The sequence below is a fragment of the Perca flavescens genome, chromosome 9 (genome assembly GCF_004354835.1).
Source record: "Perca flavescens isolate YP-PL-M2 chromosome 9, PFLA_1.0, whole genome shotgun sequence".
NCBI classification, from domain to species: Eukaryota; Metazoa; Chordata; class Actinopteri; order Perciformes; family Percidae; genus Perca; species Perca flavescens.
In genome coordinates this window covers 3,244,277-3,366,172 of record NC_041339.1, presented here as the reverse complement: position 1 = coordinate 3,366,172, position 121,896 = coordinate 3,244,277, and the positions used below count along the sequence as shown (strand labels likewise).

Here is a 121,896-nt window from a genome sequence, read left to right as displayed (position 1 = left end):
TTGCTTGAAAGAAAAACCAAATTTCTCATGTAGTAACTTTGAGGTCAACGGGAGGGTTAATCACTTAGTTGATTGACAGAACAGTTGTGATCGTTTCCAGCTTATCAAAAGTTAGGATTTCCATGAATTGAGTACTTTTACTTTTAATACTTTAAGTGCATTTTCCTTGCGAGACTTACATAATTTTACTCGAGTAACATTTTCAATGCAGGATTTCTACTTAACGGAGTATTTTGTACAGTGTGGTATTAGTACTTTTACTATTTTATTATGCTCATTTTCAGGTTCATAACTGTATTTTAAGGTTGTACCAGAATAGGTTTACATTAATTTTCAAAAAACACCATATTTTTGTTGTACTGCACAGCTCTCTCTCACTGCTGCAGATCCTCTTTTCACCTGGTTTCTGTTTTAGCTACAGAGTGAGAGCTCTTTTCATCTTCTTCTTCTGTACTATCTTTGATTGCACTTTGTGCTCAGTAGCTCAGATGTAGAGCATGTCAGCTAGCTAACTCTAGAGACAGTAAAAGAGAGCCTGTTTCTCCAACTTTGGTCAGTTACAAGGCACGATTAGCTGGGAGACTTCTAAATGAGGGTGCACATGTAAGTAGTTCTTTTGTAGATTATGGTGAACTTGTGTGTGTTGTAGCAGTGCTTTGCTATTGAGAACGACGTAGCATGCTAGCGTTAGCATGCTAACGCTAACACTACGAGCTAACGGTTGTGGTTAGCCAGCTCATTTCGGACTGTCACGTCACAGTCCGAGCCTTTGAACAGCTCACTAGGAGACTGAAGGCAGGACACATTCAGAAACCAGATCTCACTCAAAACAGCATAGATGGATTTTTTTCAAAGTTTGCATGTGTGTGGAAGCACCAGAGACACAAAAGAACACCCCAAATCCCAGAAAAAGTGATTTTTTCATAATATGGGCACTTTAAAGAATCTGACTACTTCTTCCACCACTGTATGTGTGTCAAGATGCAAGTAGGTTGTATGTAATTTATATTAATACTAGAGCAAATTCCACTTTTTTTGTATTATACTGTAATTTAATTCAGGCTCTGTCCTTGAACGTGTCTTAGAGTTAGAGCACAATAAAGACTATAATCTGTGTTTTGGCTTCAAGATGCAACAGTGTGTGAATCACAGACAATAACCTTCCCCTCAATACCTTTGGGCTTTCGATCAAACAAATCACTCAGACCAGCACATGCAAATGCTACTCAACTTCATATTAAATGAAAACTCTTTAAAGGGCACGACATTTCAGGGCTTTTCCAGAGCAGTGGACCAAGGGGAGCTTTCTCCAGAAGAAACACATCAGGTCTAATTACTGAAAGCAACAATGATGTGAGTCCAATCAAAGGGCCATAAAAAATAATGCTCCTATGAGCTGCAAAAACAATACATCTCATCGTCCTGTTGGCCCACTGTCCTCCATTGTTGAGTCTTAATTCGTAATAATAAGGAGGGATTGGGAGATTAAAGAGGATAGAGAGATTAGTGTAGGAGGGGGACAAGGGTGGGGATGAGTGTAATGACTCCCTGCAATTGCTCAATTATCAATGCAGTCCATTTGTTGCTACTCATGCTCTCAAACAAAGTCCCATCAAATTTCAAAACACAAAGCTGTGATGAGGGCAGGACTGTTGTTTTAGTCAAGCCTGTCTCTCTGCAGTCTGCTTTCTTGACATACCCTTGAACAGTGGCTGTAACCCTATTACTTCAAACCTCTAATATTGACTGTTGATTTGTGTCTATCCTACTGTCCACTTTATTCCCTTATAATGCCCATATTTAATGCTGTCTTTTAATTTTTTATTTTATCCTTGCACTGCTATAGTTTTTATATTAATATGTCTACATTATTCTCTTATATTGTCCATATTTAATGCTGGTCTCTAGACTTTATCCTTGCACTATTGGACTTATTTGCACTATACCACCATGACACCCCCTCTCATAGAGCACCTTACCATGCAGACTGAATCACAGGGTCAGTCCCTGCCCTGTCACTGGAAGCCTCTCATGCTTATACATCCCTTATGTTATATTCATGTGAAGTTTTTATTTAGCATCTTTTCTTGTCCATATTATTCAGGTGGATTTATTATTTTATCATCCTGTTATGATGTATGTTGTGTGTAATGTCTGTAAGCTACTGGGACCTTGAATTTGCTCTTGGGGATCAATAAAGTATCTATCTATCTATCTATCTATCTATCTATCTATCTATCTATCTATCTATCTATCTATCTATCAATAAAGGAAAATAATTAAGATATATTATTTCGTGAGTAACAAAAGATGTCAATCCAGGACCACAATGTAAATGTGTCACATAGTCTATCGTTCTGTCTACAAAATCCTTATGGAATATCTACATGCATCCAGTAAATCTCATGTTGAATCAAACAGGACAGTGGTTGTTATCCTATTATGTCTTCTGGTTTATTGTAACAGATTTAAATGAATTAGTGCCGGAGAGTATTTATACCCTCACACAAGCAGCTTTGCACAAAGACCAACAAATTACCTGACTTTTGTGAGAAAAGGTAATTTTGTGATAATCCATAATGTGACTCTCAAATAATGAAGGTGTTTCAAATTAATGTAGTGAGTGAATGCATGAAATATTGGACAAAAAGGTAAAAAAGGAAGTCATACTGTAGTTCATACAATTATACTTATATATATAATTTGAAGGTGTGGGCTGATCTGTACTGTCCTGAGCTTTGAGTTGAACACATTCACACAAAAATAATGTATTTTTTTCTGAAGTAAAAGCACGACTCCTGCTTATAGATAGATTTTAAGACTTCACTGTTGTAAATGTAATCTGCTGGTTTGGTCAGGATACATTGTCAGTAACACCATTCAGACCATTATTAGGTCTTCATTTTTCTAAGGCATGAAACAAATAATCCACTGTGGTGCATGACAGTGTAAGCGTTTATGTGTATCATTTAAAAAATGTAATACATTTGATAATACAAAAATCAGCTCCAAATGGCAGGCTAAAATATTTGCATTACAGCTTACCACTCATCATTACAATGTGGCTCAAGCGTGAAATAACATTTCCATCACACAGGTGGGGTGAGAACAGGATATTATGCAGAAATGTTTTCCTAATGACCCACATGAAAAGAAAAATTCATGCTTTGACTTTCTTAGTCACAAAGATCAAGAAAATGGATCACGTCAGTCCAGTTGTTAGATCTTTGCAATGAGTTTGTGTATATTAAACCACTGATTTTATTGGTTTATAAAACACTGAATGGTTTCTGATCTGCTGCAATGTTGTGAACCGTCCACTCTGCTCACTGTCTTACCCATCACAACTAAACCTGGAGAAGCACCACTCAGTCTTTATGCACAACACGTAAACAACTTTCAGCTTTTTCACTGTGAACCGAGGCTCCAAACTTTTCTGTTTGCCACTTCTAAACGTAAGCACAAAAAGTAAGGAAATTTGTGTTTGGTAGATTATTTCTCTGTGGTAACAATGCTTTTTGGCAATACATCTTATACCGTTGGAAAGCCTGTTTAGTTCCCTTTAAAATGGTGCCCCATTTGTAAGGAACATTCCTTTGTGGGATGAGCCACGTGACTATGTGGGTTGCGCCCATGAAAAATTTGCCAAACCTTCTCTGCCAATGCCAAACAGCGGTGGTTTGGTGGATTGGATGATTGAAGTTTGAAGAAACAAGACAGATTGGCAATTTATCAATTTATTCATTTCACAAACAGGAACCTCAGTAGCGTGTGGAAGAACCATACACAGCCACAACAGCCTGGCACATCCTCCTCATGCTGGTCACCAGCCTGGTCACACATTGCTGTGGGATGGCATCCCATTCTTCAACCAGCATTTGTCGCAAGTCAGCCAACGTGGTTGTGTTGGTCACTCTGGCACAAACAGCAAGAGTCCTGCCATGACTGCCCTTCACCTTCAGGCCCGTTTGCGCTGGTGTCTGCAACACGTGCACTGGAACATGAACACGTGGAGGAACGTTATGTTTAGTGATGAGTCCAGAGTCTGCCTACAGCAGTTGGATCTTTGGTTCAAAGTGTGGAGAAGACGCGGAGAACGCTATGCTGATTGCTGCACCGATAGAGTAACACCTTTTGGTGGAGGCAGTGTGATGGTGTGGGGCGGCATCTCCCTCACTGGAAAAACGAGGCTCGTCATAATTGGAGGCAATCTCAATGCAGAGAGATATAGAGATGAGATTCTGCAACCAGTGGCAATCCCATATCTCCACACTCTGGGACTGAACTCTATCCTCCAATACGACAACGCTCGCCACCACAGGGCGGGGTTTATCAGAGACTACCTCCAGAATGTGGGAGTGGAGAGGATGGAATGGCCTGCCAGCAGTCCTGACCTCAACCCCATTGAACACTTGTGGGATCAGCTTGGGCGTGCTGTTTGTGCCAGAGTGACCAACACAACCACATTGGCTGACTTGCGACAAATGCTGGTTGAAGAACGGGATGCCATCCCTCAGCAGTGTGTGACCAGGCTGGTGACCAGCATGAGGAGGATGTGCCAGGCTGTTGTGGCTGTGTATGGTTCTTCCACACGCTACTGAGGCTCCTGTTTGTGAAATGAATAAATTGTTAAATTGCCAATATGTCTTGTTTATTCAAACTTCAATCATCCAATCCACCGAACACAAAACGAGTCAAAGGCAGAATAAGCTGTTTGGCATTGGCAGAGAAGATTTGGCACATTTTTCATGGGCGCAACATACTCAGCGCTGCTGCTCATCCCACAAATGCATGTTCCATACAAACGGGGCACCATTTGAAAGGGAACTAAACAGGCTTTCCAACGGTATAAGATTTAAAAAAGCATTGTTAACACAGAGAAATAATCTACTAAACACAAATTTCCTTACTTTTTGTGCAAAGTTTATTTTAATTAACTATTTTTAACCCCCAATTTATATGTATGTTGTTTTATTTTATTACATCTCTTTATACTTTTTTCTGTCTTATATAAAGCACTTTGAATTACTATGTTTTTGAAAGGTGCTATACAAATAAACTGGCCTGGCCTTAGAGTAGACCATAAAAGACAAAGTTAAATCGGCCAATCTAAAATTCTGGTTTTGATTGGTGAGATATGTGTTATATTGTGTAATAAGTGCGATATGAGTAACGGATGTTAGAAGAAAACAACTTTTTTTTTGACGTAGGCTATATTATTTAGGCTACTTTATTCACCTTAACTGAGAAGTGTCTGTGACTCAATCGCCGCTCATACCTCCCTGTATTTTTACGTTCAGCCTACCTGTTAATCAAAAGTAAATAACTTTTCTGTAATCATGACGCAGCCAAGTGTCAGCGCGCGAGGGGTGTGTGTGTGACCCGAGCCTTCATATTTCTCTGACGTGAGATAAAAACTCTCACAAGAGTAAGTAAGTCAAGCGGACACAACCAAAAACACAGACAAGTAAAGCCAGAGAGAGAGAGAGAGAGACAGAGGGAGATGCGGACCTTCCAGAGCCGAGATCAGCCTGCGCAGCGCGGAGCCTCCAGCTGCCTGCCCAGCCTCAGCAGCAGCAGCAGCGGCGCCGTGAGTCCCCTCAGCACGGCCAGCGTCACCCTCACAGCCCTGCTCATCCTCACCATCCCAGTCTGCAAAAGTAAGTCAGACACTATTCCATGTTGTTTAATCTAACTCTCTTCTAATAGCATCTAACTCTTTTTTAATCAGAGGGACTGGAAGTAGCCCAAAACTTTTTGTCTTTTATTGTTCCTCTCTAAACGTGCGATATAGAAAGATCTATCTATCTATCTATCTATCTATCTATTACAACCAAAGGAAGCACAATCACAAAAAAAGAATTAGTAGGCTAATAACATTGTAGTAATAGAAAATTAACAAGTAATAAACAATTCAAATAATATGGTTAATATGAATAAACAATAGGGTTAATACACACTGGTGATGATGTATTTCTATAGCAAATACTAAAATATTTTTTTTGTTTATCTTATACTGTAGAAAACAAGTTTTTTTTAAATATAAAAACTTACTTTACTAGAAAATAATGTATTTTCATATGATATATTTACTGTACATCGGTTTGCTGCTGACTCAAATCCATGTTTTCTATATCTCTAATGATTCATGTTAAAAGGTTTTTTTAATCAATCTATCTATCCATCTGTCCATCCATCTATCCATCCATCCATCCATCTACCATCCATCCATCCATCCATCCAACCATCTTCCATCCATCCATCCATCCATCCATCCATCCATCTACCATCCATGCGTCCATGCATCCATCCATCTACCATCCATCCATCCATCCATCCATCCATCCATCCATCCATCCATCCATCCATCCATCCATCCATCCATCCATCCATCCATCCATCTGACATGAAAACACAAATGACGTAGATGTAGATTGACAGTTACTTCTTCCCATGATGTCAAAGCGGTTCATAAGCTTTTGAGATGTTCTTTGAGGCCGTGTTGTCTTATTTTCTGACATCAATGTTTTGGACAGCCTCCTCCATGTTCTACAGTAAAGCATTTACCACGGCTAATAGACATCCACTATAATCGTGTCAAAGCAGAGCACCATACAGGAGATGCTATGATAAAAGTATTGTTGTCAGATATAAATGTCCTATATTTTGTGAAGAGGATGATATGTGTTAGCTGTATTATGTTAACTGTGTACTTCTGTTGTTGTCGTATGAAACAAAAGGTGCTCCAGCAGAACTTCAGCAAACAGATCAACTACTCAGCCAGGTACGCAGCACCATTTTATTCTCTCCTTTTCTTTCTTTCTTTCTTTCTTTCTTCATCCTTCCTGTTTGTGTGCCTGTCCGTCACCCTCTGTGCTGCTCCGCAGATAGACGCCGTGTGCTCATCCTACTTCTCTACAGACCTGAAATTTTGGGTGAGCGGGATGTGATTTTGTTCGGCTTTTTAAAAAAAAGATTTTTTACATGCATATTCCAAGTTTATAGTACATTTATTATTGTTTTGACAGCCGCTCTTCTTTCTCTTATCAGGCATCTGATATCTTAGGAGAACTCTGTGTCTTGATGCTGGTTCAGAAGTCAAAGGTACTTCATACTTGATCATCTCTTAGTGAGGAGTATATGTCACTATGCTATCAAAAACAGAATATGAAATGGCACAGTGGAACATTAATTATACATCCTGTTTGAGTAGAGCAATACAGTACAAAGATTCCCAGAATTACATCAACTAAAAGAATCATTGTGTCGTCTTCGCAGGAGTTAAAAGTGCGAGGAAATAGTAAAAGGGTAAGTACAACTTATTTGTCTTTTATTATTTTCCCTCAAATGATTAGACTAAGACCCACAGAGACATGCCATGAGATTAAACATAACGACAAATATGTGTTGGCTTGTTTGTGTGTGTGTGTTTCTGATGTCATGCACCGCAGTTCTTATTTCATTACTCTAGACAACAAGGTTCTGCCTTGTCTGAGGGAGCGGTAAGTTAAAAGATAAATCTGCACTGTTACAGTATGTTGCCTGACCTGAGAATCCACCTCAGATTGTCTTAAAGCTATGTGACCTGCACTTTTTGTTTAGTAAGTAAGATACTTTTCATCTGCCTGAATCTTCATCTCCCAAACTAAAATGCATGCAGGTGCAGCAGGTAATGCATTACCGCCACAGATAAACACTAATGTAGCCTATACTGTATGTATGCATGCATGCAGACAAAACTGCGACATGGACACACATGCACAGTCCTCATATACACAAAGATATAAAATGACATTTTCTCCTGCGCTCGTCTCCCTTGCTCTGTGCTCTATATATCAGATTGAATGAGAACTTTATAATTATGTTTGCCCCAAATGTCAATCAACAAACAATGAAAAAAAAAACAGAAACATAAAATTAACACTCCAGATGTGTCTGCAGTTCCCAATATAGCTATTATTGATAACGGGAATTAGATATTTAATCATTAAATATGATCCGTCTTGATATTTCTATATGTCAGTTGACTCTAAAAAAGATTTATGGTCATATAGTCTATATATATTCAACAAAGATGATGCAAAAAAGATGGTTATTTGCAGCTGAGACAAAAGTAAAGTGTTTACATTGTCTAGCATCAGTTATTAGTTATTAAGTTATGAATATTGATTGTGTTTATTTTCCTCTATGCATCTTCGCTTATTGAAACCTACGACCCCATAAAACATCCCAGGATGCACATTCTCTTGCCACAGCGAGCCATATTTCATATACGAAATATGAAGCCATTTTGTCTTCTGTTCCTCCATCGCTTGGTTATAATGCAGAATGTAAAGCATTTATCAAAGCATTGATGCTGAGGCTGCGATGAAGAAATTGTGAAGCATTTCTATGATTTCTGAGTTTACATGTCATTGTGTGTTTATTGGAGATGAAACAGAGATCATCTTTTTGCCTCTTTCGACTCCATACGCAGCCGTCTGGCTCTAGCTGTGTGTTTGTCTGTGTTTGTCAGACCTCTCAGTTGCACCCTCTCCTGCGTCTAGTTTCTCAACTCAGAAGAGAGAAAGGACTCTCAATGCGCGTACATACCACCTAAGTCAGTTCTCTTTTCACTTTTCAATTCAATTTCAATTCAATTCAATTTTATTTATAGTATCAAATCATAACAGAGTTATCTCGAGACACTTTACAGATAGAGTAGGTCTAGACCACACTCTATAATTTACAAAGCCCCAACAATTACAGTAATTCCCTCAAAAGCAAGCATTAGCAGTGGCTATTGCGACAGTGGCGAGGAGAAACTCCCTTTTAGGAAGAAACCTCGGCAGACCCAGACTCTTGGTAGGCGGTGTCTGACGGGCCGGTTGGGGGTGTGATGGCGATAATAGTCGCATTAAAGATATTGGAACAGTGACTTTGAAGGTAGTCGTTGTAGTTCATGTCACAGCAAGACGTTGCGGGATGAATCGTGGCGCTGTAGAGCATGGGCGGGTGTAGCAGACGCAGCAGGACGAGGCCGGGCGTTGAAGGAAGAAGAAACATAAGGACTCCGGGGAGTAAACTCCCCAGAGCTAGGTTAGTAACAAGCAGTTCTGGGACAGGATGCATATAAAAGGAAACAAATGAAAACATTGATGAGAGGCTGTACTGGCCTGCCTCCCTCTACTCACACTATATTATTGATTATATGATCAATAAATCTGATGACTACGAAGAGAAGCAGGTGGGCCGGGTTAGGCGGACGCTGCAACTCCTCAGTCCACTATAGACCCATATCTAACCTAACTATAAGCTTTATCAAAGAGGAGAGTTTTCAGTTTATTCTTAAATGAGGTGATGGTGTCTGCCCCCCTAACCCAGACTGGGAGCTGGTTCCATAGGAAAGGAGCCTGGTAGCTGAAGGCTCTGGCTCCCATTCTACTTTTGGAGACTCTAGGAACCACAAGTAACTCTGCATTCTGGGAGCGCAGTGCTCTAGTGGGACAATAAGGTACTAGGAGCTGTTCTAGATAGGATGGTGCTTGACCATTTAGGGCTTTGTAGGTCAGGAGAAGGACTTTAAAGTCAATCCTGAATTTCACAGGAAGCCAATGCAGAGTAGCCAAAACAGGAGAAATATGATCTCTTTTCTTAGTTCTCGTCAGAACAGCATTCTGGATCAGCTGGAAAGTCTTAAGGGACTTATTTGAGCAACCTGACAGTAGGGAATTACAATAGTCCAGCCTGGAAGTAACGAATGCATGGACTAGTTTTTCAGCATCGTTTTCAGAAAAATAAGACTTAAACCAGCTTAGTGCAATTCCTTTAATTCCAACTAAGTGTTCTAATCTCTGTAACAGGATTGTATGGTCAATAGTGTCAAAAGCAGCACTAAGATCTAATAAAACAAGTATGGAGACAAGTCCTTTGTCTGCAGCAGTTAGAACGTTGTTAGTAATTTTCACCAGTGCCGTCTCTGTGCTATGATTTTTTCTAAATCCTGATTGAAAGTCTTCAAATAAGCTGTTGCTATGGAGAAAATCACATAACTGATTAGCAACTACTTTCTCAAGGATCTTGGAGAGAAAGGGAAGGTTAGATATAGGTTTATAGTTTGCTAAGACCTCAGGATCAAGGGTGGGTTTTTTCAGAAGAGGTTTTATCACAGCTACTTTAAATGACTGCGGTACATGACCTGTTAATAGAGACATATTGATCATATCTAGTAGAGAGGTGTTAACCACGGGTAATGCTTCTTTGAGTAGCTTCGTTGGGATGGGGTCTAAGAGACAGGTAGATGGCTTTGCTGAAGATACCTTTGCCATTAGTTGTTGAAGGTCTATAGGAAAAAAACAGTCTAAGTATATGTCAGGTCTAGTCGTTCTTTCTAGCAGTCCTGCGTTGAAAGGTGAACCATTTGAGGGCAAAAGGTGATGAATTTTTTGTTAAAATAAATTGTTATAATTTTATCATTAAAGAAGCTCATGAAGTCATCACTACTCAGAGCTAGAGGAATAGATGGCTCAGTAGAGCTGTGACTATCTGTCAGCCTGGCTACAGTGCTGAAAAGAAACCTTGGGTTGTTCTTGTTTTCTTCTATTAATGCTGAGTAATAGTCTGATCTGGCATGTCTGAGGGCCATCCTATAGGTTTTCAGACTGTCTTGCCAGTCCAAACGACACTCTTCCATTTTGGTGGAGCGCCATTTACTTTCAAGTTTTCGCGAGTTTTGCTTTAATTTACAAGTTTGGGAGTTATACCAAGGTGCTAGTTTCCTTTGCTTCATCTTCTTCTTTTTGAATGGAGCAACAGAGTCTAAAGTAGTCCGTAGGCAGGCCGTAACACCATCTACACAATTGTCGATTTGAGAGGGACTAAAGTTTACATAAAGGTCCTCTGTTGTATTAAAACAAGGTAATGAGTTTAGTGCTGTTGGAATGGCTTCCTTAAATTTATCTATAGCACTGTCAGATAGGCCTCTAGTATTGTAGCTTTTATTTAATTTCGTATAATCGGGTATTAAGAATTTGAAAGTAATTAAGAAGTGGTCTGATAATAAAGGATTTTGTGGGAATACTAATACATCTTCAATTTTGATACCATATGCCAGCACGAGGTCGAGGGTGTGGTTAAAACAGTGCGTGGCCTCATGCGCACTCTGACTGAAGCCAATAGAATCTAGTAGTGAGTTGAAAGCAGTAGTAAGGCTATTGCTGTCAACGTCCACATGGATATTAAAATCACCTACAATAAGTACTTTGTCTGATTTAAGGACTACACATGATAAAAACTCTGAGAATTCAGATAAAAATTCAGAATATGGACCTGGAGGTCGGTAGACAACAACAAATATAATTGGCTGTACTGATTTCTGTGTTGGATGTTGAAGATTAAGAACAAGGCTTTCAAAAGAGTTATAATTTAGTTTAGGTTTAAGATTAATTAACAGGCTTGAATCAAATATGGCTGCAACTCCCCCTCCTCGGCCTGAGCCTCTAGGAATTTGAGTATTAATATGACTGGGAGGAGTCGCTTCATTTAGACTAATATATTCTTCATGGCCCAGCCAGGTTTCAGTAAGACAGAATAGATCAATTTGATTATCAAATATCAATTCATTTATTAGTACTGTTTTAGAAGACAGAGATCTGATATTTAGTAATCCACATCTAATTTTACTATCCTTTTCTATCATTGCAGTGGTAGTTTTAATTCCAATTAGGTTGTTAAGTATTGCCCCTCTCTTGGTTACCTTTGATTTAACTGATCTTAGTCGAGGAACAGACACCGTCTCGTTTTCTTTTGGGACAGGCTGTGGCTGGCGTGAACTGGATGCTAAATTGACTATGTTTGCAGTCAACTTCTTATTACTTAGGGGCTTCACCACTTTGTATGGTCTGTTGTTGATTATAATTGGAATAGTACTAGTACTACATGTTACTGGAATAATACTAGTACTACATGTTATCCTGCAGAAAACATTTTCAGATTCTTCCACTTGTATAGTGCTATCAGGATCAATACCTGGGGGACATGAATCTGTGATATTTTCAACAGAATATCAATACTTGCCTTTCAGTGTGGTCGTTATGTTGTCAGATAGCAGCCTGGCTCCGTGTCGGTTTGGGTGGAGACCATCACGCTTCAGGAGGTTGGGCATTTCCCAGAACAAGTTGAAGTTGTCGACATAGGGAATGCTCAGGGAAGTGCAGAGTGGTTCCAGCCAGGTGTGGAGCCAGAACAGTCTGGACTTTTCACTTTGCATTATCTCTTTGTACAAAATAAGCCACTGATGGATAAAACAAAGATATTGTTTTTTTAGCATACAAAAAAAACTAGGCCATTTCATTTTATGAGTGGTGACATGAAACCTTTTTTGGTGTGACATCGTTTCACAATTTCTGGCTTATAAAATATATTCACAGCTCTCAATAGGATCCCTGGTTGAAAATAAATAAAGAGCGGATGAATAGAAAATGATAAAGTTGCAGCATTCACAATGGAAGTAGCACATTGTACTTTTGTATCTTCATAGCAAATGTTGATATTGAAATGTGTTTGTTACATATGTTGTTCCCTTCCCGATCTTACATGTCAATAATACAGTTTTGTGTCAGGCAGCTCTCCTCTGTACGAGCTAACTCTGCATTAGTTGTTCTTTCCCAAGCTGCGAGCAATTATGGTCTAAAATTAGTTCAGCTGACAGATGAACGTATCCCTCATTGCTATCAAGCTCTGACATTCACAAAGTGGACACAGAGGAATTGTGGGCGAGACACGTGGAGAGTGTTTGCTTTGGATGTGAATGTTTGAGTGTGTGCTGCTGGCGTTGGTGATGGAGAGTTGTAGCAACACGGAGAAAATGGCAAATAAGACTGAAATGTTCTTCTATTCAAGTTAAATTCTGTGGTTTTTTTATTGTGTCTATACAGGCTGAACTCCAGGGACCTGGGGGAATCCAGAGCAGAGGTTACTTCCTCTATCGGGTACGAACGTGTTCATGTCAGGAAATAAAAGGAAAAAAATAAATTTCACTGAATAATATTGATGAATATTCAATAAAATGTTGTTTGCACTTACAGCCACGAAATGGAAGACGATCCTTAGAATATGAGTAAATTAAAGGTAATACTAATGTTACCCCACCCTCCACCTTGCCCCCCCTCTCCTCCTCAATAGCTACAGACACAGAAATGGCACATCCTAAGGAAAGCTCATTGTGGGACTGGCTCTAGTGGCTGGAATTCTGCACCAAGGCTGAATTTCGGGAAAGAGACTTCAGATACAGTATTAGGGGACCACTAAGGTCTATATAAAAGAGACTTCAGATACAGTATTAGGGGACCACTAAGGTCTATATAAAAGAGACTTCAGATACAGTATTAGGGGACCACTAAGGCCTATATAAAAGAGACTTCAGATACAGTATTAGGGGACCACTAAGGTCTATATAAAAGAGACTTCAGATACAGTATTAGGGGACCACTAAGGCCTATATAAAAGAGACTTCAGATACAGTATTAGGGGACCACTAAGGCCTATATAAAAGAGACTTCAGATACAGTATTAGGGGACCACTAAGGCCTATATAAAAGAGACTTCAGATACAGTATTAGGGGACCACTAAGGTCTATATAAAAGAGACTTCAGATACAGTATTAGGGGACCACTAAGGCCTATATAAAAGCATCCAAAGAGCACCATGTCATGGGACCTTAACATAGACATGTCACAATGACATTTCAAAGTTTAAGGGTCTGTATGAAAATAATTAGGGGTCGATGGGGATTGGAAAAATTGAAAGGATATTCTAATTATTTCTTTTATTTTGGCTAAAGTAAGCCTAGCTTAATTTATTTGGGAGAATAGTATCAAAAAGATAACTTTCATGTCAAATTGTTCATAAGGGTGATTTACTATATGCAAAGGACAGCAGTGCTGTGCCTATCCAACCTGTTCTCACTCCGAACTCGTAAAATACGGACGCTTGGGCAGTGGCTGTCAGCGTCAGATACGACGCAAAAAAAAACGCCGCTACACGGCGCTAGAAAATTTGCATAGGGAGGTTGGTTGGGGGGTGGATGGGTCAAACAACACAGGACTTTCACCCAGAAGACTGGGGATCGTGTCCCGTGTGTCACGTTTCCTAAACCCAACTATCCCGTTCTCCTTTACCTAAACCCAACTGTCCCGTTCTTCTTTACCTAAACCCAACTGTCCCGTTCTTCTTTACCTAAACCCAACTGTCCCGCTTGTCATGGAAACGTAAGCCCACCCACAACCTTTTCCTTAACCTAACTGCGTCAAAAGTGACGCCAGTAGTCCCGACCAAGAGCGTTAAGATAAAGCGCGTTTAGATATGGCGCTAAAGGAGGAGAATTTTAGCGTAATAACAACGCCAAAGGCACATGACCAAGGGTCCGTATTTTACGCGATGGGAGTGAGAATGTGTTGGTCTATCAGGGTTTTACTTTTTACCATCATAATCCACTAGGAGCCAATGTAACGTAGCTAACTTCCTGATCTAGTTTTCATGAAACAAGGCATACACTTGGATCTTTTTAGTTACTGTTGATTGAATGAATCCTTCCAAATAGTGGGTCATTTTTAAAGATCGGTTGTAAAAAGAATAAGGTTTAAACTGTTTATTTACAAATAGTTGTACAAATTTAACAGTTATATTAGAGCTGGTGTGATGGTCCAAAGATCCTCCCCCTTTCATAAAAAAAAAAACACAAGGGTCACAACCCTTCCCACCCCCGTAATATTCCTACAGTCCCTAATTGCCATTTAAATCCTGTCATTATCCCTATATCATCATCTAACCATGTGCATTAATGTGTGAAGCTTATGTACAGAGACAACACAGACCCTGAGACCCGAGCTGCTGCACCACGACTGATCCAGACTTCAACCACAGCCCTCTGCGACAGCTCTATTGTTATGTCTGAATGTATACGAATAATACGATTAAAATAGGCTACTATTCAGTTGTCAAGATTTTATTTTGTGTTACACGTGTGTCATTTGCATTAAAACTGCTACAATGTGGTGTGGTTTGTAGTTGTGTGGGGTTTGATTTGCTACACGTTGCATTTGGAAAAAGTGTGAAATATGGTACTGTATCCATGAATGAAAGAATGCAGATACAAACAATATTACCACATATTGTACAGATCAGGAACATTTCAAACCAAATATAAGCATTAATTGCACATAAATTGTTATACTTAGATATTTAGTTAATTCACATTAAGATAGAATAAAAAACTGCACCCTTTGCTTTTTTGTCTTCTGCATGTGTCCTTTATAATAATGCCCATAAAGTAAGACATCTGTTACACACTGAACAAACAAAGCTGCTAAAAGATAAAGACATACATTCATGCAAGAATATTAGGTGTATTTGCATTGATCATCTTTTTCTTTTACACTATTTTACATGAGAGATAATTGTGATCTAAAAAATGACAAGCCTAACTGACCTATCATACCTTTTTATTTTACAAAGAAGAAGAATAAAGGTAGTTCAACATCCCTTATTATAAAATGCAAATGAAACATAGAACATAGGTACAGTCCCCACAACCCTGGGAAATCTCCTAGCAGGAGAAATTAATTCAAACAGACTGGTGATAACAACATTACTCTGGATTCATAATGTGCCAGATTTACTTTATCTACATTTTTAAATTTACAAATTAATTTTCTTTTAGCATTCTTCTTCTTGCAATATGATTATATGCAAGATTACACTCAGTACGTTTACATGCACACCAATATTCCACTATTATTCCGATTATGACATTCTGAATTTGATACATGACATTCCAGTTGGCTTATTCTGAATAAGGCCTTTTTCCAAATATAGCAAATTTGAGACACATATTCCGAATACACTGTATACATGTCCAAAGAATGCCTGTAAAACCTGAATAATATATCCCACGTCTTAAACGGAAAATGCTATATTCAGAAAAAAGGCCTTTTTTTTTATCAAATTTGGAATATTGTCATATTCGGAAAAATAGTGGAATATTGGTGTGCAAACGTAGGCCTACTCTGTTATTTTCTACCGTGAATATGTAATAACTGTAATCAACAGCAGATGTCACCATCGTACCATTCAAAATCCAAGGCTGTTTCAGTTACATTGACACTGAATATAAGACAAAGATACACAGATGCAGAAGTATGAACAGTAATGTTTTTATCCATTTAGTTTTCAGTTGGATTTAATATTACACTAATTTCTTTACCCTTAAAAATGATGGATCACCTTTACAAGTATGATAAAAGGATGAATCCTAAAAGTTGCAGATTTGATCAGTTCATGCTGTGGTAAAGAGATTTCTCAATAGACAAATACATTTTGCTTACAAAGATGACAAGTTCCAAACAGGTACAGAAATGTTTAAGCTAGTTGAATTGTTAATACACTGTATCTGTGCAATGTGGAGTTATTTAATGGTTTAACTGCACCACAGTACACCACAAATACCACAATGAATGTTAACATTTAACAGAACAGAACGTGTTTGGCTGTCTCTCAATGTTTTAATTAAGACAGAGTGCTTGCATTTCCAGCCAATAATGGTGATTTCACCACAAACAACAACACATTTTTGTTTTTTGTTTTTACAGTAAAGTTTTAATTAGTGTAAGAGCCTTTTGATTTTTAGAACATAATGATCTACTGTGTAAAATATCACTGGGGTCCTCTGGCCGTCTCTTATAAATTAAACACCCCTACAACAATAAATACACCACTACAACACAACACTGTGGTGGTGATGGCGCAGTGGATATGACACATAACTTTGGTGTGGGAGACCTGGGCCCAATTCTCACTGTGATACAACAACCAACGTGTCCCCAGGCACTTAACCCCTAGTTGCTCCAGAGGCGTGCGACCTCTGATGTATTTAGCAATTGTAAGTTACTTTGGATAAAAACATCACCTAAATGACATGTAATGTATGTGTTGGGCTACCTTTGAAATTGTTTCCTGTGAGCACTCAATGTGACTCGTATTGCCTGAGAACAAGAGTAAGAATATTGTGTCACAACTGGAATAATAATAATTTAAGAAACAACTGCCAAATTTGCAGATTTGGCATCCTTCCGGGGAGATTAGAACAGAATGTGATGAGTATGAAATCATGTATTTGCAGGCCTCATATTGTAGGACAGTTTTTATTACTGCCAGAAATAAATGATGATAAATTTTCCTTTCTACATTGTAAGATGGACATGACCAGTTTGAATGCAAACCATTTAACATCATCAGTGAATACAGAGGTGGAATGAAAAACCTGGGTTATAATGTGACAGAACATCCTCTGTCCCTGCCTCTTCTCTGTGGAAAGAAGAAATGAACATAAGGGTAATGTAGGCCTACTTTCTAACGGATAATAAGGGCGTTATATATTTGCATTCTATGTGACACTTTTCCCATACACTGGACAATCATATTCGTCCTTTTAATCTCTCCCCACCTAAATATGGAAACAGCGCCACTGGCCTTGTGACTGCATACATGTGGTCAGAAATTGCATTGCAACTTTTGCTATTTTGGCTGTTGCCATGGTGATGAGTACCACGCTGGGGATGGGGGAAAATGGTAAAACAATCTAATGGCCAATTAATCTAAAGACACTCGACCCAAAAAGTAGACAGGAATAGGGAGTTTTATTCTGTTTAAACAATGCAGTATTTTGCCATTCTGAATTCATTTGTGTTCAAGTTGAGAAAACAACAATAAATTAAATAAAAACACAAAAGATTCATGCAAAATCTACAGGCTGACAATACACGTCTGTCTAGTATCCTACTAAATGATAGGATAACCTCAAAAAATAGCCTTATAAAATAAAAAGGATATATCTATCAGAATGGATTACTTCCTCTATAAATGTAGTTAAACCTGGAGTAGCTCATTCTGTCAGGTGGGAAATATGTATTAGAATGGCCTACTACATCCACACATGTAGTTTAAAGTAGGGTAGCTCATTCTTTCAGGTAGAAAATATCTCAGAATTGACTACTTCCTCTATAAATGTATAGTTACATGTAGAGTAGCTCATTCTGTTAGGTGGAAAATATAAATCAGAATGGACAACTTACTCCATAGATGTAGTTAAAAAAGATTAGCTCATTCTGTCAGGTTGGAAATACTCTATCTATCCCCATGGACTACTTACTCTAACTGTAATTAATGTAGGGTAGTTCATTATGATAGGTAGGAAATATCCATCAGAATGGACTACTTACTCAATAAATGTAGTTACAAATATTATTATAGGTAGGAATTATCTATCAGAATGGACTAAAAAGTAGAGTAGCTCTCACTGTGAGGTAGAAAATATTCATAAGAATGGCCTACTACATCCACAGATGTAGTTAAAAGTAGGGTAGCTCATTCTTTCAGGTAGGATATATCTATCAGAATTGACGATACATGTAGTTAAAAGAGAGTAGCGCATTCTGACAGGTGGGAAATATCTATCAGAATGGACTACTTACTCTAATAATGTAGTTAAAAGTAGAGTCGAGCTATCATACTGTGAGGTAGGAAATATGCTTTAGAATGGTCTACTACATCGATAAATGTAAGTAGGGTCGCTCTTTCTCTCAGACAGAAAATATCCATCAGAATAGACTACTACCTCTATAAATGTAGTTTAAAGTAGCATAGTTCATTATGACAGGACATGGTCTATCAGAATGGACTACATTTTTTATAAATTTTGTTAAAAGTAGGGTAGCTCATTCTGTCAGGTAGGAAAAGAATGGACTACTTTCTCTGTACAGTTATGGGGCCAATTTGGCATTCAGACCATGTAGCCTTATTTTGTTTCAATGTACTGCTCTTTAATTTTGCCTTTCCACAAGTGGTTCAGGTTAATCTGACAGATTTTAGCCTCCCTGTATCAACAAAAAAAAAATATAGGCTAATAACAACAAGAACAAGTACCTGCGTGTGATAAAGAAATCCTGGTAATGTAACTAAACCAGGATGTCGATCACCTTTCTCTGACCAGGCGTGTGTGTTATCTGGAGTTATAGCGTTGGTAGGCCCCTTTGGCTTCAATTCCGACTCCAGTCAGCCTGCCTCTGTCCCATATATGCCTGAGCCCTGCGCAGTCAACCGTCAGCAGCGCCACTGGGTGTAGGGATATCCCGATGAAAGGGGAGACTGTTCGGGGTAAGTGTGACATCTCTACCGGTGAACTCTGCTCTGTATTTATATCGCTATATCGGCAGCCTCTCTGTATAACGTTACTATTGACACACGTAAAGCTGCAAACGGAACAGTTTAGCTTGTGCTCATTTGGTGACAGAGTCTGGCCAAAGGCCCAGTGACCCACATTCTTATCTAACGTTTTAATGCTGCACGTAAGCTAGCTAGCTCCAGCTAAAAGTGGGTTGACATACATACATGTAATGTTATATTGTTGCGGACGAGTTGAATGCTCGGAATTATTTTATTGTAAAGTCACTAGCCAGCGAAAAAACCCGCTTTCTTAATTTGTCACGAACAAAAGGTGCCATGGCAGTGTGTGTCATATGTCGCAGTAAGTGTGGCAAACTATAAAGCTGTTGTTTTGTTGCTGTAATTGATGTTAGCAAGCAAGCTAGGTGGCGTTAGCCTTCTAAGCAATCACTGCCCAGCAACCGGCCGGTATCACCGGCAGCGGCGAGACAGATAGACGTGCTGCCAATGGTTTGTCACTTCAAAGCTGACTTCAGTTCAGGTGACTTGAGATATTTGACAACCGTACACATCTTACCGGCACAGTCTGTCCACAGGCTCTTTTTAACGGTATGCCTGTTTTTCAACTCTCCTGGTGTTAGCTAATTAATAGATCTGTCTGTGGCAGCTGCGTTTCTCTCCAGTTCCAGTCTAGTTTTTGCATTCATCTATTCTGCTGCTCCCCATTCAACAGATATGACATTGATCACAGTCACTTCATCTATTCATTTTTGTTGTTCTACCTGTCTGGCTTTACCAGGACCTGGATCATACCTGTTAAGATGACAGGAACTAGATAAATAGTTATGCAGTCTGATGAGGGTCAAATGTGTTTGTATGAACCTGCAACATGCATAAAAAAGAAATGGGCAAGAGTAATGTATGATTTTGTTTTCTAAAAAATGTCAACAGAAGACAAGATCTTTTGTATTCTTAATTATGTTTGTCACAGTAATTTAGTCAGGCTAGTTCATGTTGTATCCATTAGACATAAGCCATTGTTAAATAATACTGTAAGACATTACAGGCGTTTTACACATAATAGAGAGATTTAAAATAAATTTTTACTATACAGAGTTTGTTGGAGCTGATCGTGGAGAAATACTTTGACACCTTTTTGTTGTTGCTGGCACTGGCTGGCTGCAGGTGAAGGGAGGAAACTGCTTTGAACAAAACTATTTCCACTAACTACTATCCATTGTGTTTAATTGTTGCTTGGCATCTTTTACACATTGGAACATCTTAATCAAGTTTAACAAGTTTTTCCAAGTTTCTTAAAAATCTAAATGGCACATACAATGTGTTTTGTATACAGTAGTTCTGAAAGAATAGTGGGCAAACTTGACAGCAGAACGCTGGCAAATTGTCTTTAAACATGAAGGGGTGTGACAACATTAGACAAGGAGGGGGTGAATAACATACAGATTACATTGTTATGCGCTACGCCTAATAATGTAATTACTTTACGCCTGTCATGTCAGACTCTTCTGATACAGATGAGTCTGCGTTGATTCAGATGTGATGTTCTCAGGCTTTATTGCAGACAGCGTTGTTTTGCTTCTGCAGCTTAGGTGGAATTAAAAGTTCACTCAAAGGCTGCGTTATCGTCGAGGCCTTGGGCTTAGTGTAGCGGCTCTAAATGTGAACTGGACATTCAGTGTCACAAGCATGACTTCTATAGTGTCACCACCTCGGGGAAATCTTCCTATTGTGAATATCAGTGGGACATTTGTTACAACAACCAAAGTGGTTGACAATTCAAGTATCAGATTTACACAGTCCAAAGCTTTCATTCCTTGTTCAGAATATGTTTGCTACAGTCTGTCAGACCTACCATCATGTGGTCAAAGATTTGCTTTACTAATATGCTCCACATCAACAATGTTGTAAAGAAAACTGCCGTTTGCAACAAAACGTAATGCGGCACAAAGAATGTGCTGGGATGTGACCGCATGTCCACGATGGGTGACGTTAGTGATATGAGGACGGATAAGGTTAGGCCATCTACATATCAGGGTTAATAAACCAACACGTTTTTTTTAGTCATGCGGATAACAAACTGTGCTAAAATGCGCCTGATACGGACTGAATGAATGAATGAGGAAATGTGTCACAGGGAGGAGACTTAGAGAAACTCAAGGTTTATTGACCTTTTTCACAGCAGACATGTTGACTTGTCATATTAGGAAAAGCACAGCTTAACTTGATCACCTTAACGATGGCTCAATTCCATCAAGTGTCCCAGTAAGATATTTCAGTGAGTCAGCATGCACAATACCAGGGCCTCTCCTAAGTGGAATGCAGCCATCAGTAATGGGTTTGAATACACCTGTGCTTTTCCTACTAAGACATGTCAACATGTCTGCCGTGAAAAAGGTCTAGTGAAGAAAACCCAAGGGGGCAAGCCTCTCCCTGGAACGCGTAGCTCCTATGGCACCATTTTGATGCTAATAAGCCATCTCCTCCCGTTAACATTCCATTGACTGCCATTCATTTTGGCGCCACTTTGACAGCGAATAACTTTACATCTGAAGCATTTAAAGACTATTTGTCCATTGTTTATTTCTAAAGAAACACAATAATGTATAAAAGGCTCCATTACCTTGTACCTCACGTTATGGCTCCGTAGCAGACATATTTGTAAAAATAGGCTAACGATTGTGTCATAACCACGCGATTTACTGTCGCACAGTAAAGAAATTACCATACAGTACAGGAGAAGTTTGCAGGCAGTTTCGACTTACATTAGCCGTTTAACCCTTAACCCTAAATATGGGACGTAGAAATAAGCGCTGAAAATGTGTAGAAGAAAAATTTTACAATTTTATAACGTTGGAAAAAGCAAAAACAAACTGAAAAAAAAGGTTTTTCAAGGTTGATGGGAAGACAACACAAGGGTTAAGTTTAATTAATAAACTTTAACTAGCATTTTAGTTAGCAATAATTAGCCTGTGCCAATGTTATCTCCTTACATATACCTACACTCTCCGTCTCTGTAAGATTGGGAATGATTGAGATTTCTCTCGGCATAGCTACCAGAAGACTTCCAACTTTCAGACACGTTGCTCAAGTCACATCTACGTCTTCAAGCTCAGTTGGAGGCTGCTCAGTAACGCTCAGCCAGCACCGGAAAAGTGACTTCTACTATACTTCATTGGTCTCCGTCCAGAGCAACGGGATCTGTTGGTCCAGTTTATATATACTGTCTATGGAGAAAACATACTCCCGACCAGGTTAGGTTCACAGGCTCAGTTACCATAGTAACTGACTGAGGTTAAGTTACCTCTCTTTCTGAAACAGAAAACAAGCTGAAACGGACCCCTGGACTTTCTTTTGTAGTTGAATCTCTGTTAGTTATGCTAAAAGGTACCAGTATAGAAGACGGTGGAGCCATTATGCAACTTTGTTTTGTTTATATACCATGTTGGTGATGTTAATTAATCTGCAGTTTTTGTATGTGGTCACTGGATGGAGCATTGGCACGAAAAGGCATAAAGGTAATCAGCCGGAGGTGCACAGGTGTCGGGCAACCAGGGGAAGCACGCAACTTTTCACCGTGTGAATCATGTCAGGGTATGTGTTAGGGCTGCTCGATTATGGAAAAAAATATAATCATGATTATTTCGGTCAATATTGAAATCACGATAATTTAACACGATTACTCTTTGAGCTCTGGAAAGATGTCGCAATTATTGAACTTAAAAAACAGTGGAAAAAATTAAATAAATCAACAGTAAAAAAACACATAACTTTGAACTTTGCCTTAATACCTTTCCTATTTAAACTTTATTTTTTTCTTTCAGAACACAAGAGAAAATAAGAGTTTACTTGCAAAACATAATGAGCTAAATAATTGTTTCTCGATTATTCTGTTGTCGTGATCATTGGGAGCCGAAATCATAAACATGATTACATGTTGATTAATTGCACAGCCCTAGTACGTGTTAACGTAGGAGTTATCGTGTTGGCGTGTATTGTTATGGGAGTTCAATGGAAACAACTGGACAACAGAAGGATTCAAATCAGTTCCCAATAAATGGGTCACAGCACCGAAATGTAAATGTTGTATGGACATTACTTATTGATTATTGGCACCCAGAAAACTCGTTAAAACAGGTTCTCCCCGTTTTCCCACCGCATTGGCCGAATGCAAGTCTGCTCAAAAGACTCTATCGAAGACCCGACTGATAATGGGTCACACGCCTGACATGTGAGGTTGTTATTTAAAATTAGACCGCTTGGCACTTGCTCAATAGTGACAGTCTTTACTTTTGCCTTCACCTTGTAATGTGACCTACTGTAATAGTACTATAAGCTTAAATACATCAGGTAAAAGAGTAACTTCTGTTTTTACTAGGGGTCAACCGATACCGTTTTTTTCAGGGCCGATACAGAATATTAGTTTAATAAAACAGATATGCATTTACTGTAAAAATTATCTTATCTTTTAGTCAAAATTAAGATTTAAATAAAATACTGATGCAAGTGTATGCCTTGTATAAAAATCTTGAGTAAATGTTATTGTAACAAAAATAAATACTAAATTTAACAATAGTAAATGTCAAAATAATATATGCTGCATTAATGTATTCAAATCTTAAATGCTGCAGCTGGTAAAGGTGGAGCTCAGACAGACCGAGTAGGAACGGAGCCAAAGTGGCGCCCAGGCAGATAATCCGTCGATCCCTAAACTTGTTGAGATATAATAATAATACAAGCATTATCCTTGAAGTTCGTCCACAAGTGATATATTTGCCAGACATAAATTATAGTAAAAATGTACATTTCTAAACCAATTAATTACCATAACATGTACGCTACTACTATGAAAATCTGATGGCAAAATTAGCTGCAGAGAACACACACACACACACACACACACACACACACACACACACACACACACACATACACACACACACACACACACTTTGTCAGCAGTAATTTTTGTGTGGCTCAATGCGCCAAAATCACCAACAATATCATCAAAATAATGTTCAATTACTCGACACAACTTTTTTTTTCCTCCGTTTGTGCAACGATGACACGGTAATGCTAGCTGCCAGGGTAAAGTGGCAGACTCGTGGTTATTGAACTTTTAAACCGTGTGTAGTGAAAATTAGTTACTGATCCAACGGTTAAATATCTCTACAATTAAGACTTGACAACATCTTTAAATAAACGGCACATAAAATTGTGAATTTCCGAACACTAGCCATTCTGTGCAAACACAAATTAAGGTAGTAAGGTAGAAATGCACAGAATGTTTCACCTTTTGAATTTAAGCTACACGAGAAAACAAACCACTTGCTTAGTGTTATTTAGGCCCATTTTACACGTACATGGTTATTTTGAAAAACAAAGACATTTCCCTTCGTTTGTGCCCTTCGTTTACACGCAAATGGAAAATTCGCCTCTAAAAACGAGTCTAATGCGTAAGCTGACTGACACTGACGGCATATATATACACGGGTACATGTAAACGAACGCTTTTCTGAAAACTGACAGCTGTGCACCATGTTATTTTTGAAAACGGAGAGGTTGAAATGTCAGTTTATGAAAATAGCTGGCCACGAGTAAACGTAGCATTAGATGGCGGTTGTCACGTCTAGGGAATAGCAGGCTTGGACCCAAAAGTGCATAGTGTGGAGACGAGGACAAATAGTAAAACAAGACACGACACAGGATAAAAAAACTACAAAGTTAAAACAGGAAACTGAAGCATGAAACATACACACGGATAGAACTGAACAATATGAAGAAAACATGCGATCGCGTTTGTTGAATAACGCAAAAACACTATTACTTGCGATAAATAAATAGATATTGAATTGTACTCCGTTCTGCTGCTTACATTGTTCTCCTAAAATACAACAAACTGCTTGTTGAGTTTAAAACAAATCAAAAGAAAATCAGTTCCAACTTTCTTCTATTGAACAAATTGAACACTGAATTGAACGTAACAGGCACCACTAAAAAAAGGAATGGCATTTTAAAGTGCTCATATTATGCTGTTTGAGAAATGCAGCACATATGCTGCATTTCTGTTTCATATAGCATAATTAGAAATTAAATATATATATCTGTTTAAAAACTCAGCTCTTTAAGTTCTGCAAAAAATTTGTCTTACTACTACTACTACTACTACTAGAATGTCTTACTTCTTTTAAATATCATGGTCGGATTAATTGACAATGAACATAATGGGTAGTAGGAAGCTGCTGCCCCACAATAGTTGAAATGCTGCATTTCATGCATGATTGACTAATAAACACTTTGATTGGTATTCAGTCATTCCACTTAATCACAACTTAAGTTCTTGGTTTTGAGAAATCAGTGTGAGAATTTCTCTATATTATATTGGAGGTACTGGTAAATTAAGAAGGCTACATACTACATCCTTCAAAAAATGCTATTGTAATACGAGGCCAATATATAGTTGCCCACAGAGTCATCCGTATTGAGGTGAAGCGCTTACTTAATTAGCCATCACTCAAAGTCAAAAGGTAAGCCATGGTTGACTTCACCTACTTTATTTGGGTCTCGGTTGCAGCAGTGGACTGTTTTAGTGTCCGTCAGACAAGGGCTGCTCGATTATGGACAAAATCAAAAAAAAATTACGATTATTTAACACGATCACTTGACTTTTGGAAAGATGTTGCAATCATTGAACTTAAAAAACAGTGGAAAAAGTTCAACAAATCAACAGTGAAAACACCTTGAAGTGTGAAATTCCCCATAATACATTTCCCATTTGAACATTTTTGTTTTCATTCAGAACACAAGACAAAATAAGAGTTTACTTGCAAAACGTGATGTGCAAAATAATCGTTTTTCTCGATTATTCTGATTTTGTGAGCACAGCCCTAGGATGGACGCTCTTGGCTAATGTCTTTTGAAGCCTAATTCACCAGTAGCTGTTACAGAGACATTATACATCCATTCAGTAATGTTCTATTTTTGATCTGCAGTCTGTCGATGTTTCTCCTGAATATAATGCATATGGCATTGAAATGGTTTTGACACAGTCACTGGAGCCTTTCAAGTAATTTTCTTTTGAGAAGATCCTACTAGAAATGGTTTAGTGTTCTTTGATTGCATCTGCTGATACTCTTGATTAGCTTGTATTGCTAATATTGGTGTCTTTCCTAGCTGCGTGCGTGTGTGCTTGTTTGCGTTTACCTAAGTCCTAATAGGTTTAGTACAAAAAAGGTATCTATATCACTAATATAATAACTGAATCTTTTTTTTTCCCAATATCTAAACTTAAACCAAACTTCTCTTTTTATAATCTTGACCTGGGTGTTAATTATGCTTAGTATTAACTTGTTAACCATTTAATATCACCCAAACTATAGTCTTAAACTATGGGTTGAACTGTAATCGATTAGCTACCTTGTGTCCTAATATTCACCCACATTTAAACAAATGGCTTTATGGCCTACATGTGTCCCTGTTATGAAAAAGTGCAACCATGACAGGACCATCAGCCTATAGTAAGAGCCTCAATCCTCACAAGATATTCAGTAGGGGTGCACGATTCAGAAAATGTCACGATTCGATTCAATAGCGATGTTTAGGCTCAAGATTCGATTCAAAAACGATTTTCGATTCAAAAACAATATATAGAGGTTTACTCCTCGATGCAGCGGGCCTGGGTTCGACTCCGACCTGTGGCCCTTTGCTACATGTCCCCCCTCTCTCTTCCCTTCCATGTCTTCTGCTGTCCTATCAAAATAAAGTCTGAAAATTCCCAAAAACATCATCTTTAAAAAAAATAAATAAACGATTCACAGTATGTAAATGTAGTTACTTTTCCCATGTGATTGCAGTAGACCTACAATAAATAAATAATAAAATGTGTGTGTGTATATAAATCGATTTTTGGAATTCTATGAATCGATTTTGAATCGGTAGAGCTTGAATCGCGATACGAATGTGAGTCGATTTTTTTTGCACACCCCTAATATTCAGCATGTGGCACACAAGACTAGGCTATGAATGTGATGCACATAATGCACGTGTTGAGAGATAGTAAACTGCAACATACGGCTAAGCTCTTTTGTTACCTTGCCTTTGGTGTAAAAGGATTGCAGTCTGTCATTCATTTCTACAAATGTAGCGTGTCTCCAAAGGTGTCTTTTACGAGTCATATTTGCACCTTAAAATTAATGTAATGCATAGCGTTTAAAGCTTCACTTTCTTATCTCTTGTCGTAGGTTGAAATGCTTCACACAGAAATGTTGTACGTAATAAAGTAGAAATCTTTTGCGTGCCTTGATCTGACATTTCAGTTTGAGGTTACTTTTTAAACATGATGCCAACAATGACTCTAACTTATCATTATTTTCATTAAAATTGTTGATTTGTGTTCTGTCTATTTTCTAATTGATAAATTCACAAATTCTTTCAAGAATAAAACCAGCAAGTAAAAGTATTTACCACAGTGCATGTCTAAATGGGACGTGTGAGGTTGTCAGATCCTGTATCAGTTGTTTCTGCATAATTAATGATGTTTAATTAAAAATCGTGCAGTCACAGAATATGGAAGTTTTTATCTGACATTAACTGCACTCAATTTATGCCTTGACACAATCTCTAGAGTGGTGCAAAGTCTTCTGAGAAACTACAAGTCCATATGCTCACTTAGAGCAAAGTCAAGTAAAGGCATCAATTATTTACAGTAGGTTTCTAATGGTTCAACCTGTTTATAACACTATACTGTAAAATGTTGGTTCTTAATCGAGTGGTTGGCTGGTTAGCATAATAAGCGTTTATATACCAGATTAAGTGTTGGTGATCACATGGTCATATAGTTTGATCATAGTAGACTGGTCTTACAGGGCTGGAGTCAGTTTTTTAAAGATTATATTTGGGCATTTTGACCTTTAATGGATAGGAAAGCTGAGATATGAAAGGGGATAGAGAGGAGGGATGACACGCAGGAAACCGTCACAGGTCGGACTCGAACCCTTGGCCTTCTGCGTCGAGGAATAAACCTCTATATTGGTGCGCCTGCTCTACCAACTGAGCTAACCGGCCACAAGGGCTGGAGTCAGTTTTGACTGCTTCTCGTGTGCATCCTTCTGAACTCCACTTGGCATCGTTACGAGGCCCCTGGCTCAGCTCCTGCTCCGCTGGGACTGGAGGCCAGCAGCAGTCAAGGGGCCCCTGCCAACCACTGCTGCTTGCCTCTCAAACATCCCTGTCTGTGGGCTGTGGAGGAAAAATGCAAAACAAAGAGCCATTTTGTGCTGCTGGGCCTGTGGATGTGTGCGCTTTGAGTGGAAGCACAGCTGGCTGACCAGAGTTGAGGGGTTAGTTGCTACAATGTTTTAGCTGTATGGTGGGCAGTGTTGACAAGCTTGTGTTGTGGATTTTATTTGCTTACTGGCAAAATGACCATGGCATTTATTAAACCCATTTTGACAAGGGAACCTCTATGCCTGTGAAGCGAGGGAATCACATCTTTGATTGATTGCTATGTGGATGCCACCAGGATGTTCAGTCCTTGATTTAGCTGCCTCAGGCAGGACTGAGTAATTTATTTGTATGTGTTTTTGTTGATTTGTGTGACCTCCTTGGCAGTGAGTCTCTTGCTTGCCGGATGTTAAAATCTGCATAACATTATCCTACATACTTCCCAACACTTGGAGCAGAATGAGAACGAGCGCCCCCTCCTCTTTATTTGCTCCTAACCCGAGTACCACATCGGTTTTGTTGTAGATTGTCTTTATGTCTTCCAGTACCAGCGAGTTTCACGTTCTAAATGGCTGACTGAATGTATCGGTCTTTCTAGAAATGTTGTAAAAGCCGAGGTGTTGTGACAACTGGGATCTTTGAGGGTTCACCAACCCCCTGCTCTAGGGTGTCAGGGTGTGACGTAGATGATGAAGAAAACATATGACATTCCCGTTTATCAAGTGTAAGACTGAAAGTCTACTGTCAATTGAAAGATACCCAGACATTTCCCCTATGCCCATTGCAGTCCTAATCACACACAACATAATAGTACAAGTTGATATAAAAACATACTTGTTAGTTGTATAAATGTTTCGAACGCAGGAGCTATATGGCACAGATCTCATTCAGACAATCTTATGCATTTGTTTGTCTTCAGCCTAATATAAAGGTTTAATTTGGTAGCGTTTTAGTTCAAATGGATGCATCTTGCTATTTAATTTTAAAGAACTATGGCAAAACAAGCTCTTTTTGGCTTTAGTCTGCTTCTGATTAGAGGACTGCTGCTCCTTTGCATATCAACAAGTAGTTTCTATCCTCATCTTGGCATTCTAATATGCAGTGATATTATCCTCTGTGGTGGAGTATAAAAGTAAAAAAGCTGTATCCCTGGGGTTATTAATTATTGGTCTTTGGTTTACATTTGGATTTTCATCACTGGGCACATTTTAAACATCACCGGTTTGAATTTCTGAGCCTACTGAGTTATAAGAAGAGAAAGTTGTTCAGCTGTGCTGTATTCTCTGTTTGTCAGTTGCTGTGTAGCCTAATGTAATAGTAAAAACACTCTTCCTGATGGAGAGAATCTGCTTCATAATACAATAAGGATGGGAGGGATTGCTTATGATTGGTTTCCTCTGAATGATGCAGAATGACGGCCAATGCATTAGAGAACATCACACACATGACACGTGTGTTAATGCAGCGCTGCACAGGTCGACCTGTCAGTGTTTTACAGCCACAGTCTTAACCAATAGTCGAATAATTTTCCATGCATGTAGGAGGGAGTGTCAGCTGTAGAAGAATTTCAGCTAGGCTATTTTCAATCAACACAGTGAGGCCGGTTGCTATGGTGTTGCCCGTTGGCACCGTTGCTGTGCTGGCATCTCAATGCGGGGTGTGGTGGAGTGCGTGTCGAGCGGCGCCATACGTCTACTTCAGAGTGACTCATATCCTCAGAGCTCTGCTGCCCTACATCTGAGCATGGGTGGACACATCCACACCCATTCAACAATGCTGTGTGAGCAACAGAAAAACTGTGATAAAAGAGCGTTTTCAGTCTGTGATTTGATGTGTTTCAGGATCAAACATGCTTCTACTTGTGTGAGTTGTGCTCATTTGAATACTTCTGCCTAGTCTACATGATCGACATGACTAAAAACTGATAATTGACGGTTAAAAATGTAGCACCTTTCCTTGACATCTGTGCCCGCTGAGGCTCAGGGAACACCAGGTCGCCTTTGCATATCCTATGATTCAAGGAGGAAATGCAATATATGCATACAGTGTGATTCCCTGATCACACCTTTTAGTGAAGGTACTTGCTTTGTAAAATGGTCAGCTTTTGAAGGATTTCTGTTGACAGGGAGTGTAGTAATATTGGTATAACAGGAAAGCGTTGCCTGTGCAGCTGTGATTAAGTTAGATCAGAGGAGGAGGAAAGTAGGTCACTGGGCCAGCAGGTCAGTGAAGCACAGATGACATCACAGTTATACAACCTCTGCTCTCCCAGTTACACAACGCTCACTATGACTGCTGCAACTGCTGCTGATACACTCATGTCAACACACATTACTTACTATTATTTTCCTCTCATATCACTCATGTCTTTTTTCAGTCTGGGTCTGTGTTCCAGTTAGCTTGTCTATTTTCAAGATGTTGTAGAGCAGAATTACAAATGATCTCTGCTTCTGTTTTTTAGTAGGTACTAAGTGTGTAGATAAAGCTCTTTACTACAACTATCCACTCCCTTTATAATGTTGCCGAAGAGTGTAGTTGGCCCCTTGTCTTAACAAAAGCAGTAATCTTAGATAAGGCACCCATTCTCTGTATTTGTGTCGAAAGAGTTGCATGCAGTGGGCAGTAAAATAACACTGCGTAGCTGAAAGTCAATGGGCCACGATAAAACCTACCCCTCTTACTGTCATGTTTTCCCTTGCATGTCTTAACATGAACGTGTAAATACTCCCAGTTCTGACTTCCTTTCCTCGTTTTGATGAACCCAGCAGCAGTAAGTTTAACACAGCACAACAGTGGAAGTGCTGACTGGGGCTCCCCTAACACACTGATCCTGGGTCAATTATTAATGAATTTAAACATGTGCTGTATTCACATCAAAACCTCAAAGTCTGTACTTAGGTATTTTATCTATTATCTTATCTATTAGTTTACTATCTTTACTTAAATGTGTAAGAATGCTAGTTATGTCAATAAGTGCAGCTGTTTTTTATGCTGTTTGGTTTAACCAAATGCTGCTCACAATAACCAACCTCAATTCAACTATTTTTGTGTGTATATCTATATTAGCTTACAATACATGCCTTAAGTATAAATCCCTAAAATAGCAAAAACTACAATGAAGTCTCAGCCAAATTTGTAATAATGGAAATGTTATGTGTACCATGATACAAGGAGAGAAGGGCTTTTCTCACCAACACAAATAGGACGTTATGATGAGAAAACCTCCCACACAGGTTCTGATGGTAACTGGTTCATGGGATAAGTGGGTCAAATATTTAGGCTAGAGATCCAGTGGGCCTTCTCATTTTAATTGGACAATCTATTGTAGGCCTACCTGCGTAAGGAGAAGAGTAGCGTCAGGTGATAGGAAGAAACATCAGCTGTCAGTGATGTGTGGAATATTACTGTAGATGTTTTTTTATGCGGCAAATTGAAATCAAGATAGGTGCTTTTATGTATTGGTTACATCAGCATTCAGGGTGTCAAACATGTGGCAATAATTTACCTTTTTAAAAGCATTATATTATGTATTACATTTAATATAATCCCAGAGTATTTCCTGGATGTTAATGCAAAGGATGATCACCTCTGTAAATTAGATTGACATTGACAATTGAGATTAACCCCGACCCCTGCAGCTCATTCAGAACGCAGCAGATCGACTTGTCTTCAACCTCCCCAAGTTCTCTCACACTACACCGCTCCTCCGCTCTCTTCACTGGTTACCAGTTGCTGCCCGCATCCGCTTCAAGACACTAGTACTTGCATACAGGGCCACAAACGGATCAGCCCCAACATACATCCAGGACATGGTCAAACCATATACCCCAACCTGCTCACTCCGCTCTGCATCAGCCAACCGGCTTGCTGCCCCCTCACAGCGAGGGAGAACTAATCGCTCAACGAAATCCCGACTGTTTGCTGTCCTGGCTCCTAAATATTGGAATGAGCTCCCTATTGACATCAGGATGGCCAAAAGCCTATGCATCTTCTGCTGAAGGCTAAACACATCTCTTCCAACTACACCTCGGATAAACATGAAAAAAAAAAAAATAAAAATAAAAAAAAAAAATATATATATATATATATATATATATATATATATATATATATATATATATAGTACAGGCCAAAAGTTTGGACACACCTTCTCATTCAAATGCGTTTCCTTTTTATTTTCATGACTATTTACATTGTAGATTCTCACTGAAGGCATCAAAACTATGAATGAACACATATGGAATTATGTACTTAACAAAAAACTGTGAAATAACTGAAAACATGTCTTATATTTTAGATTCTTCAAAGTAGCCACCCTTTATTAATAAGGAAAAACTTCCACTAATTAACCCTGACAAAGCACACCTGTGAAATGAAAACCATTTCAGGTGACTACCTCATGAAGCTCATTAAGAGAACACCAAGGGTTTGCAGAGTTATCAAAAAAAGCAAAGGGTGGCTACTTTGAAGAATTTAAATTATAAGACATGTTTTCACTTATTTCACACTTTTTTGTTAAGTACATAATTCCATATGTGTTCATTCATAGTTTTGATGCCTTCAGTGAGAATCTACAATGTAAATAGTCATGAAAATAAAGAAACACATTGAATGAGAAGGTGTGTTCAAACTTTTGGCCTGTTGTGTGTGTGTGTGTGTGTGTGTGTGTGTGTGTGTGTGTGTGTGTGTGTGTGTGTGTGTGTGTGTGTGTGTGTGTGTGTGTGTGTGTGTGTGTGTGTGTGTGTGTGTGTGTGTGTGTGTGTGTGTGTGTGTGTGTGTGTGTGTGTGTGTGTGTGTGTGTGTGTGTGTGTATATGGCTCTTTGTAGTTTTGCTTATTTAAAGCTAATGTACTTGCACTTACTACTTGTTGTCTGGAGTTTGCACCTTCAGGTTTGAAAGCACTTAATTGGAAGTTGCTTTGGATAAAAGCGTCAGCTAATGGCTGGTGGGTCCCTCTCCCTTTTCGATTACTACCAACTGTTGTTGAGCCCTTAGTCCCACATCATATCAAACTATTTCCATGACAAATTGTAATTTCACTTAAAGTTTTTATTTTGTGCCAGCCATTAGCTACATTTATTTATTGGATGGCGTGATGTGACGTGTGCCATTTTGGGATGCAGCTACAAAAACCCAGCCTGACTGCTGCATCACTTTAAGTTTAGCTCGGCTGTTAAAGCAAAGGTCCGTCACGGTGCATCAGGGGTTAGCTGGCCATCTGGAGACGGAGAGTAGGAGTAGGAGAGCACACATTGGCATAAAAAAGATGTCCCATGCTGTCTCCTATATTAGACCGGCCAGACTGCTTTTTATACACTGCAGTCTACCTTTCACATGCCGAGCTTACGGACATATTGATTGTGTTTGTATTTCAATAATGACAATGTGTGTTTTTTACCCTCTTATAGACTCAGATGTTGCTGCCATGTGCCAGTCTCCCACCCGAAGCAGACGAAGAACTCGGCTCATTGAAGACCCCTTTTCAACTTTCTACCCACTGATTGGGGAAACTTTCAGTGACTGTCCTCCAAGACACAGAGCTCCACTGCCCCAATCACCACAGTGTGTCCAGCCACACCCTGCCTTCATCCAGCAGTAACTTCTTCATCCTCTCACAGGACTGGCTGTACTGTCAGTAAGGTGAGATTTAGTTTTACCATTGGTCTTGAATTTGGTGATGAAGCTGTTTGAAAGTTATTTCACGTGGGGTTCTTTTTTCCTCAAAGGTTCGTCCCCAAATGTCTACCTCACGATTAAAAGACCCCTCTCCAACACTGCGACCCTAAACAGGATACAAAATGACCTCGAGCATTGACCGGTGAGACAAAGGTTTTGAGTTACCTGCATTTAGCTTGTTTTTCTTAGTAATTTCTATTAATTGTGTAGTCTATAAAACATCAAAACCACTTTTTTTTTCTCTGACCAACAATTAAAAAACATGGATTTAATTTACGGTAATGTTTTGTACTAGATAATGATTTAAAACAATTGTTTATCACCGTGCCATAGATTGATTTTCGATCTCGATATCAATCTTATAATTGTCTCAGCACTAGATATAAGTGACTGAGGAATACAATGTCCAAGTTCTGTGTTCAGTTTAATTCTTTCCTGTTTTTACCTCAAAATAAATAAAAAAATGGTAAGATGAGCAGAGCCTCTTTTCAAAGTGTTCATAAAAGATTATTAGAGAACGAATAATAAATTTAAAGGATCTTCTTCAACTGTCGGCATGTTTGCTCTGCAGGGATGACAGCAGTATCTTTGATGGGTTAATGGAAGAAGATGAAAAGGATAAAGCTAAACGGTATGATCCATGTGATTTGTGTTCAGATCAAAAGACATTCAATGTTATTTAAAACATCCTCCATGATATTACAATTTTTAGTTTTCATGAGACTTGATTGTACATCTGTGTGATTATTAAAGTTCCACATGCAGAGACACAGCTATCTTACCTGCCTCACAATAATGCAGCATTGTAACCAATCCCCAAACTACTGTATATAATGAAGACAAAACGGGTTCTTATTCTTATCGTGTCTAATCCGACAGTGTGTCCCGTAACAAGTCTGAGAAGAAACGCAGAGACCAGTTCAATGTCCTCATCAAGGAGCTGGGCACCATGTTGCCGGGCAACACCCGGAAGATGGACAAGTCCACTATCTTGCAGAAGAGCATCGACTTTCTGCACAAACACAAGGGTGAGGACGGACAGAAATCTGTCTGATCCAGAGAGTTGTGGGTCACACACTGAACCTGTTTTGTTGACACGTTTCATGTCTCCTTCATCAGAAATTGCTGCTCAGTCAGAGTCAACTGAGATCAGGCAAGACTGGAAGCCTCCTTTTCTTAGTAATGAAGAGTTCACTCAGCTGATGTTGGAGGTGAGTTGTCTTTGCATGTCTTTTTTTGTTTTTATTTACATGCAAGAGTATTAATGAATTAAAAAAGTACATTTTATTTCCGTAAGGCGTTAGATGGATTTTTTCTTGCAATCATGACTGATGGGAACATAATCTACGCTTCTGAGAGTGTGACGTCCCTACTAGAACACTTACCTGTGAGTATAATGTGAATGAATAATAATATAGAGTCAGTATTGGAGTTTTAGAATATTTCAAGTCTATATAACAAAGCAAATGTCAACAGTGCCACCTGTTTGATACAGTTTTACAAGCTAAGTGTTTAGAGCTACACATGCTCAAAGATGCATTAGTTTGAAACATATTGCATATGTTTCAGTCTGATCTTGTGGATCAGAACTTGTTGAACTTCCTGCCTATGGGTGAGCATTCAGATGTGTACAAGGCTCTGTCCTCTCATATCATGGAAGGAGAGACACCGACGCCTGAATATCTGAAAAGTAAGTGGAATTTTTTATTTGCACCATTTCAATTTGTCTTACTATGCTATTATATTATCTTACAGGTATAGTAATGACTTCAATTCTTACTTTTTCATTTTTTTCCCAGCTAAAAATCAGCTTGAGTTCTGTTGCCACATGCTCCGAGGGACAATTGACCCCAACGAGCCCCCCGTGTACGAATATGTCAAGTTCATTGGAAACTTCAAGTCCCTGAATAATGGTGAGCTACACGCCACTAATTGTCTGAGCCTCAAGTTGAGTTTTCCTGGCCGTAAAGCCTAAGCTTTTCTTTGTTTTATTCATCACCAGTGCCTAACTGTACCCGAAATGGTTTTGAGGGAGTGATCCAGCGATCGCTTCACTCTGCCTTTGAAGACAGAGTGTGTCTTATAGCAACTGTGAGGCTTGCCAAACCACAGTTTATCAAGGTAAAAATCATTAGCCGTTCTTCCACTTCTTACTTCTCCTTTTATCCTGTTGACACACATTCGATCTGTGCCTCAAGGTTTGAAAAAAGGTAGTTAAAATTAGGACAGAGCTCAGCAGTAACGCTTGCCCAGTCACCCCAGGCAAACATATTTGGGCTCCTGTCAACCATTTTGTGTGGTGCCCTGTTGTCTCTTTTCTTTGGTTTAAAAACACTATCTATGTATCTTTATTCCAGCTGAGTTAAAAAGCTACTGTTGATTTTACTTTTACTATTACTGTTGGAACTAAAGTGACATTGAGTTTGGAATCAAACGATCATAATTATGGAATAATACACAAGACGGTGGAACTGAAACTGAGACAGCAGAACTTGAATGAAAGAGAAGCAGAAACTTCATTAAGACTCGTGAGGCTAAGTAGTGCTGGTGTACAATGAACAGAGCCCGACCGATATATCGGCGGGCCGATATTAGGCATTTTCATCATTCGGTATCGCCATTTATAATGGCCGATAAATGAATATTAAAAAAATTTAATAAAAAAGGACGAAACACCCTTCAATGGTTATGTTCTGAGTGTTGGCGTTGTATAGTTTGTCCACCAGAGGGCGCTCTACAACGTCCTGTTGGCAACACTTGGATTTTTTTGTTATTGTGTTTTTGTTCAAAGGACTTTAATTTTCATATCTTAAGTTTGTATTTTTATACATTTTATTTATCAGAACTTTAATATATTTTGATGTTCCTCTGTTCTGTTAAAACAAAAAAGTTAATTTTTAAACTTTTATTATCATATTATTTTAGTGAGGACTCATAAATAACGATAATGTAATGTAATAATGTTAGGAAAATCTGTTTGTTTTGTTACACGTTTCTTGATATCTATTTAAAATGTATATCGGCCGATATATTGGAATATCAGATTTTTAAATCACCAAACATTTGTATTGATATTGGCCTTAAAAATCCTTTATTGGTCGGGCTCTAACAATGAACACTGCCTTTTGAAGAGAGCCTGAACACTAAAATTTGACTCTTCAAACTTACCTTATTTCCTGCATGTTCAGCTCAACATTGGCTCAGATAAGTTAGTATTTACTGTAGTACGTGCATTTATTTTTAGATAAATGTAGATACTGTCTAAATACATTCTACACTTCCACCCTATCCCTCTCAGGAGATGTGCACTGTAGAGGAGCCTAATGAGGAATTCACCTCCAGACATAGTTTAGAGTGGAAATTTCTCTTCTTGGACCACAGGTACAGTTTATTTTTCTTCCTTTTTTACGGTGTCTTCTAGCCAATGTGCTCTGCTGTTTGTGTTATATGTTTTTGTATAGTAACTCTTTACCAATGGATCATTTATTCAGGATGCTTTCACACCTGTCCTGTTTGTTCAGTTCAAATTCAGTCAAACTCTGAGACCACCTGAGAAGTCGGGTTTCTGTCCGCTACCGCAGGACTGTGTAAAAGTAGATGTATGACATTAGCAGGAATTTCAAAGCTAATAATAAATGCACTGCTGATTGTGAAATGTAAAAGAAGCCCTCTCCCGTTCCTATAGGCGATGTTATGCGTCTGTGTTGAGCTTGTGTCCTATGTATTGTAGCAGTTCCCCAATACAAAGTGAGTGAAATGTATTGACACAGTAACTATCCCCATAGTAGTATCATAAAAATGCCTGGTATTTTGACCTTTTTTTAATCTGTTTGTATCTATTAATGCTACTCGAGATCCAGTCGCAATCTTGACTTATAATGATGATAATCAGTTATTTCTTTGTGAGCACTTTTTGATTCCAGCGGAGATTAATAAACACATAAAGACACAGTTAAGTGCAGCATAATGGCTGTCAGACACCAGAATTAGATTTTCCCACATGGGTCCTGATGATGCATGATGACATCACACAAAACTGTCATATCAAAGACTTACCTGTCAGTGTATGTGCCTTCATGTTCACCCGTCTTGGTTTGGTTGTAATAAACCAGTGTGAACATGAAGCGGCATGGCAAAGGCAGCATGTAACTTCTTGTTTTTTTTGGACCAAATGAACTGAACTACAGGTGAGAAAGCAACCTTGCTGTGAGCCCTTTGGGGAAAAACACACTTTTCTTTCCTACTACTGTAAAGGTTTATGATAATTAGCATTAGTGTACTTTAACAGCAGAATAAGGTGTGCTGAGGTCTTCCAATGACTCATCTCAATAACATTTTCTTTGTTTGTCCAGAGCTCCACCCATTATAGGTTACCTCCCGTTTGAGGTGCTGGGTACATCAGGATATGACTACTACCATGTAGATGACCTGGAGACATTGGCCAAATGCCACGAACACTGTGAGTACATCTTTCTCGGACATCATTAAAGTGAGTTCATCTAGAGTGTCGGCTTCTTTTTGAACTTTCAAATAGTGAATATCTGTGAGCGCCCTCTCTTGTGTGTTTGTAGTAATGCAATATGGCAAAGGAAAATCCTGCTACTACAGATTCCTCACAAAAGGGCAGCAGTGGATTTGGCTTCAGACCCACTACTACATCACCTACCACCAGTGGAACTCCAGACCAGAGTTTATTGTCTGCACGCACACTGTTGTCAGGTACATGGAGATAATTTAGTGGAAAAACGCATCATCTTTGTCCCACTTCTTTCACTTGAATCGCAATGCAACACATATATATATATGTGTAGTTTATTCACTGTCTTTGCTCCACAGTTATGCTGAAGTAAGAGCAGAACAGCGCAGAGAGCTTGGAATTGAAGAATTACAACCTGAGCTCACAGCAGACAAGGTGAGACTTCTGTTCAACATCAGTCATCTATGACGATGCCTTTTGCATGGAGACTCAGAGCTGACTTTCTCTCTTGCCTCACAGCAGTCCCAGGATTCAGGCTCTGAGTCCCAGCTCAACACGTCCAGCCTGAAAGAGGCTCTAGAGCGCTTCAACCACAGCCGGACACCCTCGGCCTCGTCTCGCAGCTCACGCAAATCCTCGCACACAGCTGTGTCTGACCCAGCTTGTAAGCACCCTCAACAATCTCTGTCACTGACACTATTTTATATTAGGTGGTCATCTTATTGTTTTATTTTTTATCATGTTTATATTTCCCTCTCAGCGTCTCAGATGAAGCTTCAGGGAGACAGGAGTACACCAGGTCGGCAGTCTGTCTCTGCTGTGGAGATGACATCACAACGAAGATCATCTATCAGCAGCCAGGTCAGTGAAGGGACAAGAACAGAGTCAGGTGGAAAAGGGCTTTAATAAGGGATAAAGAGATTAGACTGGCTGTATTCTGACCTGTTCTTCATCCTTTTCTGTTTGTTAAAGGACAAATCCGGCGCAAAATGAACCTAGGGGTTAGTAACACATGTGCACCGAGGTCGACCGTTCTCTGGGATATGTTTTCATGCTAATCAAATGTGACCAGTTTCATCGGAAACCGCTAATTAGCTTATAACGCTAGTTGTTGGGGCACTGGTAAAGTAAAAAAGAAATTGCTATTTCTATACCACTAACAAGGCTCAAAATAGCACCACATGGTCCCTACATGTAAACCGAAGCATTGAGAACTTTATAAGTGTACAGACAGTTTATTAAAAAGATATTTTATAATGACAGTACTGTTCATGTATACAGGCGGGCGCCATCTTCGGAAAACAGTCACAACCAGTCGAACGACAAACGCCGTGCATATGTTTTAATAAACAGATATAATTCATGCATTTCCATGTAATTACATTTCACAAACACAATTCCTATTGAACCATTGGGAAACCACGGACCATGGGAGATTTCAAGTGACAGTTCAGCTCACGTTGCACGGCATTCGTTGTTCGACTGGTCATGACTGTTTCCCAAGATGTCGCCCGCCTGTATACATGAACGGTACAGTCTTTATAAACTATCTTTTTAATAAACTGTCTGTACACTTACAAGTTCTCAATGCTTCGGTTTACATGTAGGGACCCTCAAATAGCAATTTCTTTTTACTTTACCCGTGCCCCGACCACTAGCTTTATAAGCTAATTAGCGGTTTGCGCTAAAACGGGTCACATTCGATTAGCATGAAAGCATATCCCAGAGAACGGTCGACTCAGTACCCATGTGTTATCAACCCCTAGGTTCATTTTGCGCCGGATTTGTTCTTTAATGTTGTTGCTAATGTTGTTCTGTATTCATTCTCAGCAGTCAATGAGCTCCCAAAATACAATACAGAACATGGCACCATCCATGGTTTCACAACAACAACAACAGCAGCAGCAGCAGCAGCAGCAGCAACAACCGCAACAACAACAACCGCAACAACAACAACAACAACAACAACAACAACAACAACAACAACAACAGCAACAGCCTCAAAAGCAGCAACAAGTTCAGACCAGCGACCAAGTAAGATATTTATCTCATTTGTTTTAAAGCCTACTTTATGTTTACCAGACAGCCAACTTTTTGTGCACCTTAGATCTCGCTGATTCTGTCAGTGGATCCTCATTATTGGATGTATTCTTAATACAATTTGAATGTAACATCACATGGTTTGATTCATAAAACCAAACGGCAAAAAAAGTGCAAACTTGTTTTACAAGTGGAATCGTCTCTTGAGCTCCACTGATAAATAGGAGCATGCATTAAAAGAATGTGAACAATTCATTCATAAATTCTTCTTATCAATGCAGCTTCTAATAGATTATTTTATGTATCTCCAAATAGAAAAAACTAGCATACGGAATTTGTACAGTTTATTTTATGGTTTAATCTTTAGTTGAGCACAAACCAAACAGTATTATCATCACAGCACTATTAGGAAACAGTTCAAAACTGAACGTACATTTATAGTGCCCTGTAACTAGCTCATAGATGCAACCTAAAGGTAAATATATATTTATGTAATGTATATATAAAAGTCAGATGTTTGCAGGTGGCAGGATGATGAAGCTTTTCTCCTCTGCCTAATAAGATCATGTGTGCCAATCAATGGTTTAGTTTCCTACACTGAGGCATTTATTGAATACAGGCAGGCTACCCCCAGTTATACCTAGACCACGGTTTCAGTTGGATTTTAGTCAGCATTAGACCTCGCACGTGCCACTGAATCACTCTTGAGAATGAATCGCTCCTCTGATGCTACGCCACATGTTAATGTTCAGATATGAACTACCTCGACAGCTGCCATTTCACTTCCTGCTGTGTCCCCATGTCATTGTTCTTTGACAGTCAATGGTGCAGTTCTCCAGCCAGCTAGAAGTCATGCATAACCTGAAAGAGCAGCTGGAGCATAGGACCAGGATGATCGAGGCCAACATTCAGCGGCAGCAGGATGAGCTGCGGCAGATCCAGGACGAGCTGCACAGAGTGCAGGGACAGAGCCTTCAAGGACAGAGCCTGCAGGGACAGAGCCTTCACGGACAGAGCCTTCAAGGACAGAGCCTGCAGGGACAGAGCCTTCAGGGACAGAGCCTTCAAGGACAGAGCCTGCAGGGACAGATCCTTCAGGGACAGAGCCTTCAGGTGAGATGCAAGAGCTGCTCAGGAGTGTATGGCAATCATGCAGCCCATGTTTTTTTATTGTTGTATTTATTTACTGTCTGGGTTGATGTTTTGCTGTCATAGCTTTAATCTGTGCTCTATGTTTCAGATGTTCTTGCCGAAAGGAGCCGGAGGACTGAATCTCAGCTCTGTTCAGACGGCCCAGGGGAACGCCTTGCAGCAGGGGGGAACCCTCAGCATGCAGGGCCAGGTGGTGTCTGCAGGGACTCTACAGAACGGCATACAGCAACAACATGCTGTCCAGCCCCAGCCCCATCCCCAGCAACAAACTCTCTTGCGGGAACAGAGCACAGCACTCTCACAGGTCTGACAAACCAAATAGTTCTCCTTTTCCCCATGCTGTTCATTAAACACATCCAACACAGCCACATCTTGTCACTTACTTTGGTTCTGTGTATTTCAGTCTCAGCGGCCGTCCCTCACTCTACAGCCTCAACAGAATCCACTGCCCGCGTCTCTCTACAACACAATGATGATCCCTCAGCAAAACCCTGCTAACATGGTCCAGATTGCCACTACCCTGGCTCAGAATACTGGACCAAACGCTGCTGCTGTGGCTACATTTGCACAGGATCGTTCAGCTCAGATAAGGTATGTAATATAGTATAGTCATTTGAATGTTGCATTCGAAAGGGGAGCCAAAGACAATACATACTGCTGGGTGTTAGATTTTTTTTAAAGTCGTTTTTTTGTTCTAAAAAGCCTTTTTAAAATGTCAATGACGTGATACACATTGTAGGGCCAGAGATACTGCTTTATCTCTGGCCGTAGTAACTTGGTTCCGCTTTGGATGCCATCAAGCGGGATCTCCGGTCGTAATCAGTCCTTCACTGACCAATCGGCATTCATTAGCAGAATGCTAGCGTGTTATGGGCAACAGCGACTCAAACTTTCGACCTGTAATCATGTTGAACTTGCAAAAACTACAATCAATCGCTTCAGAACTCGAACCTCCTATGGCGCCATTTTGATGCTACAAAGCGATCACCTCCCGTTAGCATTCCATTGACTGCCATTCATTTTGACGTCACTTTGACAGCGAATAACTTTACATCTGAAGCGTTTAAAGACACACAGAGAAACACAACAATGTATAAAAGACTCCATTACCTTGTACCTCACGTTACGGCTCCATAGCAGACGTTTTTGTAAAAATATGATTGTGTCATAACCAAGCGACTTACTGTCGCATAGTAGAGGAATTACCGTATAGTACAGGAGAAGCTCGCAGGCAGTTTCGACTTACATTAGCTGTTTAGGTTTAATTACTAATGTTAACTAGCATTTTAGTTAGCAATAATTAGCCTGTGCCCATATTATCTCCTAACATATACCGTACCTACGCTCTCCATCTCTGTAAGATTGGGAATGATTTGAATGATGAGAAGACTTACAACTTTCAGACAGGTTGCTCACGTCACATCTACGTCATCTCTCTCAGTTGGAGGCTGCGCAGTAACGCTCAGCCAGCACCGGAAAAGTGCTTCTAATATCCTTCACTGGTCTCCGTCCAGAGCAACGGGCTCTGTTGGTCCAGTTTATATATGTCAATGGAGTGAACAGTCTCTCCGTAGACGGGCTCTGCCTCTACCTGACGTTTGCCCACTTCCTGTCTGACAGGTTTCCTGCCAGTCCTCAGCTGCTCACCAAGCTAGTGACAGGACAGATGGCATGTGGTGCAGTCATGGTCCCCACAACCATGTTTATGGGCCAAGTTGTGACGGCCTTCGCTCCTCAGCAGGGTCAGACCCAGACCATCAGCATTTCCCAGCAGCCACCGCAGCAGCAGCAGCAGCAGCAGCAGCAGCCACAGGAGCAGCAGGTACAGCAGCAATTACAGGTCATAGCCATGCAGCCAGGGCAGGCTCCACTGGCCCAGCAGCAAACACAGTTCCTACAGGTAACACTCAGGTGAAAATGGTCATTTAGGTAACTAGGTAACTTTACACTTAAGTGGTTCCAAATGACATTTATTGAGCAACTGTGTATTCTGTATGTGTGAGCTCAGTATATGTAGCCTGCTGTTTAAGTGACCTTTTAAAATTAGTTTGTAAGTTTCAAGTTATTTAGCAATGTGCTCATAGAACTACACACTATCATATTCATATTTAATTTGATCAAATGGAGGGATATGCATGTGATTTCACTGTATATGGAAGACACCACTGCCACTCCCCACTGAATGGCAATCAAATCAAACAACTCAACACCAATCAGCATCTGCATTGTGCATTCACTTTTGGTATGAATAAGGTAAGATACTATATACAGTTGAACAGAGTAAGCAGGGCAGGTAAGTACAAATAAAAATAGTGCAGAAAGTGTACTGTAATGGTACGTGTATACTGGCAAGCATCATTTCCACACTTCGCATTCATTGTCTATATAAGCAGCCAGGCAATGCATTCTGGTAGTGTCGTGGCGACTTTTGAGAAGCGGGGCGTTGAGTTGCTGGCTCCTTATTTGCATAAAGTTATAAAGTCCGAGCTTCTATATGCAAATCAGGGGCATCCAGCTCGACCCGCCGTCTCTTGAAAACTCACAAAAATCTTTTAAACTGACCGTTTTTCTATCAGAAATGAAGACTGATTCAGCAACTGCAGGGCTTATTTCTTGCATGAAAATGTTTTCAGAAACACATTTCGGTGAACTATATTCAATGTTGCAATGTTGATCTGTTTTGAAATCCGGGAGCAGACAGCCCCACATGAAGCGTTCGTCCAATCAGGTGCAGCCATCAGGGTCGTAGGAAGGCGTCAGTGGTCGTTGAAGAGAAACTGATAACTGCTGGTGGCAAGCCCGCCAAGCATCCAATGCTGGGAAGCAGGGCGATCCCTGCCAACAAAAAACGCTTATACAGTCGTGAAAAAATTAGGACACCCATGCTAAAGTTGACTAAAAAGAGAAATAAAAAAAATCATCTTTTGGAAATCGAGCTTAATGCCTTAATTAAAATAATTAGGAAAAATCCAGTCTTTAAGGACACCAATTTTCTTTGTGAATGAATAATGTATCGTAAATAAATAAATGTTCTTCCTTAAATACAGGGGGCATAAGTAAGTACACCCCTATGTTAAATTCCCATAGAGGCAGGCAGATTTTTATTTTTAAAGGCCAGTTATTTCATGGATCCAGGATACTATGCATCCTGATAAAGTTCCCTTGGCCTTTGGAATTAAAATAGTCCCCCCACATCATCACATACCCTTCACCATATCTAGAGATTGGCATGGGGTACTTTCCATAAAATCATCTCTCAATGCAAATCAAACCAGCTATTAGGCTAACTGAAATAAAACCATGCCAATCTCTAGGTATGGTGAAGGGTGTGATGTGATGATGTGGGGGGGGGCTATTTTAATTCCAAAGCCCAAGGGAACTTTATCAGGATACATAGTATCCTGGATCCATGAAATAACTGGCCTTTAAAAATAAAAATCTGCCTGCCTCTATTGGAATTTAACATAGGGGTGTACTGACTTATGCCCCCTGTATTTTAAGGAAAAACATTTATTTATTTACGATACATTATTCATTCACAAAGAAAATTGGTGTCCTTAAAGATTGGATTTTTCCTCATTTTTTTAATTAAGGCATTAAGATCAATTTCCAAAAGATGATTTTTGTATTCCTCTTTTTAGTCAACTTTAGCATGGGTGTCTTAATTTTTTCACATGACTGTATGGACACGTACCATTAGTACAAGGTGTGCTAAGAGTAAACATATACAGAATAAAAGCTATGGCAAGATATAAGTAGGGGTATAAACTATAGATCCAGTATGTGCAACATAGACGGGAATAAATATAACTACCCTATAGGTCAGTATGAACAGTAAGAGCTGTAGTATAAGTGGATGGGTGTGTGAGATTGTATATGGTGCAGTATTTAAGTGAATGTGTAGTTGGCAGTGTTGGATAAGCCAGAGAGGCAGTCATGGTTTGAGCGTAAATGTTCGGTGGCTGGGCGTAGGTCTGTGTGTTATACTGATATATCTGCAATAAGCTCATACCAGCTGATGAATCAGCCTGGATGATTTATTGGTCTAGCTCTAATGGATGGATTGGTATCAATTCAAATGGCTTCACTTTATCAAGATATGTGTTTGTTTGCCTCTCAGCATCACAGTTCTCTTCATCGTTAGCAGCCACAGCGAGTGAGTTCTGCCACTTAGTGGCTGTGAAAAGGTGGTTGTCGTCGCAAAACCCTCCAGAAAGTGAATCAAAAAGGCCGTCATTTCAAATCTCAAAACCCCAAAGTTGCCTTGTGCAGTTTTAAGTTGAATCTTGATGTGTTCTTCATACCTCAACAGGTTCATTTCCACTCTAAGATCTAGCTAATCCTTTTTTTTTCACTCAAGGCTTCTCGGCTACTTCACGGAAACCAGTCCACCCAGTTGATCCTGCAGGCAGCGTTCCCTTTGCAGCAGCAGGGTACCTTTACTGCCACAACCCAACAGCAGCAGCAGTTACAACAGCAACAACAGTTACAACAACAACAGCATCATCATCATCATCATCATCATCATCCTCATCAACATCAACAACAGCAGAAACAGCAATTGGCCCCTCACAGGGCGGATAGTTTGTCTGATCGCTCTGCTACGCAGCCACAGTAGCCGGCCAAAGCCAAATCCGTAGTGGAGTGAGCCGAACCCAAGTGTGGGCGGCTTTGTGACGGCGGTGTAAAGACGAGTCCTGCTGAAAGTGCAGCACTGAGGCCATGCCTCAGAGACTGAAAAGTGATTGGATTGGCAGGCTGTGGCTTCCCTCCCCTCACAAGGATCTTTTGCTGTTTGCACTTAACTCCTGAGCCCCGAGCGCTGCAGAGAACAGGACTGAGCTCGCTGTGGCTCTGGCTCTGGGACGAAGGCCTTTTCTCCGAGACAACAGGGAACCACAATCCCTGTAATGGACTCCCCCTCACACCTCTGGCCCTCTCTTGTGTGTTTAGTGTGTGTGTGTGTGTCCCCTCACAGGTTATTTTATGCAGATCTCTCTGTTTAATTGAGTCAATGCAGCAAAGCTTCTGTCAAGCTTCGAGGACATCCTGCAGAACAGCCAGAGGCTCGTTTCCTCCTATTTGTTGTTTTTCATGTAAAATTAATTATGGGTCAGAAAATATTTTTAAGAATGGTGTCTGGATTGAACTTTTATTGTACAGAACATCATGTGTAATATATTATGTAAATATAATGAAAAAGAAAGAACTAATATTTTATATGATGCATGAAATGAAATGCCTAGTCTGTTATATGCGGCGTTGAATATACTTTTTTTTTCTAGTACACTATGAAGAAAAGCTCTTAAAATGCTCAGAGGCGGATATTTTCCCAGACTTCCTTTCTCCTAGGGGATGGGTTTGTGTGTCTGCATAGCAGACATTGCCGATGCTGCTTGTTGTGTCACAGTTTGTTTCATCCTCGACCCATATTTTCACAGAATTTCATAAAACTGTCAAAAATGATGAAGACATGTTTTCAAGTACTTTTAAGCTTTTTAAAATGTGCGTAAAGAGCTGCACACTAAAGACTAAAATCAACTTGAGTCAAATATTGTGAATGAACTGAAGACTGCCAAGGTGAAGCTAAAATGTATGCAATATTATAATTTGCCAGGATAATCTTTCATATTCTTATTTCTTAATTTTAGCACTTTTGCTGAGATGTCTCCATTTCAGAGCTATCCATAATGTCTGTATGGTTCCTGAAGAGGATTTATTCATATAGACATTTAAAAAATGTAAAATCAGACATGTTAACGGGGGGCTAATGTTCTCACACTAAACTTGAGCTTGATTTGTGTCTCCCCCAAACATCCTCCTCTAGTTATTTTTGGGAGACTTCCAGTCACTCCCGTGTGAGCTGCAAGAGTCCCAAAAAGTTGCGAGGGTGGTTTTTCCGCTCACAGGCGCTAGGGGAGGGGGGGAGCGAGACGACCACCATTCAACCCGAAAAAAGTAAAATAACCATTCCAATGACTCCGAAGCTGTTCAGTTAAGGTAAATTAAGCTAAAAAACTTGCATAGTTCCCCTTTAACCCAACACTGACATATTATTCACATTCATTTGGAGTCATGTATGTGTCTGCCTGACAAATCTATGTCTAATATTGTCCTTTTATTTTTTTTTATTATCCGCAAAAGGGTAAAAAGGTGCTTCACTGTTTAGCAATCTGAGCAGAATCTCTTCTAAACACCCCTACCTAATCTTTGTGCCATTTGAAAATGGGGACCAGCATCATGTCTGCTGAATGTGAGGCACTGTTGTCAAAGTCATGATGACATAAGAGAGATTACAGATGCAGACCCCTCCCACCCCCAGGCTTGCCTGGCATGGTGTCAGAATGACAGCAGGGACTGTCTGGTGGAATACATACGTACTGTAGTCGGTCTTTGACCTTTAGCCTAAGTTGTCAGGTGATACCAGGTGCGCTTACAGCATGCATCTCCTAATGTTCGAAGCTTAGTTTGTGTGCTTGAACATGTAAAAAATATATATATATTTTAACCCGCATTACTACCATGGCATTATGATGCTTCAGATTAACTCCAAAGTTTCAACTGTTTAGTAAGTGGGATTGTCATTTTATTAGATTCGTGCTCCCATTGTGTATCTAAAGTACTAATCACTCATTTCAGAGTACATTTGGCTTGCCTCTATTTATCTAAGGTCTTATGTATGTTTTTTTTTTTAAAGTGGCATGTCGCCTTTGTTGGTTAAAGTTGTTATTTCATACCTAACTGGTCATTTCATGATACAGGGTGTAGTTCCCTCTGGAGATGTTGTCCGACCACATTATAGTCGGTCACATTTTATATCCAGCGTCAGTGTTGCATCGCGTTGGGAGTATGGCCACTTAATTCATCCATCTTTTATTCATTTTTTAATCTAAGGGGACTGTACACAAATGACTGGCATGGGGGAGGGGGCTGAATCTTAAGTTTTGACTTTTTGAAAAAGTAAGACCTTCAAGTTTATTATATTTGGTTTGGACTCCTCTGAAAACAGAAACCCTTCTCCGTAACTCAACTCAAACCTGGTTTCAAGCTTCAAATGTTAATGTTAACGGTTTTTTAAACCACAAGCTACTAAATGACCAATTATTACCACTGTCAGCTCTCTATTGTAGCTTCACCCATTAGTGGTGCAACACCCCCTCTTGTGCTAGCACAGGTTGGGTTGTGCTAAATGCATTATATCATATGTATATGACACATTTCAATTTATCGTAAGTAAAATCTTGTAATGCGGAACAAAGTGAAGGCAATTGTATGTGTAGTAACAAAAAGGTTGCGCTCTTCAGATATAATGTTCAATCCCAACTAAGGATAATAATTCACATCCACTGTTACTCAAAACTGGCATATTAATCCTACTAGCAACTAGAAAATCAAGTCCTGTTACTGAGACATGATTGTTGTCCTCTGTATGGCAGAAAACAACTTTACGATCCATGGCACTGTCACAAGGCATATTTTCACTTTACTAGGTTGATGTAATTATTCATTTTTTAATACAGTAAATCTTGCAAGAAAATGATAAAATGAAAAAGAAATGCGGGCCATGTAAAAATGGCCTTTCCTTCAGCAACAGAGAAATGAGACATAACCCTCCTCCTTTTCTGAGCCTACTAATAATTTCCATACAGTCCCTAATACCTGCTTTCTCCACTTTGTCCTTTATGTGCTTCTATTATGCCTGCATCTAGTTAGAGTATATGTAGACTGGAGACCTCCTAGTCTGGTACGTTGCACAGCGCTCCTCTCTTCTTTCAAATCAGTTGTGCTGCAACACATCAATTTAAATTGAAATAAGACACAACTGTTCTTTGTCCCGTGCTACTGCAAACAGCACTCTGGAGTGTTACACAAAGTGGTGCAATATACCTACAGGAATGTAATTAAATGTCACTGACACAAGTACTTTTGCACGAGACGTGTGGCTGTGTGAGAGACTTTGCACAATGTATGATAGGACATGCAGTAAATAAGAGAACTAAATTATTTTTCTATTACCGGAATAGACCTCATTGAGCTCGCTTATAGATACACAATATCAAACTGTAACGGCATTGCTTTTCGATGTGCAAACATTGAGGGACGTGAAGGATCTAAACCAACTGTGACAAACACACAAAAACTGTGAGTCGATGGTTATGCAAAGACTTTGTATCAAATTTGAAAGGTTGTTTGGAGTCTTTACCAGCCAGTCAAGTCGTGTTCCTTCATGCTGGGAATAGCTGAAATGGACACAAGCTTTTTAAAAGTTATTAGTCAATGCCAAGTCACTAAAAACACGAGGGACAATGTTTGGTTATCCAAAGAGAGGGGAGCCCTGAATGAAAGGACATTGTGTTAAATGTTGTGTAGTTCTGATGTACACACTGGAATCTGTCGATGTCTATCAGTGTTCTCTCTCTCTCTCCGTTTTCAGTTCCTATTTGTGCGGTGGTGTTAGGCTCATGAAATTCACTGCTGCAGTACACTCAATGGCCACACCTGAATCTGTGATGTCAGAGCAGGATAATGAAGCACCTGCTCTGACATCATCCGTTCAGGTAAGTAAGTAAGTACATTTTATTTATACAACGCTTTTCACAGACAAGGTCACAAAGTGCTTTACAATGTGCATAGACAATAAAACATGGTAAAAATAGTCAATAGAATAAGATACAAGCACAACAGAATCAATTTTCAAATAAATAAAAGACAGGCTGTGTGTGACCTCACCAGCTAAATGAAAACTTTCGGCCCAGATAGTACGACTGGGTATTGTTACATGTGTTGTTTGTACCACTTTCCAATAGGGCTGGGCAATATATTGATACTATATCGCTATATGAGGCTAGATATCCTCTTAAATATTGGATATTGTAATATCCTGATATGACACAAGTGTTGTCTTTTCCTGGTTTAAAGGCTGCGTTACAGTAGAGCGATGTCATTTTCTGAACACACCAGACTGTTCTATTATTTGCCTTTACCCCCATAGTTATATCAGCAAAACTGATTATTTATCAAAAATCTCATGGTGAAAGCACCAATTGTCAACCCTAAAATATCGCCACAATATCGATATTGCGATATTTGATTTTCTCCATATCGCCCAGCTCTACTTTCCAATAAAGCACCCCTTATAAGTTTCAACGTACACAACACCTTTTTAAAGGATGGCCTTATTAGAAAGTGGTACCAAATTGTTGATATTTTTCCTAATACAATAAGTGTCTTGCAGTACCCATACCACATTATACTACGCTGCTCAGGTTATATTCTGATGCTGAGACACAAGGATGTAGGGCTCATTTTGCAATTCTTTACATCCACTACGGTCACCTGCTGGTCAGTTTTAGGTGAAACACCACTTTTAGATTCCGGTTTGAAGGTCTTCGATGTCGATAAATTTACATCAGACATTACATTCTCAAATTATGTGAAATGGGCCCTTCTCAATATACAATCCCTCATTGCATTTGAATTCATGAATTAATGCTATAAGCCTGCTGCCTGCCTTGCATTTATTTCTTGAGCCAAACCAATCATAAATTAAAACATGACCTTTTGAAGGCAAATGTATCAATTGTTTGCTCCCCTTCAATTTGAAAATAAAATTGTAATGAAAACTCTGCTGTTACCTCGATTTACTTTTTCTCCTAGCCCTTGTGTTGTCTTCCCGTCAACCTTTTTTCTACGTTTTTTTTTTCTTCTTTACATTTTCAGCGCTTATTTCTACGTCTCATATTTTCTGATATAAAAAATTAAAAACGGGTCAATTTGACCCTAAGTCAACACCAGGGTTAAATGGGTCCACGCCACTCAATAAACCACAAGCACAAATCATTTGTTCCGGAAATCAGACTACACATGAAAACATGTTTTATTGAGTGTTTTAGATTCATAGGCATTTCAACCGACCTGTATCACAAACAAGTATTTCACAGCTGGGCACAGCCTGTCAAATATTGACAATGCAGCTTCAGTCTGTTCACATTAAAAAATATATTTCCATTCCTTTCCTCTGTTCCATTCCTCTGCTTCTGGCGCCCTTTATGTTTCTACAGTACTATAGCTTAAAAAGGAAAGAAAATGAAGCTAAATAAATAGATACCACTAACTAAAAAAGGTGAAACGTAGGCTTGAATTCCATTGCCGTGTCCAGGTGTCGCTGTAGCTACAACACAGCTGCTTATGGCAAAGGTAGTGACTTGTACTGGACAGTTGTAGTAGGATAAAGGACAGTAGTATTGGATTTATTTTGTACCCGATGATGAAGCATTGATTTTGTGAAACGACAGCGGTCGGCAGCGAGGTCCACGCCGGTCCGTACGTAATGGCTTTAATCGCCGAGGAGGAGTTTCTTCAACTCGATCCATGTGTTGTTCACTATCGGCACCTGGAACTAGAACCAGTACATGTGAAGCACTGGGATCAGTAAACATCTCCAACGTGTGATTTAAAAAAAGGAGGTGCACGTAAACTGCGTTAGGCCGTTTTGTAGTTCTCTGGGCACTGGACCTATACAGGTACCCCGACATACTGTAGGCGTGGCTCCACCTGGACGCAGAGGTATTCTAGTGGTTTACGTCTCCGTCTCCTCAAAAGACTGCTCCCATGTGAAACGCAGGGTTAACTGAAGGAACTGTATCGATGACGTTTAAATCAGATCTCAGTGTTATTCCTCACACTGGGAAATTTTCAATCTTACGTAAAGTAGGCCCGCTTATTATGGGATTTAAATATAGTGTGGAAGAAAAGGTCACCCAGAGAGGAAGATGGCATAAACAACCAAGGGTGACCCTTTACTTGAAGGTATCTACATAAGGGCCGTTTTACAGTCGCCGCATCAGGGCTTGTCATAAACATTATAAACAAGTCATAAACGTTTATGACATACCGCTTCTTGTGTCATGACTGTGTCATGTCACTCTTATGTAGACACCTTCAAGTAAAGTGTTACCCAACCAAGTAACACCAGCCACAAAACACTAACATTTAAAAACAAGAAAGAAAGGAAAAGTTTTTTTAAACGGACTGAGTGTCTAACAGATGGCTGAGTGTGAGGGAAGTACTGCACGTCAGGTCTGTTTACGAGCCCCAGAACCTTTGACAGATGGCTTGGAGGGCGGCGGTCGGTAACGGCCCCGCCTTCTTTCTCTCACACAACTTGTGAGGAGCACGCAGCCCTGATGGCCTCCCCCTCCCCCCCTCCTCTCTAACTCAACGGTGTCTTCTCATCGCGGCTTTATGGGAAGTACTCGGGGCTTTCTGCTTCGAGTTCAATGCCAATCCAACTTCTGTACTTGAGAGAAAACACGGACTAGTTGACATTCAACAACTGCACCTCCCTGAGGCTTTGATGTGCACGGCCCTGAACACCCCCACACAGGTGTTTAGAGTCGGTGTGGCTGATTGGACCTTTTCCAGGACTGCGTGGGCGGGGTTAGACTGAGTGATTGACATCTTCCAGAGTCCACTTTCAGGCTGCGTTCAGACCGCAGGCCAAAGTGACCCAAATCCATTTTTTTTTTTGTTCAGATATGATTGTTTTTCATTACAGTGAACCGTCACAAGGCATCTGATCTTTTCCAAATCCGTTACAGGTCAGATTCTTTTTTAAATGCGAGCTCAGTCTGGACAGTCAGATCATGCCCAGTTGAGTCTGATGCGGGCCACATTTAAAAAATAAATAAATGTCAGTCAAAAACAACAAAAAAAAAAAAAAAAGGATCTGGCATTGAGCATTACGGCCTGCAGTCTGAACGTAGCCTTAGTGTTGTTGCACCTGTTAGGGCGGGACAAATGACACCTTAATCATCCTTATTGGCTGAAAGAATTTGGGACCTATCGAAGCTATAGGAATCCCACCTACAACCTGAGAAAAGTAATCAAGCCAGAAGAACTGAAAAACCCGTGTGTGGCTGTTCAGAGGCGTTCAAAAATAATGTTGAAGTGATCGACCTCCACAAGAAAACCCGTTGAGTTACGGACTGCAGGGGAACAGAGGCTCGCTAGGAGAAGAGGGCGGGACTTTGGCTTTCTGTTAAGCCCGTCACGTCGTCTGTCAGGACACACACACACACACAGAGTCAAAACTACAGTCTGTCTACAGCAACTCCACATTTTACATGTATGTACAGAGAAAACCTGAAAGTCTCGTCCGATTACAATCCAGCGTCTGGCTTGATGAACAGGGCCGAGAGGGCGAACGCCAGAAAAACAATCCCTCCGACGATTGTAACTATGGAAACAAAACAAGAAAAGAAAATGTAGTTACAGGACAAACAACCAATGTACTTTGTTCTACAGTTCAAGAGGAAATTAAACAAGCGTTGGGTCATTCACTAATGTAGGATGGGTCCATCCCTACACTGGAACATAACTCGTAATCTAGCAGTAGATTCAGAACTCACACAGATGTTCTAAAGTGTCATTAGAAAGACACCTGCTAGCACCGGAGAAGGATCCAGTTCAGATTCCAGCCATCAGAATCAGACATACACTCAGCAAAAAAAAAGAAACGCCCCTTTTTCAGGACACTGTATTTTAAAGATACTTTTGTAATAATCTAAATAGCTTTAGAGATCTTCATTGTAAAGGGTTTAAAAACAATGTTTCCCATGCTTGCTCAATGAACCATGAACAATTAATGAACATGCACCTGTTAAACGGTCGAAAAAGCGATAACAGCTTGCAGGCGGTAGGCAATTAAAGTGCTCATATTCTGCTCATTTTCAGGTTCATAATTGTATTTAGAGGTTGTACCAGAATAGGTTCACATGTTTTAATTTTCAAAAAACACCATATTTTTGTTGTACTACACATTGCTGCAGCTCCTCTTTTCACCCTGTGTGTTGAGCTCTCTGTTTTAGCTACAGAGTGAGACATCACACTTCTGTACCATCTTTGTTGGGAGTCGCACATGCTCAGTACCTAGGTAAGGACTACTAGCCAGTCAGAAGGCTTTTCCCTTTCCTTTTATTGTGTTCTTTATTTTTTGTGCACGTTATAGGTTTACAAAGTGAAAAAGCCCAAAGTCCCCCCCAAAGGGACTTACCATCTCCAACAGAAAACACTGTTCACAAACTGCTCCAAACAGCTCTATTGTAGTCCAGCCTTTACTTCAGAGACAAACGTGGTCACTTTGTAACACACGTTATAATGCTCGCCTAGCTGCTAGCATGGCACGCTATCATACTCTGCTTCTGACTGGCTAGTAGTCCTTACCTAGGTACTGTCAGGGCACGCCCTCATACTCTGCTTCTGACTGGCTAGTAGTCCTTACCTAGGTACTGTCAGGGCACGCCCTCATACTCTGCTTCTGACTGGCTAGTAGTCCTTACCTAGCTACTGAGCATGTGCGACTCCCAACAAAGATGGTACAGAAATGAGATGTCTCACTCTGTAGCTAAAACAGAGAGCTCAACACACAGGGTGAAAAGAGGAGCTGCAGCAATGTGCAGTACAACAAAAATATGGTGTTTTTTGAAAATTAAACCATGTAAACCTATTCTGATATAACCTCCAAATACAATTATGAACCTGAAAATGAACATGATATGAGCACTTTAATATGTTAAGTTTGCTTAAAATATAAAAGTAGTTTTAAGTGACGAGTATATATCAATTTAAATGTCAATGCTGGAAAGACGGTTCCTTAAGTGTGCCAAAAGCCCTGACTAATATCAGTCTTTTTTTGGTTAAACAAAACTTTAAAAAGTGTTAAATTAGCACTAGAACAAACTATTTAAAAACATAAAACCAACTCTGTTCGTAATCCATGTAAAAACTATAAAGATGTATAACATTTTGTATATAATTTAATATGAAACTATTCTCTAAAAGTTCTTAATCAGTGTGTACGCCCAAGTCAAGATCTCATCTGTGTCTACACATTTTTCAAGAATGAGAGTCACTGTGTTTTAAAGTAACTTCTTTAGCAAATGTAAATATATCATGGTACATTTTAAGGATGGGCTGTAAACATGAAAAACTGTTTGAAAAAACAATCTGATTTCGAAAAAAGAAAAACATAAACTCTCACCTGTCCTGACAGATATTTTCTGGGCGATCATTCTCCCCCCTATCACAGCCAGTCCTGTACACAAACAGTGTCCAATTGTACCACCCACTGCAACTCCAAATGGATTCTGGGAATAAAAAAATTAAAAAAAGTGGCCTTTTATGTCGATGCTTAAGAAAATAATGCATTGCCTTTCATAAATGTTTAAATAACAGTGTATTATCACAGCAGGCAGGACTTTTGCCAGTTGTGGTATGGCGGAATAACATAAACAGAGAATTTGTTTTGCACTGCCCCCCAAGGTGAAAAGTCAGCGCTACGATACTGTAAAATACTATATAAAAAAAAAATAAAAAAAAAGGTACTAAAAACACAGGCTTGTGCCTTAGAGGTGATGTAACAAACCTCCCGTGCAGCTAGAATAATGGTGGTCAGCTGCGAGCGGTCCCCCCACTCTGCCAGGAAGGTGAGGGTGAGGGCCTGGAGGAAGATGGGGGAGATGAAGCTGTGCCACTTTCCCTGAGGCATGGCGGCCCCTGATCCAGCCTCCACATCTGGAGCCCCATTAACCAGCTTGGACCGCTGGAGCTGCACAGACAACAGAGGACAATAAATGTACGTATTGAAATATGAGAGTATTTTCTTAGTACTTTTACCAAGCTTAACGATTAATCGTTTTCACATCGAAATCGTGATTTGAAAGAATGCGATTGGTGAATCGTGAAGACCGCGATTAATCGAATGTGCAATATTTATATTTATGGGAATGTTTGGTGTAACATTTGGTCTAAAAAAAGTTTCGTTTTTTATTATTATTATTATTATTATTATTATTATTATTATTATTATATCTACTGTTATTTCAAAAGATAAATGCTGGAATAATGCTACATATCACAGATTCAATGTTCCATGCTTATTAAAAGAAGAACACTTGTTGCTGGAAATTCATATCTATGTTCTCATCCTTGCATATGAATATTGAGTTTAATCTGTTACACAGTTAATATTGAACTTTAGCTAAACTTAAAAATAATAAATCACAAATCAAAATATCTGGCAAGAAAATCGCAATTTGATTCCCCCCCATCCCAAATCGTTCAGCCCTACTTTTCACCTATAAGAGCTGTGGTTTTAACAGTAAACAGCCCCATGCTCTCGTACAGTGAGGTAATAAACATGGCTTCAACACTCATTGCATTAACTTTGGATTCAAATCAATTTCACATTTTAATCTTCACACCGACATGTGAACCGCATCTTTTCAGTTCTTCCTGCTTGCATGTGCGAGTACGACACCGTCTTCAACACCATGACACAGCATTCCTGGTAGTGGAGTCATGTGAAACCATGTGGGAGGCCGTGAGTAAGTGAGTATACATTATGTATGCTTACTTATAGTCACCCTGGAGTTGTACTACTTCATCTGCCGGGGGTAAGAGTATCTTTCAAGGTCTTCCAAGTCAAAACTTGGCTCACCTCTTCATCCTTCTTCTTGATCTCTGCCTGCACCTCCTCCAGCTCCTCCTGGCCTTCATCGGCACTCATCCTCAGCCCCTCTCGCAGCATGCGTATACCAAAGATGGCAAACAGAGCGGTGGACACATAGTAAGTGTAGATTCTAGGGATGACGGTGGTGGCATAGCCAAACAGCACTGGGGGGGTGGATACAACAATTACTTCATTATTTACATACATATTTATAGCATGGAGCTCTAATTTCAGCTTTGTGACACCTCTATCCGTTACAGACTCCCGCCTTGCTATTGATCCAAAAAGACGACCTGGATCTTTATCTTCTGAAGCCTGAAGTGGATTTTTATTGCTGAGCCTATTGCTCATATTTTTAACCTGGGCCTCCAGACTAATTCCATCCCCCAAATCTGGAAAGCAGCCTTTGTTCTCCCTGTAACAACCGCCCATATATCCAAATGTGTTACCCTTGCCAAAGGTTTTAGAATCTCATGTAAACTCAATTGAAATAATGCGAATATTTTAAGTGAGAAAAAAAAAAAAAATCAGTTAGGCTTTAGATCATAATACCATTACAGCAGCTATGTTGGTAACAAATATATATTAGCAATGACTTGGACAGAAATCAGCACTGTGCTGCCCTGTTTGTTTGATTCCTTCGCCCATGAGCTGCGGTTCGGCAGTCTCAGCGGTGACAAGGCTTTAGAGTAGTTCAGGAAGTACCTTGGAGATAGAAACCAGTGTGGATATACAGATGGTCACAAGTCAACCTTCATGGAGAGCTTGGGTCCCCCCCAAGGTTCAATTTGAAGTCTTATTTTCTTTATGCTTACAGCTAAAGTGCATCTTTATGCTGACAATATTCTACTCAGCTGCCTTCTTCTCTGAGGCTGTTGATGAGCCTCACTGTTTGGTCTAAAGCTGGTTCTTAATGCTAAGAAAATCCAATGCATGATCTTTTCCAGAGCTGGCTCCCAGATCTTATGCCGGCATTCATTCCTTAGGAGAGGACCCAACTGAAAGACAATCATCCTACAAGAACTTGGGTATTTGAGTGGATGGCAGGCTCTCTAGCAGAGTGCATACTGAGAACCTAGTGAAGAAACTCAAGGCTAGGCTGGGTTTTTAAATCACAAAACTAATTATCAACATGCACGCAGCCTCCTCTACACTTCGATACCTTAACTGTGTATCACAGTTCTCTGCGTTTTACCTAAAACATCACTGTGTACTTTATGATCTGGTTTCCTGGCCTTTATTAAGCCCAAGGAGACAGCAGCATTGGTATATATTTTTTTATTTACAAAGCCATAGAAGGTAACATCCCTTCATTTCTGTGTAATCTCCTATCACTCACCAACAGCTGTTGTGATTCCGTCTCCCTGGGAGAGTTCAAAACCGATAGAAAAAAAATGACTGAAGAGCTCAATTCCTAAACTGGATTTTATATCACGCATCTGTGGTCCCTCGTCGGTTTTTAACGTGCTCCATTTTTAATTGTCCGGTGTCTGTTTTTGACAGTCTATTTTATCATTTTTGTAACCTTGTCATAGTGTGCTATTTCAGCGAGGTCTCACTCGAAACAGGGACTTTAATCTCAAGGGACTTCGGTGCAAAAACAAAAAAATATTTCACTTCTACTAACCAGAAAGACAAGTCATCACTCCCAAGGACAGCATGGCACCTGTCAGCACAGTGAGGCGGTTGTAACGCATGGCCATGATGGCTGCAATGAAAAATGTCTTGTCTCCCAGCTCAGAGACAATGATGACAGAGAAAGAGGCCACAAAGGCATGGATGAAACCCGTGTTTCCTTCTTTGGGGACATCTTCAGAAACTGCTGGGCCTATTGGATGGGGACTTGCTGCTTTCTGCAAAGAAAGGCAACAGAGTGATACACGATGACAGTCAGTTACGTTACACTGGGAGCGTATGTACCCACATTTCTATGATTTCTTTTCAAAATTAGGCCCTATGTTCCCACATTTCTATGATTTCTTTTCAAAATTAGGCCCTATGTTCCCACATTTCTAAGATTTTTGTTTAAAATTAGGCCCTATGTTCCCACATTTCATTTTCATAAATTTGTATCATATAGTATCCCCTTAACCCTAACCCTGGGAGGATAGGGCTTAAATTGAAGGGAAATGTAGGAACACAAGACCTAATATTGAAAAGGTCCTAGAAATGTGGGATAACAGGGCTGTGGGAACAAAGGGCCTAATTTTAAGAAAATCTTAGAAATGTGGGAACATAGGGCTCAGTTTATAATAAAAGTCAAATCGACATGTCTGTCCCGGATAACTTAGGGTCGCATGCTTTAAGAACATTATTGAAAATGTAAACAAAACCAGCGGCGACATTATGTCAGCGTAGCCCCGCTCATGCCAACACCCCTATTACGTCTATCATGTTATCTTAACTTTCCTTCAAACATTTGCTTTGCTGGCCGTATCTCAAATGAAAGACTAACTTTACCCAGTTGAGCTAACGTTACTCCCGGAACACAATGTGGTAGCTAGGTAGCTATCTCAGTTAGCATGTGGTGGCTAGCTCGGAGGCGCTAGCAAGCAGCGGCTGCAGCAGCAGCACCGGCGACGATAAAAGGTCTAATCGGTAATTGTGAATTCAACGAGTTTACCTCTTGTGGGGGTTGCTCTTGGACCGGCGGGTTCTCCTCGGGAACGGCACCAACTCCGAGCGACAGCAATAACACGGCGGAGAGCAGAAAGCAGAAGGACATCACCTGATTTCTATCAGCCCGTCGGTCTCCTCCGCCGACCATGAGAGCCATTATGGCTTCCAAAGATACTGACCACAGTTTTCGCTTTGATTTGCCTTTTGTAAATCACTTCATATTATCGGTGACAAAACGGGGCTAACTTCCTATTAGCGACCTAGCTGTAAAATTTGAGGAAATCCTCGGTTCTACACGTCACGATCACACCGACCAAGCTATGGCGGAAGTCAGAATCGTGCTTCTTCTTCTTCTTCTTCTTCTTCTTCTGGCTTTCCGGCAGACTAGAAGCCTTTGCGGCAAATTGCTGCCTCTCACAGGACAGTTCACAATCCGTTTTTATTGGCCAAGTATACTTACATACACAAGGAATTTGACTTCGGTAGGTGTCTCTATACATTCAACAAATATATGTAGTAGTAAACAGTCAGTAGACAAATAGTAATATAGACACATAGCCTACTGTAAAATAGAGACACCAATATGCACATATCAACATAATATACAAAAATACAAATATGACAATATCAAGAAAGGTACACATGGAGTGGGATGTAGTGCAAAAAGTAATAGTGCAAAGTAGTGTGCAAGATGCATACTGGAATGATAGTAAGCATGTAATGTGTAGAGAAGTGGGTGAGTGGCCAAAGTGACCATGTCCGCAGTTCAGTACAGTGATGGCGGTGGGAAAGAAGCTGTTCTTATGTCTGGTTGTTTTTGTTCGCAGGGATCTGTAGCGCCTGCCAGAGGGGAGGAGGTTAAAGAGAGTGTGTGCAGGATGTGTGGGGTCTTTGGTGATGTTCTCTGCCCGCTTGCCCGTATTAGTAACATTCAAAAGTATCGTCAACTCAGTGGAGTAGTCCTGTTGCAGAGATATAATTCATGACGGCTTCCACTATCTCAAATTGATAGTCAGTGGGATTTAGTATGGATCTCAATGTCATGTTCTGTATTCCCATGTGACATAGCGCAGTGAACAACTGTTCTCTTTCATTTTTGTAGTGGAGACTGTGCAAAAGTACATGTTGAACAGTTTGTTTCTGTTTGCAGGTTCCACAAAGTCCATCCTCATGCTTGCCCATCTTTGCCTGATCCCATGCAAGTCCACAATGCCCGAGTCTCAGCCTTATCATTATTACGGAGTGTCTTCTTTCTTTGCCCAAGTAGCACTGCTCTGCCTGTACCCTATTTTGAATTGAAAAATAATGACAACCCCTCTTTTCCTTTTCCCACTTTCGTTGCCACACCGCTCTAACATTTTTCTTAATGACAGACCGGCATTCAGATATCCCAACACATACCTTAAATCAATGTCTCTTTTCAGTGCCATTTTAGCTGCCTTATCTGCTATCCCAACATGGGCAGGCACCCAAACAATCCCACCAATACTCCAGCCTTCCCCATCTTATACAACAGAGCCATCACTTCCATAACAAGGTCTGGCCTGGCTCCCCAATTGCTTCCTATTAGAGTTTTAAAAACTGAGGCCGAATCTGAACATACAGTATGACCGCTCTCCTTGGCAGCACTTCCTCCACCCACTGCAGTGCCCAAATTATAGCTATTAGCTCTGTTGTATAACCTGATACCCCCTCAGAAAGTCGTTTGAGCTGTACAATTTCGTAATGGTCAGTGTGCAGGACTTTTTCTAAGCTTCTGATCTGCTACTTTTGATCATATCCTACGCACCTGCCCGACAAAAGAGGTGTGCTAATAAAGCTTTCCTACGTAAGTTGAGGAATATAAAAAGCAAAGCCAGACTTCCCAGTTTGTGGATCTTGAGATCCATCTGTGTAAATCTGAAGATATGTCTCCCAATGCTTACCCAGCCTTTGTTTAACCATCCCCGGATATACACTACTTTCAGGATGTTTTATATTTTCCAATATACTGAAGTCTATTTCTGGGGTGGGCAGCATCCATGGAGGTATAACTGCCCAGTACACTTGCGGGGCCACACCGGCCTCTCCTAGTCCCAGTTTCTCAACTTTTTTGCTGATGTTAAACAAAAAACACTCTTTCTTCCTTTTCCCTTATGCCCACTCCCAAGCATTATTCAGAACTGCTTTTGCCGGGTGCTCTTCTTTATATCCCCACAGTTTAACAACATACTGCATCGCCAGTTTCTCTCGTCGAATTGACAATGGCATCTCCCCCGTCTCAACCAATAAAGCTGGGAGTGGGGTGGTACGAAGGGCCCACAACATAATCTCAGAGCCTTGGCCTGTATTACATCCGGTTTTTTTAATCTAATATTTTTGACCTTGTCATTGCTCTGTAAATCATCACACACACACACACACACACACACACACACACACACACACACACACACACACACACACACACACACACACACACACACACACACACACACACACACACACACACACACACACACACACACACACACACACAAGCTGGTTTATACTCTCCTTTAAATACATGCACAAATCTTTTAAACTCCTGACCATTTGCAATTAAGCTCCTTGCGTTCCATTGCAAGATGTAAAACGTCAACAGATTAATTATCATCACGTTCATTCACATCCATTTCCGCCTCTTTACCACTTTCCTAACTCCTAGCTGTGGACCTCCTTTCTCTCTCCCTCCCTCTCTCCTGCACCTCCAACTTCTGTCTCATGAACACGTGTGACTCCTCTGGGCCTAGTTCTACCTCCTCAAGAAACCTTTCAGCAGCATCTACCACAATCTTAATAGCATCTGACCTTTTGGCTATATTTATATTTCTAGCTGCCCATATCACATCTACCATGAATGCAAGAAGTGACTGCTTTTCCTTTATCTGCATTGTTCCCCTTTTTTCTGGCAGTGCAGGGACAATGGTGCCCACTGGCCTGTTAGCTTCCCCTGAGCCCTTCACTTTTCTTAATGCATCTGCATAAGACATGTTCTCTCCAGCTCTAATCTTTTCCACTTCCACAGCTGTTATATGATACCCACACCCCCTGAAAGAAGTTATATGGTTACCACCACAATTGCAACACTGTTTCCACAACCTGGTATTGTGCAAAGTCATGGTCCCCCCCACACTTTCCACATCTCTTATTCCCTTTACGTGCAGCTGCCACATGCCCAAACCGTTGACACTTGTAGCATCGCAATGGAAGACGTCTGTATTCTCTCACTGGGAAACTCATTTACCCCATGTTTACTCTTGGTGGTATGGTTTCTTGCTTAAAAGGTAAGCAACACAGCTGTGCCATCTTTTTTTTAAACCTACTGGCAGACTCAATCTCAGCTCTCTGTAAATGTTTAACTATGGCACTCTTGGTAATATCAGAGTTAATGTATATTACTCCCTTAACATCTCTACCCGCAGGAACAAAGCATTCAACTGGCCTGTTAATGAGATGGCGGACTCTCATAGCTTTTGTTTTTTGGCCTTCTGTTTTACAGAAAATCTGAATATTTCCATTTCTCAACATTCTCACATTAAGTACACTTCCCATTTTATCCTTTATTTCATAAAAGAACAAGTGATTTTTGGTGACATTGATGACACAACAGCTCACCTCTCACCTGGAGAGACTTTTGCTGTGGAAGAATGTTACTGCAGTACTGCCAGGCCTCACATTCACACTCGGGAGCTGTTGACTACAGTCCATTTTGTCCCGTTGGCTATTGAGCAGCTTCATTAGTCGAAAACACTTTGTCAATCAGTGCTCAGAGGGAGGTGAGTTTTACTCCCACACCTTCATATCACCAGGCGTCTTTGACATTTTTCTGGGACTTTACAGTTCCCGAAAAGGAACGCAAAACAGAAGACACCAATAACAACTCACAGCACAAAAGGTATAAATGCTTTTCTATGCCTCGGATATGACTCATATTTGCTAATATAAAGTTCATGACAAAGCTGCGCTGCTAATGCCTGGTTGAACAGCACATAAAGAACAACAAGCCACCAGGTAAGAGACAAGCCTCCGAAAACCAAGCTCAGCGAGACGTAGATCAGTAGCTCTGCGAGGTAATGTGGGCATGACACCAGCTCGAACCAGCCTCCCTCTGGCACTCTGTGAGCCAGCGTTTCCACTCTCCCTGAAAGACACAAACGACAACAAACAGAAAACAGATCAGTCTGCATAAAACTGATAGACAAGTGGTTTACCTTACTAATCCATTGGTTATGTATGTGCTATGTTAAAAGGTCCCATGACATGCTGCTTTTTGGATGCTTTTATATAGGCCTTAGTGGTCCCCTAATACTGTATCTGAAGTCTCTTTTATATAGACCTTAGTGGTCCCCTAATACTGTATCTGAAGTCTCTTTTATATAGACCTTAGTGGTCCCCTAATACTGTATCTGAAGTCTCTTTTATATAGACCTTAGTGGTCCCCTAATACTGTATCTGAAGTCTCTTTCCCAAAATTCAGCCTTGGTGCAGAATTACAGCCACTAGAGCCAGTCCCACAATGAGCTTTCCTTAGTATGTGCCATTTCTGTGTCTGTAGCTTTAAATGCTATTGAGGAGGAGAGAGAGAGGGGGGGTGCAAGGTGGAGGGTGTGGCCTTGACCAACTGCCACTTTGCTTGTTTGAAAGCCATGATGTCTCTCTCTCTCTCATGGGTGGGCCTCTCATGGGTGGGCCAAATTCTCTGGGCGGGCAAAGCAAAGAAAGGGGAGGTAACCTTTCTCCTTATGACCTCATAAGGAGAAGATTCCAGATCGGCCCATCTGAGCTTTTATTTTCTCAAAGGCAGAGCAGGATACCCAGGGCTCAGTTTACACCTATCACCGTTTCTAGCCACTGGGGGACCATAGGCAGGCTGGGGGGAACACATATTAATGTTAAAAAACCTCATAAAAGTGAAATTTTCATGCCATGGGATCTTTAAAGCTGCACTAGTGAATATATTTATATGGATTATATGACTAGGTGTAATGTGAAAGGTGTTGCTCACTGGGACTACAGAAATAAATTAGCTCATAGCTAACTCTTGTACAGCTAAGAAACAGTACACTGTCAAATAAATAAATAACTTGTGATAATCCCACAGACCACCAACTCTGCAATTCTCCTCAGCTCTACAGAGCAGGAGGTAGCAAAAAACACCTATCGATTCTAATAATTATGGTCAATTGGTAAATAATTAGCAGTATTTCAGTATACATCATTTGTAGTAAAAGACCCACAACACCCAGAAACAGCATACCTGACTTTCCTGTGCGAAGCCTGGCCAGCAGGACAGTGGATTGATGCTGCATCAGTGACGCTCCAATGAAAAGTGCGCTTCCAGCCACGTGAAACCAGTCCAGCTGAGAGAGGAGGGTTCCAGTCCCTAAAAAGAACATCACAAATATCAATACCACATAGGGAGAACCAGTGAACGGCAGATGTAAAGAGAAGTGATTTCAGTTCAACCTTTTCCCAGACGATCCGAACAGAGCACCGTCAGCCCCATTACGATGTAATAGCACACGGCGAACACATACTGCACCAAATGCATGGCTCCATCAGAGAAGACACTGACAAACAGGCACTCCATCAGCCTCCGGAGGGAGTGGACGCAGAGCAGCAGCTGCACCAGCAGAGTAGACAGCTGTGGGACTAAAGACAGTAGGATTACCAGAAGTGGGGCAGTTAACCCTCCTGTTGTCCTCAGGTCAAAAGTGACCAGTTTTCAAAATGTCTATATCAGAAATATGAGTTTCTCTTCAACCAAATTACCCAAAAATAACATGGATGGTTCCCTACAACGCTCTTCGCAAGTACAATTAATGATCACTACTTTCATTGAATTTTGAGGGTTTTATTTTTTTGTTTTAGTCATTTAAACAGTTTAAAAAGTATACTGACTAAACTTTGAGACAAGTCTCTCATTATCCATCAACATACGTTCCTCTAAAATTAGTCAAAATAATTCATAATTTCTGCTTTTTTATTATTATTAAAGAATTAGGTATAATTTCATATACACAAGGTTTATTGACCATTCATTCCAAAAATAAGTGTAAAACTAAAGTTGGTGTTAGTGGTAGTGAAAAGATTTGTCAAGCGTCGAAAAAAACGACAAAAGGGAAATAAATGTCAGAAAAAGTGTCAAAGTCATAGAAAAAAAAGTGTTAATTTTCTATTTTTGACCCAGGAGGACATGGTCGCCGGGAAGACAACACAAGGGTTAAGCATAAAAAGTGTGCATTTTGCGATAAAAGCAACATATTTGGCACAGATTATATTTTATATGTTGTAAAAAGATATAGATATCGATGCACTGGAAATTTTGCCCATGAGGGCCATGGCGACCGTATTCCAGAATGGCCGCCAAACAGGTACTATACGTGTTCAAGCTCATTACATCCGATGTGATAAGACTACCGACTAGGGGTGTAAATCTTCACTGGTCTCACAATTCAATTACGATGCATCATGATGCGCCACCTCCTCAATATTTTTATGTATTGCTACACATGGTTTTCATCAACACATTCAAGCAGTCAGATATTTCCTTCCTTCCCTCTTTTTTTTTTAAAAGGATGCTTTCTTTTTTCTATGTAATGTAACATGTAAAATAACGAGTTATGTTGCATACGCTTGTTCACTGATTTACAATTATTAGTAAAGGTACTATTCTTACAAGAAATAGTAATGCAGTTATACTGTATGTCTCCAGGCAGCCATGAGGAGGCTGATAGTAGGATGTTACTCCATGTTTTACATGCTGCACCTCACGGCCATCAGATATTGATTTGTACTGTTGATTCAGATTCAGCGGTTTCTGTGGTGCAAAGTCTTAAAGAAGGTACTGAGCCTGGGCTTGCATTCGGAACACGCAAACATTTCAGATACCTTGCAGCACATGGTATTCCAAAGGGCCTTGGATTTGAAAGGCCCTTCAGGGGCTACATTTGCAGCAACCCCACATATCCAAAATACACAATTGTTTAAAACAATGTGCTTTTTTTGTGCACTTGACCACTGTAAGTTTCAGTACAATGTCAACTACTATGTCAGGGAAGCATTTGGCAGACCTGTTCAAGTAGGAGATGATGTACATTTTTTATTTGAAAATGTATTTTTATTTATTTTACTCCTAAGGACTGAAGTTTGAAGTCTGAACTTAAAAATAAAATGTGGCACTAACATATCACTTATTCTCCTCCAAGTGAAATAATTTACCTATTTTTCAGGTGTGAATGTGTGTCTACATTTGTAAAATGAAACACTTATGGTAGAATCAAATGCTGTTTGTCTTGTGTATCGCCTCATCTACAACACATGAGTATAATAAGGTAAATGTAGTACACAAGAGATACTTGGATTTCTCTTCAGTAAAATTAAAGTGTATGTATATCAGGGGAAACGTTTATATACATCAGTATGGGCCAAAATGAGTTTGAAAATATTGGCATATTGAATATCGGCCAAAATCAAGTTTTAAAAAGAGCCTACCTTGACTGTCAGTGCTGGGAACACCTGTCAAAAAGTCTAATACCCCAGTCAGCAATAACGGGTATGACTGATGCTGGAATATGGAGATCAGGTAGAAGGCCAGGAGAAGACCATTCCAAACAACAGAGATGGCATAGAAATGCCAGAACCAGCTGAACAGAGAGAAAAGTAGCTCAAGTTATGATTGGTGAGTACGTAACTAAATAGGCAAAGACATATTCAAGTTTTAAATTAACCCCTAGAATTCCAGTTAAATATATTACAAATGTGTTAATTATACACACCATTTATAAATTCATTATATTACAGTTTATCACGTTTGTCTACGTGTTTTCCTAAATGACCGTTACCTTTTTGGGACGTCAAATGCCCGCAGCCAGTCGTCTCTTCTGAGGTTTTGTTTGGTTTTTCCGTACCGAATAAGATCCTGAAATAACATGTAAAGACGACATGTTTCATATTTTCTCGGCAGGTGCAATGAGATTTTGTGAGCACAGAAAGCCAGAAGGAAAAATAAAGCCAGAAAAGACCATAAAACATCAGCAAGGCTCAAAGTGTAGCTAACCGAGCCCCAAGTCATTTTCAAGTTTGTGGACATTGTTTTGTGCAACGCAGAATAGAGACCGTCGGGAAACGGTCACAATAGTTCCGGGTGAAATTGATGCCAGGAAATGCCAGGTAATTATTTAATCGTAATAAGTTAGTTGTATGCAAGATAGTTAAATATGTAATTCCATAGCTACTTATCTAACAAAAAGTTCATGTCCATGTGCCATCATGACCATACAGTCTGGTCAAAGTCTCTCAAACATGCATCAGTTTGACTTTGGACATACAAAGTAAAATGTATTATGCAACTAACAATTATTTTCCCTTGTCAAATTATCGGTTAATAAAATGCAAAAAACAAACGAAAACAAACAAAAAACATGATAAATGCCAATATCAGACCTAGCCTAAGTGGACATATTGAAACTGTTTATTTTGTCCAACCAAAATATATAATATCAAAAAAGAAAAGCAGCAAATATTTACATTTAAAAAGCTGGAATAAGCTTAATAAACTTAAATGATTATTTGATTATCAAAATAGCTGCTGATTAATTTTCTGTCATCAGATATCCAACTTATCACTTATCAATTATCATTTCAGCTCTAATTAAGATTTTTTAGTAATGTAAAAGTAACAGTATCACAATGTAAAAATACTCATAGTTACAAGTAAAAGGTCTGCCTTCCACATTTTACCTATAATGGCCTAATATTAATATAGACATTAGGTCATTATAATTGCTGATGGATTGACATGAAAGCTGCATTTTAATAGTGTGGTTGGTAAAATTTGAATCACTTTATATACTGCTACTAGTTAAATAAAGCACTATAAGTGCATACATATTTTTATGTAAAGTTTTTTTCTGCAATGTGTCTTGTAAACTACAACTACAGATAAATGTACAGATAAATATATAGTAAGAAGAACAATATTTCCCTCAGAGATGTAGCGGAGTAGAAGTAGTAAAAACCTCATCAGTTCTTCACACTTTGATCTGCGTCCTGGTGTCACCGCGCGTGATGTTGTCCGACCTCATGGCCTTGGTACTTCACTCATGCTCGTTTTTTTTGCTGAGCTTTCCACTCACAGTTCTCACTCCGTGTGTTCCTCCTCTCCACAATGCAGTAATGTGTCAAAGGAAAAGAAGTGTGTTTGTGTGAAAGACTCGGTAAAGCCTTTGAGGCATTAGATTCCAGGATGCCTCTTAGAGGAGCACAGTATCCTGTCTGAGGAAGTGTGGACTGTTTCCTGCTCCCCTCCCTTCTCTGTCCTCAGTGTCCTCTTTGTTTGTTTTTACTGGGCCAAGAGTGGGACCCCCCCCTTCTTATTCCCCATGAAAAGATTGCAGTTAAGCTGGTGCTCCATGGGTACTGTAGAATGCCATAAAATAAGATTTGTGTTGCAGAAGATTCAAAATCAGTATGTACAGATTCAGACAAAGTCAGTTGAAAATACCACACATGAAGGATACACACAGACAGAGAGACTGTTCACTTTCTACTCTTTCCCCTTTGTTTCTTACACACTGCAGCGTGCAATGTATCCGGTAGCTTGTGCGTAATTTGTCAAACGTTTGTCACGTTTTAGTGTCCTGCTAACAAATCCCAGAGGTACTGCTGCAGAAGTGTGACATGGTGACCTGAGATCCTCTGACCAAAGGCTCCTGTTTATCCAAGACTGTCCTCCCCTGATAAACACTTTCATAAGTTGTTTGTTTAAGAAGCAATTACGACTCATATTTACATTTATAGTGACTAGTGGCCATGGTAATTATTACAGGAGCAAAGCAGGAAGTAAGGTGATGAAGTATAAGAGTGTCACATCCCATGTAGGTTGTGGTGGTGTATATGGATCGGAAGAACACAGGACTTTTACCCATGAGGCCGAACACACTGTGTCCCATTTTTCAGTTTTTTGACTTAGACATTTTCCACTGCCGGCTCCTGCATAGCAGTAGCCCAAGCTTGACAGTGTGTAACCTTTATGTAAGCACATGGGATCTATAATAGCGTATTTAGCAAAGGGCCTGAATACTCTTATTTGGACAGCATGACCCCCGGTGGACAAATGGGAATATTAAAGAAAATTGGAATTAATGACATCTCTGAGAATTCCACACTTTGGAAAGTCGTCCAGTGGGCCGGATTGGACCCTTTGGCGGGCTGGTTCTGACTCTAGGGCCGTATGTTTGACACCCCTGTATTAGAGAGAATAAAGGACCTAGTTGGTAGTTAGAGGGCTTGCTGTTTTAATGGTATATCAATCTTCTCATGTCAGAGAAAAAGTGTTTCCCCAAAAGTTAAACTATTCCTTTAACTGTGCCTAAACTAACCCGCTGTTTTTCATCTGAAGTCTTTTTTGCTGCGTCTCTGTATGTTTGTGGTTTCTGTGGGCATTGCCATTAACATGTCATTTTCATTTCTTCTCGCTCTCGCTTCTCTTTCGTTCTGTTTTTCTCTGCTTAGTAGTTACTTAGGTCAACTGAGTTGTATAATGTGCTATAAAGTTGAGTTCAGTTGGGCAGCAGCTCCAGAAAACTCAGACTGTTTGATGTATACTTATTTGAAATAAATATATAAAAGCAACCCATTTGACACCGTGGTTGGGAAGATGTACAGTAAAAAACATATCACATATGTTATGCTTTTTATCTATATATTTTAATTCAGATTGTATTATATCCTTTTTTTATTTAGTAGCTAGGCAGGCTTCTGTGCGATAATAATAATGGAATGTAGAATGTGGAATGTAGTTTGTGTGTTTCTGTTTCCCCAAATGTACTGTGCCCTCTTTTCTGCACAACAATGCAGAGTGGAGACACTCACTCACCCCTCCCAGCCTCTCTCTCTCTCTCTCTCTCTCTCTCTCTCTGTCTGTCTGTCTCTCTTTCTCTCAGTGCGTGAGTGCTTTGTGTGCATACTCTTTCTGTATTGAATTGTGTTACACTGACTTTAGAAATCCCTCTTGCGATGTCAGAGCATAACACAAACAGTGCCAAGACAATTCACAGCTTTTTACTTGTGAATAGGGATTGTGATGTAATGTGATTTTAATGCAAACACTGTTTTTGAATTCATAGAGACACTTCTTCTAGCTCTCTATAGTAGAAAACAAAAAAGATATTTAGGGTCTCTATGCTCTATGTGTGTAATTTAAAGTGTGATGCAGACACTGAGCACACATCACTCATATTAAGACCCGAAAATGTAATATGTCCCACACAACTTCAAACATTTCCTGCAGTCTTTTTTTCTCTTGTGTTTCCCCCCTGATTCTTTAAAAATCACCTCTTATGTGTCTCTTTGTCTTTCAGTGGGCCAGAGTTCAAAGCAATCCCCTCATGTTGAATTTGGAAAACAAAAGCAGATAGAGAAATGGAAAATGTCTTCTGTTTCCAGCTTTTCCAAAAGTGTAGTTGGTGTGGAATGCCATCCAGGAAGTGTTGGTTAGGAGGGGGGGTAGGTGCTTTAGTAAGCAGGGAGTCCCTGTAGAAGTGACCAGGTCAGGAAACATGTGGATGTAGCACATAACATACAACCCCATCATCCCTGTACACCCTCCTGAATCCATGCCAGCATCAAAACACACACCTCCTCCTTTTCCTCCTCCTTGGCAGGTGAAATGCTGCTTCCTGCTGGCATGTATTGGCACTGTCCCAAATGATCTGACAATTTAAAGGTGCCCTGCCACAAGTATTTCATTACTTTGCGGTAATGTCTGAAGTTCTACCATGGACTCTGCAACATTTTTTTTTGGAAAAAATGCCTGGGTTACCTTGTTTCAAGCCATTCTAGCGTGGTGTAGAAAGCCTGCAGGAAGACTCAGCTCATTAATATTCAACGAGCTAAGCTGCTTGACTCTGACTGGCTAACAGCTAGCCAGTGAGAGCCTGGCTGTCTGCATCCTTTACCCAGCGCAACTGGGCGAGCTCATGAATAGTAATGAGCTCAGGCAACATGATGTCAGACTGACCAGCTTTTGTAATTGGCCTGATTTCTCTGCTTATTTCTTTTCAGTGGAGCTGACAGAGGAGGTAGCAGTTCATTTTCACATTCATGACATAACACATAGATCTAACAGATTTCCAAAAATGCAAGTAAAAACGGTTTTGTGTGGCAGGGCACCTTTAAGCTCTAACTTACAAACCTTAACATATAAAGATATCTATCTTTGGGCAGGCGATGAAACTGGATCCATAGATTTATTTGGCTCTGTAAGAAGACTACTAAATATGACATGTCATAGTCTTTTGTTATTGAGTTACATTTGTGTCAGTTCCATTTTCCATTTGTGAACTGGTACACAAACTTTAGACTAACAAAGTCTAAATAGAAATATATTAAAACGATGGTGAACAAAGTGGAGTGGGTGGAGACCAAAAACAAAGCTAAAAGGAGAGTGAATGTTGGACCATATTGTTCACGTGGGCACAAGCATTACTCCAAATCAATGCTTCTGTTGCTCCATATCTCCTGGAAGTGTGAATAAGCAATTGCTTTTGAATAAGTTCACATTATTTCTCTTTAAAAAAAAGTTTTAAAAAGTTAGTTACCATCCGCGGCACTGGTATTGTTTTCACCTTGTGTGTGTGTGTCATCACGGCAAAATGTGTGCCTAAGGATACCTATAGTCCTACCACAGAAGCAGGTTTGAGTACTTTGCCAAGTTTTACATTAAATATACTATAAATACTTGACTTACCGTATAAGTAGTTTATAATAACTGCCAGTGGTCTAATGTAACTTACTAACTACATTTATTCAAGTTCTGTAGGGGTTTACTTAAGTACAAATTTGGTTGTAGCCTTCCTTCTTGTACTTTACTTTTATTTTACTTTAGCTTACTTCTACTCCACTACATTTTGGATATTGTACTATTTACTCACATTTATCTAACTTTATCTTTAATTAGACAACTAGTTAGTTTACTTATAAATACAAAATGTTAGGCCTATATAATAGGCCTATAAATCAGCGCTGCCTTAAATGTATGCATCAATAATTATATTCCTATAAGATAATATGTATTATTTTAAAGTGGGCCATTCTGCATAATTAATAGCATTTTTTATTTTTGGTGCTAATACTTTTTTTTTTTTACTAAAGTAAACTGAATGGATGGATTATACTTATATCATTTATACACTGTATTATTGCTATTTTTATTTAAGTTGGACTTCACTTTAATAGGTCTACTAATCATCACTTCATTCAGAAGCTAATGCATGCGCTAGAATCTTTAAAGCTGGGAGAGTAGCTGCTTGTTAGGCTAAATTGAACATTCAAACTACTGAAATGTCACTTAAAAAAACCAAAGGATCCTTGTTTGACCTTTCCAACAATAACAGCAAAAGGTCCAGAAGTGGCTCTCATGTGCAGTCTTGTATAAATTACTGGAAAGCAATACTTGAGTAAAAGTATTTTACCAGAAAATGACTTTGGTAGAAGTTAAAGTCACCTTTTAGAATATCCTATTACTTGAGTTAAAGTCTTAAAGTATCTGACATTTACTGTTGAGTATCAAAACTAATGTTCTTATATTAAATGTACTTAAAGGTGCTGTATGTAGGATTGGGAAGATCCAGGATTTAGCCAAAACATTTGAACATTGACAACTTCTCAGTCCCTCCCCCCTTTCCACTAAAGCCTCCCCCCACAAGGGAGAATGAATGTACATGAGCAGTGATTGACACGCAGTTAGACACCCCCCCTGGCCCTGATTGGTGCATCTGAACAGGGAGTGTAGTTACTGGAACTTAGGGTCAGTTTCAGCAAATATGACAGTTAGTTTTATAAGTCTTATCTACTGCACCTTTAACTATTAGTAAGTAAGTAAAAGTGAAAGTAAAAAAAACTTTTAAAATTAACTTTATTGTGGCTTCCTTAAAGCATAATATTCAGGGTCTCCACACCTTAAACGTCAAATTCAAATTCAAAGAGAATAAACAGAAACAGAATTTTAAGATTTTATTCACTCAACATTTCTTGTAAGTAACGAGTAACGGAGATGCTGAGAGGAAATGTAGTGGAGTAAAATAAAAGTTTCAGATACGCAAAAAAAAAAAAAAGTGGAAAAAAAATAAGTTTTGATTTCAAATCTTGACCCAGAAAAACTAAAAGTTGCTTGGTCGACGGGAAGACAACACAAGGGTTAAGTGCAGTAACTAAGTATTTGTACTTCGTCCCGTTACAACACTGCTCATGTGGTAGCTTTTAGTTCCAGGAGGGGGGGAAGAGTCGCTCCTCCCCTGCAGGCTGATCCCCGCGTCTCCGTCTCTCCATCCTCTCAGCAGTAGCAGCTCCATGGGGACACGGTGAGCCCGCCGCACTTTACACCGTTCCAGTACTGCTGCTGAGCCCCGGCCACTGCCGCTCTGCTGCCGCTAGTTTTCATGACTTAGTGGCGCCGCAAACTTTCTCCGGAGTGGAATATAAAACCTCCCAAATCAATGGATTAGCACCGAGCGCGTAGGATTATCAATACTGCAGTGAAGATTTTTTCATTTTTTATTTTATTAGATGTTCATGAGGACTCTGTCTATGTCTTCAGTTGGATGATGGCTCAGGCAGTCTCTGTCATTCCACTGTTTGGCATTATTCTGAAAATCAGTTGCGTTGCTGGTAAGAGAATACATTCAAAACTCATCAATATATATATTTTTTTTTTACCTTGTCTTCTGATAAATAACAAACTGAAGGAGCTTTGTTATAGTCTGAAATAATATTCTACCAGATTGTTTTTATTTCTTTGTCAATTCGTCCAAAATGTCCTCAGTTAGGACTGTGAGGACTGTCATACTGCTGAATACTTTTTTGATTTATGAACAGCTGCATAAATCTGTTCACTGGATACATTTGAAATACGAAGAGTATGAAAAAGTATTGTAGTGTGTGCATAAGCTAATTTCTGTTGAGAAAAGGAAGGGAATTATTATTATTATAGAAAATCAAAGAAGAATTTATTTCCGCCAGTCTTAATTCCAGTTTTTAATTGTTAAAGTGAAACGTTAATGTAGAGGTCATTAAGTTAAACTAAAGCAAACTTGTATAATGCCTACTTGGTCAGGCCTAAAACAGGTTTTTTCCATACAATGCATTATGTGCTTTAGGGCCTCACAGGGAGGAGGTGGGCAGCCTGTATCCTCAGAAACAGGAACCCCACCTAGGCCACACTGTGCTTGGTCATTGAGCCTGACCCTTCCCATCTTCCCCTGCTTCCTGTTTTGACACAGCTACGCCATTTTCTGCAGCAGTGGAAAAATGGCCCAGAGTAGCCAGAGAGCCAGTTACAAAACAGCCCTACTTTATTCTGTATTGTACTTTACGTTTCTACCTCGTGCTTCTGACCTGATTTAATTTCCATTAAACATGTCTAAGGACCATACTGTGCGCAATATTGGGAACAATAAAGACCCCCGACTCCTTCATGTAGCTATTATTTGTGACGTCATCTCTGTTGATCGTGTCTTTGTTGTGACTGAATTGTTGATTCCTGCAGCCATCGAACTGCGGTTTATGCCTGATCCACCAATGCTGAACATCTATGGCATTCACAGGATGAACAGATCTGACAACCTGGAGCTGACATGCAGGTATGTATGAATGTTACTGAGTTGAATCCATCCATTGATCCATACCCAAACATACAAACAGAGCTCTCTATTTCTTGACTAACAGAGGCCGTCAGTACCTGAGGTGGACGACCCCTCCTACGAGCTCTCGCTTCTCCACCAGTGACTGCAGCGGATCGGGACTCTTCTGCACAACACTGCACATCTCCAACGCCACTGTCAATGAAACCGGGCAGTACCGGTGCTCCTACAGAGACCTGAAAGTCGAAGATGGCAAGACTTCAGCAGCCGCTTATGTGTTTGTTCGCGGTATAACCCTTTTTAACCTTATTTCTTTGGGGGGTAGCTGGAGTGGTGGCAGTGGCACGATGGGGCTGTAGTTTGTTGTGACGTCGTGTTTACGTATTTGGTGAAATTTACGCCCTGTTTACACGACAACGTTTGCGGGTGAAAACGACAAAACATTTTTTCAGATGTGTCTTTCGTTTAGACGTCGGCGGCGTTTTTGGGGCTTAAAAACGCAAAAAAGCAAAACCACCCTCCAGAGTGGAAATCTTAAAAACACTCCACCGTCGGGGTCCCGTCTAAAGGGTAAAAATGCAAAAGTCTGCTCTGATCTGCTTACGGTGGCAACCCATATTTTGTTACATAAATCCAAATATAGAGTGACTACTCGCCCATGGCCACTCCGCCGTTGGGTATGCACAGCCTGCCTATACTTGATCCAGATGGCTTTCAGCTTTGACGATATCTGACTTTTACAGATGGCGTCTTTCTCGTGTGGATATGACGTCTCTCCAGGTACAGGATACTGCTGAAGAAATTCGGTCCATATGTCTATATATTTTGACTGGCAGGCCTTCGTGGCTTTGTAATCTAAGGGATTTTGGAGCAATAACTCCACCTCCTCGTTTTGTCCAGACAAAATTGTCAGCTTTTGTTGTTCGCTTTCGCCATGTTGTGGTTTCACGCTACTAGGGAGAGGAGAGGGAGAGAGGAGGAGGAGAGGGAGAGAGGAGGAGGAGAGGGAGAGAGGAGGAGGAGAGGGAGAGAAGTAGAAGGATTCTATGCAGGCGCGCAGACTTGGTGGTGTTGTGTGCCAGTGCTTCACACTACCACCTAGCCGCCTGGTGTGCATACTACATTTGTATTATTTCACACACTTTTGCGTCACCATATGCACGCAGATTCCCCCCCCAAAACGCTTGTCTAAACGCGGAATAAAAAGTGAGAACGCAACACCACTTTTGTGTTTTTTCTTCAGATGGTTTCCGTGTAAACATAGCCTTAGTTAAATTGTTGATATTTTTATGAGTAATATTACTGCAAATAGTGTCACTGTCATTTAAACCCTAAAAATACCGTAAAAAATCTGAGACGACCAAATATAAGAGCAGCCAGTTCCACCCTGACTGCCTCCTCACTGTAACCCTGTCAGTGTTGTGTTGATTCCACTTTCTTCTTAACTTCACACGTTATCTGATGTTTGCACATTTGATTTTAGATGACAAGGTGCCGTTTGTGCCGTCTGAGAAAGAATATGAGGTGGTGTTCATCCGGGAGGGAGAGCGGGTGGTCATACCATGCCGAGGCTCGGTGGAGAATCTCAACGTTACGCTCCACACTGTAAGGAAGAGTTGTTTCCGTTCTCCTCATGTTCTTTCTTTGGGAAATCTAAAGTGTTGCACAAGCTGGAGCAACTTCTGTAGCATGAAAGGCATGACAACAAACTCATATCCCGTCCCATTTTAAAGGGTTGCAGGATTAAAAAGGAATGGTCAAAATCACAGCAAAGAAAATATGTTATGATATTTTTTCTCCCTAGTATGTGTCAAGCTCTAAAATCACGGGATCTTACAAAATGCAACCAATAGCGTCATTACCTTTTGCCGCTCCATATCTGGTGGTTGATGCACATGTTTTTCAAACTTCATGCCCCAGTTCCTGACACAGACTTTCTGTTATATTTTTTTCCTTCCGTTTCCAAGCCCAAGACACAACAATGTTGACATCATCGGGGGTGTTTTTCTGACTTTATGAAGCTCCTCTAGAGTCACAGATTATATAGATGTTACACAACTGTTTTCAATCCTGTTTTCAAGGAGCTGTACTCCACATAAAGAGTAAAATGTTCCTCTTTAAACTAGTTGAACTGAGACAAAATGTGGTTTCAGGCTAACATGCTTAAAGACACATTCTCAGGAGTGACATCAGTTCCTTTATTATCAACGACCCCTGATAATTTCATATCAGTTTACACAGATTTTTCACCTAATGTGGTGTTTAAAAAAAAAAAGTGATATGATCTTATTTACATAGCCAGAATAGGGGTGCTCATGTGTAAAATTGTTGCTGGTTTCTGTTTTCCAAATCAGTAAATGTCTGTGTCTGTCAGAAGTATCCGAATAAGGAGCTTCATCCCGATGGGAAGGACTCTCTGTGGGACGCCAGGACGGGTTTCACTGTTCCCAGTCATCTGATCAGCTACGCCGGCGTCGTGTCCTGCCAGACCCGCATTGGAAATGAGACGTTCAAGTCCCCTCTCTACATTGTTGCTGTTGTCGGTAAGATGGAGAAAGATTCACATACAGCAAAGTATTACGTGTAGAAGTCAAAATAGTAGTAATTGACTGTATGTGTGTGTTATTGGACTGAATGACAACCAACACAGTGAACAGACCTCCTAATGCAGATTTTTGTATGTGTGTGTGTGAGAGTGTGGACTGATAGTAAGTAATTGAAAGAGGGACTTGGTGGAGTACTGAGCGAGCAAGGCAGAGTAGGCACAGAGACAGAGAGAGAGAGAGAGAGAGAGAGAGAGAGAGAGAGAGAGAGTCGGTAGTCTCAGGAGAACAATGGGCCTTCGACTGACTGCCTTCGACTGACTGCCGTGTCTTCCCTCCCTTTTCCGCAGGATACAAGATCTATGAACTCACCCTGACCCCCGCGCATATGAGGCTGTCTGTGGGGGAGCTGCTGGTGCTCAGCTGCACTGCCAGAACCGAGCTCAACGTGGGCATCGAATTCAACTGGACGCACTCCGGCCGGGCCCTGGTCAGTGCCCGAGGCTTCTCTGCTCATCCTTTGTGATGGGCAATGCCCTTGTATACTTAACGTGACAGCCTTCTATCAGCCGCTTTTACACACCGCTATTGACAGACAGACAGAGACACCAGAAGTGTTATATCGTACTTCCTATTGTCTCGGCACATACTCCTTACTTCCTGCTTTCGGGAATCCTTCACTTTATCTCTACACCAGGTCAAAGTGCATAGGTGACCAGAGGGTTTTTAATGTTGTGCCAGCTCACATAAGAAAAATATGCTTGGTAGGGCTCCAACTAACAATTCATTTCATTATCGACTAATCTGCTGATTATGTTAATAATAATAATAATTAGATTCATCGTTTGGTCCTTAAAATGTAAGAAAATAGTCAAAAATGTCCATCCCAGTTTCTCAAAGTCTTTAAATGTCTTGTTTTATCAGTCAAAACCTCAAAGATATTCAGTTTAATATGATATAAAACAGAAAAGAGCAGGACAACTCCATATTTGAGAGGCAGAAAACAGCATTTTCTGCCATTTGTGCATGAAAAAAGCTTGGTAGACTGAAGCCAACGTTTGGTCATTTCTCTCTTCTGGTCTCAATTTAAACAATTATTGTGAAGGGTAATAACATAATTGTCTCTCTCATGTCAGACCTCGGTGAACGGTTCGAAGACGAGCCACTCAACACCCCACAAGAAGAAGCTGTGGAACTCCCTGGAGCTGTCCAACACACTCATAGTGGAGAACGTGACAGTGGATCACACTGGAGAATTCACCTGCACTGCATCCAGTGGGAAGATGGAGAAAAGTGCCTCAGCATTTCTCAAAGTGTACGGTAGGTGAACTGAATGTAGATTGACGCAAAAGTCGCATCAAATCCGCCTTGGTTGTTCACACTGCGGTCGCATTGAAAAAAATCTGACCTGGGTCTGATTCAGAACCACATATGGAAGTGTTCTAAATCTGATTTGAAAAAATCAGATCTAGCCAAGATTTTAGTGTTCACACTACTTCTGAAGAAGTCTGACCTGGTCACTTTACCCCAAAAAAATCTGATTTGGGCCACTTTTGCCTGCAGTCTGAACATACATTCATGAGAGCTTAGAGACCCTAAGACATGTTTTTTTCTCTTACAAACCGCTGAGGGTTTTTTTTGTTTGTATTTTATTATGAGTGTATCTTTCCCTGCAATTCAGCCTGACATATATTTTATATTTGGAGCATCTGTGATATTGTTAAGAATGTGATATAAATATATGAAAGTTAAAGTAGGTCGGTTATGCTCTAATCGTACCGCATGCAGTTTTTCTCACGCCGTAGTGTCAATACCTCTCATTCAGGGGGAAAGTTTTTTAGTTCCTTTACTTTTCCCTTAAAGTTATTTTTTTTTCTTGTAGATTTTTTTTGCTGGATAAGATGAGATGAGATAATCCTTTATTAGATTCACAACAGGGATAGAGACATGTTTGACTTATTGTCTGATAATATTTTACTACAGTTTGTCAGTTTTGGGGCTCATTGTGAATCATAAAAGTTCACAAGGGGGTTTTACATAAAATATCTCCACCTTTTCTTTCTTAAAATACCATAGTTAATTCAGCTAAAATATGGCATTAAAGGTCCTATGACATGCTGCTTTTTGGATGCTTTTATATAGGCCTCAGTGGTCCCCTAATACTGTATCTGAAGTCTCTTTTATATAGCCCGTAGTGGTCCCCTAATACTGTATCTGAAGTCTCTTTTATATAGACCTTAGTGGTCCCCTAATACTGTATCTGAAGTCTCTTTTATATAGACCTTAGTGGTCCCCTAATACTGTATCTGAAATCTCTTTTATATAGACCTTAGTGGTCCCCTAATACTGTATCTGAAGTCTCTTTTATATAGACCTTAGTGGTCCCCTAATACTGTATCTGAAGTCTCTTTTATATAGACCTTAGTGGTCCCCTAATACTGTATCTGAAGTCTCTTTTATATAGACCTTAGTGGTCCCCTAATACTGTATCTGAAGTCTCCTTTATATAGACCTTAGTGGTCCCCTAATACTGTATCTGAAGTCTCTTTGGTGGAGGGTGGTGGTGTGGTCCTGACCAGATTGCGGTCATGGTTGTAGCTCTATTTCCTCATGGGCGGGCCGAATTGTCTGGGCAGCTGTGGGTGGCGGGCAAAGCAGAGAAAGGGGAGGTAACCTTTCCCCTTATGACATCATAAAGGGAAGATTCCAGATCGGCCCATCTGAGCTTTCATTTTCTCAAAGGCAGAGCAGGATACCCAGGGCTCGGTTTACACCTATCACCATTTCTAACCACTGGGGGACCATAAGCAAGCTGGGGGAACGCATATTAATGTTAAAAAACCTCATAAAGTGAAATGTCATTTGCCATGGGACCTTTAACCAACAGAAATCTCACGTGGGCTGTATTCTTCCCCAGTAACAATGATTGAAGTTAAATAGTCAGATTACAATACTCCTTTCAGCACGTGCACTGTGTTTGATATCTCACGTGATGTGTTTGTTTTTCTTTAATGTAAGCTTATTTCTATTTTGAAATATTTTGCGATTGTGGTTGTGTTTCCAGAAAAGCCTTTCATTGATATGAAAGAGCCGTGGACGAAGGTTTCGGAGGTAAATGTGGGAGATCAAACATCTATCCCTGTCAAGTACTCGGCCTACCCAGAGCCCGACTATAAATGGTACGTTCTCAGTAGAAGAACCAGTTGCAGCATTACAACTGTACAAGCAGCAGTTTGTCATACAGTTAATCAGTTAAAGGCTTACTACACATCTTTGGTAGCATGTTAAGAAGTTATAGTCTGTGTGCTGAGGATAACTTTCCGTTGAGACTAGGGATGCACCAAACCCAGATTTTTGAATACCGAACCCACTGGTTAAGATTCTGCCGAATCTGAAACCGAATACCGAATCCTACTCTCATCCTCAGTCCATTAACACAGTAAACACATTAATGAAGTTTTTAGCAGTCCTTCCTTTGCCATACCTGAAGTTGCTGCATTCCGGCTGCTGTGTGGAGATTCCTTCATGCACAACTCATATTCGTTCGGATGTTTCAAACGCAAATTTTATAACAGCGGCCATGTTGTGTATTGTTTAGGGTCCTCGCCACCACGAGACAAATCGGCATTGCAAATTGAACATGTAGCTGGACTTGAATGGCCTTCTTTTGACTGAAAGTACTGCCAAACTATACTTGTTCTGCTCACCAGTTCCATGTCCACTTTCTGACAGCCTACTGCATTGAACGCTCCACCTACGTAAACACCTTCCCGTAATTAACGGCGCCGTCATTACGTCGACCAGCGTAGCGAGTGTAGTGCAAGCGTAGGGTTCGGTTCGGCAGAAACTCAACCCCATCAAAAAGCCCAATATTCAGCCGAATCCGATGCCGAATCCTGGATTGGGTGCATCCCTGCTACACATCTTTGGTAGCATGTTAAGAAGTTATAGTCTGTGTGCTGAGGATAACTTTCCATTGAGACCTTTGCATGTTGATCCAGATACTTTATGTTAGATTTTATGCAGATGACTTTGTAACAGTACTTTCCGTTGCCTGCCCAGGTTAAAAAATGGCCTGCCGCTGAAGGATGATTACAGAATAAAACAGAAAATTGATGCCCTCATTATTCGGGGAGTCACAGAAATGGATGCAGGGAATTACACAATGGTCCTGACCAATAAGATTACCAAAGAGGAACAGAGACGCTCTTTCCAGCTGCTCGTCAACGGCATGTTTTCTCTCTACTTTACTTTTTTTTTTTTTTTTCTTCTTGAGCTGCCTTTTTTTGGTTCGAGAGACTGTGGCGATAACTCTTTGTTGTCTTCTTCTACAGTGCCTCCTCATATCATCGAGAAGGAGGTGGCAGTGGACACTGATGTGTACCCGTATGGCAGCAGCCCCACCCTAAGGTGCACGGCCCGTGGATTTCCCACACCTGCACACATCCAGTGGCAGTGGATGTCTAAAGAGGACTGTCCAAAGGCCTTCCTGTAAGTCACCTTTCTTCAGTGTGTGTGTGTGTGTGTGTGTGTGTGTGTGTGTGTGAGAGAGAGAGAAAGACAGAGAAAGAGAAAAGTTGGACATTTCTATGACAAATAGTGTAAAAGCTACAGTAAAGTGTGGTTAGAAATGTCTTTCTTACAGTTATCAGGATATTCAAAGTGAATTATAGTAAGTACAGTACAGTCTACTTCATGTTGCTGGGTCTACTAAAACAGTGGTTCCCAAAGTCCTAGGGGTCCTTGAAGGGGTTCCTGGGGGTCCTCAGCAAAAAAGAGAATCATTTATTTTCACAATAATTCCATCCATAAGTAACACAATGACAGAATGTACGACTATTTTGGTCATGGGTTTCATACACTTTATGTAACATAACATTGGATGGCAGTAGATGTCTAAAGAGGTCCAAAGGCCTTTCTGTAAGTCACCTTTCTTCAGTGTGTGTGAGAGAGAGAGAGAGTCACAGAGAGAGAGAGAGAGACAAAAAATGATTTGGGACTTCCTTTTGGGTATGCACGCAGTGTTCACATGCTTCCCAGTCACTCATTGTCAACAGGTTGTTAAATTTGGAGTAGCTGCTTTCGTGATGTTGACAAAAACAAGAGAGGAGACAATGAGAGCACACTCTGACCTGATGCCGATCAGCGGATGTGATTCATGCTCGTCACAATGTCCATTTTGATAAGAAGGACATCAGTTATTCAGACTCAGAGTGTATTTTTGTAAAATCAGAAATTTGTTTTTAACCTCTCTGGACTTTAGCTTATTCACCGTATCCCCCAGAGTTAGATAATTCCATACATAACCTTATCATCTCCGTGCATGTTGTGACTCTGTCTGACGCACCCAGCGCTAGCCTTGCTTAGCACAGATCCTGGAGGTAATCGCCTACTGCTCCCAATAAGTGACAAAATAACGCCAACCTTTTCCTATTTACATGTTGTGATTTGTATAGTCACAGCATGTACATATAAGAAGGTCACATGATACACAGCCATCTTCTAACCATATACATACTTGGAACTATATATATATATATATATATATATATATATATATATATATATATATTTTTTTTTTTTTTTTTTAATGGATGCTGTATTGTGTGAATGATCTATTATTGTGTTTTTATGTATTTGATCATGTGTTTTATGTACTTTGATCATGTTGCTTTGCATGACTAGACTATGCACGGTGTCCAAGACAAATTTCCCAGTGATGGGACTAATAAAGTATAAAGTAAAGTAAAATATTCTCAGAAGGCGAAGCACTGCTACTTCTGCTACTTGGGCGGAGTGATATTACTCCAACTCTGAGCAAACTCCAGGTGATCACCATGTGGCTTCTCAGGTGCTGCGAGCAAATCAGTGGAGACCGTTCTCAATGCGTTTCATCCAGTCCTTCTAGTTGCAGAGTTCGCTGGTGCTAGGCTAGCGCAAGTCAACGATTTATGCTAGCCTGCCACTAAAAACATCTTAGAGTCTTACCCACTCCACAGTACACCCGAGGGAAATAAATTATAACGCCAGACTATCAATGTAAATGTCCTCGATCTAAATAAATATCCTTGCATCTCTATGATCACATAAAATTTTGAGGGACCAGTTTCTCAGCAGCGGCAGAATTTCCCCGGTAGTCTAGGTAATATCAGTCCGCCTGCTGTAGCCTATGCCTGCCTACTACCAACTACAGGGAACAAAGTATAACTATTGCAATGCAAGTTTTATTTCTAAAATTATTCTATCAACACAGACATTTACATCGATAGTCTGGCGTTATAATTTATTTGCCTCAGGTGTACTGTGGAGTGTGACTTTTTTTAATGGCAGGCTAGCATAAACCGTTGACTTGCGCTAGCCTAGCACCAGCGAACTCTGCAACTAGAAGGACTGGATCAAACGTGTTGAGAACAGTCTCCACTGATAAACATCACACTGGCTAACTTGGAAATGAGGTCCTATGTCCAAAATTTTGAACCACCCCTTTAAGATGGACATTTTTGCAAATGTAAAAAATGATACATATGGAAAACAAATACATGACCGTAACAGTGAAAGTCACAGTTCTTCACTTGTAAGTGTAACAAAATGTATTTGGTGTATGCGAGTGAAAGAGAAACTTCTGCAAAAGTGTGGCACTGCACTGAAAATTGCCATCATAGAAAAAAGATATTTAAGTATCACCTGCTTTCTGTTTGTTTTTGCCAACAGGTCAGGGCTGGTAAAGTCTGAGGTACAGCTGGCCGAGTGTACAGGTTGGAGAGATATCAGCAATAGCACCGGTCACAAGCCTGTAGAACGAATTATGATTGACGCTGGGCACGCCCAAAAGGTAAATAATTCCTTTTGATTACACCCCCTTTCGCCCTGCTGTCCATCAAAATAAGAATCCCATCAGTTAAACAGTGGATGTTGCATTTTGACTATATTTCATGTGCAATTATTAAAAAAGTAAAAATGCATTTCCCCAGAAAATCGCCAGCTCTTTGAAGATTCAGAAAGCTGAGGCCCACGCCCTCTACAGATGCATGGCTGCCAACAAAGTAGGAGAGGATTCACGCGTCATCTTTTTCCACGTCACACGTGAGCACTTTTTCTTTCTTTCTCGCTCATGTGGGCTCTCTCCAGTGGTGGAATGGAACTAGATAGATAGATCTTCATTGTCGGTGTACGCGATACAACGAAATTCTGTTGGAGCCATCTTCTCCAAATAGCAGCATAGAGTAAAAAGATAAATATATATATATAGCCTATAGAGTAAAAAGAAAAGTTGTAGTTCCAATGAGAAAATCTTTTTCAGCCTACATTAATCTGACAGCTTTAGTTACTAGTTACTGTACAAGATAAGATTTTTGCACACAAAACACATAAAATATGATGTTTTGTAAGAAATTAAACTACCCAACAATATAACGGCATACAAGTCCAGCTGAAATGATTAGACCATTAAACACATTGTTTCCAGTTTGTACTTTTACTTTTAATACCTTAAGTATATTTTCCTGATGATACTTACATACTTTTACTTAAGTAACATTTTCAATGCAGAACTTTTTACTTGTAACAGAGTATTTTTTTTTTACAGTGTGGTAATAGTAATTTTTACTTAAGGAAAGGATCTGAATACTTCTTCCACTCCTGGCTCTCTCTGTAACCATGACTACATCTCAGTCCTCATCTGTGCGTGGTATAGGTGGCCTTGAGGTGAGCGTGTCTCCATCCACTGAGCCCATAGAGGAGGACCATGTGGTTCTGCGGTGTAAGGCTGACAGGCTGATCTACGGCAACCTCGCCTGGTTCCGTGTGACTAACGTCTCAGAGTCAGAGCATTTTGCGCCGGTACAGCCCTGTCGCTCCCTCACACTGTCGCACGTCGTGCAGTCCAGCCTGCAGGGCACCAACGTCGCCCTGGAGCTGTCGCTGGCCAACGCGTCCCGTCAGGATGAGGGTCTGTATGCCTGTCAGGTGGAAAACATCAAGACTCAGGAGAGAACTTGCCTGCTACGCCGTCTTTCTCTCAAAAGTAAGAAAAATGTACTAAAATGTACAGTTGTCTATTATCATGAAGGGTTTAGATGTTGTGTGTTCCATCTGTTTGAGTTGTAAAGGTTGATACAATGACCAATTTTTATTGTTTCACAATGGAAAATTTGATTGTAAGTAAATCTCACAAGTTTGTGCATTGAAAATAAAAGATTTGTCAGATTTTCAATCTTTAAGTGGTGCTTAATGCCTTTAGAGTCAGAATATTCTATTTGTTTTCAGTGCAGTTACACTATCTTTAGACAGGGCAGAATATATGAATATTAGGATCATGAAGAATACACAATACCATACAATAAGAAAATATGCAAGTATTAGGAGTGGGGCATTTAATTGAGGGAAATTCTTGAAACATTGTGCTTCGCAACTTTAACTGATTCTTTCAGATGATTTAAGAGAGAATATCTTCAAAAAACAACAACAATAAACTGACATGTATAGTTTTATGGTGTGTTTGAAATGAATTTACTTTGATTCTGGGTTTTAGGTCTTGAGGCAGCAAGGATCCTTAATAATTTAACCGATCAGAAAGTTAACGTGAGTGCAACCATCAGTCTCCTCTGTGATGCTGCCGGGACGCCGAAGCCGACGGTGGTGTGGACCAAGAACAACCACACTGTGGTGGAGGGCTCAGGTGAGACAGTGCATGGCTTTCCAATCAACACGGACTCACTTCATCAGTTGCAACAGCTTTTTAAAATAACGGTACGGACTGCTTTCAGGTGTGATTCTCAGTCAGCACAACCACATCCTGACAATCCAGCGTGTGAAGAAGGAGGACAGCGGTCTATACACATGCAGTGCATGTAACAGCCGTGGCTGTGACACCTCACAGACCTACTTGACTACTGAAGGTCAGTCCCTCCCTGAATCGTACCTGATATATTAGTTTTTGCGTTTGCTGTTAGCATAGATGGACTATAAGACAATGGGTCCCTGGGCACAGACATGTAAAAGGCCCTTCTACCCTTCTACCTAGTAGTAGTCACCCCCCCACACCAGACTGAAAGGAGTCCTCGTTTTGTTTCTCTTTGTAGTCGTTCTGTCTCAATAAGTGTTGCGTAATGTAACAACTTTTTTAGGTTAAAAAGTAGCGCTACTACTGAAAATTTGGTAACGAAACATAGTTCCTTTTTCAATTCGGTGCAACGTTACTTTTCCCAGGGACAGATTTGACAGCGACACTGCCTTCTCAGCTGCGTGCTCACAAGCTCCACACGGTACGTGACAGAGGCCGGTAGCAGAGCAATCATGGCAAGCAAGAAGCAGCCAACGCTAACTTTTGAGAGCGTTTTAAGCTTCATGGCTTTTTGCTGGACGGCGCTCTGAGCGGAGAGCTACGTGACACATGCCACTACATCGCTGAGGACTGGCGGTTAAATCGGCTGTCCTACAAACAGAGCATGCCAGGCAGACACAAAGCTGAGAGTAGAGAATCCAGTCTGCAGTGTAGTGCAGACACTTCACTGATAAACCATAGATTGGCTTTATGGTCAAAGATAGTTTTTGTATAATTAACTTCAGTCTCTGCCAGAGACGCCTGCTTTTAAAAGTAACGAGTAACGAGCAAACACTACTTTTTAAAAGTAACTTCCCCAACACTGGTCTCAATGTCGTTTTTTTTGTCTCTTTGTAGTCTTTTTGAGTTTCTTTGTAGTCGTTCTGTCTTAATGTAGTTTCTTTGTGGTCATTTTGCTTCTCTTTATCCTTTGTGCTTTTTGTACATTTTATGTTTCTTTTTAATTGTTCTGTCTCTTTGCGTCTCTTTTTGATCGTCTTGTGTCTTCTTGTAGTCGTATTGAGTCTCTTTTAATTGTTTTATGTCCTATGTATTCATTTTGCATCTCTTCGTAGACATTTTGTGTCTCTTTGTAGCCATTTATTAGATTTAGTGAACATTTACTTTCCAACAAGAAATGTTAACACACACACACACTTCAAACTGAGTCTGGTAAAAGGCCCCATGACCTCTTGGACCCCTGGGCCTGTTCCCAGTAGGCCCGTTCAGTAATCCCTAGCTGGTAGTAAAAAATATATTGTTCATAGCTTATGCAAGAGACTTTAGCCTTAACCTCTTGACAATACCCACACTACTCATGAAGACTCTGTATTTATATCTGACCTCAAGGCTTCATCAGTTGACATCATGAATACAACATGTTTGATATCAAAGATGTAAGAATAACTTTACTTCCACATGACAGGAAGTTGGCCCAGTTAGCACACATCCTCCCGGGACTTTCTAAATTGAAAACAATGAGGGGACTGCGGGACAAAGGCAGAGGCCAGCCCTGCCCCAGCTCCAGCCTCTGCTCTCCTGTCCACTCTTTTCTGTCCTGAACACAGAAACACAGCAACAAACAAACACATGCTGTGACTAGAATCGGGGCCTACGTGACCTGGTCCCCGCCAGCAAAATGTAGACCCAGATACAGTAGCTCCCTGCTCAGGCGCCAGCCCTTCGAACGAGGGAGGGTAGAGGACGGACCCGCTAACAAGAAAGTCTCCGCATGTGAGGGAGTTTCACAGAGCAACAGGGAGGGAGAGCAAGCAATTAAAAGAGACGTTGCGTAGGTTTTTGGGATTGGGATGGGGGTTGAATCTTATGCCTGACATTTATGAGATCAGATGTCTGACTGCTCATCAAATCAATTACATTGTGCATGATTTGCATGGCTGGGCATGTTTATTTCATGTGTCTTCAAAATAAAAGTTATCTTTGTAATGTTACTATTTGATTGAATAAACATTTTTACAATACATTCCATAAGGGTAGAATTGATCTGGGATAAGAACAAGTGAAAAGATTAAACATTTACACTACTCTCCCTTCAGAAAAAAAGAAAGACTAGCAGTAAAATCCTCTTTTCTGATCCCCTCTTTCCCCCTAATAATTTCCGTACAGTCCCTAAGCTGAATGGCAGTGGAGAGAGACGGCTCATTACAGCCTGTAGTTACACACTATGGCTCTGATAAGCCCTTTCCAAGTGGTCTTTCGCAATAGTTGTCCGTGCTGACTCCTGACCATTTGACTAGATACAATTTCAGTTTGCTTACAGTCCAGATTCCAACAGTCTCCTTCCTCCAACCCAAACAGAGACACGCATATACACATGTATACACGGCAAAGACAATGACAAACCTGTCTGAACTTTATGCAACGCTGCCAAGGCACGCCACTTCAATTATAACCGACATTCCACTGTGACTGTCCCACATTTTTCACTAAAGAACTCTCCAAATTTGTCAAATTGTTGAATGAACTGTTCTTTAACACGTTTTTATCGTTTTGTGAGGATTTATGTTTGCGAACACTCCTGCAATTCATATTGTTTTGTCTATTCTAGGTGCAGAGGAAAAGACTAATGTGGAACTGATTGTTCCTATAGGCTCAGTGGTCATCGCCATGTTTTTCTGGTTACTGATCGTCTTTGTCATCCGTGGAAGAAAGAGAGTAAGAACTTCCTTATCCTCCCTTTGCAACACTTTTCCTTCCTCGGATTTTCCCTCCTGCTACACACAGGGGAGCAGATACTGATTTAAAAAAATTAAAAATAAAGTTACAGCTAACACACACACACACACACACACACACACTGCGGGCATGTATGACTGATTAGAAGTGACTGATCTGGCTCTCAGTGGCCGCTCTTCTTTGTATTTAGGAAAAACAGGGCCACTCTCTGCTCCCATAAGTCACGTAGACCCGCAGCACTGATTGGACCCCTTTTGCTGGAAGGGCACCAGAGTCACTGGAAAACTAAACTGCTGTTCAGTTTTATTGTAGTGACAGGGAAGAGACATTAATGAACTCAGGCTCATTAAATCACACATAATCTCTCTCTCTATCTCACACTGTTTCAGCCAAGTGGTGGGGATCTGAAGACGGGCTACCTGTCCATGATCCTGGACTCTGAGGACATTCCCATGGACGAGCAGTGTGAAAGGCTCACTTATGATGCTAACAAATGGGAGTTCCCTCGGGATAGGCTGAAGCTGGGTGAGAATACTGTAGGCAGCAAGGGGGCATAGTGAGTAAGGAGACAGCGCTTCAACTTCTGACAACAAGCATCTGCTTTGCTGAAGTGTCATTGAGCAAGACGCCGAGCCCCCTACAAGTCCCAGCTCAGATAGTTCCCTCACATTTCTTTTAATTTCTATTTTTAGGTCTTAGGTTCACAGTTCATGCTAGTTGGAAGCACTGAAATATCTCAACAACCCTCAACAACATACTAAACTAAGACAGTTAACATGGCAAACATTACCTGCTAAACATCAGTGTGTTAGTTTTGTAATCGTGAGCTTAGCATACTGATGTTAGCTATTAAAGCATTGCTGTGCATAAGAGCAGCCTTTTACAGAGCTGCTAGCGTGGCTGTAGACATTGAGACAAAAGACAAAAAAAAAGAAAGATGCTAACATGCTGATGTTTATCAGGTATAATGTTCTCCATGTTTGCCATCTTAATTTAGCCTGTTAGCATGCTAACATTTGCTAATTGGCAGCAAACAGCTGAGGATGATTGAAATGTAATACATTTTGCAGGCCTCCACTTGAGGTGACATGATGTGATTTGCCAAATTTCCCGGCAATCCATCCAGTAGTTGTTGAGACACTTCTGTGAAGGAGCCCCTTTTTTATAGTTAATAGTTTACATAAATTTACAAGTTTAAAATAAATTTGAATGAACACATCTTATGATGAGTAGTGTCGATGAAGAGTTATTACATCTGAGAAAACAATATCGGCACTAATGGTGTTATTTGCAAGAATGTCTTCATGACAAAATGTCCTGCATTTAAGGTGACCCACTGGGACGAGGAGCATTTGGTCAGGTGGTAGAAGCGGCCGCCTTTGGCATAGAGAAAGCAGCCACGTGCACCACTGTCGCAGTCAAGATGCTTAAGGGTTAGTATTTTAGTCCTCCCAGTCCCTTTCTCTCCACCCGGACACACATGCACACAGACAAACAGTAGGCCTATGCACCGTGAAAACCTCCAAACACACAGTTTAATGCATCCATCTGTGTTACAGAGGGAGCCACGTCGAGTGAGTACCGCGCATTGATGTCAGAGCTTAAAATTCTCATTCATATAGGACATCATCTCAATGTTGTCAACCTGCTGGGAGCCTGTACGAAGCCTGGAGGTGAGTCAAAGCACATAGCTGTACTGTAGCATAAAGACAGGCCTATTTACTTTGTCTCCTTTTGTGTCCTGAGCATGCAGTGTGTCCCTGCTGATTTTCTTCTTTATGAGGGCTAGTGATGGAACTTCACAAGGGTTCCCCTGACCTAATTATAGTTATCTGTGTCTACTTTGGGTGGCTAGTATTTATTTTCCTTTCTCTCTAATATGCCTCACTCTTCTCATTAAATCAGCCTCTAGATGTGCTCTGTAGGCCATGTAATGTAAGGTTATGAGTTGTCTTACTTTGATCCTTTACCTCTTTGCTCTTCCCCTCTTTCCGCAGGGCCACTGATGGTGATTGTTGAGTATTGTAAACACGGAAACCTCTCCAGCTACCTGAAAAGCAAGCGCGGAGAGTACAGCCCCTACAAGGTAAATAATGTGTAATCATCATGCAGCCAGTAAACTGTAGCCAACCCTCTGATGTGGTTGCAGTCAGCCCAGACTGCTGCACACAGCCACATAAGTGACCACGCACCATTACACAGCAATGTACTGACCCCACAGATTGTATCCAACATGGACGATGCTGCAATACATACAAAACCACTAAAACGTGCACCCTGAATAAAATAATCATCATGATTCGGACTCTTTTTTTTCTGCGTTTACCCACGTGGTCAACAGAGGAAGCGGTTGAACAGCCAGAAGTGGGCATCTGCAGAGGAGGATGTGACCGAAGGGGATCTGGGTCTGGGGAAGTTCGCTCAGCTGGACATCTGCACAGGAACGGCTGTCTGCTCCACAGCTGGAGACAGGTCTTCAGGCAGCAACGTGGACATGCAGGAAGGTGGGGAAAACAACTCCGAATGACACAGCTTTCACTTTTGCACCAGTGCATTGCTGGTTGTGGACACACGTAATGTTATTCAGGGTGTACGTTTATGATTTGAAATGTATTGTGTGAATTCAGAGAGCTCAGCCGATTACCATCTGACCATGGAGGACCTGATATGCTACAGCTTCCAGGTGGCCAAAGGCATGGAGTTTCTCTCCTCCCGCAAGGTGAAACTACAATTATGTATCTGTACGTACATGTAGACATTTCAAATTGTAGATAATAATCCCTCTTTGCGTGTGAATGTGAATTCGTCTGTTTCTGTTTGCCCTGTAGTGCATCCACAGAGATCTAGCAGCCAGAAACATCCTGCTTTCAGAGAACAACGTGGTGAAGATCTGCGACTTCGGCCTCGCTCGAGATGTCTACAAAGACCCTGACTACGTCCGCAAGGGAGATGTGAGTCCCCACACCCCCAAACTCACGCATAGGTGATCCATCACACAATCAAGATCTGTGAAACAATGAAACTGACATCTTCTTCTTGCTGCAGGCCCGTCTCCCTCTAAAGTGGATGGCTCCCGAGACCATCTTCGATCGGGTGTACACCACACAAAGTGATGTTTGGTCCTTTGGGGTTCTTCTCTGGGAGATCTTTTCTCTGGGTAAGCCTAGCAGCGGTGAAATGTAACTAAGTACATTTACTACTTTAGTTGACTCTTTTCTTCTTCTTTTTTTTTTTGCACCGCAATATTTTTATTTGTAATCTTTTGCATTTTTATGTGCTGCTGCGCTTCCCTGTGTGTGTGTGTAACAAGCATAGTGTGTGCGTGCTGTGCACGAGCCTAGTCGTAATTTGCTGTTAAAATAACAATGAAATGCTGCGCTATTGAATTTAGACCAGGTCTTTGTTGGTCAATGGCGCAATCACTTTCTGCTGCCTCAAGATAATGCGCCCAGAATGCACCTGAACACACCTCCCTGTAAGACCCATAGACAGTAAAATTAATGGACAAAGCGATGCTTTAGATTTGCAACGGAGAGCAGTGAAGTCTGTTAGAAGCACTTTTCCGGTGAGGGCGGAGCGTTACTGCGCACCCTCCAACTGAGAGAGACATGTGACGTGAGCAACCTGTAGAGACGGAGAGCGCAGGTATATGTAAGGAGATAACATAGCACAGGCTAATTATTAAAATATAACTAAAATGCTAGTTAACATTAGTAATTAAACTGAAACAGCTAATGTAAGACGAAACTGCCTGCTAGCTTCTCCTGACTGTACGGTAATTTGTCTATTATGCGACAGAAAGTTGCGTGGTTATGACACAATCGTTAGCCCAGTTTTACAAAAACGTCTGCTACAGAGCCATAACGTGAGATACAAGGTAATGGAGCCTTTTATACATTGTTGTGTTTCTTTAGAAATAAACAATGGACAAATAGAGTCTTTAAATGCTTCAGATGTAAAGTTATTCGCTGTCAATGTGACGTCAAAATGAATGGCAGTCAATGGGATGCTAACGGCGGGTGATGGCTTATTAGCATCAAAATGGCACCACAGTAGGTACGCTGTGCGGAGGCTAGCTTACCCCCTTGGTAAGACCAGCACGCCCATGGGTGCACAGCTGGGCACAGGTGCATTTGCTATTTAAAACGACGTGGGCGCTGGACGAGAAATTGACAACTGCGCCGGTCTTAAACTAGCAGAGACACTTGCGTCAGGCATTGCGCTGCACCGGGTGCTAGATAGGACCCATAATGATCACTGTATATGTGGAATGTCACCTGTTGTATCTCCTCTAGGGGCTTCTCCTTATCCGGGTGTTTGCATCGACGAGTTATTCTGCAGGAGGCTGAAGGAAGGCACCAGGATGAGACCCCCAGAATACGCCACCACTGAGATGTGAGTGGCAAGTTAACATGATGCAGTTACACACAGTAATGTACACAAGTAAAGTTGCTCCGATGTCTTACCGTAATCCAATTGATTTGTGCTCATAGATACCAGACCATGTTGGACTGCTGGCTGGATCGTCCCACAGACAGGCCAACATTCGCAGAGCTGGTCGAACATCTGGGCAACCTGCTACAGGCCAGCGCTCAACAGGTCTGTTTGGCTCAAAACACGTGTCTACTGTATCCGTGAAACATTTAACCCTCGTGTTGTCTTCACGCCAACCATGCACTTGTTGTCCTCTCAGGTCAAAATAGAACATTAACACATTTTTTCAATGTTTTTGTACGGGGTTTTTTAAACACATTTTTGGAATTCGTGGTCAATAAACCTCTTTTAAAGGAAAGTATACCAAATTTGTTAGTCAAAAAGGCTGAAATTATGAATTATTTTGACTAATATTAGAGTAACGTATGTTGATGGATAATCACAGACTGGTTATGTCAAAGTTTATTCCGAATACTGTTTAGAAAATGTAATGAAAGTATAGTGATCATTAATTGTACTTGCGAAGAGTGTTGCAAGGAACCATCCATGTTATTTTGGGGTAATTTGTTTAAAAAGAAACCCATATTTCTGATATAGACATTTTGATAACGGGTCACATTTGAGGGTTAAAACTCTCTAAAATATTGTCAGTCACATAGAATAAAAACAGAAGTTCTTTCAACATTCAACAGTCATTGTGAAACCAATCATACAGGATGCAGATGTAGCAGTTTCTGCACTGACATCACAGCCTCAATAGTCCATAATACAATTTTGATTAAAGGCACACAAGTTTCCTTGGTAATATCTCTCAGTCCCAGTGTTTTACTATGCTATTGTTTGGCTGTCAGTGTTCCCCGTATACCCAAACAACCCATTGCAACAAGTTCACACCCATTCGTTGAGCAGTGCCAAGTAATTCTGGGAAATTTAGGAAGGCATTAGCTGAAGTTGAAAAGTAGAAAAACACTAGGATTACCACCTCGCGGTTGCAGGTTTACATCCATGTCCGTCCAGACTCATATAATATATGTAGTGAAGACTTTGAAGCAATTTAATCTAAAGGCATGAAGTGTATTTTTTGGTGAAATGTGGATGCTTCACACACTCTTTAACCCAGCAGGACAGAAGATCTGTATAATCAGCACAGTTTCAAGATTAATGTCGCATATTCATTATCCGACCAAATGTCTCCCCTTCTGTTCCTGAGTTATGAATAATGGCCCGAATATTATGATGTCACTGTGAAGTTAACCTTTGACCTTTTTGGTATAAAATGCCATCACTTTACATTTCATCCATTTAGACATTTGTGTCAAATGTTGTCATAATTAAAAGTCCAAGGCCAAATTTGAAGAAACTCCCTCAAGGCGGTTCTGAGATATGGTTTTCAAGAGACAGGGACAAAGCTACATACAGACGGGTACTATGAAGGTAAATATGCTGCAAAATGTGAGAGCTTGTAGAATACGATGTGAGAACTTGCAGAACAAAAATATCTGAACTTGTATGTTCAAATTTGCACTTGTAAAAAATATTCAAATGCAATATGCAAATTTGAAACATACAAGATTTTTTGTTCTGCAAGTTCTCACATCATATTCTACAAAATCTCACACTTTACAGCATATTCACCTTGATAGGGGGGTACGGACGGATGAACAACCTGAAAACATAGTAGGGCTGGGTATCAATAAAAAATATTCAATACCAGTACTGGTACCGATACCAATACCATGACTTTGATACCAGTTCCTAAATTATACTTTTTTTCGATGCCAATTTTATGAAACAAAAAGAAATTACAATCACGTTACGGCACAAGTAATGTAGAGTTTTTCCTGCATGTCTCTGTGACTCTCTCTGCTGTCTTTAGACAGCCAATCACAAACATTAGATCTTGGTAGAAGCATGCTGCGTGCTGATTGGCTCACTGACTCTGATGAGATTTACTGCTTAAGTATTGAAATTTTGTACTGAACGACGAGGCATTTTGTCGATACTCGATACTTTAAAGGCAATTCGGTTGGTGTCTAAAAAAGTATTGAATTTGGTACCCAGCCCTAGATGCCGGTGTGGCGGCATAAACAGGCTGATGTAAACTAGTTGCAACAGGAGAAGCTGATTACAGCATCAGAAAAAAAAGACTGGAATACATTTATTATCACTAATTGATTGCTTTAATATAAATTCATATTTCAACTCGTGGGTGGATTTATTGATCCAGTGTGTATTTGAGGTGATCATCAGAGTACTTTTGGTCTCCAGGATGGGAAGGACTACATCCCTCTGACAGCAGGCAGCGAGGCAGAAGGATCTCCGGCGACCCCTGACCCCAGGAGCCCCTACAGCAGGCCGCAAAGTGGGGAAGTCCTGGAGGCTCAGCTGCACTATGACAAACCACCGTCCCTTGGGTCAGCATGAGAATCTCGCTCTCACTCGCCACTGTCTGGGGATGCACAGAATCCAGACTTTAGGGGTTCGGCCGAATTCCGAATCCTCTGGTTAAGATTCTGCCGAAACCGAATACCGGCCTACTCCCATCCTCAGTATATTAACACAGTAAACACATTAATGAAATAAATAACGTCCACAGCAGTGTATTTTTGTCCTTTTCTGTCCTTCCTTTGCCGTACCTGAAGTTGCTGCATTCCGGCTGCTGTCTGTAGATTCCTTTGTGCACAACTTGTATTCTTTTGGATGTTTCATACCAAATGTTGTAACAGCGGCCATGTTGTGTATTGTTTAGGGTCCTCGCCACCACGAGACAAATCGGCATTGCAGATTGAACATGTAGCTGGACTTGAATGGCCTTCTTTTGACTGAAAGTACTGTCAAACTACACTTGTTCTTCTCACCAGTTCCATTTTCACTTTATGACAGCCTACTGCATTGAACGCTCCACCTACGTAAACACCTTCCCGTAACCAACGGCGCCGTCATCACGTCGACCAGCGTAGCGCGCGTAGTGCAAGCGTAGGGTTTGGTTCGGTGGAAAAAAATTCTAAGGTTTGGCAGAAACCGAACCCCGTCAAAATGCCCAATATTCGGCCGAATCCGAAGCTGAATTCTGGATTCGGTGCATCCCTGTCACTTCTAAAAGTTAAACTACTCAGCTGTGAATCTTGCTCCATAACTTCTCTCCTCTGTGCAGGCTGTCCCAACAGAGTGAGCGGGGCAGTCGGCCCCTCAGTGTGAAGATGTTTGAGGACATCCCGGTGGCGCGCAGCAGTGTCATGGTGAGTGTCTGGGACTCAAATTCAACAAACAAACACATATGTAGTCAGATTACTTACTACTGTGAGAAGTTAACAATATTTTCTTTACCCAAATGTTCCTCTATATTTGCATGAAATATTAGGAAATATTAGAAATGCACACCACCACAAAGTAAAGCTTTAGGAAATACCATGGAGTTAGTCTATATCCATGATGTTCCGAATTCTGGGATTGCTCCGTTGGCGTTGGAAATTCCGCCAGATTTCACTCTTTTCTGCCGGATGTTCGTTACCTTCCTCTTTCTTTGTGTTGGCGTTCTAACCTCCGCTGGATTTGTGAGGACTATGGTTAACTGCTCCTCAGATCTCTGCAGGGTAAATCCAGACAGCTAGCTAGACTATCTGTCCAATCTGAGTTTTCTGTTGCACGACTAAAACTACTTTTGAACGTACACATGTTCCACCAAAACAAGTTCCTTCCAGAGACTATTTTGCCTGCTGCCGGTGCTTAGTGCCGCCCATGACGATTGTGATTGGTTTAAAGAAATGCCAATAAACCTGAGCGCGTTTTTCTCCCATCACGGAATGCTGTGTGGACTAGCCAGACCCTCCTCCACAGCGCTATGAAGGAAGGTCTGGCAATGCGAGACTACCATGGAGTTGAATCAGCCCTCTCTGACACAAAAAAAATTAATATGATGAAGCAGTTTTACTGATTTGGCAGTCATTTTCTTTTCATCCATAAACCTACATACATACATACACACACATTATTTTTATACATTCATTTTTACATTCATACATTTCTATTCTTTTTGACCTTTTTGAAAATCCATGAAATAAAACACATCTGACATTTTAAAAACAGAAAATATACTTCGATACGAGAGTCATTACTTGCTTTATTTTTCATGATTTTTCTTAAATTAAAGGAAGTTTGTCATGTGGCTCTTGAATTGAAATGAGAACTAATGATGATTCTGATGACTGAACTTGATGTGAGATGACAATGTGTGAAATAAGTCGGTCTTTGCTCAATTAGCGTATTGTCAGAAAATGTTTCGACAACTGATTATTTTTTGCCAATCAATTTTCTGTCAATCAACTAATTGTTTTAAGTCTATTGCAAAGATTGACTTAAAATCGATTGGCAAAAAATTTGGAGCAAGCAATTTGATGACGCACGTGTTTTAGGCGAAATGATTAATCAACTAACAGAAAAAAAGACTCAGCAGATTAATCGATAGAGAGAATAATCACTGCAGCCCTACTTTACAAACTAAAGGGGCAATTTAAGGGTTAAGTATTTATGGCACTAACCACCAGTGTTTATTTCAATTGTTGCCACTTCTACAGGAGGGCCACACAGACCGCAGTATGGGCTTCTCACCAGAGGAGGTAAAGGGTTTGAATCAACAGATGCCAACTACGCCCAGCTTCAGGTGAGGGCTACGCATCAGCATATCTATTACTCATAGATCTATCTGGGACCCATGCAGTTCCTGATCTGTTTTAGCTCCAGATCAAGTTTTAAATCAGGGTTTAAAGGTACACTGTGTGGTGTTTTAAGTATTTTATTAGCTAAAATCAATGTCTTCATTCATAAATATGTCCTCATTGTAGAGTTTAGATTCTCTGCCCGAGCCCGAGCCCGACCCGAGCCGGGCCGTTATTTTCCACCACTATCCTCGGGCCGGGCCGGGGCCCTTACATTTGTGTTTTTTTTAATCATTACTTTATTAGCCTAATTGGGTGGGGAGAAAGTTCTGCCATAATCAGAAATATTATCTATATAGACTATATTTATGCCAAAGTAACAAATGTGTCCAAAAAATTACACAAGTTAGACTACAGTTACAAAATGCAACAGGTGTCATGCGTGAAGTCTCCTCCTCTTGCACACATCCCACTGGGCCTGCTGGGCTGTGTGTAGCATGGAGCTCGAGGATATGAAGAACAAAAGAAAAACAGGAGAATTACCTTTGAGCAAGTGTGGAGGAAAGTCGGAGGTATGGAACCATTTTAAACAAGTCGTGGGCAGTGACAACATATGTGTCGGCTTTGGTGAGTGCATTAAGTGCGGCACGCTGCTTGCCTGTGACAGTAAATAAAACGGGGACTTGGACAATGAACGGACACATGAAGCAGGCTCGCTGTGGCAGAAAAGATGATAGTCAGCCTTCAACGTCCTCTTTTGTTACTTCTCCAAGCATAGGCTCCCCCTGAGGGCAAGGCAAGTCCTCACAGAGAAATGTGTTGAGTTTTTTTCACGTTTCTTCATTCCGATCCATTTGCAATCCGTTCCATGAATAAACTAACAGTAGTGTACATGCTTCATCCTTGTTGCATTATTCATTAAGATCATTTTAAACAGATTTCTGTAGTTCAAACAACTCTGAATTGTAGTTGAGAACGTCAGTTATAACGGCCCACGGATTAAAAAAGTGTCGGGTTTAAATCGGCCTCAGGCTCATAATTCCAGTTAATGTGTCGGGCCGGGCCGGGCTCGGACACAACGTGCACGGGCTCGGGTAGGGTCGGGCTTGATTTTTCGGGCCTAATCTAAGCTCTACCTCATTGGTGTAAAATAACCTCTGCCAATGATCTGACTTATCCTTGTAAGCGAAGAATTTCTTATCTGTATTTACACTGGACGGCCAAGTCCAAGGAGGCTTCCATGTCGTTCCGCCATTTTGAAAAACTATAATTGCTGAGAGGGACATAAAGCACTAGCCTACCTGTCTAGCTAATCAAAAACCCTTTTTCGGAGAAGGACATCAGTGAGGGGCGCTTGTCACTGCCCCGGCAAATTTGAAAGCCTGCATTGCACTTTAGTTCATAATGGAGGATCATACTTATGCCAAAAAAGCAAAAATTGGAAGACACGTTGTCATAGCTTCTTGGTACATAACGGCTACCGTAGTCGCAACACGCATTTGAAAAAGCGAGGCGCTACAGAGCACTGTTCGTTTGAATGCAAAATACAATTTTACTGCTAGATGGGAGAAATTCCTACACGGTGTACCTTTTAAAGTCTAAAATTTAAAAATCTAAAGGATTGTGAATGAAGTATTGTGTTCTAGGTCTTAAATCATTTTAAACAGTTCTTTATTTTCCTACGTCAATGTAACACTATCTCTATTGCTCTTTGAAATGTTCCCGAAGTGCTTTACAATGTTTTTTTTTTATTTTTTTATTCTGTGGTGTTTTAGTTCTTTCTGTCGCTAGTCCAGATATAATTTTCTGTATTATGACTACACATGAGACCAACATGCAACTTAGTTTGCGGTCAATCTAGACATCAGTCCCATAATGCCGACGAGGTAAATCTGGGAATTGTTTCCAGACTCTGACATCTGACTTCATTTTTTGGATTGTCGTGATATAGGTCCTAATGGTTGTAGGAGCCACATATTGTATGTTGTTTATGGTCTCATTTATATTATTTATTGATTATTATGTTGTGCACTTATATTGTAGGTGGTGGGTGTTTTCATTGCGGTTTGAGCGGAAGTGATAACATATTTGTTTGCTTCACCTGTTCACCTGGGGTTTTTGGGCTTTGACAGAGAGGGGGCTGAGCCTGGGAGCAAACACTTTGTTAACCGCCGCACTAACGCACTTATATTGACACAAAGTAATTATACATTTGGTAACTGCAGTACTAGTTGTATTTTACGCGTGGAGGAATATATTATTGCAATACAATTGTCACAGTGTGTTTATGTATCTCTCAGTGTTTAGTCCCTTGCGGCAGCACTTTGTTTGACTGCTTACAGCCGCAACAATGGTCTTAAAAAGGTATTAAAAAGTCTTAAATTTGACTTGGTGAAACCTGTAGAAGCCCTGTAAACATACTGTCTGTCCCATCCCTGTTTTCTCTCCTCAGCCAGCTGCTGCGCTGTAAGAGTAAAGAGTCCCTGGCCTCGGAGTCATCCAATCAGACGAGCGGATACCAGTCGGGGTACCACTCTGATGACACGGACACCCCAATCTACGCCAACGAGGAGATGATCATGAAGCACAAGATGCTGAAGAAGCCTCCGCTGCCCAAGACGCCTGACAAATTCAACATGGAGATCCGCTACAGCACGCCGCCTGTCTGAGCCCAGCAACGCAGCCCTGAGTCTTTTCACTGTACACAGTTTCTTTCCCTTCCACAGGTATTACACTTTAGGAACAATGTCAACATGTTGAGGTATTTTTTTTTATTTTCTTTTACGAGAGATAACTTGATAGGTCAGCTGGAACAAAATGATGGTTGTATGATAAGTTTGTAAGCGTTGCTCTCTTTGGACAGCCGGAGGAATGCTTTCGTGTTTCCTCAGCGAGTAAAAGGTCTGGGGAGCCGAGACATGACCACACGCCTACTTCCTGAGGCGCAATACACTTACACCACTTCCTCTATTGCAGGAAATGACATCTGGAAGTTTTAGAAAATGGAATCTGCACATGTTTTCATTTCTTTCCTTCTTTCTTTATTTCTTTTTTTTATTCTCTACTTATTTTGTATTATGTTGGCACAGTAAATGTCTGGTAAGGAGGCAGTTCTCTCAGATGAATCAGAACAATGTTTCTTTAGAGTCACATTTGTACAGTTCCTTTATGCATATATATATATAACTTACAGTATTTTATTGAAAGTGTATAACTAAACCCGCAATAAATGTAACTAGTTTTATAAAATAAAAAAATACTCACTCAGTTTAAGACAGCTCTTGTTTCCTCTTTCTTTTTTTAGCAATGTCTTTATCATAGACTGTATTATTGATTTTTCATTGCACTCATTCAAGTAGTATATTACAACTTTTGTTTAACAATGCCCATAATAGCCCTGCCAAGGCCAACAGGGCACATTTAAAAAGCAGGTTTGAGAGCTGAGGAGAAAAAAAAAAAATCCTGGATGTTTAATCATGCATGATACTCACACTACCACGTGTAACCGCACTCTTGTTTTTTTTTTTTTTTTTTTTTTTTTTATTTATCCTTTATTTTACCAGGTGATGTCCCATTGAAATAGTCAAATCTCTTTTACAAGGGAGCCCTGGAGCAACAGTACACAAGTTACACAGAATCACAAAAACAGACACAGCAAACAAAAACATTTACAGTACATGTAAAACAATTTAAAATAACATAAAAAGGCTTATTGAGAACATGTGCATTGTTCAAATTTTGTTTGTTTAAGTAATTGTTTAAAATGTTTAAGTGGGATGAGAACAGAAATCTTCAAAACATTTTGGAGTAAATTCCAACACCAAGGAGCAGCATAACTAAAAGCAGTCTTGCCAAATTCTGTTGTTACACGTGGGATATTCAGAGCCAAAATGTTAGCGGAGCGGAGATTGTAAAGGTGATGATTCCTGGTCAACAGACTAGTAAGATAACTAGGTAAAGTACCATTAATTGCTTTAAAAATAAAAAAGTGCCAGTGGAACCATCTACGCAGACCTAAAGAGCTAAAACCAGTTTCCTCATAAAGAAGACAGTGATGAGTGCGTGACTTGGCATTAGTAATGAAACGTAATGTCTGTCTATTTGTGAATGTCAGTACATGTTTACATATTGTTTTTCTTATTACTGTGACGCTGATGACTTTTGTTTGAGGCTCATGTCACTACATTGTTATACCTCTGGTTTACTGTTGTGCCAGGTTGTGTTACTGACAGACAGAGCTAGCTGTAGATAGGTCGGCAATACGAATTTTTTAGTGCATGCATCGTTTTAGTCCGGTGCAACACCGGCAGCGCCACTGCTAGTTAGCTTAGCGTAGTGAATGGAATCCTATGTTGCCGGTTAGCATGTTGTGAGTAAAAGTAAGCCAACAAAAGACAAAAAAACAACCTAATTACTTGCACTGAGACAAAAAATGCGTTGGCCCACCTATCTACAGCCAGGGTAGACCGTGATAAGCCCTATTTCAACAAACGGTGGCGTATTCCTTTAAAGGTTCTGGATAGTCATGAGAAAACCAACATATTTTGTCTGCAATCAAGGCCGACGAACCCAGCTAATTATAGCATACTAGAGGAAACGACTCGCAGCCTCTAAATGAGTTATTTCCACACTTCCACACGCAACACTGGGGGGTAAATTTAGAAAATCCTCCCCATTACCGGCGGAGGACAGCTGTGGGTGCATTCAAGACAGGGACAGAGGATTTTTTTAACCTAATGTTTCTAATGCATCATTTTACTAAAGCTTGCAGACGCTTGCTGAAGCCCAAATGGCACACAATAACTGTGTTTAACCCGTGTGTGGTGTTCATATTTTTGTTACACAGCCAATGTTCCCGGGTCTGGTGGACCCACCACATTATTAGGCTTTTAAATCAATACAGCCATTACAATTTATGTAATGGGCAGTAGTGTTTATATTTAGTGATAACTGAGCAACATTGCCCTCTGTTGTACTAAAAGGTGTAATTACATGTCAGTTTTTTCCTTGTGTATCCCCAATTCAGTAGGTCAGACAAGTTGACCAGTGGATATCTGACATAATGTAAAGCTGCTAAGTAAATATAAATAACATAGTTTATTTATAAGAAAAATGCCTCATCTCACACACTTTTGCTGATGTTTTAGAAAAGGGACATCTGAAACAAAGGAATGACACATCTTCTACGGCAGGAACTCTAATTTCCTCAGGAATGGACAGACACGCTGAGGGCCGAGCTCTGCACCGCCAGGAAATACCTTGGCATTCACAGCCACAATGTCACACGCAGGCAGGCAGGCAGGCAGGCAGGCAGGCAGGCAGGCAGGCAGGCAGGCAAACAGACAAACAGACAGACAAATGTGAGTGCATGATACAGCTGTTGTAGTATAACTAGTGAGATTAAAAGTACCAAGGAGGGACGTGGTGTGATTTTGACTAAGATCAGTTTATTTGAGGAAAAAAGATCGGGGAAAAAAAAAAAGTCCACAAATTAAGTCAGCTGCAATGCTGTGACGGAGAGGAACAAGTTAGCAAGCTTACAAAGGAGTTTGAACAGCTACAACCTAACAGTTATGGTTAAACAATTGGAATAGCTAAATTGATGGATACATGGTTGAAAACATCCAGTTCCTCCCACTCCAAGTGCTTGGCCAAACCAAACCTAAACATTGACAGCTCAACTGTATCAAAGAACATTTTTAACAATATCATATTTTATATTATGAAATAATACCCTGTTTGAAATGTATTCAGACAAACACATTTCTTTGGAACATGAGGGTGGTGTCAGTGATCCTTGAGTAGTTAATATGATTTATTTGTTTTCATTTGATTTAACCTTTATTTAACCAGGTTAAAAATTCATTGAGATTAAAAATTCTTTTTTTAAAAGTCTCATTACATGGTGGTCTTTGGATGCTTTTATATAGGCCTTAGTGGTCCCCTAATACTGTATCTGAAGTCTCTTTTATATAGACCTTAGTGGTCCCCTAATACTGTATCTGAAGTCTCTTTTATATAGACCTTAGTGGTCCCCTAATACTGTATCTGAAGTCTCTTTTATATAGACCTTAGTGGTCCCCTAATACTGTATCTGAAGTCTCTTTTATATAGACCTTAGTGGTCCCCTAATACTGTATCTGAAGTCTCTTTTATATAGACCTTAGTGGTCCCCTAATACTGTATCTGAAGTCTCTTTTATATAGACCTTAGTGGTCCCCTAATACTGTATCTGAAGTCTCTTTTATATAGACCTTAGTGGTCCCCTAATACTGTATCTGAAGTCTCTTTTATATAGACCTTAGTGGTCCCCTAATACTGTATCTGAAGTCTCTTTTATATAGACCTTAGTGGTCCCCTAATACTGTATCTGAAGTCTCTTTTATATAGACCTTAGTGGTCCCCTAATACTGTATCTGAAGTCTCTTTTATATAGACCTTAGTGGTCCCCTAATACTGTATCTGAAGTCTATTTCCCAAAATTCAGCCTTGATGCAGAATTACAGCCTCTAGAGCCAGTCCCACATCCCAGAGCTTTCCTTAGGATGTGCCATTTCTGTGTCTGTAGCTTTAAATGCTATTGAGGAGGAGAAAGAGGGGGCCTTGACCAACTGCCACTTTGCTCGTTTGAAAGCCATGATGTCTCTCTCTCACGGGTGGGCCAAATTCTCTGGGCGGGCAAAGCAGAGAAAGGGGAGATAACTTTGCTCCTTATGACCTCATAAGGAGAAGATTCCTGATTGGCCCATCTGAGCTTTTATTTTCTCAAAGGCAGAGCAGGATACCCAGGGCTCGGTTTACACCTATCACCATTTCTAGCCACTGGGGGACCATAGGCAGGCTGGGGGAACTCATATTAATGTTAAAAAACCTCAAAGTGACATTTTCATGCCATGGGACCTTTAAAGAGTGTCCTGGCCGACACAGGCAGTACAGTCACACAAACAGAAAGTACACAAGAACATTAAAAGCGACCAATGAGAGCAGCTCAGTAAGTTTCAAGGTGTTCTGTAACTTGTTCCAGGTAGAGGGAGCAGCAAACTTAAAGGTCTCATATTATGCTTTTCCGTGTTCTACAATGCTGAAAATGCTATATAAAGTTGCCCTTTAAACGCCTTTTCCCCAGTTCAGTTCGGACATTTGGAATAGACAGCAAGAAAAGATCCTGAAACTAGTAGAAGTAGACCTAAAATAGCCTAGTAAATGAAGATATGTGGTGGAATGTAACTAAGTACATTTACTCAAGTACAAATGTTGAGGTACTTGTACTTTACCTGAGTCTTTTCTTTTCATGCCACTTTCTACTTCTACACCGCTACATTTCAGAGAGAAATATTGTACTTTTTACTCCACTACATTCATCTGACAGCTTTGTTAGTAGTTACTTTACAAATTAAGATTTTTTTTTCAGATTCACACAAAACACATGTAGTTTATAAAATCTGATGTTTTATTATAAATTAAACTACCCAACAATATAACGGCCTACTGAGATGATTAGACCATTAAACACTTAGTAGATTGACAGAACTGTTTGGATCGTTTCCAGTTTCTAATATGATTTTTCTGCAATGAGTACTTTTACTTTTAGTACTTTAAGTACATTGTCCTTATGATACCTACATACTTTTACTAACATAACATTTTCAACGCAGGACTTTCACTTGTAATAGAGTATTTTTACAGTGTGGTATTAGCACTTTTAATTAAGTAACGGTTCACAATACACTGAGTCCATTATAGACATAAAAGTGGCAGCAACCAGTCTCTTTTTGGATTCAAAAGAAAGGCAGGATTTGATTCTGAAATAAAAACCTAGTTTCAGTTTTAATCTTTTTGCCAGCTGATGAATATGATGTGTACAAGAGAGAGATTCATCAATTAAAATGTCAAGCTATCTGTACTGAGAAGTGAGGCTTGAAGGTGGTTTGAATTATTTTCCATATCAAAAATAGAACACGTTTTAAAACAAGTTTTAAATCATAAACATTCTGTTGAACCGGGTTAAAAGAAGTAACTGGAGACCTGGTGTGGGGTGGGTGCTGAGCAATAAAGGACAGCGTCATCAGCAATATCATCTGATATGGCTGTGGGGGTATGTCTGAAAGGAAAAAAAAAAGATTAGAAACCACTGCAGTATACACCAAGTATTTAAAAAATAAAAATGCAAAATATCACCACATGATCTCATATAGGGATGATGCAGAAGGATCATTTTCTATTTTAATAGAGGCTATAACTTCCACCAGTAAGTGGTAGTAGCGCTCTAACATCAGTTCCCCAATCTCCACACGTCGAGATAAAAAAGAAAAGGCAGAGCAGCAAGCAGGATCTCTTGTCACTTGATGGCACACCCTCTTTTTTTTCAACCCCAATAACCTGATAGTATGTGACATTTGGTATGTGGAAGGAAATTAGGCAGGGTAGTATGGGATCCTTCTAGGATCATAAGTACATGAAATCTACCGTGCTCTTTCCACTTATCTGTGTAATCATATCAGAATAGATTAGCTGAAATCCATGACACGTTCACAAACACACACACACACACACACACACACACACACACACAAACACACACACACACACACACACACACACACACACACACACACACACACACACACACACACTTATCAGTATGGAGTTAATAGATTGGCTTGTTAAACTGTCAGACTTAAATCAACGTGTCACCCAGACATAATGAGTTGTGAAACGCTTCACCAGGTTCTGTCATTCGACTGTCAGTTCACACATGACATTACCTAAAAAATAAAAAAAATAACTGCTACAAATCAACACAGGTGCTCAGTTGCATTTTAAACACATATCACCACCCTCACACACACACATGCACACACACACAAGCACACACACACACACACACACACACACACACACACACACACACACATTGATTTGATAGATATGCTTGTTTCACCAACAGTCTTATCTCATATTCTTGTCACATCCTCCGAGCTTTTTAAAGGCCGCTTATACAAGCCTGTCACTCACTTGCTGGTGGTAAAGATTGACTTCTGTGATAAACAACAATCATTTAGTGTAAAAATAAACACCTGTGGCATTTTGGTGTTGAGACGCAGGCAGAGATGAGATATAGGTAAGGGAATATGCTTTGAAAGTTTGACTTCATGCAAATAAAACACGGTTGTTAAATTATCAACTGAATCACAAATAAGCAATGACAACATAATGGTGTACAGGGCAGAATAAATTGGATGATTTATTGCAGTTACCCGAGGCCTGGGACTGACTGTGCGTTTCATTTGGTTTCACTGTGGGTAGTGTCTGGAAGGGGAGTCGTGGTCTGGCAGGAGCAGTATTTGATATGGAGTTCTGTTGGAGCCTCTGGGCACAGACTGTAAGCAATGTTCCTATCAACCTGTCAATCTGACCTGCCAGTCGCCCGCAGGATATGCTTAGGATGAAGGGAAGTTCTTCCTCAAATACAAAAAAGTGGTTCGATGCAGCTTCATACATGCTCTGGATGCTGGGAGAGTTTCAGTACGATTATACCTGCTGTTTGTGAGTTTGGCAGTGTAGTGCATGTGGGTAATTATCGTTTGATTAATTAGAAAGAAATTCTGAAACTGGTTTTCTCGTACCCATCCTTATGATGGCCTGTAAAAAAAACAGTGTTGTAATTTTAAGTGAATTTACCTGTCAATATTCCACAGGATTATACTTAAAATCAAGAAAATATGCACAAATCATGGTCCATACTGTATCTTCACAGTGGTACACTGTTATCCCGAATTAGTTGACTTTTGGAAATTTGCGTGGAAACCCGTTGCCTTAAACCATCTGATTTTTTACACAAGGTGAAACTTAACAGGTCAAGTTGTATTAACACAGAGCGGTAAGTTGATGCAGTAGACAAATCAAGTTTACATTAGTATTCATTACTAAAAGTCATTATTAAACATAAATTATTGTTGTCATGTTGTCTTAAAGGTGCCGTAGGTAGGATTGTGAAGATCCAGGACTTAGCCAAAAAACATCAACAACTTCTCAGTCCCACCCCGCTTTCTGCTGAAGATCTAAGCGGTCTCCTAAGCCCCTCCCCCCACAAGGGAGAATGAATGCGTGTGCATAAGCAGTGATTGACACACAGTTAGACACCCTCCCCTGGCCCTGATTGGAGCAAATCACACTACAGGCTGTAGGTGGTACCAGAGGAGCCAGATTATTTTTTTAAATTACCTGCTTCATGTAGTTCTACTGAAACATAGGGTCAGTTTTAGCAAATATGACAGAAAATTAGTTTTATAATTCTTACCTACTGCACCTTTAAATAAGCATGTTAAGTTAAAGCTTTAGTACGTTACTTTTTGATATTAATGAACGTCCGTTACATTCAAACCATTGCCAGATGAGTTGCTACAAAGCTAATTAAGACTATCATCTCCACACAACTCTCTCTGTGTTTCTCAGTATGACTATGTTCAGAAGATTGTGGCGTCCGGTGACTTTCGCACACAGAAACTCGAGTGAAGATAATGACCTCTTCTGAAGAGTCTGTCATGTTTTTTTTATCGTCCGTATCCTCCTTGGCTACTAGCAACTGTATTGTTTTTTTCTTTATGACGTTATCATTTCAGGAACAATTTCAATTCAATTCAATTCAATTTTATTTATAGTATCAAATCATAACAAGAGTTATCTCGAGACACTTTACAGATAGACTAGGTCTAGACCACACTATAATTTACAAAGCCCCAACAATTCTAACAATGTATTCTACACATTTGTTCAAGAAAAATCAGGACAACGATATACATTTAACAGTGTAATTTTCAAACGTATGGTACTGCTTGAAAGTTTCACTCAAAAAAGACAGTTGCTAGTTCACAATCTGCATGTTTACCACTCAGCACTTTCTCACTGCCTAGACCCCATCAGTCCCCACCCGGGTCTCGGTCATGGTACAACAATACACCATCAATTCCAAGTATTCCTTTTGGCTTGAAATGTTACATTTGCATTCACATGAACTGGGGTAGATGCTCCATAGTCATGCTCCATCTTGAAATACGTTAGCCGGTAAGGGACATACAGGACATACTGCTCTGCCTTTCATGTTTTCGCTGTCACATGATAAACTCACAGGTGCTGCTAATGCTGCAACGGGTATCGTCGCTTCCCGGCCCCGGCAGGTTTGGAGAAGGAAACACGGAGGACCACACGTGTTCAAAATCCAAATTTCAGGAAAAGGAGTCTTCTTCTTCGCCCAGAAAAATAAAAAGGAGATTGAAAAGAGCAAGAGACCGGCGTCATCAGAATAAAGCGTGAAGGGTACCGTAGCTGTGATACGTACTTCGAACTGCGTGGTACGAGAGAGTTGATTGCGAGATATGATCTCAACGCTAGATGGGAGAAATTCCTACACATTGGACCTTTAAGCTGAGTATTAGAAAAAACTAATGTGATTTAGTTATGAATTAGTTTTTTAACAAAACATAAAAGTATTGAGACCACTAAAAAGTTTAATTATAACTAAATCTGGGTTTACAGTGTATAGTTACAGGCCTGGTAGCAGTTATACCAGAGGTCCCAACATTTTTTGGCAAACGTAACCCCACAGTCAGATGAACTGCATTACCCCTTTATTAACCCCTGTTACATTTATTGAGCATGTCCCCATAGATATTATAGTCAACCTGCAACGTGGTCTTATGCCACTTGCACTCAGATTTGCAGCAGGTTCTTTTTAGTGCCTTTACTCTCTCCCAATTCCTTCAAGGTGCTATTGTTGTTATCAATGTCTTATATATATCAGGTAGGTGGTAAACCGTGTCAACATCAGCAGTCCATCTCAGCGTCAGAGTGGCTCATCTGAGAGGGGGGAAAAGGCCAAACCAAACATTCCTCTCTCTAAAAACTCTGATGACAGATTTAATGTAAGTGCAACAAATACAAACACACACAAACGCACGCACGCACACACACACACACACACACACACACACACACACACACACACACACCTGATTTTCCAAGCATATGCCAAGACAGGCATGATTTATAGTCATAATTCAGCCAACCACTGACAGAGAGCCAAACCAACTAACCTTGGTTGCAAACATTTTGAAATATTGCTTTGCAGTACAGACGGCATGTTGTTAGCACCTGTGTAAACTCGGAACAGTGCACACATTGATTACTGTAATATCAGCGATGAAATAAAAAACATGCTGATATTGCTTTTTTGTATCCATTTATCAAGACACCCCTTCAGTTTTTGTAGTTGTAATTTTGCAGTAGTTCAGTCCATGGGGACTTGGCTTGGGAACCGGAGGGTCACCGGATGGACTAAGTATGGAGTGTGGAATGGTTGCTGGAGAGGTGCCTGTTCACCTCCTGGGCACTGCCGAGGTGCCCTTGAGCAAGGCACCCAACCTCCAACTGCTTGCGGCCACTTCCTGTGAGGCAGCCCCCTCACTTTGACATCTCTCCATACATAACATGTAAGCGTAGGTCCTGTTTGTGCATGTAGGTACTGCACTTGAGCCTGTGTGTATGTGTGTGTGTGTGTGTGTGAATATTGTGTGTGTGAATATTTATTAGATACAGAGGGAGAAAAAAATGAATATCCCTTGAGGGATTAATAAAGTATACCTTCTTTTATTTTGTTATTGTGAAACACACATCCCAACTATTGGAAGTGAAATATCAGATGAAGAGCATGGATAGCAATGGGAATGTAATAAATAACACCACAAAGCCTTTCGAAAATATAAGGGAAAGTAAAATTGGTCATAAAGTTTTTAAAAAGTGTGTTTGTTTTGTTAGGGATGAAAAATGTGGATGTGATGAAATTGTTATATCACGTCCGATGATAGATAATATCGTGTCAGAGATAATAATGGTAAAATGCTCATTGTTGGATCACAGTAAAAACAAACACTGTCAAGAGATTATTTTAATGTAAGTTTATTTAATAACACAGAGCCTCAGATTTCCCATGGTACTTTTTATCCACATCAGTTTGTTTGCAAAAGTCAGTGTGGTGTAAAAGGACATGAATAAAATGGCCCCGATCCAGCTAAACATTGTTACTCAGACGCAGCTATCTGCAGCTGCTATCAGGGCATGAACTGAAGGATTCCTACGCAACTGCACTGTATATTCACAACAATTGATTGCACAATTATCCATTATGTATTGAGTGAAGCAGGATGTGCTGCCTCACTCTTATTGTGTCTCATGGTCCTACAAGGGGCTGAAATCTGCAGGGCCCGATAAGAGTCTGGTCGGTCTGTCCATTCACAAATTTCTCATGAGGTCACTTAGCTTTCGGATATTAAAAGCCAGCGGGGTGGCTGAGGTAGTGCTGGCAGGGGGAGACTAGAAAGTATTAACCCTCAGGATGTTTTTCTCTCGTGTCATGATAACACTGCAGGTTCCTTCCTTCGAAAAAAAGGAATGTCCAACTACAGTGACTACACTACATCAAGGAAAGAGTGGTATCTATGTCACCGGTACCTCTTTGTGTCATTGCGTGTGTATGTGTGTGTGTGTGTGTGTGCGCACACGTGTCTTTGGTGAATAATTCATTCATTCAAGTGTTGTTGTGCCGGTCGAGCACAGCTGTACAGGAAGGAGATGCTCTCAGGTTATCAGCTCTCTCACCGGACTCTCGCGTCATTCCCCAGCTACGCCGCAGATGTGTGTTTTCTCTGTCCTCGGATGGAAAACACGGCAGGGAAACTACCGCAGTGATGGGGACATAAAACAGAGGGAGACGTCCTGTGTAGCGTTGTTGCACAATTCCTCAAAAGAATCTGACATTTAAATCAAGACAAAGCAAAAATCGCAAAATTGCGATGTATGTGAAACCTACTGTTTCAAACTCCTTCTAGACCGCGGGTCTGATCTGCATGACATTTTGCACGTAAACTCGGTGGAACCTCATGTCAAAAAGATATCAGAAGAATTTTGATAGTCCAAAAAGTGCGCAAGTTATAGAGGAACAACTTATTATGTCAGGTCAGAGGAGGCCCTAAGTGGTGCTTTTTCTGCAAAATCATGCCTTTTTTTTCAAAACTACTTTTCTTTCATACTGCATCATGCATTCTGTCCTTGGGCATGCAGGTCCAACTTACATCGCCTCCACGGCCTGCTGGGCACGACTTGTTCAGGGGACGACTTGCGCCGGAGGGCTTGGACCCCGTTCATACCTGCTTACATGTCCATCCATCCATCCATCCATCCATCCATCCATCCATCCATCTTCGGGTCGTGGGGGCAGCAGTGCCAGCAGGGGACCCCAAACTTCCCTTTCACTGCATGAAAAGTGGGATTTTCGTCAGTATATAGATTGTCGTGGAACTTCAGGTTTACGACTGCACACGGCAATTTACAGGCCACACCGAAATCTGCCGAAAATTGTCGGAAATTGACGTGGGCCTTGCTTGGCAGTTGTCCCCCCATGACCCCCCCCCCCTCTAATTCTAGGGGAGGCTTTAACATGTAAATGAAAATACTGTGAGCTATACAAATGCAAATCATGGTAGCAGCAGGGGGAGTTTTACCCCAGGTGACATTTTTCTAAAAGGTATTAACTTAATTTTAAGAAAATCTCTTAAAATAGATCAGACTCAGTACAGCCTAATTTTAGACTCTTCAATTTTAGCTTGAATTGATTTATTTAATGAAAGTATGCTAGATTAATTACTTTGTATGTCATTAGCAATGACCAATGTTATGTAAAAAAGATACACAAAATAATTTATTTCAACAATTAGTTTTACAGGCTTTGCCACAAAGGTAAAATGTGCATTCCATGATTCATTCACAGTCTCCTCGAGCTCAACCACTGTGCATAGTGACATGACTACAGTCTTTGGTCTTGCTCATCCAACATTGTCTGGTGGAATGGAGACAGAGGCACCACTGTACAGTTTTCTAAGAGATATACTCTAAGAGAAGTCTTTCTGCTGACACCAAAACACTGGGCTTCACATAAAGCATGTCAGCTGTGTCATTGCATGACAAGGTCCCAACCATTTATCTTCTTAAAATACTGGCAAATTCAGCACCATATTCACATGTCTATGGCATATGAAGCTGTTGGCTCTGCTGAAATGGCCTCATAATCCAGACTTCAATTATCCTATAGTTAAGCTTTCCCAGTAATCCATTATAACTCACTATAATTCACCTCCACACCAGTATGTGCGCTGTTCGCGCCCTGCTGGTTAATCTGCTCCACGGTCTCTCTCTATCATTCTGTCCCGCCCCCTAGCCCCGGCCTCACTGCTTCCATTTGAAAAAAATCAGCGGGACATGGGAGATGAGTCTGAGAGTTGGAGCAAAAACTTCCGAAATATGGGAATATTTCAGGCCAGCTGGTAAAAGAGTTGTCTGTACACTCTGTCAAACTTCACTTGGAAACACAGGAGTTGTTTAAGACGTTTGGAGCGGTTGTTTTCTCTCCTCCATATCACCTCCGGGCTCCAAAGATGCGCTCACAGAAAAGAAGAAGTCAACGTAAGTATATGATTATTAATGAAACGGCGAACTAGTCTGTACTGCTTATTAACTCTTGATCGTACAGTGACCCCACCAAGTTTAAACGCGAGCAGCACAGAGCTGTGGCTGCTTTCAGCGCCATTCATTACAGAGCTGAGCGGATGAGTTGCTTTATAAAAGTATATTTTTATTATCTTGTAATTTACAGGAAGCAGTTCGCCGTCTTCACAACTCTGAGACACAACTGTAGCAGGCGCTACGAACCGGAGCAAGGGTAAGATTTAAAGAATATGCTTTCATTGAATGAATTTCATTAATTCTTCTGTATAAGGACATAGATACTTTAATAGATACCGATCTTAACCATAGTTTTTTTTTTTTTTTTAATCAGACTAACCTCGCCTCATAACTAGGCTGTGACCTATATTTGCTCGGAGCTGTCTGCAAGTCCAGATTTAGATGACGCTGATAATGACGCCATTGTGTGTAAGTAATTTTTACTTTTTCATCTGTCCTTGTTTAATTTTACTGTGACTTGTTTTTTTATTCATACCACTCTCATATAATTGTTTTCCAGCTGCCTGTAAGACATATCACCAGACAGCACGCAGGAGCTTCAGCTAGAAACAACCAGATGTGGCATCGCGGGCAGAAGCTGTGAAGAGTTCAGCTCAGAGTCGGTCGAGAAGAAAAGAGGGTAAGATTAGATCCGTTTGGTCAATGTGAATATTTTTCAGGTGCATTCTTAGGTGTGTTGTGGCCATAAATAAATATCACGCAGTACTGATTGTCTTTATTGATTGATTTTACAGCTGCTGGAAGCGAGACAGAGTGTGCTGGCTGTGGGTGAGGTGGACATTTGGAAGTGCGCCACCATAGACATACAGGACAACGCACCACAGACGTCTGCTAAATGGACCGAATCAGACCGAATGCTGCTGGTTACCTACAGCTCCGAGCCGGCCGTGGGCGGTGCTGTATTGTGTGTGCTGTGTCTCCTATGCTTTGTACACAGTTTTTTTTTCTGTTTGTGTTTTGTGTCAATAAAGCTCTATCTTTGAATAAACAGCATGTTCCTGGCAAATCATTTTAACTATGATAATCATGACATGAATATACAACATAGCATATATGAAATATATATATATATATATATATATATATATATATATATATATATATATATATATATACAGTGAGGAAAATAAGTATTTGAACACCCTGCTATTTTGCAAGTTCTCCCACTTAGAAATCATGGAGGGGTCTGAAATTGTCATCGTAGGTGCATGTCCACTGTGAGAGACATAATCTAAAAAGAAATTCCAGAAATCACAATAAATGATTTTTTTAACTATTTATTTGTATGATACAGCTGCAAATAAGTATTTGAACACCTGTCTATCAGCTAGAATTCTGACCCTCAAAGACCTGTTAGTCTGCCTTTAAAATGTCCACCTCCACTCCATTTATTATCCTAAATTAGATGCACCTGTTTGAGGTCGTTAGCTGCATAAAGACACCTGTCCACCCCATACAATCAGTAAGAATCCAACTACTAACATGGCCAAGACAAAGAGCTGTCCAAAGACACTAGAGACAAAATTGTACACCTCCACAAGGCTGGAAAAGGCGACGGGGAAATTGCCAAGCAGCTTGGTGAAAAAAAGGTCCACTGTTGGAGCAATCATTAGAAAATGGAAGAAGCTAAACATGACTGTCAAGCTTCCTCGGACTGGGGCTCCATGCAAGATCTCACCTCGTGGGGTCTCAATGATCCTAAGAAAGGTGAGAAATCAGCCCAGAACTACACGGGAGGAGCTGGTCAATGACCTGAAAAGAGCTGGGACCACCGTTTCCAAGGTTACTGTTGGTAATACACTAAGACGTCATGGTTTGAAATCATGCATGGCACGGAAGGGTCCCCTGCTTAAACCAGCACATGTCCAGGCCCGTCTTAAGTTTGCCAATGACCATTTGCATGATCGAAAGGAGTCATGGGAGAAAGTCATGTGGTCAGATGAGACCAAAATAGAACTTTTTGGTCATAATTCCACTAACCGTGTTTGGAGGAAGAAGAATGATGAGTACCATCCCAAAAACACCATCCCTACTGTGAAGCATGGGGGTGGTAGCATCATGCTTTGGGGGTGTTTTTCTGCACATGGGACAGGGCGACTGCACTGTATTAAGGAGAGGATGACCGGGGCCATGTATTGCGAGATTTTGGGGATCAATCTCCTTTCCTCAGTTAGAGCATTGAAGATGGGTTGAGGCTGGGTCTTCCAACATGACAATGACCCAAAGCACACAGCCAGGATAACCAAGGAGTGGCTCTGTAAGAAGCATATCAAGGTTCTGGCGTGGCCTAGCCAGTCTCCAGACCTAAACCTAATAGAGAATCTTTGGAGGGAGCTCAAACTCCGTGTTTCTCAGCAACAGCCCAGAAACCTGACTGATCTAGAGAAGATCTGTGTGGAGGAGTGGGCCAAAATCCCTCCTGTAGTGTGTGCAAACCTGGTGAAAAACAACAGGAAACGTTTGACCTCTGAACTTGCAAACAAAGGCTACTGTACCAAATATTAACATTGATTTTCTCAGGTGTTCAAATACTTATTTGCAGCTGTATCATACAAATAAATAGTTAAAAAATCATACATTGTGATTTCTGGATTTTTATTTTTAGATTATGTCTCTCACAGTGGACATGTACCTACGATGACAATTTCAGACCCCTCCATGATTTCTAAGTGGTAGAACTTGCAAAATAGCAAGGTGTTCAAATACTTATTTTCCTCACTGTATATATATAAAATTTTATTATAATAATGGCCCAGGTTGACCAATAGCCTAACCCGTGACAGACCTGTCAACCAATCACGAGAGATTTTTCTTGTTTAAAAGTAGTGGTAAGAGGCAAGAGCTCATATGTTACAAGACAAGGGCCATGGGGCCATAAGTGAACCTTCAGGCATGCCAAGTCAAATTCGGAGCAACCAGGGGATGATTTTGTAATAAAAAACTCTGCAAGTTAAATGTGGTCTTACAGGTGCTAATGTCAGGATATTTTGATCAATTCAACTGGAGGAAGTAATGAAGAGGAACTAAAACTGTTTGAGGAAGAGGAATCTTGATAATCGGTGAGTTATTTTCCCCCTACAATGCACTTCTCTGCTGCTTTTACCTGAAGGCAGTTTGAAATGGGGCCGATAGCCCATTCACTCTAGTAATATCCACATAATTGTTCAACTATTAGTCTTTCCAGGTGTTTAGAAGGAAATAAAACAGTCAAATTAGCCAGCACACCAGGCTCACAGTTAGATATTTAAATAAACACATAGTGAGAGCTGCTTTAGAGATAGAGGGCCTCATGTCAGGAGAGAGAGAGAGAGAGAAGATTAGGGATCCTGCAGACCTTTTTACTTGTAGTTAAAGCAAAACATTAACAATGGTCGTTATGTGTAACTAACTGCCCAACACTGGTTCACTGTGTTGTCTGCATTTGTCTTAAATGTTGTGCTGTGTAATAAGTGTTTAACAAGAGGACCAAAATGGAAATAAGTCTTCGACTTTATTGTGATTTTATCCTCTGTGAATTTGAATATCGTCCTATGTAATTAAAGTAAAGTGTTGTTGTTTTTTAAATCATCAAATAAATAAAAAAAACAAATACAGCATGACTGTGGCTTCTGTATTAAAAAGATTCCTTTCTCACCAACAGCTATCTGACATCTCCCTCGCTCTCTGTCTGCCAGGTGTGTTCAGTGACCTCACATACACTCCACCCAGGTTCAACCTGATGCTGGTAAAATATGCAAGTGGCTGGTAGATTTGCTTTACTCACCAGCCAAAAAAACCCCAATGGTAATCTATGAGTGGCTGGTAAAATGTAAACATTCACTAGTGTTAAGAAATCCTAAAAGACATGTTCGTTCGATTTCTGAGGAGGAAGGAGAGGCTGGGGTTGAATTGAAAGTTAAGCAAAAGGTTTAATGAGCAACACAATGAAAACGACATGACAAAAACAAATGATACAATGCAGCTGACAGCGGACTACAAGACATGCTTCCCCTTGCGGGGTCACAGTTTGCAGCCATGCGACATGACAAAACAATACACAGTAAACAGCGGACTCCAAGATGCTTCCCCTTGCGGGGTCACAGTTGAAGTCCTGAGACATTCTCCGGATCACACATTTATTCCCTAAACCTGGGTGGTTCCTCAAATTAAATCTTCTCCTATTGGTCAGATGTCTCTCAAAAGAAAAGGTTCCCAATCAATCCAACTATATGAATACACATTCTTTGTTCTAATCACGTCTTTCAGAGCTTTTTCATTCATGCTAAATAACAGCCATGACCTAATCAATTCTTTAGAAGCTTGAGAAGGTGTGAGCCATACAAATGCTGATTAGGCTTAATCAGTATTGAAACATTCCTTCACTCAGTCACACAACAGTTTACATTTTTAAGTTACATTTTATACCTAAAAGTATATTCTACTAAAACATAAGCATGGTTTTAACTTTTTTATCTTCAACACTAGCCATTTGGCTCGTGGACCAAAAGTTAATTTTGAACCCTGCATACCAGCCCCTAATACTGCCACTTAGCTGAGTGGTAAGTAAGATAGTATGATAGTGTACTCACTGAGTCAAAAAGGCAAGTAGGCCAATCACGTGATCTTTCTCCTCTCTGTGAGCCGGTCAGCCAAAGCCCGAGGAGGTGATTGGCCAGTGTTCATATGAAAGACACGAGTGGGCCAATCATGTGATCTCTTTTTTCCTTATGGGCAGATCAAAAAAACAAACAAAAAAAAGCTTTCAACCAGCATGCAGCACATGCAGCCCACAGCCCACTAAGAAATCTCCTGGTAGCCTACTCCCTATGGCTAATCCATGCCTGCACCTGACGCTAATTACATATTTGAGAAGCTTTAGCTACGCTGTGGGCTAGGGGGGGTATGTGCTAGACTTCTGCTGCTATATATGCTGTAACACCCTAACTACCTTTAAAGTGCTTCCAGCCACATTTTAAGACAGAACCCACCTACAGTAGACTGTCTCCTGACATGTGCACATAAAGAAAGCCCTCATGACTAACAACTTCAAGCATTGCTGTGGTTTTACTTAGAGCTTTTAAAGAGACCCTGTTATGCTCCCCCCCATCTTTGAGTGTGTTATATAGTTGTTTGTGTATGTAATATACTGTATGTATAAAATACAAAAAAACTAATTTCTCTCCCACAGAAAGCAGTTTTTTTCAACTGCCAAAAAACGGCTCGACCACATTTCTGATTGAAATTCCTCCATTAGTGATGTCATTGATTGAGAATGCCAGCCCAGTTTTTCATATGTGCTTCCCATAGGTGCTGCTTGAACAAGCAATGCCCACCCAGTTGCTTGTTTGAATTTGGTTGACCAATCACAACAGAGTGGGACAGCTAACCAATCAGAGCAGACTCAGCTTTTTGGGAAGGTGGGCCAAGATCTCAAACAGACTGTTTCAGAGAGAGGCACTGCAGCAATGGGCAGTATGAGAAACAGAATATGTTTTTTGAACATCAAAGCATGTAAACCTATTTGTGTAGACCCCAAGAGTGCAAATGTGACGATGAAAAGGAGTTTACTAGGGGCTCTTTAAGTCACTATCTATCGCCAAATGAGGTAACACAATGGCTATTGAGTCTATGGCCCACTGATGAAAAGCCTTTGCATTTGCAGTATTATGATCTGGGTGTCTGGGGCGTCATTCCCAGAAAAAATCACAAGCGGTGCACAGTTAGTGACATGTTTTCACTATCACCATCACCCAGCAGTGGTTGGTCTGCCAGAGAGGGTAGGTGGAGCAGGTCCTATCCCCTGGATCACCAATTGGCTATTCTGACCCAAACCACTCAAGGTGTATGTCTAACCTCAAAAATCTTCACACATGCGTAGAGCAAATCGGGTTTAAAGTTCTTCAACTGCCAACTGACTGACGTCACACAGGTGATACTGTTTAGATCTCTGGCAAGTGAGATCCAAATTCACACATGCAGCTATCGCTATATTTAAGGCGAGACACTACAGGTGAATAAGGAATTTTTTTTAACTAGCAGATATCACCATGAAACTCTGCCAGTTGATTACTTACATTAAGATGAGAAAATAATTTAATGTCTAAATATGCAAATTAGGCATTATCTAATGAAAAATGCACTAATTTGCATATATTTTAAATATGAGTATTGCATAAAGTCACGTTCAAAATAATTTTTTCATTGTGTTCACATATTAGATGGGGAAAAAATTACAGAGGGATTTATGGATATCTACTTTTGTTATCCTGTAAATCAGAAGATACTGTCAATAGCCTTAAAAAAACGATTTTCGCCATGTTTTTTGGAAATAAATGTTATATAAATCAGGCTAGGAATAATATATTTACAAATCCCTCTGTAATTGTCTTCATAATATAACTAGGTACAAGACTGGAAAGTTTGGTGTATAAAGGTGCTACCGAAGTGGAGATTTCGTTCTTGGAGTATGAGAGAAAAGTCATTTTGAGAAAAAGGGCTTTAAAGATTTTTATAGCAAAATTCCACTAATTTCTAATGAAACCCATGAATTACAGACACATATCTCTTCAGGTCCAAGTAAGATCCATGTATCACACTGTTTAACATCCACAACTCATTATTGCTTCATCCATCACTGATCATAACATCCAAAACAACACATCAACATGGCCTTCAATTGAAGACCATTACATCACAAACTTCAAACTGACAGAACACAACCATTACACAGCCTGGTTCCCCCAAGTTAGTTTACAGTCTACATATCCATGCCAGTACCATATGTAGGGCCCTCCTCCATCTCCTGCTGGTGTCTTTTCACTATTTTGGCTGTGCTTACACTTTGCACTGGAGGAATGGACACTATTGGCTTTTGAGATCCTAACCATGTCGTCATTCTTCATTGCATTAACAGTCTGTGCTCTGAAGCCACAATTTCTCCATCACAGCCAGCATGGCAGAGGCACACTCATTGAATGTAGAAATAGCCTTAATGGCTGCAGTTTTTGGACACTGGGCCCATATGACCAAGTTGAGGCATGCGTTGGCATTCTGAGTGCCTCCAGGCTGCACTGTCACTGGACATCCGGTGATATACAGGGATGAGCTTCTTATGAATCATTCAAAACACCAATATTTAGAACACTGGAGAAAACAATCAAAGTAGACTAAATTGTTATTAAACATATTATTTTCACACTGTCAGAGATACGAAGAAGAGACGCATCCTGACTAAATACAGGCTCAGTGACCACCAACTGGGTCAGACAGAAATGCACTTCCTCCTCCACTGGGAAAAAGTATCTTCACTAAGAGATTTACACCTTGGAAAAATAGCCCAAAAAAGTTACCACCAGAAGAGAAGCTGGTAGTTCTCCTAAGAGAGGAGACAGCAGTTCTACTGACAGCTAAATATGGATCTGTCTGCCACAGCTTGAGGGACTCACAACCACTTAGGATCCCAAAATTACAGATTTGTTTAGTATTTTATAGTAATTATAGTAGAATAGTATATATGTGACACCTACATATTTAATATATGACATGTAGGCCATACATTTCTGTAAACTGCTTGGAGAGAGGGAGAGAGAGAGAGTCAGTCTGATTACCTCCGCTGTCT

General features: G+C 40.4%; 5 protein-coding genes across 13 annotated transcripts; 3 read left to right on the top strand and 2 right to left on the bottom strand.

Moving 5' to 3' along the window:
• Positions 1–5,336: 5,336 nt before the first annotated feature.
• nmu (neuromedin U) lies at positions 5,337–15,033 on the top strand. Its single transcript, XM_028588313.1, has 8 exons — positions 5,337–5,660; positions 6,741–6,784; positions 6,888–6,935; positions 7,051–7,104; positions 7,279–7,308; positions 12,915–12,968; positions 13,065–13,107; positions 14,830–15,033. The coding sequence occupies exons 1-7, from the start codon at positions 5,504–5,506 to the stop codon at positions 13,098–13,100; spliced, it is 423 nt and encodes a 140-aa protein (XP_028444114.1). The 5' UTR covers positions 5,337–5,503; the 3' UTR covers positions 13,101–13,107; positions 14,830–15,033.
• A 4,050-nt stretch (positions 15,034–19,083) lies between these two features.
• On the top strand, positions 19,084–47,250 carry clocka (clock circadian regulator a). 5 transcript variants are annotated; one of them, XM_028587654.1, is made up of 22 exons: positions 19,084–19,189; positions 33,848–34,079; positions 34,166–34,257; positions 34,687–34,746; positions 34,995–35,143; positions 35,235–35,326; positions 35,413–35,502; positions 35,685–35,805; positions 35,915–36,028; positions 36,118–36,236; positions 37,414–37,496; positions 38,468–38,574; positions 38,687–38,834; positions 38,952–39,027; positions 39,115–39,256; positions 39,353–39,453; positions 40,426–40,626; positions 41,452–41,745; positions 41,873–42,088; positions 42,188–42,375; positions 43,405–43,684; positions 46,145–47,250. In XM_028587654.1, exons 3-22 carry the CDS (start codon positions 34,238–34,240, stop codon positions 46,400–46,402), a joined length of 2,859 nt encoding a protein of 952 aa, XP_028443455.1. In that variant the 5' UTR covers positions 19,084–19,189; positions 33,848–34,079; positions 34,166–34,237; the 3' UTR covers positions 46,403–47,250. The 5 variants fall into 5 exon arrangements, with proteins under 5 accessions (XP_028443455.1, XP_028443454.1, XP_028443453.1 ...); XM_028587653.1 differs by having other exon boundaries at positions 40,423–40,626; XM_028587652.1 differs by having other exon boundaries at positions 39,112–39,256.
• A 4,374-nt stretch (positions 47,251–51,624) lies between these two features.
• Positions 51,625–60,269, bottom strand: tmem165 (transmembrane protein 165). Of its 2 annotated transcripts, XM_028588105.1 has the most exons (7): positions 59,919–60,269; positions 58,923–59,148; positions 57,284–57,459; positions 56,210–56,392; positions 55,826–55,931; positions 53,929–54,022; positions 51,625–53,842 (listed from the first exon to the last, which is right to left on the bottom strand). In XM_028588105.1, the coding sequence occupies exons 1-6, from the start codon at positions 60,069–60,071 to the stop codon at positions 53,946–53,948; spliced, it is 921 nt and encodes a 306-aa protein (XP_028443906.1). In that variant the 5' UTR covers positions 60,072–60,269; the 3' UTR covers positions 51,625–53,842; positions 53,929–53,945. The 2 variants fall into 2 exon arrangements, with proteins under 2 accessions (XP_028443906.1, XP_028443905.1); XM_028588104.1 differs by having other exon boundaries at positions 51,625–54,022.
• Positions 60,270–63,486: 3,217 nt separating this feature from the next.
• srd5a3 (steroid 5 alpha-reductase 3) lies at positions 63,487–69,142 on the bottom strand. 2 transcript variants are annotated; one of them, XM_028587987.1, is made up of 6 exons: positions 68,974–69,142; positions 67,780–67,856; positions 67,430–67,581; positions 65,402–65,587; positions 65,193–65,318; positions 63,487–64,076 (listed from the first exon to the last, which is right to left on the bottom strand). In XM_028587987.1, exons 1-6 carry the CDS (start codon positions 69,019–69,021, stop codon positions 63,817–63,819), a joined length of 849 nt encoding a protein of 282 aa, XP_028443788.1. In that variant the 5' UTR covers positions 69,022–69,142; the 3' UTR covers positions 63,487–63,816. The 2 variants fall into 2 exon arrangements, with proteins under 2 accessions (XP_028443788.1, XP_028443787.1); XM_028587986.1 differs by lacking the exon at positions 68,974–69,142 and having other exon boundaries at positions 67,780–68,091.
• A 5,074-nt stretch (positions 69,143–74,216) lies between these two features.
• Positions 74,217–102,003, top strand: kdr (kinase insert domain receptor (a type III receptor tyrosine kinase)). 3 transcript variants are annotated; one of them, XM_028587493.1, is made up of 30 exons: positions 74,217–74,298; positions 75,483–75,576; positions 75,662–75,864; positions 77,060–77,181; positions 77,951–78,119; positions 78,470–78,609; positions 79,256–79,439; positions 81,184–81,298; positions 82,182–82,348; positions 82,454–82,610; positions 84,831–84,951; positions 85,091–85,202; positions 85,813–86,142; positions 86,650–86,796; positions 86,885–87,016; positions 89,510–89,616; positions 90,027–90,162; positions 90,966–91,070; positions 91,197–91,310; positions 91,635–91,723; positions 91,979–92,141; positions 92,265–92,356; positions 92,466–92,588; positions 92,683–92,794; positions 93,933–94,032; positions 94,131–94,236; positions 96,340–96,485; positions 97,226–97,310; positions 98,646–98,731; positions 101,179–102,003. In XM_028587493.1, the coding sequence occupies exons 2-30, from the start codon at positions 75,500–75,502 to the stop codon at positions 101,393–101,395; spliced, it is 3,957 nt and encodes a 1,318-aa protein (XP_028443294.1). In that variant the 5' UTR covers positions 74,217–74,298; positions 75,483–75,499; the 3' UTR covers positions 101,396–102,003. The 3 variants fall into 3 exon arrangements, with proteins under 3 accessions (XP_028443294.1, XP_028443293.1, XP_028443292.1); XM_028587492.1 differs by having other exon boundaries at positions 74,243–74,605; positions 77,954–78,119; XM_028587491.1 differs by having other exon boundaries at positions 74,243–74,605.
• The last annotated feature ends 19,893 nt before the right edge of the window (positions 102,004–121,896 follow it).

What these genes read in the sequence shown, in the direction of transcription:
- clocka (XM_028587651.1), top strand. Translation starts at nt 34,238, where the DNA reads ATGACCTCGAGCATTGACCG. An exon ending in CCCTACTAGAACACTTACCT is followed by an intron (nt 35,503 to 35,684) that starts GTGAGTATAATG and finishes CATATGTTTCAG; the next exon opens with TCTGATCTTGTGGATCAGAA. An exon ending in AGCAAACACAGTTCCTACAG is followed by an intron (nt 43,685 to 46,144) that starts GTAACACTCAGG and finishes TTTTCACTCAAG; the next exon opens with GCTTCTCGGCTACTTCACGG.
- srd5a3 (XM_028587986.1), bottom strand. Translation starts at nt 68,027, where the DNA reads ATGTCCACAAACTTGAAAATGACTTGGGGCTCGGTTAGCTACACTTTG. An exon ending in TCCCAGCACTGACAGTCAAG is followed by an intron (nt 65,588 to 67,429) that starts GTAGGCTCTTTT and finishes TACTGTCTTTAG; the next exon opens with TCCCACAGCTGTCTACTCTG. An exon ending in TTCGGATCGTCTGGGAAAAG is followed by an intron (nt 65,319 to 65,401) that starts GTTGAACTGAAA and finishes TGTTCTTTTTAG; the next exon opens with GGACTGGAACCCTCCTCTCT.
- kdr (XM_028587491.1), top strand. Translation starts at nt 74,539, where the DNA reads ATGATGGCTCAGGCAGTCTCTGTCATTCCACTGTTTGGCATTATTCTG. An exon ending in CGCACTCCGGCCGGGCCCTG is followed by an intron (nt 78,610 to 79,255) that starts GTCAGTGCCCGA and finishes CTCTCATGTCAG; the next exon opens with ACCTCGGTGAACGGTTCGAA. An exon ending in ACGCCGTCTTTCTCTCAAAA is followed by an intron (nt 86,143 to 86,649) that starts GTAAGAAAAATG and finishes TCTGGGTTTTAG; the next exon opens with GTCTTGAGGCAGCAAGGATC.
- nmu (XM_028588313.1), top strand. Translation starts at nt 5,504, where the DNA reads ATGCGGACCTTCCAGAGCCGAGATCAGCCTGCGCAGCGCGGAGCCTCC. An exon ending in TGCTGGTTCAGAAGTCAAAG is followed by an intron (nt 7,105 to 7,278) that starts GTACTTCATACT and finishes TCGTCTTCGCAG; the next exon opens with GAGTTAAAAGTGCGAGGAAA. An exon ending in TGCGAGGAAATAGTAAAAGG is followed by an intron (nt 7,309 to 12,914) that starts GTAAGTACAACT and finishes GTGTCTATACAG; the next exon opens with GCTGAACTCCAGGGACCTGG.
- tmem165 (XM_028588104.1), bottom strand. Translation starts at nt 60,071, where the DNA reads ATGGCTCTCATGGTCGGCGGAGGAGACCGACGGGCTGATAGAAATCAG. An exon ending in AGTGATGACTTGTCTTTCTG is followed by an intron (nt 57,460 to 58,922) that starts GTTAGTAGAAGT and finishes CCACCCCCCCAG; the next exon opens with TGCTGTTTGGCTATGCCACC. An exon ending in TCAAGAAGAAGGATGAAGAG is followed by an intron (nt 56,393 to 57,283) that starts GTGAGCCAAGTT and finishes TTGTCTGTGCAG; the next exon opens with CTCCAGCGGTCCAAGCTGGT.